The sequence below is a fragment of the Triturus cristatus genome, chromosome 4_1 (genome assembly GCF_964204655.1).
Source record: "Triturus cristatus chromosome 4_1, aTriCri1.1, whole genome shotgun sequence".
Lineage (NCBI taxonomy): Eukaryota > Metazoa > Chordata > Amphibia > Caudata > Salamandridae > Triturus > Triturus cristatus.
The window spans coordinates 1,174,399,491-1,174,543,669 of NC_140585.1; the positions used below are offsets into that span (position 1 = coordinate 1,174,399,491).

General features: G+C 44.3%; 1 long non-coding RNA gene across 1 annotated transcript; it reads left to right on the forward strand.

Moving 5' to 3' along the window:
- Positions 1-32,785: 32,785 nt before the first annotated feature.
- LOC146856287 (uncharacterized) lies at positions 32,786-108,580 on the forward strand. The gene is made up of 3 exons (XR_014980921.1): positions 32,786-32,839; positions 102,113-102,232; positions 108,492-108,580. It is a non-coding gene; the product is annotated as an uncharacterized LOC146856287 (long non-coding RNA).
- The last annotated feature ends 35,599 nt before the right edge of the window (positions 108,581-144,179 follow it).

The following is a 144,179-nucleotide window of genomic DNA, read 5'->3' on the forward strand; positions in this document are numbered from 1 at the left end:
CATACCCTTCAAACAAAGACATCTGTTGGTAAGTCCGAGTTCCCTGCAGAACCCTCGGTGGCTGGGGAACTTGTACCTGTGGACTGAACGTCCCCCCTTTCATCGACCTTGGTCTAGTAACCGTAGTGACCGCTTCATGTATAGGTGGCTGTACTACCTCTACCTCCTGCTGCACTTGATTAATTGGATTCAAAGGACTCTCGCGCTTCCAATGTCCAATCTGTTGACAAAGATGACATGCAGTGGTCTTCTTCAATGTCGCCAAGTCCATTCCTGTCTTGGGACCAACAGATTGTGCCCGTCCCTGACCTTGCATGTTCTGAGTTCCTCCTTGGTTATTTCCCTGTCTCCTTCCCAATGTCCCTCCGCTAGGCTGAACTTGAGCCGTTTGCATTTGTACAAACATCAGTTTATCTTTCAATTTCCTGTGTTTCGAATCTATCTCGTCACTGCAGTATCGAGCATACCGCAATATTTCATCCACCAGCTTGTTTTGCCAACAGATCGAATGTTGCTGTATCATGAGACTAACCTCTGGCCTAAGTCCCAAAACAAATTTCGAAATGAACTGTCCCATGTCCTTAGACTCTTAAGCATCTAATCCACTGTACTGTTTGAAGGCTTGAAAAAGGCATTTGTAATACTCATGCACCGTCTCTTTTGGTTCTTGAACAGTCCGATCTATCTTAACCCAATCAATATCTTGATGCGAGATCTTCAATTTTAACCATGTAATCACTTGTTCAAACGTTTTCATAACTAGGGGTGACAGACCATTTGTGACCGGGTCCCTTTCTGGCTCCGAAGTCGGCCATTCAACAGCAACCTTGCATGCGGACCACAAATCCCCTGGAACTACGATATCAAACAAAGTGTTCAAATCAATCCACAACACTTCCGAGATTTTGACAAAGTGATCAACCTGCTTGTACCATTCTACAGACTTCTCCCTCAGCCAAGGAAAATCATTCATAAATGCAGCCAAATCAACCCTACTCCAAGGCACATGCATGTACCCTTCATTTTGTACCTCTCGTAAAGCGTAATTACCTACGCCTAGCATCCCTCCACCTGGAGGCGGAGTCTCTCCTACAGTCCTTTTGGAACTCTTTTTCTTAGACCACCTTTCTTCCCATTTGTCAAGCATGATCCATGCGCTCATCCCTAAAATTAGGTCTCTGATGTGTGTCCTTAGTCCTATGGCCCTCTTTTCTTCCAATTCTTGATCGCTATACTGCAACCTATGACTCCCTTGCAAAGACTTCGTTTTAGACAGGTCTACTTCATATTTCTTGGCCAAATCAGTCAGTTTCTCATGTGCAGTCCTTGCCTTACGAGTCACATCCTTGGCTACAAAAAGCAACTCATCTTGTTCATAAATCTATATCCTGTCCAGAGGCAAATTTCCATTTATTATTTCATCTACCTCTGCTTTCAATCTCACTACATCTAACATTCGTGCCCTAACGCCACCTCTCAATGGTTCTCAACAACCTCCTCCATTGCATTCATCCCCCTCGCAGCTCTGATCTCTAGACCTCCTCTCTTCTGACATGTTCCCAGAACCTGATCTGTTCCCTGACTCATCTGGTTCACCATTCCCTGTTATTCTGCCATTCTGGTTCCTCGCAGGCGGTACCCACATTCTCAGATCCAATCTTGAATCGGCTAAAGACTTTGGACTTACCGGTCTCACATCCACCTGTCCTCTAGAGGAGTCTGTGGTGGCTGGTAATGGTGTGCTCCATTCTATAGGTCTCGGAGCCTGTTCCCTTCCACTCACTGTGCCATTTCCTTCAGCAGTGAGGCTTTCTCCTGCAATTGACTGTGCTAGACTGCCAATTTTCGCCTGATCTGGGTCACAGACCGACACAATGGGTCCAATGGTAACCGGGACTTTTAAAGCATCCGGTAACCTCACACCTCTCGCAGCTTCTGTACTTGCTAAAGACTGTATTCTCGTGTCCTCTATTCCTGTCAAAATTTTCCCTACTACTCTCACATCTGGCTGAGTCTGTAACCCACTAGTCCCTTCTGCTGGGTTGACTTTCCTTCATAAGAATCTGGATTGAACGGAGGCGGTCTTTCCGACAACAACCTCTCTACCAAACTGTCATCCGTATCACTATCATCCTCTTCTTCGCTCTTTGCCTTCCCGCTTTCTGTTTTCTCTAGTAGTGGGTACAATCTATCCCCCTTAATCGTTTCCACTCTCCATCTCTTCTCTAGTGCATCCCACCTCGCATCTTGGAATGCCCTGATCGACTTCTTCACTCTTTCTTGACTTCTGTCTCTTTTCCTGCAATACGGTGCTCTGATCCATGCATGTAGTGCCTCAAACTGGGTCGGTCTGGGCAGAGGTCGCAAAGAAGACATCACAGATTTCAACTGATACAACACATCCAACCTGAAAGTACCATATCGGGGGAAAGTCAGTTCTCTCTCTCCGTGAGTCATCATATGCCAATTTTCAAGTCAAATTATAGTATACAATCCCACATTCGTTGCCATATAATGTGCTGGAGTATCCTCTGGAGAGGCTTCTTCTCCCCCACGAGTAACCACATGTCTGTCACCTCTACACAATTCTCGGAAAACCTTAAAACATTTCATGATGAACAAAATTTTGATCACGCACAATATTTTCGTTCACTTCCTGATGTCAATCCACTAATAGCACCGCGACTCACACCAACCGACCTATCGCAGTGCCACATCTTCCGACGTCACACTTCCTCCACCTGCAGCAGTTCCCTTCCTTCACAATTCACTTCTCACTCTTGCATTTGCCCCATTCACACTCTGAAGTAATTATCTGTCAACGGACCGACCGGACAATCACTTCTCTGACTGCCTATGACAGTCTCTCGAAATTGTCGACCTCAAACCTGGCAACTGTCTGTCCGCGACACGACCGGACAATCGCCTCAACTTATAGGTTTCAAATGCTCAAAGTTCCACATACAGCAACCCACGACCAGCGTCGGTTACTCACACATTCGCTCCCCCATCTCGGTCTGGGTAATCGATGACGTCTCACGATTCCCCTCTCAATGGTCAACAAAGTCTACCTTGGGTGTCTTCTACACCACAACTTCTCAGTCTACTCATCGAGCCTAAGAATCCCCAGGCTGCGTGTGCTCACAGCCTGATCTCACAAACACTCAACTCTCATTCCAACTCCGCAAGACATCACAAAATCAAATCAACACCGCAATCTACAAGACACATCACCCTATTCATACTCACTCTACCACAAACTGCTGCTTTCGCCGCACCGCTACTCTCCATCAGTTTCCATCTGCTGCCGTCGTCTACCGCTCACCATCCAATGGGTCACCATCGCTCGAGTTCTATGGGCCTCGGTAATCTCTTATCTTAATTTAGATCTCCCCTCACTATCAGAGATAACCATCCTCTGCTACCAACTGATAAAGTTGGATTCTTATCTGTCTTACCATCACCAAGAATCCTCTCAGGTCGCCAGGATCTTTTTATCTGCTAAATAGTGTAGAGGGGAGGAAATCAAATTTCAACACATAATCAATCGAATCAAATTTCAACTCTAAAGGACCACTGACTCTGAATCTCAAATTTTATTTATTTATCACAAAGCCAAAAATAATTGCATATACAAGCTCCTCAGCACGAGGTTACGAAAATAAATGGGCACTAATACAAAGAAAATTCTACGCAGGAGTCTCATCCGACTCAGAATTAGAAGAATAGTCAGTTCTAGAAGCATTAGACAGGCAATAACCGCTCCAATCTCTATAATAGAAGTCATTAACCTAAAAAGAAAATCAGTTAGTCTATCCCTACTCTATTTCTAAGGTGACATCCCTACTTAGCATTTCCCCAGGCAAGAGGATAAAAGGTGTCAGAAGTGAAGACTTCCTTAGAAGTTCACTTACTTTGTCGGGAGCTCGTTCTAAGATGCTCCTTCTAGCTTTCCATCTAAACCTCAACTGTTCAAGCCACGGGGCACTGTCCCTGATTCAAAATCCCCAAAACGTAGAACACGCCCTCCATCACACCTCTCCAGCCAGGTCTTCTTCCAGTACTTTTCCACCAAAACTTGTATCCCATCCAGAGGCAGTTGGCTTGTCCTTGGGTCCCAGGCACCTTCACGCCGAAAGTATAATCCCTGCATTCCAGAATACTTCCATGTTGGCTTCTCATGCCATCCTAACTCCTGAAACAAAGGGTTAGTTTCACTAACGAGCTAGGTGTCCGTGCACCTGCAACATAAACATGGGAACAAGAAAATTTCCACCTCTCTGAGATTTTCTAACATCTCTGAAACCCAAAGCCTTACCATTTTCGGCCTACAATATTAAGCTAACATAAGAAACGAATAGGCCTTTCTCTTAAACGTATATGCGATCAGGCCTTTACACAATTTAAACACACGTTTCTACAATCACACTATAAGCATTGATGTCATTAAACTTCATATATAAGTAAGCAAAACTACACGTGCAGACTTTAATATGGTGCACGTTTAAACCTAATGCATCACATTATACGGGAACCAATTCATTATGCGTTGTCCTAATACATTTTCGATTAAACAGTACTTTGAGCTTCATAAATGACATGATTAAATTTCTATTCACTCTAATATATGCTGCATTAGTATTAAATTTCTAAGCCACACGTTAATACAATCCCACTAAATATATGGGTGCGGACTAACAGTGATTATGATGCACCCCTACAAATTTCAGAATAACATGGCACTCTATCACTGATGGATTACTCAACTTTTGAGCCTTCGTGAACATCTAAAGTTCTCAAACATCACATAATCTCATCTTTTTGGGAATTTTCATGCAAAAACGGCCTTGACAGAGAATTTTCTAGCAAAATCATTCTTATTCGTTAGAATTCTCCTGCTCTAAGTTAGAATTTTTTCTGATAAAAAATTCAATTTTTATGGCAGTATTTTCATCTCTGTTTTTAAAATTAAGGGGCTGATTAAGTGTTTTGTGGAGAGGGTACTCTATCGCAATGGCAACGGAGTACCCTCTCTGCCAAACAGAAGGTGCACCCGCCAATATACAGTCATGTGGACCTTAATATATCAGCACCAGAGGCTACTCTATCTCCATTCCTGAAATACTCTTCCCACGGCCCGATGGAGTAAGGGCCATGCGAGGTTTGGCCGTTTGAGCACCCGCCTGACTTAGAGTGGACAGTCAAATGACAAAAATCTCCAATGGTGGGGGGGTCTTTTTTTAATTTATTTTTTTAAATCCATCTTTTTGAAGTAACAAAACCTTGCTAAAAGTTTGATGGGCAGCCATCCATCAAATGTTTAACTCATTGACTCATACTGCAGTACCTGTCAATGACTAGACTTTACCGTTGGGCCGGCAGACATCTCTAATTTCAGAGGATGGGTACGCCACGAGAGCGAAGGAGTATGTTTCTCTTCCACTCTGATGAAGCAAATAACGTCCTCTGAAGTCTAAATCAGGTCATAGGCGTTTCAAAGTTTGCATGTTTTGTGAAAATCATGATGTTTGCATAATTTAAAAACAAATTACTCTACAAAATTTGTGTAGGTGAAGTAACGCCTTTTTACACAAACCTAATTCAGATGATGAAAATACTTAGGAAAAGAAAAGCGATTGGGTGTGGTAGATAAAAAAAAGGTATACACAAGTAGGTTGGAAGTTAAGGAACTATGTCTGCCTCTGAATTAACAGACCATCAACGTAAATTAGAAGAAAATGTATGTGAGTTTGACTGAGCCTAATCAGATAGGTTCTGGAAGGAAATTTGAATTTTGAATCATCTGTAAAGTGTGGAACCATGATGAAAGTGAAAAGGTACAAGACAAAACATAAGGGTAACACTTTTAGGGGCATATGTTCAAGCCCCTACCGCCACCACAACACCACTTTTACCGACGTTGTGGTGGCGATAGGGGCTACGCCTTATGTACAAGGCAGTGTTGAGCCACTTATCGTGTCTTAACGCTACCTTGTACACAAGACCTCTTTCACGCTATGGTTAGCGTGAAAGGGGTGGGCAGTGGGTGTTGCGGTGGCTTTTCCACCGCAACACCCATTCATTTTGACACTGCCCCCTATGTACAAGGGTGGCGTACATAGGAGGCAGTGCCAAAATTAAGACTAGGTAAATCCTGGTCTTAAGTTGGCAAAACGAGGAGAAATGCATTATTTCTCCTTGTTTTTGCTTTTTCTATGTGTGCTGCCTTGTGAAGCACACATGTAAAAAGCAAAATGCCATGGTTTATTTATGTACCGGAAGGTGTCCCTTCCTGTACATACACAAACCTTAAAAAAATGCCATATTGTCACTTTTATGTATGCTACATGAAGCAGCACACATAAAAGTGACAGAATGGTATTTTAGGTAAACCCGGGCTGAGCAGGCATAGTGCCTCTACGCGGAGTTTCATGGAGTTGGAAAAAAACTCACTGGAACTCCGCTCAGCTCCCTGCCCCTCCAAAGTAATTATAAAGTAAGAAAAAAGCCACTTACCTGCAGTGGCTGCCTCCTCCTCTCCATGGCCGCTCTCCTACCTCGTCCTCACTGCCCTTCTTCTCTGATAACCCCTACATTGTATGTACGGCTAACTGCGCTCCGCCACGGAGTCGTAGTTTTGCCTAAACTCTGCGTTCGCAATGGCACGCGGAGTATGCAAACCTACGTAAACTCCACTGGTGGAGCGTAGTTACCCGCCCGGGCTTAATTTTAGGATTGTTTGTGTGCAGGAAGGGACGCCTTCCTACACATAAACAACCCTCCCATGCACGCAGACGCCCTTGCACTATGGTGCAAGGGTGCCTGCGTTGGCACTAAGTTGCTAAACGTAGCTCAGTCGCAGGGGGAAATGCAGGGCTGCACCACATTCTTGTAAATATGGTGCAGCCTTGCATTTCAGAAGTGGAGGAGCACGGCTTTAAGGCAAGGAGGCTAACACCGTGCTCCACCGCTTGCTTGTACATATTAGGCCTGGGCTAAAAATCCGTTCCGCTCGCGGAAATTGCGATAATTTAACATTTTCAAAATTTCGGCAATCCGCATTTTACCGGACATTTTTTGCTTGCTCGCGCTGTAAAATAATACATTCTTGCGTGCGCGCGATCGCCTTACCTGAATCCCCGCGTTCGCCGACAAGTTTTCCCGATCCGGTCGCGTTCTCCACGAGATATTGGATTGCTGGTAGCCATTTGCGCTGTCTCGCGACAGTTCGCGCCCGCAGTAACATCATTTGTCGCGCGATCACGTCTTTCTTCTCGCGATCATGCACCGCGAGACAAGTGAAAACAAGATGGCCGCGCCCGCGAGCAACCGCATGGGTACGTTGGTGAGCCGCAACCACGCAGAACATACCGCGAACGGGCGGGAAAAAAACTTCAGCATCTTCGCGATATTTCCGCGTGTTTGCGGAGATTTTTGAACATTTTCGCGATAATTTGCGAAAGTGAATTTCGCAAATTCCGCCCACCCCTAGTACATATCCCCCTCAGTCTTCTGAAAAGTGGCAGTGGCATAGCTCTGTAGAGTCTACTATTCTCATTAATGCAAAACCCTAAAGAACAGGCTATTTGCATAAAAACTGAGGGATGCAATATTGACTAGATGGAGAATAGAATCAGTAAGATTTAAATGACTAAAGAGGTTATTTTTAGGCCTGGGTGGAATTTCAATTCGCCTAATTAAGAGTAATTTGTGGGAAAACAAATTCTTACCGCTGGAGCACAGTTAGCGAGCGCGAATGACTACTTGCATTCGCTAATCATGTTCTATAGAAACTAGTGCTAAATGACAGGATGAGATTTGGGGGAAAATCTTACGCCAAGTGCACATTTAGGCACTCATTCTGATGTGGGTGGGCCTGCCATGGACAGGCCATCAGTGGCAGACCCACAGACAACAATTGACACTGTTAGAGGCATCGGGGTGAGGGTTTGACCGCTGCTGTTCCGACAGGCTCCTTGAGCACGTCAGAGAAGTGGTGGGTCCGTAATCCTACAACAGGGGCGGTGTCTGCTCAGGCGCCGATGTAGGGGTCACAATGTCCCTTTCCATCTGCCTGTCTATCAAGGTCCGACCGCAATAGAAATGCAGACAGAAAGAGACTTTGGGGGGCCCTAGCAGGGCCCGACCCCCTGGGCCTCTGCTATTGGGTCTGGGGGGCACTGTTATGTACCCCAATGTACTCCAATATAGGCCTGGGTAGTTACACGACCCTTTACCTACATCTGTCCTACCATTGTTCTACATAAAAGGTCTGGCGCTGACCTTTTACCTAGTTAGGTGCTACATTAATGTTGTGTGGTTTTCTCCGAAAACTAGCCTAATTTATTATGCATGAGGATTCTCAGTATCACAGCAGGATTATCATCTTCTGCATAATAACTCTGTATAAGGGTCACCTCTATCTTCATCCTTGCCCGACATGCCCATAGTACACTTACCTTTCGGGTATATAAGCCCCACATCTTTGCTGGGCAAACCAGAGGAGAAAGACTTCCATGCTGACACGAGACGCTGAGGTTCCTGCACCCAGACACTCCAGCACGCAGAGGTCTGACAACTCTTGCGGGGTGTCCATCTCGAGACCAAGACGGGGTCCTTCGCTCTCCCACATCAGGTAATGGGGTTGGCTTTATCCTAAGGGGATTCTTAGCTATACACCTACATACATGCTGGGGAAACTTAGGTACATCTAGTTAGGGCTTGCATCGTAGGAGTACGCATTTTATTGTCATGTATCTATATGCCTGCATATATTCAGTGTTTTACCACTATGGTAGAGTTCTATCTTTGCTTTACTCTGTTGGTGCTCATAATAATATATATCTGTTTCTGTCTAAAGGTTGTTGCAGCGCACGTATTTTATACTAGAATGATGCTGGTTCAATAAATGCTTATTGAAAAACTTCCCCATCGTTAATTCTGTATATCTCTCTGAGACGAAGTAAGCACGAGTGACTGAGCGAGAAGTACTGTACTGCTTTCATGATCCCTGAGGGGTCAGGGTGGTCATGTTCAATAGTTGCCGAAAGCTATTCGCTCCTCGGTAAGAGGGGCTCATAGTGGCACTGTGAGCCTACTGGACTAACAGACTAACATATCCTTCGGAGGTGTCTGGAATCAGTTTGGACACCAATCCCTTAGTTTATGTTGTCTAAATGCGCAAATCCTATATAGATTTGTAGGAACTATACAACAGCACCTGTGCTGCTCCCCCAAACATCCAGCACCATATGGCAGGCACAGTATGGTGCCTGCCACACGGTGCATGGAGGTTTGAAAACATAAAGTTTTTAGGTCTCTCCTGGCGTTGCCACGCGCATGCTCTGCTCGCTCTGCGAGGGCCTTTTGGAGTCGATACAGTTTGGAAGCGAACTTTAAGCCACGCCTTTGTTTTCAATTGGCTTGCATCAGCGTTTATGTTAAACGCTGACGCGTGATTGAAAATCGGGCTTTTAGGTTACCGCCTTGTCCACTTTTACGATGGCCCATGTGGACAGGCCAACGCCATCTTTGTTTGGCGTGACGCGCGCTCGTGAGGTTGCATTACATACAACTTGTAAATCACTTTAGATAGCACGTCTGGGTCCCCGGGTGCACTCTTCGCAAATCAGCACTTTTGGAGCAGCCCTCAATTATTGTGCTTTGAGGGGCGCTCACCGTGAGCCAGCGCTGTGCTGAAGATAAAATGCCGCCCCTCGCTATGATTTTGAGCCACACTGCAGGTACAGAGTTCATTGGGTGCGAAAAGGCTTATGGTGACTACTGGGCTGAGGATCTGCTTTCGAACCCCTTCCCCCTTAGAAAGTGTTGGTTCTCTTTTGTGTACTAGAAAACTCGTTAGCTCTGCTGACATAATGGCCCGCCCTTCACTATCACGTGAAATTTAGACTTTAGTGAAACAGCAGATGAGCCATGCAGCTGCCAGCGGTTAACCTGAAGGTACAGGGAATTAGTGCGGGGGAAGAGGCCTAGTGCATGGGGTATAAGAGGGCACAGGGAGCAACCGATAAGGGTGAAGTCGCCACTGCTTGTTTTCCTCTTCTCTTTGTAGAGCGGGCCTTTTATGTGTAGCCAAGTGAAATGTAAACTTTGGTTCAGAAGCTCTTTAGCGGGCCGCATCATATCGAAGTACCTCCGGGAGCTATACCGGAGGCTGCTCAGCGAAAGTAGCTGTGAGGGGCACTGCCTTGTGGGGGCTCCTAGGGCTTGGCTTGGGGGTCTCTTTATCTGATTTTGATTTTAGAGGACAAGTGGCTCAGGGCCTATGCAAGTCACCAAGATGTCCTGGAGCTTACATTTCTTTTTTTCATCAGTTTATTGATTTAGGGATTTCTTTATTATAAACCATATCAAGCAGACCACAGAGCGCCCTAGAAAACAAGTCACAAGCAAATATCATTAGAAAATACACACATGTACAATATACAAAATTGGAAACATTTAAAGGATCGATTTACACCCGCATGTAGCATTTTTCACAGAACATTCTTTTAGTTGCGTTGCAGGTATTATATAGGGTTTTTATTATTCAACTCACAAATTCATGGGCATTCAGAAGACTAGCAAAAGCTTCAGATACATAAGACCTTTCTGGGATAATGAGGCCCTGAACACTCAATGCTCTCACTGCAGCCATGTCTTGCCTGGGGAAACAGGGTCCAAAGGCACTGCATTATAGTGAGGTAATCGGCTTACAACGAGGTGCCTTTATTTATCCGTGTGGTCGTCATCATTTTCAACAAACCAAGAAATAAATTAACTTTGTACCTGCCAACCAAACCATATTTTACGTATTTTAATTGTTCAGAATCATGGTACTCGAAGCCCAATTCGGGAGAGTTGCTGTGAGCAGTTTATATTACAGTCACGCAGAGTCGTTTTCAGGACTAGTCAGCGTGTGCAATAGCCCAGGGCCCCAACCTTCTAAGGGGCATATCATCAAGGACCGGCGATAATTATCGCTAAGTGCACTTAGCGCTAGGATAATTATCTCCGGGTAACGTGGAATTGTATCGCTGAGATAGCGTGCTATTAGCAACGCTTATCTCAAAAGCGATAAAATTCCAAGCGCTAACTGCCAAATGTGAGATTATCGCTGGAAATCCAGCGATAATCTCACAAAGTTTGCCGATAGCTTGATGATAGGGCAAGGCATACTTAGCCATGATATCCACTTTACATAGGATATCATGGTTAAGTCAGTCTTGAAGCAGGCATAAGGAAAGTAGCGATAACAGAGGTTATCGCTACTTTGCTTGTCGCTCTGCAGGTTAGCGTGCCCATTGATAATTGGAGAAATGTCGCTTAGCGACATTTCTCCAAGTTATGTCAGGGCAGGAACGCCCACTTCGCATCTCATTAGAGATGCAAAGCTGGGCGTTCAGAAAACAGGCACTAATGCAAGGATTCATGCGATAGCGTGACCTTGCTGATTAGGCGATAAAATTATCGCCGCTTTTCATCCAAAAACGGATGCAAAAGCGGCGATAATTTCTTTTCGCCTCCTTGATGATATGCCCCTAAATTCTCCCTGGTAACGTGATATTTCTCAGTTTCTTACTCTTGCTTTGTTTTCTCTAATTTCTCTACCAGAACATCTCTCCTTTTCTCTTCCTACTTCCTTCTGAATCTCTCTCTATTCAGTGTCATCTTAATAATTTTTGGGCCTTTACAAAGAGACATTTCAGCTGTTTTGTGTGAAAAGTTAAATACAATATAATATTGTTTGTCGTTCACTTGTCTGTCGCCAAATCAACTGCCAGATCCATGATCAGTGTCTCACAGTCCATACTTATAAGGTCCCAAAGACGAGTCCGATTGCATTGCAAATGCTTGTAAGGGTATGTTCTTTGTGGGCTCTGGATATTAGCCTTAGGACTTGTCTGCTTCCGCTTAGGGACTTTTTTCCTTTTCAACTGCCTCTATTTAACTGTCTTAATAGAAAACGACCAGCAGAGGTCAGTAAAATACCAGAATTGCTTTCTGCTTAGGGACTTTCTTTTTTTCATTTTTCTGGCAACTGCCTCTATTTAACTTTCTTTATAAAAAACGACCAGCAGAGGTAAGTAAAGTACCAGAATCACTTTAGCATTCTCTAGATTCCAGTCCATAGAAATTGTCTTCCGCGAGAACCCGAAGACCATTTCCCGCTGAAAGGCAATATTTTTCTCTATGTGTTCCCATACCTGGCATGTCACGCAGTTTGGTGCTTATTTTCCCTCCATGTTAGAGAACAATAGATGTTTCAGCACCCAGGCTAACGTGCTGCTTAGCTAAATACATATACGGTCCCAAAGGCAAGACTGATTGCATTGCAAATGCTTGTCTATTACAGCTAGTGCTGCAGCCCATTTCCAGCTGCCTCACAAAAGCTCAAATGGAAAGATTTATGTTTTGGCGGGTGGAACCACCGACAAATAGTCGGGCGGATTCCATCCCACTTCATTGTCAGTTGGATGCTCATCTGACCGCCATCTTACTAGGCCCCTTAGCGAGTGGCTGCTCACGCTTTCTATTCAACTTCTGTAGCGTTTAGCCCTACTTATTAGCGCAAAATGCATCTGTGTGTCCATTTTGGAAATAGGGCTAAATGAATAATTACTCTTTTCATGTTCTTCTGTATGATCTCACAGAATTTTAGGATAGTTCTGCACTATTCCACTATATGGAATTATGCAAGTAAAGCTCACCCCTAGTTATTTTAGAATTTAATACTAGAAATACTCATGATGCTCATTCATTTATGTTAGATTGAGAATATAATGCAGGGCTGGAACAGGAGGAACTCAGAGCTAAGTTTTAAATACAGTATTTCAAGGAGTGCCTTGTTGAAGCAGAGATACGAGGTTTTGTTAATTGCAAGTGAAAATATTGTCACAGGAAATATATTGAAAAATAATTTTACATTTATGTCTCATTGATTACAATTAATCCAAACCTTATCTCTGTTTTAAACAGTGCAAACAGTTCGTATAGTTCCCTTTTCATCAAGTGTTGATTTTCCAGTCAGGACCTCTTTTGTTGAGGTCAAATCTTAGAAAAACATTTTAGTACCTGGGAAGAATGTACAGTCCAGTAGTGAAGCAGTGGGGGCCAAGATAGTGAACACTTTCACAACCAACACTAGAGTGACTCTTTGGAAGGTGTGGATAAAGGTGATTGACAAGACCAGAAAACCATCCTACTATTCATGGTGAGTAGAGCCTAAGCCAAAATACCCAACAGCCTCTGGGTGAAAAAAGCCAAGACAAAATGTAAGCAAGCCAAAACTCGAATGTATCCATTAACAAGGTATAGCAGCAAAGCAGATAAAGATCAGAAGTATTGACATCTGGGTACAGTGGGGCAAGGATGAGCCATTTACTGCAGAGTACAACCTCTCTCAAATACATGAGGGTGACTGAAAGGTTTACATTTAACTTTTTTCATAGATTCCTGACAGGCTTTGTTGTATTGAAGGTGACTATGAAGGTGATGGCACGTCTAAGACTATATGAAACTGCAAAAACAATTGTCAGACTAGTATGTCAAAACGGGTAGTATTGGTTCACGGGAAAACCCAGAAATATAAAACTTAGGAAATATCATATAAGATAAATGAGCGAGACATACCTTAGGGCACTGTTCAGCTTTGTAGTTGAGTTTTTTAAAAGTTTTTAGAACCCTGACTCCTAATACAGAGAAAAGAAAACCAGTGGAAGCTTTTACCCTAGTACGTGGATCTTCGTAATCACAAAAAAATCTATAGTTCAATAAACTGCAAGTCATACCAGAACCTGAAAGCATGAAGTTTGAGTTGTGTTTGCCCAGGACTATTATTTATTGAAGCACTGCGTTGAAGGCTACAAAAATATACTTGAACATAGCTGTGTTCTCTAAATATGCCATACTGAATACTCCATGACAGCCAGTACCTGTCCACCAACTGTTGAAAGATAGCAATTACATGGTTTAGTCCATACAATGATACCTAAACATGACACAGGCCTTCAGGAAAGAGAATGCTTATATTCCGTTGTTAAGTCAAAAATACTTACAAATCGAACAGTATAAAAATATCTATCGGTTCATCATCTTCTGTGAGTACAGGCAGTGATTCGCACTTTGTGGTAGCATTAAAGCCCTTTGTGGGTGACAAAAAGTGCATCCAAGGAGTACACATTTTGGCAATGAGCACCAACTGACTTCCAGTGCTTCCAATGACCCTACACCTGATGTCCTTGCTGCCTTGATGTTGATGTTTCGAATGACCTTTTTAATTTTTTATCCAAGGAGATATGCAGCACATACAATCCATTTTAATCCACAGATATAAATACTTAGAATAGGCAGTTCACAGGTATAATACTTTTATGTACTTAAATAACACTTGCAGTGGTCTAGTGAAGGTAAAATGCATTTGTAAAGATTAAGTAGGTGTCGGCTTCCTCGCCTGCTTTAAGACTCCCTGACTATGTAAAACCTTTTACTAACTATTATCACAAATTAAGTGGATTTGTGTTTGGGGTGTTGGTACAAAGCCACAGACATCACAAAAGCCTCATAGCATATTCATTGTTGCATACAGTAAAAGCTGGACTCCCACCATGTTGATGGTCCTTGGCACCAACCACAAATATTGTGCTAAGTTCTCACTAACTGTTGCCGTGCCCCACTCCCTGGTAGCACTCCGCGGCGTGGTTGTCTCGATGTGAAATCCTGCTATTGTCAGCCTCGCATATTTCTTTGGTCTGCTGTCCTGCTATGAACCCTGCTTCTCTGATCCCTCTCACTGAAGATGGAGAACCACCTGATTTTATCTTAACCACTGTGCAGGTTCTTAAGCCACATATTTATTTAACTGATGGGCCCCTCAGTGAATGTGGACTCATTTGTTTTGTGGATGGTTCTTCTCTCAGACATGATGATGGTACTCTAGTTGCTGGTTGAGCTGTTGGCACTGCATGTCACGTGGCGGAAAGCTGTGATCTGCTTAAGTGGCACAGCTCCTTGCACTCACCAGAGCTAGCATCCTTGCCAAAATAAAGACTATTATTGGACATGGACTGAAAGTATGGTTTTGGATTGCATCACTTTGGGCTCCTGTGGATGGAGAGAGGTTTTTTGACCTCATGAGGTATTCCAAAAAAGAATGGGCAGTATGTTCAAAATCTTTTAAATGCTTTGCCATTACCAGAAAAGGTGTCAGTAGTTAAATGTGCCGCCCAGCACCCTCATGATGATGTGTCAAGAGGCAATGCTGTAGCCAATTCTGCAAGAAAGCCATTTTGTCTAAAACTGCTGATATTGACATGTATGTTGTACCTGCATTAGAAAATTTGACTCAACTGCAGGAGCAAGCCTCTGAGAATGAAAAACAACCCTCAATCAAGCAATAATGTAAACGAAACCCCGAGAAGGTGTGGAGAGGCACTACTGCTTGCATGGTAGCACCAAAATTCCCATCCTCACCAGGTTGTATCATGGAGCAGCCCATGGTGGTAGGGACAGCATAATGCATGTGGCTGCAACTCATTGGTATGCACCCATCTTTTCTTCAATAGCCCACATCTATTGCCCATCCTGTCCACATGCCTGTCCTTCAATTTGGGAGAGTAGTTAAGTCCTTCCTCCCCCCAATCCCTACCCCACTGCTCCCCCTCCCCCTTGGGGTCCCTTCATTCACATACATGGTGACTTTATATAACTATCAAAGTGTGCCAATTACTCCTACTTTCTTGTGGCGTGCAAGAGTTTAGGGTGGGTGCAGACATACTCAACCATTACAGTTGATACTGATTACTCAGATACTTCATCCCTAGGTTCCGGATACTAAACTGAATTAGTCGTGCTCAAGAGACTCATTTCGTGCCTGCAATGGTACAGACAGTTTTAATGCATTAGGAATGGACTAGCCCTTCTATTATGTTTATCACCCAAAGTCAGTAGGTAAAGTGGAAAGGAAAAATAGGACCATGAAGAATAAGATAGACCACATATGTTTGGAGACACAGTTACACTGTTCTGATGTTTTATCACTAGCCCTGTTGTACTTGTGAGAGATCCCTTCACAGAAGACTAAACTAAGCCTGTGAGAAATATATTCATGGGCCGACCCATGATGCTCCCCCGAGACCCACATGCGTTCTCTGCAAAGGTAAATCTGCACTTAAATGATAATGCTGTGTTACCATATTGCAGAAAGCTAACACAAGGGCTCTCCAGTTTCCATTCTCATGTGCAACATACCTTACTTTAGTAACCGACTCAGGCGTGCCATTCCTTCCAGGTTGACGATTGGGTATATGTCCACATATACCAGAAAAGACTGCACTACAGCTCCCCAGGAGTGGACCTTACAAGATCTTGATCACCATGAACGCTGCTGGTAAATGTAGAGGCTTAGGAACTTGGATCTACTCTTCTCACTGCAAACAGGCTGCTCCTCCTAGAGATGCCAATGGTCCTGCCACTGCTCCAAGGCCTTGGCCTGTTCCCTAAGTATTTACTGGGACTGTCACTACTCCGTGCCCACCTCCTCTACCTGTTCCACCAGCACATAATGATGCCCTGACAGCCTCTCATTATTACTGCGTCTGTCCATGTTGGGCAGCCTCCTTCTTTTGAATACTGGATTCCTCTGTGGGGGCAGGATTGCTATCTTCCTTGCTGCTTTGTCCATCTGGATGGTGGTGGGGTACATCCCTGCTGCAGAATAGGGAATTATTACAAGACTGAACTGTGCTGAAACTTCACTAGTACGAATTCACCACCCAGTCTACAAGGGTAACTCCTATGTGTTATTGCTGGAAATGTACAAGCAAACCATTACCTTGTGCTCCTACTTGAGTTGCACCTGCTGCAATATTATCTTCTGCTGGAGATAGTATTCTTTTGATCAGAGTGACAAGCAGCTTTACTGATACTTTCCTGCAGCATTTACAACATAGACTGCCAAAATGTGTGGCATCTCCTCATCATCTTTCCTAGGTCTACAACATTTCAATTAACCACAACATGTCAGATGACACTTATTTCACAATGACTGTGCAAAGATTTATTTTGGAGCACTGAGGAGCTAATATCTCAAGTATCTTTGTTGGACATAGTAAAGGTGCTTCAACTGTAGAGAGCATCCCTTTTGATTCACCTTCCTTTGAATACTATCACCCCATGGACTAGTGTTACTAAAACGCCACCCAGACGGTGGTCATGAATAGTTCATGTGTGGATCTCATGCTTGCCCTTGGCTGCCTTTAGATTGGACTGTGACTTGCTACCAAGGGTATATTGTTCCCATCATAAAACACTTTGATGATCATCCTTTTAAATGAAAGAGAGGTTGGCGGGCTGTTTTAACTTAGGTTCTTCTCCGCTCAATTTTGGTAGTATTACGTTACCGATTAATATTATTATTTTAAAGGATACCTACCTCTCCCTTTGTATGCACCTTTCCAAGATGGAATAACATTACAACTTATTTCAAAATAACCATCATATTGAAAATCCGAGAAGCAGCAAATTTCCTGGATACAGATGACAACATCTTTTAAATGGTTAGAAATTCCAGTTTCTACTAATAATTCATGAGTCCCGCTCCATTCCAGGAATCCACTTTTAAATTGCTGCTATCTATAAGGTTTAGGTAATGTACAGGCACTATTGAATGCACCAGTTAACCAGTTCCATTTCATACAATCATCCTCTGCTATGGGGGGGAGACCTAGACCCCACAATACCATGATGTGTCACAAATCTCCCACCATTCACAATAGAAACCTGTAAAAGTTTTGGATTTCCACTAGAGATTTCTTTTAAGGACAGGGGGAAACATTCAGAGAGTGAACGACTCAAATGTTCATATTGTTGTTTAAAGAATTCGTTTTCACATAATACAGGTATTACATCAATCCTTTCACATTGAAGGGAATCACTATTTTGCAAGACCAAATTGCAACAATTTTAGACTGGAACAAAACCCTTGTTTTAATCACTGACAATGAATACACTAAGGAGACACGAGAAATGTCACTGCTTTGAATCATCTTCTCAATTTCTGCAAAGCAAGATAATGAAAATGAACAATTCACAATTAAGTGGGATTCAAATAAAGCTACAAAGTCCAGCATAGATGTAGCTGCAGGTAGAGTGGAGGGAAAGGGATCATTTCTTCCAGTCTATACAATGTTTGTATTTTCTATTGGCGCAACACTGAAGGGTTCGCAGCTGGATTTTGATTAGTTAGCAGTGGATTAATAGGCATAAGAGCTGCCACAGATGCATCAATTTCTCTTCTAGCCAGTTAATAGAAGATACATGCTTCTTTGCAGGATGACCCACATTATTCTGTATAAAGTTAATATTAACATTATCAGACTTGTTCACCGTAACCTTCGAAGCAGAGCCACTAACGTCAGGGGCGTAGGAGACATTAAAATTCTGGGGGGACAGAGACAACCTTGTGTAATTTCCAGTGGCCCTATACAAATTGCCCATTGTGTGAGACCGTAAACCTGTTAAACAAATACAATTGCACAGTTTTGAAATAAAATATTAAGAGAAGCACGCATGTAGTCACAGTGTGTATGTTTTATTGTTATTTACATTCATAGTAATTAGACTAAATGTGAAAAAAATGCACATGAATCTTGCTTCTTCATGTACCAAGCAAACAAAGGTCGCTGACTTCGGTTGGGGGCGTGGTGTTTGCAACTGCATTATGGTTTAAAAAGTACCCGCTTCTGCATTCCTGCTGTCCAGCAATTTTCAAGCAACAATAAAAATGTCAAGATAACTCCAGTGGTTAATGTTCTTCATTGAGAGAGATCGGAGGTTTGTGTAGTGGACGTTTTGACTCATAGTAAGGTAGACACAGAGGGTTAACCCCTTAGACGCGCATGACGGAACCACGCCGTCATGAGCCATGGGCGGCGTGTGCTCATGACGGCGTGGTTCCGTCATGCTGCGCCCGCTCTGCCCACGCGGCACCAATTCCCCACCTGTGTGGGCGAAATAATGAGTGGGTGGAGTCGTGACGGAACCACGCCGTCATGAGCACAGCTCGCTCGTGATTCATGACGGCATGGTTCCGTCACGAGCATGGCGGCGCCGCGCTCACCCTGCACCCCCCCCAGCACCGCGGCGGAATTCGCGCCGTGGCGAAGGGGTTAATATGCCTGCTGCAAAGAACGTGTACCATGCAGCTCACAAAGTACATATAATGTAAATAGGTCAGTGGGTTACTGCTTTTGTCTGAGAGATTCTTTTGTTACTTGCAGTTTATAAGTTAAAATCGTAACATAGAACCATGTCATCTGGTACCTTTACTAGGATTCATTGGTGAAGTAAGAAGGCACAGGGAAAGTGCCCTATGCATTCTGTGATTCCTAATTTCAAGCCCCAGCTCCCACCTGACCCAACTGTGATCTGCAACTGCTGTGATTAACCCCACAGTCAAGCTACGATAATAGTTCAGTTCATGAGGCCTCAACATTAAAAACACAATAAACAGGAAGCAGTGCTTGAAGTGGGGAAAAAAGTAGGAAAACTGTGGGCGGAGAATCAGAGGGCGAGAATAACCTGAGATTTGGGTCTGTGGGCGCAGTCAGAAGCGTGGCCAGAAAGAGCAAAACTTTCCTATTTTTAGTGTTTGTTTGGCACTTCACTGACCAGTTACAGGGTATTACGTAATTTAATTCAACCAATACACATGTTTATTTAAGGTTTAATATGAGTTATTGACAATAAAGTACATTAACAAAGTGGGATATGCTTCCGATCACAGAATATGACAAATATGCTTAAAAGTGGAATCACTAGCCATCTGTCTCCGAGCCATGCAGCTTGTCATCTGCACTTCTCCCTTTTTCCACGCGAGCAGCTCAAACATAAATGGCAAAATATCCTAGTTTACAAATGTTTACCACTTCATTATGGCTGTACCATATTTGCTGCATAATACATCATCTGCTGCATAATATAACGAATTCAACAAAATAATTGTTTGTAGCTCAAATGGAACAAAAATTACAAAAAATGTTTTACTTATGTTGCTGCGAAGTAGAGGGCCCTTTGCAAAGATTGACTGGTAACGTTTGTCACTGCTGCATTTGTATATTACACAGGTACTAATGAGTCAAAATCTTTGCAGAGGCTGTTAGTATATATAACAATGTCAAAATAATAAAGTATCATATAATGTACCGCATTACGCTGCAGTCTTTTTTTGCTGCATATTTTAGTCAACACTGTGACATAATTTTGTCCTCCATTGCTGCTTAAGTCCAGTGGCCCCAGAGCAGGCAGCAGATGTTTAAAGTGCTAATGCATGAAGCAGAGAAACCGTGAAGTTTGCAAACTTAGGGCCCGATTCACAGAACTAACTTAAGACAAAATCCTAAACTTACTACCATTTTGGTATTCACAGAAGGCACTTACTCATTTTGGTATTCACAGAAGGCATTTACTCATTTCGGTATTCACAGAAGTTAGGAGTCCTAACTTTAGGACTCCTAAATGCCTTCTGGGAATACCGAAAGTCCTAAAATTAGGATTTTTCTCAGTTTAGTAGTAGTATAGTTAGGACTCCTAACTTTAGGACTCCTAAATGCCTTCTGTGAATACCGAGAGTCTTAAAATTAGGATTTTTCTCAATTTAGTAGTCCTAAATTTAGGACTCCTAACTTTAGGACTCCTAAATGCCTTCTGTGAATACCGAAAGCCTTAAAATTTGGATTTTTCTCTGTTTAGTAGTAGTATAGTTAGGACTCCTAACTTTAGGACTCCTAAATGCCTTCTGTGAATACCGAAAGTCTTAAAATTAGAATTTTTCTCAATTTAGTAGTCCTAAATTTAGATTTAGGACTACTAAATTGAGAAAAATCCTAATTTTAAGACTTTCGGTATTCACAGAAGGCATTTAGGAGTCCTAAAGTTAGGAGTCCTAACTATACTACTACTAAACTGAGAAAAATCCTAATTTTAAGGCTTTCGGTATTCACAGAAGGCATTTAGGAGTCCTAAAGTTAGGACTCCTAACTTCTGTGAATACCGAAATGAGTAAGTGCGTTCTGTGAATACCAAAATGAGTAAGTGCCTTCTGTGAATACCAAAATGGTAGTAAGTTTAGGATTTTGTCTGAAGTTAGTTCTGTGAATCGGGCCCTTAGTTTGGTGTGTGTGCAAATCCTGGATTGCCGATCCCCAGTGAATTGCTCTACTACTGCTGTAAAAGGCCAATGGAGATACCAATGGGTGAGGTGGACTGGCCTCAAGCGTCTTGTGACCGCAGTGACAGAGTCACTACCGCTCTAGGGTGTGCTGCTTCAAATGCCTGCTTGCAAGACTGGAGGTGAACTTCAGTATGGATTGTGGTGAACAGGCCTTCAAGGTTAACCCACATTTGCCACTGCAAGGGTCCACTTACTGGTGCTAAGACACCAGGGTTTCTAAGGTCTGTCGGAGCCTTCTAAGGTGTAGCATGGGAATGTGTTCCGTCAGGAGAGTGTTCTGGTGGACTGGTCATGAAGGCTGAACCTGATTCTCCAGTTCCAAATTTGGCAGCTCTAGCCAGAGTGCCACATCTTCCCCCTCCACTGAACATCATACTGCCCCACCGAGAGAAACTTGCACTGTCTTCAGCTACAACCCAATTGTGCCGCTGCTCAATTAAAATGATATACTAGACAAGAGTAATATCCTGCCTGAAGAAAAGTAGTAATAACATCTTGGAAAAAGCAAACATTCATAGTGAATGCAAGAATAAGTAAAGCATGTGAAATCTACGCAGGAACAACATGGTTACCTTAACGCTTTTACACTCATTATTCAGAAATCAGTGAGTGCTTTTGCCTCAAAAGTTCAGGATATGAATGGACCTTTTCCAATGTCCATTGCATATATCCTTATAAAACATAAAGAGTTTGGTTTAAAAAGACCACATCCCTCAACACAGAGCCACCGTACACATTTTATAAGCTAAAATAATAAAAACAGTTGAAAAATATCACATTAAATGTTTTCCACTCACCCATCAACCAGGTATTGCAGTCCCTCTAGGAATGGTGCACTTCCCCACCCTGGGAAAACAATGTTATTCAAAGTAAGAAGATAAAAAGAAAGTAGCGCTTCACTGGCAAACTATGTAAAGTGGCGCTAATGTGAGTGGGTGTGAATAACACCAATCTGGCCTGTCTGTGAGCACTCTGTATTGCTTTTAGTTATTTATTTTTACGTCTTTTGATCCTTTTTTTCTCTTGGTCTGGAGGTTGCACTTTGGAATAGAATACGGTCAGGTGGCCTCTGTGACAGGAGGAAGGTCACAGGGCAAATACAGGGCCACTATAGGAAGCGCGTTCACACACTAATGGCCCTGCTAATCTCGGAAGGGAGAGGGGAAATTATTTTGTTTCCTCGTCTCCCCACCCTTGTCCCCCGTGTCCCCCCCACTCCAAAACCTGGGGGTATATATCCCCTGCGCCCCCCACACTTCCTACGTCCATGACCAACATCTTCAAAATTGAGTTTATTTGGACCTTATTTTAAAATTCTCTGTTTCCACAAGCACCGTTCTTTACTTTAGATTTCTCTTTAGACTGAGCGGGCACAGGTGTGTCAGCCAAGAATGCTTTGGCCTGGTCTTTAAAACTAAAAATGGGAAAAACCGCACACCCAGAACAGGGCACCTTCACTGGGGAATAAGGTGCTGCTGGATTCAAGGAGCATTGATCAAAAAACCTTTCTGCCGAGTAGATAGGGCTTTTCACATTCTGCTACTTCTCAATAGAGACCGACATCTTCTTAAATTGGTGTTTGCCAGCTTGTGTTCTATGGTCTTTTATCCGCGAAGGCTGAATAAATCCAACTGCCCGCAGGCACATGGGTGTACTGCTTTGTAATTAGGGGTGGGTGGAACTCACAGAGTTTCACTCCGCGGAATTCCGCCCAGTTACGTAAAAACTCATTTTCGGTGCCAGGAGCTTGTTCCATGATGTAAAATCAGTGTGAATGGCAGCACGCAGATTTTCTACTTGAGCGACAGCTTTCTGAATACAAAGATGTGACCTGCTGCGACCACATGCATCGAGATATCTTGCCGGGAGCATTCCAATGCCCAGAAGTTGCGCTACGGGATGCAAATTTGCACGTGAACATTGGCAAGCTGCATGCATCAAAACTCCGTCACAATGCCGTTGGCATAGTTTTGACAGAATTTTGCACTTCAAACGGAACGCGAAGTGTTATTTTTTGCCCACCCCTACTTGTAATCTACAGTTGATAATCACCAGCTTCACGCATGGCTCATTTATTGCCAACTGCATAGACTGATTCAGGGATACATCCTCTCCATTTGGGCCCCTCAGTACCAAATAGTGTGTCTTGGATGTGATCCACATTAGTAACAGTTTTTTCTAAAAGGGCTAAGATGGAAGAAAAATTCTCTCCAAACATTTAAGGGATTCAGGGCCAGAAGTACGACAAGAATTAGCATGCGCAAATGGGTTTGTGACCCATTTTTGCACGCTAATTCTGATAGGGCCATGTACAAACCCTATTTTGCGACTCGCAAACAATTTGTGACTCACAAAATAGTGTTTTACAACTCGCTATTAGGAAGGGGCATTCCCTTCCTAATAGCGAGTCACAGGCCATGTACCAATGTTTTGTGACCGCAATTGCAGTTGCAAAACACTCGCAAATTATCACCCTCTTCGTGAGGGTGGTAATGGAGTTGCAAATGGGGAGGCGTACCAAGGGGACAACTTCCCCTTTGTGACTGGCTCTGAAATATTTTTTTAAGGGCAGGCAGTGGTCCAACGGACCACTGCCTGCCCTTAAAAAATGAAACAAAAACATTTCATTTATTTTTTTCTAAATGCATCCCATTGTCCTTTAACCCCTTCAGTGCCCATGACGAGCTGGACTCGTCATGGGCCGCGGTGGCGCTGTGCCCATGACGAGTCCAGCTCGTCATAGACCCCGCCCGCTAATGCAACGGCCGGCACTGGGCGGGGAAAGGGGCGGGCACTGAAGGGGTTAAGGAAACGGGCTGCATTTACACAAAATAACTGCTTTATTGACAAGCAGTCCCAGCCATGAAGGTCTGCTGAGCCCAGCAGGCCACCATGCCTGGGGGGGCCAGCCTTTCCCAATGGGGTCACAAATTGCGAGTGGCTCATTATTATTCATGAGCCTTGCATTTCGGGACCCCATTGAGAATCACAATGAGTGTCTCTGACACTGTTGTACATTCCAAATTGCAAGTCGCAATTTGTGACTCGCAATTGAGCACAAATGAGAGTCACAATTTAGAATGGCCGTACATCTAGCCCTCAGAGACTTGCACATATTGACCCAGAAGATTGCAAGACAGGTTCCCAAGCAACTCCAGATCAGGAATGGCTGGCGTCTGTGGTGCAGCTGATGATTGGTCCCTTGGTGTACTGTGAATAGCTTTGTTCCAGTTGTCTTTGAAAGACTTGGAGGAGTAATAAGGGGACCTATCTTGTTTAACAAAGGATTTCTCCAATTGAGTTCCACATTCGGTACAGTAAAATTTGCATTATGATGTTTAGAGTTTCCCGCAGGCACTGAGTTCACAATATCTGTAACAGTCAGATGGAAAGGGGATGGAAAAGTGGGACTGAGGCTTGGTCCCAGCTCTGTGGAAGCAGGGGGTGCCTCCAATTTAGAGATAGGGTTACTATGTACCACATTCTCTTTCTGGAAGAAAGAAAAAATGAGGTTCAAGCCCTTCATTAGATTAAAGAGTGCAGCCTTGTTTCTAAGAGGATTAGATGTGGTCTTTATGCAGCCCTTTAGAAGACCAATCTGCCCAAACTCAGATTCTGGAATGTCATGTTATTATCTATTTACTCAAATGTCAAGGTAACCTATACCCAGAGAGGACTTGAAAGGGCGAGCATTCTTTTGTGGTGAACGGCTACAAATTCAAGTAGCTCACCAGATATATATCAGCTTTAAAGGGGCAATCCAGTAAATGATCCATTAAAGTTACCTGAGACCATGTCAGAAAAACATTGAAAATCTATCCTCTGGCAGCCAGCATTTAACCATCCACAGTAGCGAAGAAACCAGTGCAATATAGAACTATGGGGGCCCAAAACCGAATATAAGAAGGGCTTAATTTAACTCACCCCCAGAATCAATAGGTTCCTCCACAGCCTTGGGAAAGCCTCAGCAGTTGCAAGATGTACAAGAAAAATCCAGCGGCAAAGTGCAAGAAGGCACTTCCGTGTTAACAAGCAACACCTGCCTAAGCTTGGCCGCCTCTGCTCACTGCAGGAGGGAAAGCCTAGTGACTATTGCACTTACCAACAGCACTTGCCAGCAGACAATGATCTTTGGGGGTTCACCCCTTGAGCCACCTATTCCCATCAAAGATCACAGTGGTTCCAGGGGCTCACACCACAATAACATTTGTGCCGCTCTAGCTGCCGCCAGGTGCCTCCGGGTGCTGCCGCTGCTGCTAGAACCTCCCAAGGTCCTCCCACTGCCACCTTGGTTCAGCCCTAGGGTCGGGTCAGCAGTGTGCGGCTCGTGGCTTTGCAGCAGTCCACGGACTCAGCCAAGGAATTAGCCACCACTCGGCTAGAGCTGTTTCTGCCACCCTGCCGCTAGATCCTCCTGTGGCCTCTGCAGATCCGCCTGCCCCGTCCTGTCTTGGCTCAAAATGGTGGGTACATGGCAGTGGTCTATATTCTACAGTGGTTCAGGACAGCTCCTGTGGTCACCAGGCTCCGAGGATGCGGCCTAAGCTGTGTTTGTATGTTCAACTACTCGGCTGCTTGCCAGTGATGCATCATGTGACCGCGCACAAAAAGAAAAAACAATCCTGTTCCTACCTTACCCAGTTTTGTACCATTTCTCAGACCTATTTGAAGCTCGTCCTGATGACAATCCTACTATTTTAATGGATCGAAATGCTGACAAAAAAATATATACAGATCAAATTCCTATTAATTTCATGTACAATTTATGGGCTGTAGTCCTGCTGAAACTATTGTGATATATTATTGCACCTTCAAGTCACCTGTGTCGTTTTCTTTGCCTGAGCACTTTTTCACTTCACATTTGCTCACAACCCACTGCATTCCATGTTAATGAAAACTGTCTTTATAGATGTGTGTACATTAAAATATTGTTTTGGATTTACAATATTGCTTGATATTTCATACGTATTCAAGTTGTCCTAGGGATCACTGTTGTTTTGCCTTCATCCTAAACACCGGTTTTCATCTGTCACTAGTGGAAGGAAGAAATGGGTCATCAAATCCCTTTTAAAGAAGTATAGGCTCATCTTTCTTTTGCCAGCAATCACTAAAATGGGTGAGACCTTCAGGCTTACCGGCTTTCTTGCCATCTTGAAGAAAACCAGTTACTAGATGCTAGCTAGATGAAATTAAGGCGTGATTTATGCAAGGAGACTGCCCTTGTAGCTGTAGTGAAGGACACCAGAGATTACAATGATGACATTACCACCTGCCTGTTAGACCTGCCACCATTGGCTTGGGTCTCCCCTGCATTTTTTGCCTTTGCCTCCTGTGGTTTTGCTGTTGGTTGGACTCTGTTTTGCTGGTCAACATGCTGTGGACACTTTGCCACTGCTGTTCAGTGCCAAAGTGCAAGTGCTCCCTTTGTAAATTGTTGTTATGGATTGGTGTCTCCATTATTAGTCAGTCCCTAGTTCAGTGCACTGTGTGTGCCCAGGGCCTGTAAATTAATTGCTGCTAGTGGGCTGCAGCACTGATTGGTGCCACCCACAGAAGCAGTCTATAAATGTAACTCTGGCCTGCCATTGCAGAGCCTGTGTGCAGTCTAGTACTGCCATGTCGACTTGGCAAGTGTACCCACTTGCCAGGCCCTATCCTTCCCTTTTGTTCTTGAAAGGTAGGACATGCCCTGGTTTGTGTGGCATGTCCTGATAGTGAAATACTGCCAATTTCGTTTTTCACTATTGCAAGTCTACCTGTTCCTATAGGATAGAATGGGGAGTTTGGTTATAACAACCTATAAACAAAACTACCCCTGGGTACAGGGTAGGAAGATAAAGTTTAGTATGCGTGAACTCAGAATGTTAAAATGCATCTTTTAGTGAGGGTGATTTTTACATTCTGTGTTTGAAAATACCACATTTAGAAAGTAGGTATTTTCTTGCTTAGCCATCCAGTGCGCCTCTGCTAGGTTTGTGTATTGCATGTCTGGCTTTTGGATGACAGGGGCTGGGGAGGAGCATAGGCTCCAGAAAGTCTGATGAGTCAGGGCTGGGCTGGATAGACCTGGGCTGAATTTAGAGTAGGGGGAGGAGATTTCCTTTCACCTGAATGGGCCTGGTCTGCCAAGGACAATGTTGTCTCCACCTCCTGCCTGGAAGCTGCACCAGAGAGGACAGAACCGGTTTTGACTAAGCACAGGGCTTCTCTGCCACAGAGAACAAAGGATTTTGTAGTATAAATATTGGGGCCCAGACCCCAGAAATCTAGATCATTTCTGGGAATCAAGAGGAACCTTTGCCAAGGACAAGAGCCGGAGAAGCTGAGAAGGAATACTGTCCCTGTGCTGTTTACTGTTCGGGGTTGGCCTGAAGTGGCTACTTGCTGCCAAGAAAAGGAGAAAAGGACTTTGCAGTTTGCTGTGTCCCCTGCTTGAAGAAGATCTCCAAGGGCTTGAATCTGAGCTTGCCTCCTGTTCTGAAGTCTCCGGGACACAAAGACTTCACCACCAGCTCCCCTGAATTTCCTTGCTGGGATTTCTAGCCTGCAAAGAGGTGTCTGCTGTTGTTTTGGACCTCTAGAGACTGTTTTCTGCTGGGAGCTGATAAAGTAATACAAGTTCGAAGAAGCAAGACACATCCACACCTGTTTCCGATGCATTGCCAAAGAAATCGTTGCAGCGCCTGCCGAGGCTCAAGAAATCGCCGCACGCTGCATTGAGTGCACCGATCTCCAAAGTCCGAGATCATCGCACCGAGTTCGCCGTAAGGCCTGCTGTGCGGCTGCAAGAGTTCACACATCGTTCATGATCCTTGCATCGCATCGAGGTGCCAAGTTTGTCGCATCATTGGGGGACGCAGTAAGAAACCGATGCATCACCTACTCTCCGGTAAGGAACCAACGCATCACCTTTCCCCATGCTGCAGTAAGGACAGTGGTGGCTGCTGGCATTTGCAAGTGGTGGGGCGTACAATTATTGTAATACTGCACCGCAGCGAGCGAGCAAGCCGGAACAACCTACGGAGGGTTCTGGGGGGTTCTCCCCCCGAGAAAATTGAGTGGACAAATGGTGGATTTTCAAGTAAATTTGAGAAAGCAGGAAGGTTAATAAAGCAATTGTGAAAGTGCAGTTATTACATTAATAAAGAGATGTCATACCCTCCTGCCTAATACCTCCCCATCCCAGGATAGACTGCGGCTGGTGGTGAGTGATTTTCTGGAAACAATATTCTTTTTTTTTAACAAACATTATTGATCACCACAGAATATCTGCAGGCTATCATATTCTGGAGACAATATTCTTAGAGTGATATTACAAACTCATATTTCGGTGGGACACCCCAACCTGTCCTGCGTGAGAGGGTTGTTGTTGCTGCTTTCTTGAACTAAGGTGATTTAATTTTTTCAGCATGCTGCTACTTAAGCTTTTTCCAAATAACAAATAGTGGAAAGTGGTGAATTTATGAGTTTTCCAAAGGCCATTTGCCAAGCCACTAAAAAGGCCCATATACTGTGTGACATGTTAAGGCAGTCCTGGCCTTTGAGTTAACAGCACTATGCATGCTTCAGGCCATGCTTACAGAGATAAAATCAACATTAAAAGCCCATGAATGCACCGAGCAGCTTGGCAGATGTGCATTGACCAGATAATAATTAACTTTAGTAAAAAATGCAAATCTAGCAGAGCAGGGGGTTATTCCCCCTCTAACTCTCAAACGGTTATTTTTAGTAAATATTGTTGCAAATGCTTCGATTGTAAGCACACAGGACGTTGGTTAAGAATGGAGAAGCTTTAAAAATAATTTTAGAGGGGAGAGGTGGAGAGAAGTGGTTATTCCCAGAAAGATCTTTAATAAATGTGAGAAATTGTTCAAATCTAAAATCACAAAGGTGCAGCAAAAGGGGTCAAAACCACCTCGCACTTTTAGGAAAATAAAGATGAAAAAGGAAGTTAAGAAGAGAATTTGACAAAATAAATTGCTTACAATAGGAAGGTGTTGCAGACAATTCCAAAGAAGGCTTGATCTTGAAAGTAATGTAATATTTGTATCTGACACACATCACCAGAGACACCTACCTACAAGACATCTCACGAGACCACACACTTCCAACAAATTAACTCATTTTCCGAAGTTTCAGGCAGAGATGTACCCAGCTACCACAATACTGCTGTAAATCACATAAATTCCATGACACTTCCCAATTTCTATGATGCCTTTGCTGCAGGAATTTTTTTTTTTTAGTTTCCACTGTGCTGTTTCAATACACATTTTGCCTAATATCCAAAACAATGTTGCAGCGGGTTTATTAGTAGTTGTAACACAATGCTGCTGTCATTGGCAATTTTGCTTATTTCCCACAATGATGGAATGCACATATTTGACCAATTTCTACAATGTCACATTAATGGATATTTGACCAGTTTCCACAGCGCTCTGCTAACCCCTATTTGGGTGTCTACAACGACGCAGAAAAGCACAATTATCAAATTTTCCACAATGCTGAACTAATCCGTAATTCACCCTTCGTTCCCATGACACACACATACATTTACAGTGTCCTGTTAAGGCACATCTTTATCTATTTTCATAGTTATCTGTTTCCACAATTCACCTTTAAACAAACATTATTAACTTATGTCTATCCAGGCTGCCCAACACTGACACAGACAATGGGGTACCTTCTTCTGGGAAGCCAGTCCCTAGGAGAACACAGTCTGCAGACTTTTCCAGTGGTGACAGCACCCATGATCCCAAAAAGTGTAGGTTCCTGCAGTGGTGGCAGCACCTAGAAGGACAGAGGGTGCTCATCTCTGTAGGGTGACAGCACCCAGGAACACTGGCTTAATGCTGCAGTACTGAAGTGCAGGCACTATTCCAGACACGTGGATTGCGCCTCAGAAGTGCCGGTGCTCTCCCAATTATAGTATTGCACATCTACAGAGAAGAGTGTGTTCTCTCTCTTTAAAATGTAAAAGCGTCGGTATTCGGTGCCCACCAGAACCTATCGATTTAAGACACAAGATAAAGGGAGCGAGAGTGAAAATAGAGGATTCTAGAAGTGAGAAAGTGTGGAGGAGACAGGACATAGAAGCATAGCGGAGGGGCCAGTGTCAGGGTCGGTGCGTCCATTAGGGCACTTGGTCGTTGCCCCACTGAGCGTTGCCGTCACTCTCTAACTCTGACTCTCTCACGAGTCACACAATGCAAATTAATCCCTCTGATTCCCAGGCCTCCAGAGCCTGAGGCAATCGGCTTAGAAGGGGGCGGGGCAGCACTACAGTTCAGCTGCAAGTCAGTGTCTGATTGACATCCGTTACCATAACACGTATCACAGGTGGTCGGCCGGCGGAGCGCACAGCAAGAGTGGGCATGTTCTGTTTAGGGCTTAAACATTTTGCGACCAGCCCTGAACATGCGCACACTAGGCTGCTCATTAGAAGAGCGAGGTTTGTTCCATGATGCTCTTCTAATGAGCAGCCTAGTGCGCATGTTCGGGCTGGTCGCAAAAAATGTTAAGCCCTAAACAGAACATGTGCACTACTGCTCAAGCCAATCCTGGCGCTGCTGCTGGAGCAGCTGCTGGATTGGCTGAGTGCAGGCGGTACTTGCTAAGGCACCAATGCGGAAGTCGGACCCGGGCCCGGGCCCAGGAGGACTCGCAGAGGCGGCGCAGTAAGTTTAGGTTGCTTAATAATGGTGCCTTATTTGAATCTCCCCCGTGCCGCGCGCGACCCCTCCCCCCGCGAGTATTAGAGCACAAGGCGAGCCGCAACTGTTCAGCGCTGCAAATGGTCTATCACCGACACCAGCGCTAGAAACATTCATTTTCAGTGATTGATTACAACTTACATTCAGTGTGCACTGCAAATGCATTGAGCGGATCTCGCTGCACCAGCCACTAACAGACAGCCCCACTAAGAGATGCAATTTGTGACAGTATAACATAAAATTTACTTTCTATGATGCAAACTGCACTTCCATTGAAGAGATATACCTAAAATGATAGCACTAATACATTATATCCAAGTGCGTTCTGAATGAAGATAACGCATAACTTAATGTGTGTGCAGCGCCAACACCAGGAATGTATGCTTTACATGCAACCTTCACTTTGTGTACAGGAGAGTCCCCCACATTGTTTCTCACTTTCTCCTGTCCCTCTGGTGTCTCTCTCCTTGCAGCATCTCTCCTGTCCCTCTGTTTAAACTGGTGTCTCAATAAACTACAGCAGAGGGACCCTGAATATATCAATGAGTGAGGAAGAAATCAGGGAAAGAAACTATTCAAAAGACAAAACTTCCTACACTAATCTATTTAAGTGGAAGGCAATATGTCCATGAGATAAAGTAGAACCCACAGTCAACGGTGTATAAAACTATGTTATTTCATTTATTAGCTCATTTTTTCATTTTTTATCATTTTTTCAAAGAACATATACATATATATTTTTCAGACTGTATGATGATGCATGAAATACAATTGGCATCGAAATATTGAAACACAATTGTGACTTATCATAAACACTGTACAACCATAACATAAATAAGAAACATATATACAACATATATTACAAAAAATTAGAGACAGTGAACCTGAAAACTCAAAAAAACAACAATATATTGATGATTAAAACCATAGGTTGTGAAGTTTGAACATGGGACCAGCGCCAACGCGTGTTTCGTAGCTCAAAAATGCTTTTTGCAGGCTCCTTCTTCAGGGCGTGTTAAAGTGGTCTTTCAGAAAAACAAGGCTTCAGGGCCTAGTTTGATGTCCAACCTCATAAGATAAAGTTAAACATTGAGTATAGACAGCCGTTGGTCTGTGGGTATAAAAGCCACAATAAGTAATTGTGAATACTATTTTACTCAATGTTCAAACTTCACAACCTATGGTTTATGATAAGTCACAATTGTGTTTCAATATTTCGATGCCAATTGTATTTCATGCATCATCATACAGTCTGAAAAATATATATGTATATGTTCTTTGAAAAAATGAGCTAATAAACGAAATAACATAGTTTTATACACCGTTGACTGTGGGTTCTACTTTATCTCGTGGACATATTGCCTTCCACTTAAATAGATTAGTGTAGGAAGTTTTGTCTTTTGAATAGTTTCTTAAACTTGTGTCTCTCCTTCAACGAGTGTTTCTTTCCTCATAGCTTCTCTTGTCCCTGCCACTTTCTTTCAACTGGTTCTCTTTCCTTGCAGCATCTCTCGATTTCTGCTATCACAGATTTAAATTTTCAAAGCAGCACTGCTAGCATGAAGAACGGGCTCGAATTTGTCATTCCTGAAATAGTATAGTCTTCAGAAAATGTGTTTTGTTTTTCTTCAAAGCTTAGTATTTTAGTTTCGTGCAAGTAAACTTAAAAGGCGCTTCTAGCTATGGGAATTAAGATTTGAAGTTTCCTGTGGGATGTGTAGCACAGTATATGCCTAACAATTTTACACATGATGCATTCTGGGAAACGTAGTCTTTCATGACAGCTAACATTTCCACATTGAACGAGGGGGTTTATTGTGTAGTTGAATGAATGTCCTACACGTGGGGCTTCGGTTCAGGAAGCAGCGGCCTCCAGTGTAGTGCCGGAGAGGAGACACGGGTAAGGCGGCAGAGCCCGAGGGGTGTGAAGAGTTTCCAGAGAGAAATGTTTATAGATTATTTAATGCGATATAGACACACTCGTGTGATGTACAAACATGTCAATATTCTGATTCGCACACGAGGGGAAGTTCATCAGCAGCCAGGAAATATATATTTTAGGTAATTAATAGGGACCGTAAAGGGGCACGGGGAAACAGCAGTAGTTATGTTAAAAATATGTTGCCTAAGAAAACAAACTAGGGAGCGCTGGCATCCAGTCATGTTTGAGTTCCTGTCAGTGAAAATTGTAGATAAAATCATACCAAGTGATGTATTTAAAACGTATAAAACATTTGCACTGGTTGAATATCTTTACAAGCTAAGTGGAAGAAAAACGTGTGTTCACTATAGTTTCTGAGTGTGCATTCTGGGCGCTTACATAAAGGGGCGCTGGAAATATGCTAGGCATTTTGAATAGGATCTGAGAAATATGCATGGCCTTAAGAAACCTATGTATTTGAATAACATTGCGATCCCTTTTGTGTTATGGCGGTGAAATGCTAAAACAGCTGTGTTTAGACCACGGAATGTGTTGTAAAACTTCTCTTTCTTTGCTGCACAGTTTAGTTAATGTGACGCACCCCCCTCCCCCAGACTCATAAGCTTTGTGAACACACCTGAATTCGTTCTTGTGCCTAACTAGCTACACAGAGTGTCATGGTGTGCACTGATTGCCTTACCTTCTCATTGATCACAGATGACTTTGAACTAGCCTTGCTGAAATCTGCTTGCATTGTCCTGATAAACATTGCAAGCTCCACATTGTGCCTGTATATACTTTCCCGGTGAAGGCGCTTGGAAAAGCCTCAAATATTATACATTCAATTATTCATAATGAACAACCAACCGTCAGCTGCACAGTCAACATGACACCCGTGTTTTTTTTTTTTTACTGGCACGGCGTTCTCAAGTAATATTCAGCACAACTGCTGAGGTGTAACATAGCACACATTCGTACTTTTAAAATAAGACGAAACAGCGCCATGTTTGAAGTGCGTTTTTATTGTTCTAAAAGTTTGATATGGGCACTTCAAAGAAGGTTTAGAGTTTCAACTGGAGTATTTTGTTTGGAAACACGTCAGTATTTCATGGAAATGTCAACGTTTATTATTTTGTGACGGTGTTGTCCCTCATACAATGAGGAGACGGAAAAAAGAAAACAATGTCTTAATGTGCGGTGCATGAGTCATATTCCAAACTAGGGGGGGGGGGGGTGATATCCATTTGATGCACAGAGGGCAATTTAGGCATGTTATCTCGTTCCACTTTCAGTATCATTAATGGCGGCGAGATAAGGTAATGGATTGTTGAAAATAAGATCTTCATGAGAAGGAAAATGCGATCTGTGCATCAACTGTGGAGCACGCACTCCAGGCCTCGCGCACAATCAAAACACTCACAGTTGCTGTGCCATTTATCACAATTGATGGACAGAATGCAGAACAATGCCATACATTCACCCCAGTACAGAGATCTGGGCCTAAATCCATTGTTTTTTTGCACACCATACCATTCCAGTTTGGACCCAGCCATATGCAAATCAGTCTTGACCCTGTGCCTAATGGGAGCAGTCCAGCCCGAACTGCCAGGCCAGGTCCTCCCTGGACTAGAAACAAGCATCCTAGGACCATTTTCGGGCTTTCAGCCCTCATCAGCCAGGATAGCTTGACCCCAGTGGCATGGAGAGCACGAGACCCACGTCTGGGCATACCCATCCCACTCGGGGTGACAAATGCAAAAAGAACAATTGATGGACAGAATGCAGAATGATGTCATACATTCACCCCAGTACAGAGATCTGGGCTTAAATCCATTGTTTTTATGCTCACCATGCCATTCCAGTTCGGACCCAGCCATATGCAAATCAGTCTTGACCCTGCGCCCAATGGGAACAGTCCAGCCCGAACTGCCAGAACTCAACACAGAGGGCAGAGTACAATATTTAAAGGGCAGGACATGTACTTTGTACGTTTCATGTCCTGGTAGTGAAAATCTCTCAAATTACTTTTTCATTACTGCAAGGACTATCTCTCCAAAATGATAACTTTGGTATTACCTTATTAGATTTTATAAGTGTCATTTCCGATTGGGAAAAAATATACCTTTCAAGTCTGATGTCTCTGGAATCACAATTTAAAATTCAAACATGGTGAAGTTGGATTTTAAATTGCAATTCCAAAAATGCCACTTATATAAAGTTGGCATTTTCTTACTCTAGCCCTTTGGTGCCTGTAGCCAGTCTCTTATCACATGACTGGGTGTAGTTGGCAGATGGGCTTTGTGTATTCCTCCTAGACAGCCACACACAATAGGAGCTTAGGTGTGATTTTCATCTCTGACAGGATGGGTGAGAGGAGCTGGCCACAGCCTCACTTACACCTGAATAGGGTATGTCCTGTCTACACACAAAGGGCAGCATACCCCCCTGTAGTGAGTCTGGAGCCAGGGTAGAGAGAAAGGGCCTCTGTACACATCAAAGGCCTGTATTTAAAATATCCCTCACTTCAAAGGCACCACTGAGTATAAGTACTGGACCTCAGACACCACCACAACAGTACACTTCTGGACCTAAGGATACTCTGCCTAGAAGAAGGACTTCTGTGCTGAAGGACTGCCACTCTGCTGGACTCCTGCTTTGCTGTGCTTAACTGCTGACCTGCTGCCCTCCTGCCTGGATAGGAAGGACTGGATTTGCAGCACTTGACCCCAGAACCCAGAGGCATTCCAAGGGCTAGTTGGCTAGCCTTCTGATCTGAAGCCTCAGGGTCATAAGAAGCTTTCAACCACTGCACCTGGACTCTGCCATCAGAGAGTCTACCCTGCCAAGTGGTGCCACCCCAGCCTGGACTCTTGGAGGTGGGTCCAAGTGAGGAACTTCGATTTCTGATATCGACCCGCCATTTTGTGCTCCGCCGCCATTTTGTGTTGCCATCACTCAGGCAGCATGGCGAACAAAGTCTATTCTGCTTTTTCTGCAGCCTGGTGTCGAAATACGCTTTCTGCCTCTATTTACAAAGTTGGTGTTAGGACTAGTCCATGTCTGGCTTTCCTAATCCCCGTCTCAACTATCTGTTGGTTCACACTATTCTTTCCTGACCTTATCTTATCGTCTGGCCTTCACTGTCTTATGCTAGCATTCTCTCGTTTCACAACTGTCCTCCAACACACACAAACGTATCTCGCCACCTGCAAGTTAGTTACAAATCTGTTAATGAATTAGCTTGAGGGAGGGATGACAAACATAGTTGGAGGAGAGGTTTCTTCGAGTCATCTGACACTTTTGTTTTCCAATTTCTGCTATTGGTTCTATCCTCTTTTCCAACTCTTCTTATTGGCTCTTTCTTGTATGTTCTGGGAGTGCATTTGGTTAATGTATATGACCATTATATAGTATATAACCGTGTGCGCCACAGAGTGAAGTGGCAGTCTCCTGAGAACCTACTTTGTGTACTTCTAGGATAACTGTACTAGCTGCAGCTAAATACATCTGATCTTCTAACGCCGACAGAGTGTCCCGTGTCTCTGTGTAGCTGAGCAGGAGAACTCCAGAGACTTGGGCGTACCCTGCGCCGCCAGGCCCAAAAGGTTCTGGTTCTTCAACTGGCGCCCAACGTGGGGTGGCTTCAGTGGTACCGGTTCTGCCCGAAGGTCATGAGGAACCCCGCAAGAAAACTCCGGAGGGTTCGCGAGCCACATTAAGCGACCCCTGTATGTCGAAAGTGGTCCGAAGGTCTTTTGCAGCGTGGTTACTCCTTCCTGACGGTTACTGACGACCGCTGCCCGACTGCCGCCGTGTTTTGACCCTTCCTTTGATGATGTATGGTAAGGCAAGACGATAGACGGGCCTCTGTTGGTGGGAGAAGATGTCCTTAGTTAAGTATTTTCGTGGGTCACGCCCACAATTTTGGTTCTTTGTTTTTCTTCGGTTCTTAGATTTGTCTATTGCAATAAACAAAGCCGAGGGTAAGTGCATTTGTGCTGCGTAAACTGAGTTTTACTCCCTTTAAGTTTGTGAACAGTCCGGTAACATCTCGAGATGCCTGGTCTGACTAAGTTTAGAAGAATTTGTTGCTTTGGTTGTAATAGGGATTCCCGACTTGAGGACTCTTGTCCGATTCCTTCGGTTGGAGCTCCCACATATGAGCTCTATTCCAAACATGGTATTGGCCCCATTGCTTTTAACGAGACATGGACCCGATACACAAAAAAAGATGGTGTTCTAAAATGGCCAGAAAATGGTAGTTTTGATCCTGATGTGCTAGACAATTTAGAAGCAGTTTTATTCAAAAGAAAAGCCCGGCCGGCAATGTTTGACTCTTTCCGCCTTTGGCGTAAGGAAGCCAAACAGAAAGAAATTAAACAAGCAAAACGAGATAGGAAAACACAGGGTATGATAAATATACAGGCTGCCCAACAGTCTAAAAACGCTGAAATTGATAATGCGACTGAAATCGCAAAAAGACAGCATTGTATGGCGATAGATAAATGCTATCCGGTGTTGCCTGTTTCCCCTTCTGATAATAAGAAAGATATAGAAGAAGATCCCCTAATGTCCCACTTATTAAGGTTGCCTCCGCCCTATGCACAAAGTGCCAATGCACCTCAGCCGTTACAGCCTGTACAGCCGCCAGCGGTACCTCCGCCTGTTCTGGCTCTTCCGCATTTGCCTCCTCCAGTATTACCGCCCTTGCCGGTTTTACCGTTAGCTTTAACTTCTTTGCCCTCATCTCCTGATCTTAGAACTCCTTTGCCTTCCGCTCCTCCTGCAATTATCAGTTCTCCACCTGTCAGTTCTCCTAATACTCTGTCTCCAGTTCTCATGTCTAATTCTCCGTCTGTGCGTAAGCGTCTCACAGACACTGTTACTGGTATTCTATCTCCTTTCTTTGGAGCTTTAAATATGTCTCCGGCTTTTGCTCGAAGACAGTCTCGTAGTCAGTTCCCAGATTTTGAAGAACGAGAGAAATTGGACTCTCTTGCATGTAAATGGGTTAAAAAGGGTCCACAATACAGTGTGCTTGATATTATGCCTACTTTCTCACAATGGAACGTGTAGGAGAGTAGGGTCTGCTTTCTATGTTCACCCCCACTTTTTGCTTTTGCTTTACTGGTTTTCGACTTAGATGTGGCTGTGGGCCTGCTAACCAGCCCCCCAGCCCTGCTGTTCTCTCTCTAAATTGATACTATGTACTTTAGGTGCATAACCCATTTGGATAGGATCACCTTATTGGCCCCTGTATAGTGTACCTTAGGTACCCAGGGCATAGGTGTACCCTAGGCCTACCAGGGGCTGCAGCATGTATTATGCCACCCCTGGCCTGGCCTTCCATTATGACACAACTGGCTGATCACTCAGCTGGGGCAAGGTCGTGTAATCACTCCTTGCTTAGGTGTAGTATTCCTATACCTATCTTACATATAGACACATGTGTACCTATCAGCCACTCCTATGGCAGGCCTTAACAATCCTGGAGGCAGAGTGCTTGGTAACATGTGAGATGGTGCTCTAGCATGAGCTGAGCCTGTCTGCAGCTTTCGGAACCATGTCCTTATAGCTGTTCTATGATATAGCCGACCATATACTCTTAAAGTGCCTTATAATCTTAAACGGTTATGGTAACTATGGTTTGGCTTTATCAAAACATGTCGTGTAAGGTGTCTAACACTTTGGAATAATACCCCCATCCCATTTCTGGGATGAGGATATTATCCCTCCCTTCTAGAGGGAGAAGACATGTTGTAACCTACTTACCCGGTTAAAGTTAACCAGAGCCCCAGCATCACAAAATGGATGCTGCTGCCACGACACAAGTCTGACCTCCTGCTGCTGGGAGTGATCCCGGCAAGGGAGGCTTGGACAATAGGTTTCCTGCCTTGGGAGGTGCGAGCACCACCCCAGACAGGCCTTAGTGTATTGGGGCAGGGAGGGATGAATGAAACGAGACACTGCCTGGGGCACACAAGGTGTCCCATGCATAGTCCAGTTCAAACCGGTGCTGGGGCACACCAGCCCCAGTCCTGGCGCGAAACTGGACAAAGGGAAGGGGGTGTAACCACCCCCCTCCCAGGTCCCACCCATAAGGCGTGACCTAGCATGTAACCCAGCCCCCCAGATTTGGATAAGAGTGGTAGCTGGGCCTCAGGAGATTAGATTATCCTGAACCTGCAACTTGAACAGAAACTCTGGACCTTCGACATTCGACGAAAGAAGAAGACTGAAGAATCTCCCTTGTGGCCAAGGAGTGGCTACCCTGTGCAAACAGGCACCATCAAGAGACTTACCCTTTGCTTTGCTGAAGTTCTATGAGGGACCGACTGCAGAGCCCGACCAGAGCCTTGACTTCCAGACTTCTCCGCCCCTGATCCACATCCACAGCCGAGCTGAGATCCGTGGAGGCGATGAGAGACGTGGGACCGGCTACCTGGGAAAAGTGGCGAGTATCTTCCAGCGCAGCTTCTGAGGTACCTTCGAAGTTGTGCACCGGGGATTGAGAAGCCCCAACCCCAAGCACCATCTGCACCGAAGATCAGCCCCCCACACTTCACGAGTCCTGCGTGGGGCCCTTCTGCATTTTCCTGCTTGCCGCGTCTGTCCGGTTGCTTGCCCGTTGGCTAGCGGCCTCTGTGACGACACACCTTGAAATCTTCACTGCTGGTTTGGCTCCTCCAGACTGGCTCCCGCTTCTTTGCAAAAGAGAAGCACCCCAGACCTTCCTGGTCTGCACCAGAAGCAAGTCCTCCGTTCTTCGTGGGTTCCGCTTGCCAAGGCTTGGTGAGTCCTAGTTCGACTTCGACGCCGCCGACAGCAAGAGCCTTCGTGGGACAGCTCGCCTCCTGGTCCTGGTCATCCTCGACGTCTCCTGGTACCCGTGGCTGCAGCGACAACTTCACCCTTCACCTGCAATCTTCACGACATCGCCTGGTTCCTTCCTGGTTCCACGTGGTCACTGGCTAGTGACCTTGACTCTGTCCCTTCTGCTTGCAGGTATCCTCTCTTCTTGATCCCAGCCTTGGGATCCACCGGACACTCTTCACTGACTGCCTGTCAGCAACTTTCCTTCAGGCATCCATAGAAGTCCACGACGAAACCCGACGCAAGTTCACACCTATGCACCCGCAGCCTGTGGGCTAGGTAACTTGGGTACTTCGGTGCTCACAAAGGTAGTGACTATCCTAGGGTCTAGTTTCCGAGTCTCGACTCTCTAGCTGCTTCAGAAGTGTCCTTAAACTGTTAATTTCTAACTGCTAGTAATTCTATCCACTTTTACGCATTACGCGTGAGTGTTTCCACTCTGCACCTGAATCCCGTGGGCCTCCCACTTCCTAACTGTTGGTAGTATAGTGTAGCCCCAGCGATTCCCTAGGCCTAGGCCTATTCTATTTCCGTAACAGTGGTCCTTATACCACTTCTTTAGTATATGGTTTGCGTGGCCCCTAGGGCCTAACTGTATTACTCACCTGTGTGACTTAATGTATGCTTGAATAAGACTGTGTTGTACTTACCTCTAATCTCATAAAGAGTGCTGAGGGTTTGACTAGAATAAATACACTTTATTTTATATATATATCTGTTGTGGTGTCCTTTCATTTGGTATTCAAGGGATTATAGATGGTATCACAGCTGGCTTCACATGCCATTCAGAGTTTAGCCTAAGACTGCTCTTGTCCATGCTACCACTAGGATAGCTGGTCTATAAGGTTGACTTTACAACCAATCACCATAAGGGTTATTTGGACTGATATAGGGTGTACACTAGAACTAGTAACATCATACATCAGGCCAACTTCTCACAGAACGCGCCTACGCAAAGATATGTTTTTAATGCAATGTGCAATACACTTATTAAAGAATGGGAAGATGTGAGTTCGAGTCCGATCCCACAAGATCTGTTAAACGTTCAGACTGATTTTGATAAAGGACTTATTGTGGGTTCTAAGGTTGAGGAAGCTGTAAGGACACTTATTTCTTATAGATCCCTGTTGTCCTCTCAGGCTTTCCTTGATTCTGATCTTCCCCCAGGAGAAAAGAGCATGAAGCCAGAATGAGGGAAGCTAATCTGAGGATTGAGAGGGAAGAACTTGCCCTTGCCAAGGAGAAGCTTGCTCTGGCTAGAGAGCAAAAGTTAAGTGGGTTAGAACCCACTGGTGGCAGCAATATCCCTAAGGATAGAGACAGGCACTATGATAATAGAACCCTGAGCAAGATTGTCCCTCCCTACAAGTGTGGGGATGACATCCACAAATGGATAACTGCTTTGGAGAGAGCTTGCAAAGTACAGCAGGTACCCCAAAGTCAGTGGGCAGCTATCTTGTGGCTCTCCTTCTCTGAGAAAGGTAGAGACAAGCTCCTCACAGTTAGTGATGAGGATGCAGACAATTACACTGTCCTGAAGAGTGCTCTAATTGATGGGTTTGGCCTAACCACTGAACAATACAGGTTGTTGTTCAGGGATACCCAGAAGACACAGACTCAGGACTGGACTGACTTTGTAGATTGTGCCACTAAGGCTCTGGAAGGCTGGCTAGTGGGAAGTAAGGTTAAGGACTATACAGGATTGTATAATTTGATCATGAGAGAACAAATCCTTAACAACTGTCAAAACCAGCTACTGCATCAACACCTGATTGATTCTGACCTGACTTCTCCCCAAGAATTGGGAAAGAAGGCAGATAGATGGGTCAGGACTAGAGTTAAGCAGAAAAACCAGAACCAGGGCGGTGATCAGAAAAAGGCAGACCAGAAGGGTAATGATCAGAAACAAAAAGACCAGAAGTCTTCACCAGGCCCCCAAAAGGCTCAGGGGGAGGGTGGTCCCAAAAAGGATAAAAAGAAAGAAGGCCAAAAGAAACCATGGTGCAACTATTGTAAGTCCAACTCACATTGGTTTAGTGAGTGCACCAAAAAGGATAAGCCCCCAGCCACCATTGCCCCTAAGGCAACTGTACCCCCTAGTTCAGCTGTAAGTGGTGGTTCCCAGCAAAAGGGTGTAGTAGGGTTAACCCTGGGAACTGAGGAGGATTCTGGCCTAGTCAGAATACCTACTCAGGCTGTTCTGATCTGTGATGGGGACTTAGCTTTGTCCTCTACTGTAGGCCCCAGTAACCTGGGCAAGTATAGACAGACTCCTTTTATTAACCAAAGAATGGCTCAGGCCTACAGGGACACTGGGGCTAGTGTCACAATGGTGACACCTGCCTTTGTGGACCCTGGACAGATCATACTAGGTGAGAATTACCTAGTGACCAACGCTAGCAATGCCACTACCTTCCATAGTGTGGCTATTGTTAACTTCTCCTGGGGAGGGGTAACTGGCCTCAAGAAAGTTGTTGTTAGTTCAGACCTTCCTGTAGAGTGTTTACTGGGCAATGATCTTGAAACTTCAGTTTGGTCTGAAGTGGAGTATAGGACCCATGCAGAAATGCTGGGGATAGATGCACATGTCCTTGCTGTGACCAGGTCACAGGCCAAAAAGTGCACCACTGAACAAGTGCTGGATCCTGAAACTATGGACCAGTCACAAACCAAGAGAAAAAGCAGTAGGGTAAAGGCTGTGCCTTCCCCCCTGCCTCAGGCACTGGATCAGCCCTTTGTTCGCCATAAGTTGGCAGGGTATGCTCAGACGTGAGTCCCTTGCTCACTTTGCCACTGGATTCAAGCAAGCCTGGCTGAAGACGGCTGAAATGCCAGAAACCGGTCCTAGGAAGCTTGTTTCCGGTCCAGGGAAGGCATGGCTTGGCAGTTCGGGCTGGACTGTTCCCATGAGGCACAGGGTCAGACTGATTTGCATATGGCCATGTCTGAACTGGGGTGGCAGAGTGGGCTAAAGAACGGTGATGGATCAAACCCAGATCTGTTGACTGGGTGTGAGTGTTTGATTGGTTCTGATGCTCCGTCCATCACCACCCCCTTTTGTACCACTGGATCAGCCCTCACAGGAGAATGATTCTGAGAGCCCTGAAGGAACTGTCCTAGAAGAACTTGAACCTGATCAGGTTGAGTTTCTTGGGACAGGCGGACCTTCAAGGGCAGATCTGAGGCAGGCTCAATTAGACTGCCCCTCTCTTGAACTCCTCAGACAGCAGGCTGCTGCTGAGGCTGCAGGGAATGCTCAAGGTACCCATAGAGTGTATTGGGATGAAGGGCTGCTGTATTCAGAGGCTAGAGACCCCAAGCCTGGTGCATCCAGGAGGTTGGTCATACCACTGAAGTTCAGAGGGTTCCGTCTTACCTTGGCCCATGATATTCCCCTTGCAGGACACTTAGGCCAGAACAAGACTTGGGACAGGCTTGTCCCTCACTTTCACTGGCCCCATATGTCAGAAGATACCAAGGAGTTTTGTTGCTCCTGTGTCACCTGCCAAGCCAGTGGCAAATCAGGTGGCACCACAAAGGCCCCCCTCATACCACTACCTGTGGTGGGGGTTCCCTTTGAAAGAGTGGGCATAGATATTGTAGGACCAATGGACCCACAAACAGCATCTGGGCACAGATTCATACTGGTGATAGTGGACCATGCCACCAGGTATCCAGAAGCTATTCCCCTGAGGACCACAACAGCTCCTGTTGTGGCAAGGGCCCTGCTTGAAGTGTTCTCCAGAGTGGGCTTTCCAAAGGAGGTCATTTCTGACATAGGTGCCAACTTCATGTCAGGATACTTGACTGCAATGTGGAAGGAGTGTGGTGTGAACTACAAGTTCACCACACCCTATCACCCACAGTGCAATGGGCTTGTTGAGAGATTCAAAAAGACCCTAAAGGGAATGATAAAAGGGTTACCAGACAAGCTTAGGCGAAGATGGGACATCCTTTTACCCTGCCTTCTGTTTGCTTACAGAGAGGTCCCACAAAAGGGGGTTGGCTACAGCCCTTTTGAGCTTTTGTTTGGGCATCCTGTAAGAGGACCCCTATGTTTAGTAAGGGAAGGATGGGAGAGACCTCTCAGACAACCCAAACTTGATATAGTGGATTATGTACTTGGTCTCCGCTCCAGGATGGCAGAGTATATGAAAAAGGCTTCTAAAAACCTTGAGGCAAGCCAAGAACTCCAAAAAGCTTGGCATGACCAAAAGGCTGTGCTGACTGTTTACCAGCCAGGGCAGAACGTGTGGGTGTTGGAGCCAGTGGCCCCAGCAGCACTCCAAGACAAATGGTCTGGACCCCACACTATTGTTGAGAAAAAGGGAGAAGTCACCTACTTGGTGGACCTTGGGACTCCCAGAAGCCCCCACAGGGTGCTTCATGTCAACAGATTGAAGGCATATGTTGACAGGGCAGACATGGGCTTAGTCATGGCTACAGATGAGGGGCAGGAGGAAGAGAGTGACCCTCTTCCAGACCTGTTGACTCAGAACCCTGATGATGGCCCAGTTGATGGTGTGGTCTTTTCTGACAGCCTCACTGTCCATCAGCAACAGGTCTGCAGACAAGTTCTGCAATCCTACAGACATATGTTCTCTCTGACCCCAAGTCAGACAAACTGGTGCACCCATGAGGTGGACACTGGTGACAGTCTGCCTGTGAAGAGTAAAATCTACAGGCAACCTGACCATGTCAGGGACTGCATAAAAGTTGAGGTACAAAAGATGTTGGAGCTGGGAGTCATTGAACCTTCAGAGAGCCCTTGGGCTAGTCCTGTAGTCCTTGTGCCAAAACCTCACACCCAAGATGGTAAGAGAGAGATGAGGTTTTGCGTGGATTACAGAGGTCTCAATGCTGTCACTAGGACAGATGCCCACCCAATACCTAGGGCAGATGAGCTCATTGACAGACTGGCAGCTGCTAAGTTTTTGAGCACATTTGACCTGACAGCAGGCTACTGGCAAATCAGACAAGCTGAGAATGCAAAGGCCAAAACTGCTTTCTCGACCCCAGGAGGACATTATCAATTTGTGGTAATGCCCTTTGGTTTGAAGAATGCACCTGCCACTTTCCAAAGGTTGGTGAATCAAGTCCTTACTGGGTTGGATGATTACTGTGCAGCTTATCTTGATGATATTGCTGTCTTTAGCTCCACCTGGGAGGATCACCTGGTCCACCTGAGGAATGTTTTAGAGGCCCTGCAAAAGGCAGGCCTCTTTATCAAGGCCACTAAGTGCCAGATAGGGCAGAGCAAGGTTGTATACCTGGGCCACCTAGTTGGTGGGGGTCAGGTTCAACCACTGGAGAGCAAGATCCAGACCATAAAGGACTGGACTCCTCCAACTACCCAGACTCAGGTCAGAGCTTTCTTGGGCCTGACTGGGTACTACAGAAAGTTTGTTAAGAACTATGGGTCCATTGTGACACCACTTAATGACTTGACCTCCAAGAAAATGCCAAAGAAATTTCAGTGGACAGTCAGCTGTCAAAAAGCATTTGATGACCTGAAGCAGGCCATGTGCAGTGCACCTATTCTGAAAAGTCCAGACTACTCCAAAGAGTTCATTGTCCAGACAGATGCTTCTGAGTTGGGTGTGGGAGCTGTTCTTTCACAACTTAATCTAGATGGTCAAGACCAGCCCATTGCTTTTATAAGTAGAAGGCTGACCCCTAGAGAGAAACGTTGGTCAGCTATTGAGAGGGAGGCCTTTGCTGTGGTTTGGGCCCTGAAGAAGCTGAGGCCATACTTGTTTGGCACTCACTTCAAGATTCAGACAGACCATAAGCCCCTCTTGTGGCTAAATCAGATGAAGGGTGAAAATCCCAAACTTCTCAGGTGGTCCATTTCCCTACAGGGGATGGACCTCACAGTGGAACATAGACCTGGGACTGACCATGCCAATGCAGATGGACTCTCCAGATATTTCCACTTAGAACATGAAGACTCAACTGGTCAAGGTTAGTTTAATGTCCCTAAGTTTGGGGGGGGGGGGGTTGTGTAGGAGAGTAGGGTCTGCTTTCTATGTTCACCCCCACTTTTTGCTTTTGCTTTACTGGTTTTCGACTTAGATGTGGCTGTGGGCCTGCTAACCAGACCCCCAGCCCTGCTGTTCTCTCTCTAAATTGATACTATGTACTTTAGGTGCATAACCCATTTGGATAGGATCACCTTATTGGCCCCTGTATAGTGTACCTTAGGTACCCAGGGCATAGGTGTACCCTAGGCCTACCAGGGGCTGCAGCATGTATTATGCCACCCCTGGCCTGGCCTTCCATTATGACACAACTGGCTGATCACTCAGCTGGGGCAAGGTCGTGTAATCACTCCTTGCTTAGGTGTAGTATTCCTATACCTATCTTACATATAGACACATGTGTACCTATCAGCCACTCCTATGGCAGGCCTTAACAATCCTGGAGGCAGAGTGCTTGGTAACATGTGAGAGGGTGCTCTAGCAAGAGCTGAGCCTGTCTGCAGCTTTCGGAACCATGTCCTTATAGCTGTTCTATGATATAGCCTACCATATACTCTTAAAGTGCCTTATAATCTTAAACGGTTATGGTAACTATGGTTTGGCCTTATCAAAACATGTCGTGTAAGGTGTCTAACACTTTGGAATAATACCCCCATCCCATTTCTGGAGATGAGGATATTATCCCTCCCTTCTAGAGGGAGAAGACATGTTGTAACCTACTTACCCGGTTAAAGTTAACCAGAGCCCCAGCATCACAAAATGGATGCTGCTGCCACGACACAAGTCTGACCTCCTGCTTCTGGAAGTGATCCCGGCAAAGGGAGGCTTGGACAATAGGTTTCCTGCCTTGGGAGGTGCGAGCACCACCCCAGACAGGCCTTAGTGTATTGGGGCAGGGAGGGATGAATGAAACGAGACACTGCCTGGGGCACACAAGGTGTCCCATGCATAGTCCAGTTCAAACCGGTGCTGGGGCACACCAGCCCCAGTCCTGGCGCGAAACTGGACAAAGGGAAGGGGGTGTAACCACCCCCCTCCCAGGTCCCACCCATAAGGCGTGACCTAGCAGGTAACCCAGCCCCCCAGATTTGGATAAGAGTGGTAGCTGGGCCTCAGGAGATTAGATTATCCTGAACCTGCAACTTGAACAGAAACTCTGGACCTTCGACATTCGACGAAAGAAGAAGACTGAAGAATCTCCCTTGTGGTCAAGGAGTGGCTACCCTGTGCAAACAGGCACCATCAAGAGACTTACCCTTTGCTTTGCTGAAGTTCTACGAGGGACCGACTGCAGAGCCCGACCAGAGCCTTAACTTCCAGACTTCTCCGACCCTGATCCACATCCACAGCCGAGCTGAGATCCGTGGAGGCGTCGAGAGACGTGGGACCGGCTACCTGGAAAAAGTGGTGAGTATCTTCCAGCGCAGCTTCTGAGGTACCCTCGAAGTTGTGCACCGGGGATTGAGAAGCCCCAACCCCAAGCACCATCTGCACCGAAGATCAGCCCCCCACACTCCACGAGTCCTGCGTGGGGCCCTTCTGCATTTTCCTGCTTGCCGCGTCTGTCCGGTTGCTTGCCCGTTGGCTAGCGGCCTCTGTGACGACACAGCTTGAAATCTTCACTGCTGGTTTGGCTCCTCCAGACTGGCTCCCGCTTCTTTGCAAAAGAGAAGCACCCCAGACCTTCCTGGTCTGCACCAGAAGCAAGTCCTCCGTTCTTCGTGGGTTCCGCTTGCCAAGGCTTGGTGAGTCCTAGTTCGACTTCGACACCGCCGACAGCAAGAGCCTTTGTGGGACAGCTTGCCTCCTGGTCCTGGTCATCCTCGACGTCTCCTGGTACCCGTGGCTGCAGCGACAAGCTTCACTCTTCACCTGCAATCTTCATGACATCGCCTGGTTCCTTCCTGGTTCCACGTGGTCACTGGCTAGTGACCTTGACTCTGTCCCTTCTGCTTGCAGGTATCCTCTCTTCTTGATCCCAGCCTTGGGATCCACCGGACACTCTTCACTGACTGCCTGTCAGCAACTTTCCTTCAGGCATCCAATAGAAGTCCACGACAAAACCCGACGCAAGTTCACACCTATGCACCCGCAGCCTGTGGGCTAGGTAACTTGGGTACATCGGTGCTCACAAGGGTAGTGACTATCCTAGGGTCTAGTTTCCGAGTCTCGACTCTCTAGCTGCTTCAGAAGTGTCCTTAAACTGTTAATTTCTAACTGCTAGTAATTCTATCGACTTTTACGCAGTACGCGTGAGTGTTTCCACTCTGCACCTGAATCCCGTGGGCCTCCCACTACCTAACTGTTGGTAGTATAGTGTAGCCCCAGCGATTCCCTAGGCCTAGACCTATTCTATTTCCGTAACAGTGGTCCTTCTACCACTTCTTTAGTATATGGTTTGCGTGGCCCCTAGGGCCTAACTGTATTACTTACCTGTGTGACTTAATGTATGCTTGAATAAGACTGTGTTGTACTTACCTCTAATCTCATAAAGAGTGCTGAGGGTTTGACTAGAATAAATACACTTCATTTTATATATATCTGTTGTGGTGTCCTTTTATTTGGTATTCAAGGGATTATAGATGGTATCACAGCTGGCTTCACATGCCATTCAGAGTTTAGCCTAAGACTGCTCTTGTCCATGCTACCACTAGGATAGCTGGTCTATAAGGTTGACTTTACAACCAATCACCATAAGGGTTGTTTGGACTGATATAGGGTGTACACTAGAACTAGTGACATCATACATCAGGCCAACTTCTCACAGAACGCGCCTACGCAAAGATATGTTTTTAATGCAATGTGCAATACACTTATTAAAGAATGGGAAGATGTGAGTTCGAGTCCGATCCCACAAGATCTGTTAAACGTTCAGACTGATTTTGATAAAGGACTTATTGTGGGTTCTAAGGTTGAGGAAGCTGTAAGGACACTTATTTCTTATAGATCCTTATTGTCCTCTCAGGCTTTCCTTGATTCTGATCCGTCGGTTAGACTGACGTTGAAAAATGATCCTATGAGAGAGGTTCCTCCAGTATGGAAGGAAGAGGTTCCAGCAGCAGGCAACGTACCACTTATTCCTGCTCATTTCCAACGTATATGGGTACATGTCCCTTGGAAGAGATCTGAAGTTTTGGCCCTTAAGCAGACTCTACCGGATCCTCGTAAAAACCCTGCAGGTGGGGGAGGAGCCTAGCGCGCATCCAAGATGGTCGCGTGAGCACAGGGCTCCCCGGACCCTTTCTGCTCCTCGGAATATATCCTGAGACTATCCTGATTTGGTTTATGGAATCTGGGAGATGAAGACCTGCTGATCTTATATCTCTTTTTAAAACTCTAATCGGACCTGGGAATCCTGAGTTGTCGTCGTCGGAACTTTTGGGACCCACCCGACGGAGGTGGCCGGGGTGAAGGTGACCCGTGGGGCCGGGCTGCAATTGAACAACAGCGGCCTCAGCGCGGTGCCAGTTGCCGATTCAGCACTTTCGGTTTCGGTTTTGGCCTTCGGGGGATCAGCTGGCGTGCGTGCTCAAGGTGGCGAGGTGCCTCCTGGGCCTCTGCCCGAGGCTTGCTTCCATCTGCTACTGGTGGGCCTAACGCCTCCGACCCCTACACCGACAGTTTGTGGTCCTTTTGCTGCGCCCGCACACCTCGTGATCGGAGGTCCCATTGAGAGACTGCGCTCACATGGCGGGCAAAGGGGGTCCGGAGGGGCGCAAGACCAAGGCTTCTCTGCGCGGGGGGGCGGTCCAGAGCAACAACATGGACCGCTACACCCAGGGCCGGGGGTCCCCTGGCGCTGCTGGCCTCTCCCCGGATGCTGCAGGGGGAGGCACGGCCGTCTCTGCGGAACCTTCCCTGCAGGACATTATGGGCGCCATCGAGGGCATCAGGGAAACCATCGCGACGCAATATGAGGCCCTGGCCCGTAAGATCGACACTGTCGCGATCGACGTCACCCTGATTCGGGCCGACCTCTCCAAAACCAACGAGAAGGTCCAGGCCCTTGATACACGGACCTCCACCCTGGGTGCGGAGGTGTCGGATCTGCGGGCCGCGCTTGGGGACATTAGAGTGGTCAACGACCATATGGCCCGGCGGCTTGAGGACTTCGAGGGACGGGCCCGACGCAACAATATCCGCATCATTGGGGTACCGGAGTCCTCCGACAGCCGCCCGGTGGACCTCGTGGTCGAGGAACTTATCCTGCAACAGCTGTCCCCGGTTGGCCTAAGCAAATTCTTCGCTGTGGAGCGGGCCCATCGAGTTCCGGGCGGCCGGCCGCGGCCGGGGGCCCCCCCGAGGCCTATCGTGGCTAAACTGTTCCACTACAGGGACCGCGATGCTATTCTGCAGGCTTCACGGACCCGTGGCCCGGTCCGCTACGAGAACTCGACCATCAATTTTTATCCGGACTTCACGCAACTGGTCCAGAAACAGCGGATGGGATTTCAAGGGGTGAAGCGCCGTCTCCGCGAGCTAGGCCTGAAGTATTCGATGATCTACCTGGCGAAACTTCGAGTGGAGCAGGGAGAGCGGACAGCCTTTTTTGACTCTCCTGTGGCCGCGAGTGACTGGCTGGACTCGCTGCCGGACGGGGGTGGCCGGCCCGGGCCCTCTGGGGGCACCGCAGGTGACGGGTCCCCTTAGACTGACATTTGGTCCTTGCTTTTGCGGTTTTGCACTGTACAGTTGGGTCTTACTTCTTTTGCATACTGTGTCTTCCCAGGACCCGTGAGGGGTGCGGGCGGGTTCGGGTCCCTTTCCTCCTCCGGGGTCTTTTTGTAGAATGGGGTTAGTGGGGCGACAGGCACACTGCAAGTTGGGGGGGGTCTTTGGCCCGCAGGGGTGCAGGGTGGGGGGAGTTGGACTTGGGGTGGGGTTGGGGGGGAAGAGGGGTTGTTTTGTTGTGTGTTTTTTGTTTACAGGGCGAGGTATTGATTTTTGTCCATATTTGGGAACTGTGCGGCGGGCTGGGGGCCTCTTGATCTATTGGAGGGGATGGGGGGAGACGGGTTGAGGCTTATGTCATGGAACGTCAATGGGTTGGGGGACCGTATTAAGCGGGGTGTTGTACTGCAATATTTGCGTCGTTTGACTCCTGATGTGGTGTTTCTCCAGGAGACGCATTTGGTTGGCAATGTCTGCCATGCGATGAACAGGGGGGGATACCGCCTCGTAGCCCATTCTGGTTTCACAACTGGCTCCAGGGGGGTGGGCATTCTCCTGCGAACCTCCCTTCCGGTGGAGATCACGAGGATAGTCTCGGATGACAGAGGGCGCTATGTGTGTTTGATTGGGAGGTGGGAGGGGCAGCCCCTTACCCTGGTTTCAGTCTACGTCCCCCCGGGCCTCCAGAACTCCACCTTTATTGACTTGGGTCGAATGCTGCTTGACCTTCCGGACGGCCTCCTGCTCATGGGCGGGGACTTTAATTCTGTGGTTTCGGGTGAACTGGATCGTCACCCACCAAGGACCCTCCCCGCTGCCCAGTCATGGCTGGGTGGGATGTTGGAGACCTTCGGCTTGGTGGATAGTTGGAGACTAATGCATCCGACCCAGTGTCAGTTCACCTTTCATTCGGGGGCGCATGGGAGTCTCTCCAGGTTAGACTACTTCCTTATGCCCGCGGCGCAGACTGGTCGGATTCGAGAGGTCAGACACCTGGCGCGTGGTATCTCCGACCATTCTCCGCTGTGGCTTCTCTTTGACACCGGGTCGCGGTCCGCAGGGCGGATAGCTCCCATTAACCCCTGGTACTTGCGGGACCCTGTGACTCGTGACAGCCTGGTTAAGGCCATGGACCAATACTTCAGTGAAAACGAGGGGTCGGTGTCGTCTGCGTTGTCCCTTTGGGAAGCCTTTAAAACTGTGATACGCGGACACGCCCTCGCCCAAATAGTGGTGGCCAAGAAGGTTAGGAGCGAGGCGGTGGTGAAGCTGGAGACTGACATCTCGGGGCTGGAGTCGGCCTTGGAGGCGAATGTTACTCCGGACGGGCTACATGCCCTTAGCCTGAAACAGTTCGAATATAGGTCCCTGGTCACTGACGCGGCCAAAACTATGTATAGGGAGCAGCAGGGCCGATTGTATGACGCGGGGGACAAGGCGGGAAAGTTGATTGCGTGGCTGGACAAAAAGGAGAGAGTGAATCGTGTGGTCCCCGAGTTGCGTGCTGCGGATGGTGTGTGTGTGACTGAGCCGGATGAGATTGTGGAATGTTTCGCTGACCACCTCCGGGCGGTGTACTCCCCGGTGACTGACAGGGATGAGGATGACTCTCGCCTCCTACTGAGAGATATTGCTCTGCCCGGCCTGTCCGTTGAGGACCGGGAGCGGCTGGACGCCCCTTTGTCGTCGGATGAAATAGCGACCGCGATTCGTTCCCTTCGCTCGGGCAAGGCTATGGGTCCTAACGGACTGCCCATTGAACTATACAAATTGCGTCCTGATAAGCTTGCGCCCTTCCTCAGCCGCATGTTCCGCGACTCTCTTGCGGCGGGTTCCCTTCCGGCCGACCAGCGCTTGGCCACTATAGTCGTTATCCCCAAGGAGGGCAAGCCGCGAGACCGCTGTACTTCTTACCGGCCTATCTCACTGCTCAATGCGGAGCCTAAAATCCTGGCGAAAGTCCTGGCCAATCGATTGTTGAGTGTCGTGTGCGACCTTATTCATCCGGACCAATGCGGCTTTATCCCGCACCGCAACACCGCTCTTAACTTGCGGCGTCTTCACGGTGCCCTTGCCAGGGCGGAGTTCCTCTCCGAACCGGCCGTGCTGGTTTCTTTGGATGCCACGATGGCCTTTGACACTATTGAGTGGCCATTCCTCTGGGCCGTCTTGGATAAATTCGGCTTTGGAGAGGGATTTATTGGCTGGGTGAGGCTCCTTTACACGGGACCCATGGCCCAGGTGGTGGTGAATGGGCGGGTCTCTCGGCCCTTTGCCCTCGGCAGGGGCACGAGGCAGGGGTGCCCGTTGTCCCCGTTGCTTTTTGCTCTCGCCCTGGAGCCACTCGCTGCCTGGCTCCGTTGGGAGCCCTCGCTCAGAGGGATCCGGTGGGGCCCGGGCTTTGAAGATCGGGTCTCGCTGTATGCGGACGACATTCTCCTGTATCTCACCTCACCACGGCAGTCGCTCAACGTCCTCTTTGACGTTCTGACCTCCTTTGGGAACAATTCGGGTCTCACGATCAATTGGTCTAAATCCTGCGTTTATCCCATCTCTGGTGGTCCTCCTCTCCTGCCGCCTCGGCTCCCGATTCAAATATCTCTGAGCGGCTTTAAGTACCTGGGGATATACGTTTCGCTGGACCCGGCGGCTCGCTATGAGCAGAATCTCCTGCGTCCACTTCGGCGATTGCGGGAGGACACGGCCCGGTGGTGCAGGCTGCCCCTGTCCCCGCTGGGTCGGGCCGCGCTGTTCAAAATGATGTCCCTTCCCAGGTTCCTCTATGCACTCCAGAACTCCTTCGACGTTATCCCAGTGGCCTACTTTCGGGAGGTGGAGAGCCTGCAGAGGAGACTGGTGTGGGACGGGCGGGCGCGTATTGCTCTTGCCAAGCTCACTCTTCCCTGGTATGACGGGGGCATCGCGCTTCCTGACATTCGCAGGTACTATTGGGCCTCGCAGCTAGCTGCCATTAACCATGCCACGTATGCGCCCGGCTTGAATCCGGCGTATGAGATGGACAAGTTCCTGCTTCCCGGCGGGAACTACAACAGGGCACTTTATTCCCGCCTGGCTGGCCGGACCCTTACGGGTCCTACTAAGATTGCTGTGCGGACCTGGAGGGCTGCCACTGCGGCCATGGGCTGGAGTGAGCGATTAACATGTGCTACTCCCTTGTTTGCCTCCGACCGCCTGGGCAGCTTGTGGACCACGAAGGGGTTTGACCAGTGGGACACGATTGGTATCAGCAAAGTGGGAGACCTGTGGCACAAGGGCGCGGTCAAGACTTTCGCGGTGCTCCAGGCAGAATACGAGCTGACCGACAGGGAGTTCTTCCGCTACGCCCAGGTTCGACACGCCCTGCTCTCGGTCTTCGGGGAGGGGACCAAGATCCCTGTTTCCTCGCCCCTCGAGGACCGCATACTTGACGGACATGTCCCTGATAGTACTATTTCTTTAATTTATAAAAAATTAATTAATCACCGGGCGGACCTTTTTGTGCGCCTTCGGGAGGCTTGGACTGGGGATGGGGTGGAATTGGACGACGAAGATTGGCAGTCTGCACTGTCGTCCCCCAAGGAGGTTGCCATTCCGGCTCGTCTCCGGTTGGTACAGCTCAAGATTCTCCACCGGGTGTATGTGACGGGTCCGCGCTTGGTCTCGATGGGATTTTCCGACGACGGGCTCTGTAAGCGAGGCTGTGGGCTCAGCGCCACATTTCTTCATATCCTTTGGGAGTGCCGCGAGGTGGCGGATTACTGGCGCCGGGTCCACACGGTTATGGGACAGGTCACTGGGGTTGTGCTGCTGCCGGAGGTGCGTCGCTGTGTCCTGAATGTGTGGGAGCCCACTGACTACAGCGCGGCTCAGACTCGGTGGGCGGCCCTAGGGAACATGATTGCCAAGAGGGACATAGCGCAACTTTGGGGCGCTCAACGGCCGCCCACCGTGTCAGTATGGAAGGAGAATATGGACTGGTGTATGTTTAGGGAGAAGACAGTGTATGTGGCCCGTGGCAAGCCGGGGGCATGGGGTAGAATTTGGGGGCAATGGAACGCGTATCGCGGAGGCATCTGTACGCCCCCCCTGGTAGATACTGATATCGCCATGTCCCCCTGACCCTTGATGGCTCCTGGCGCCTTTTGGAACAACTACATATGGACGTTCATCTCCCTTGACCCCCTCCCCCCCCCCTCCGTCCCCGGCCTCCCGGTACTCCTCTCTTTAGCGGATTGCTTAATTGTCCTGACTGGAGTTTCCCGGGGGGAGCCTGTTCCGCACTGGTTTCCCTCATAACTCGCCTTTTGTTTTTTATTGTGTTTCTTTTTGTTTTTGTGATGGTTGGACTTACGCTTCCTGTTCCTCGAGAACTATCTGGAGCCACTGCGGGGCAGCGCCCTGGGAACTGATTGTAGCCTTGATATGTGTAGATTTCCTTCTGTACCTAGCGGCCGGCCCGGGTGGTTGTAGGCCCGTACTTGTAACCGAATTATTGTTCAATAAAAAATTTTTCAAAAAAAAAAAAAACCCTGCAGGTAATTATAAAGAATTATCACAGACAGTTGATGCTTGCATCATGAACCTAGCAGATATCGACATGTTGATGGGAAATGTAGTCCCACAGACAATATGGGCTAAGATTCGTAGAGAGGATCATGCGCAGGAACTAGGTGCTACTTGGGATGTTATAACTACTACAGATAGAGACCAAGTGGGTGGCGCAAAACCTGATGCTTTGATTTCGGAACTTCCTGGTAGGATTATCACCTTAATGAAAACTATGATGCCTGCATTGAGAGTTAATTGGGATAAACTAGCAGCATGCAAACAAAAGAAAGATGAAAGTGTCTCTGATTTCTTTACTCGTTTCGAGGAGACATTTATCGACCACAGTGGTCAAGATATGGCTACAGAGGGTGGACAGCGATTATTTATGGACAAATTCGTATTCAATTTGCTTCCCGAGCTGTCACACAAATTCAAAGATTCAGAAAGTTCATGGGCTGTTTCTTCTTCTGCCCAGATATTGGCTACTGCGCAATATTATGAAAACAGAGATAAGGAGGAAAAAGAAAAACAAGAGAAAAAGACGAATGAATTAAAAACAAAGGTTCTCTTGCAACAGGCCTATCCTCCACGTTATGTTCAGCCTCAATTTCAACAGCCTCCGCAGTTTCAGAGGTTGTATCAAAAACCTGAGCCATACATTCCGCGACCTTTGTTAGGTCCTAATCAATGTGCCTATTGTAGAGAGGAAGGTCATTTTAAGAATAGTTGTCCGGTTTTATTGCAGCGAAATGGAGCATTATCTGCTCCACGAGGTCGTGCTGGCCTCCAGTCAGCAAACAGAGGTAGAGGTCGGGGTGTGTTGACTCAAGAACAGCGTGCCCTTCCTTCTCCCAATTCCATGAACTACTTTGATCAGCAAAACGTGAGGTCTGCACAGTATTACAATGAAGACCATTAGATTGAAGGCGAGAATGAAAGTCTTCATGCTAACTAGGACAGCCATGGACAAAGGAAGGGAGTTGTGTTGATCCCAGTAGATCAGAATGGACCTTATGTTAACGTCACTACAATGGGTGTTTCAGAGCCATTTCTTCTGGATACTGGGGCAATGAGAGGTTCTATCATTCATTCTAAACTCCCTGGGGCACCTTTGTCTGGCTTAACGAATGTTTCTGTAGGATTTTCTGGCGCCCCTGTTCGCAATCCAGTTTCTTGCCCTTTGCCTATTTCAGTTGGTCCTTATGATTTGGAAGCTCCACTTCTGTTGACGAATGGTTGCAGTGAGAATCTGTTGGGTCTAGACCTATTGAAAAGAATGCATGCTACAATATATTGTTCTCCTTCTGGTGTACATCTTACTTTAGGACAGAAATTGATCTCCCCAATGTATTTGTCCAAAGATCAGTTTCCACCTGAATTACTTTCTCTTCCAGCAGCGCTTTGGGCCACGGGTCCGAACGATGTGGGTTGTCTTGAGATTCCACCTTATGTTGTCACTCTCAAGCCCAATGTTGAATTACCGCGCATCCCGCAGTATAGAATTTCTGCTGAAGGTGAGAAAGCGCTTTTGGGAATCATTTATGACTTGATTCAGAAGGGTGTGGTTGAAGAAACAAGAGGTAACACATGCAATAGTCCTATTCTTCCTATTCTCAAACGCACTGATCCTTCTCAGCCTCCTGTGTATCGTTTCGTAATTGATCTGCGGGAGGTAAACAAAATTGTTGTCCCACAATTTCCTGTTGTTCCAGATATCACTGCTTTGTTGACAATGATACCTTCCACAGCGACTTGGTTCTCTGTTATCGATCTAAAGAATGCCTTCTTTAGTATTTCTATTGCAGAAGAGAGTAGGGACATTTTTGGTTTCTCCCTTGGAGGCCGAAGCTTCCGGTTTAAGCGCGCACCTCAAGGCTATTGTGAAAGTCCCTCTATTTACAGCCAAGCTTTAAAATGTCATCTTGATACTTTTCATTTGCCGTCTGGTGCAGCTCTTATACAGTACATGGACAACTTGTTAGTCGCCGCTGATTCAGAAGATATCTGCAAAGATGTCACTGTCGCATTATTACGCCATTTGTTTAATCTGAATCACAAGGTTTCACCTTCCAAATTACAATATGTTTGTCGAGAGGTAGCCTACTTGGGTCATCTCCTATCAAAGGAGGGACGACGATTGACACCAGAACAAATTCAGGCGATTACGCAAATGTCTGTACCATCCACGCAAAGGGAAGTACGTGCCTTTCTAGGTATTACTTCTTATTGTAGACAGTGGATCCCTAACTTTTCTCTAATAGCCAAACCTTTGTTGGCATTCACTTTAAAAGATACGCCTCAGCCCCTTCCTTGGACTGATGAGTGCCAAAAGAGCTTTTCTGACTTACGTACCGCTCTGTGTTCTGCTCCTGTACTAGGCACCCAGATTACACTAAGCCTTTTACGCTCTATGTTCATGAGAGAGAAGGTTGTGCGTTGTCAGTTTTAACACAGCAATTTGGAGACAAACAGTGGCCATGTGCCTATTTTTCGGCTACGTTAGATCCTGTAGCTAAAGCATTGCCCAGGTGTCTCAAAGCAACAGCAGCAGCAGCAATTTCTATTCGACAGTCTGCTGGAGTGGTGTTGGATAACACTCTCATTGTCATGGTGCCACATGCAGTAGATACTGTACTAAACAGAACGAAAACGCAGCACCTTACGAGTGCTCGTCTAACTGGATACGAGCTGACGCTTTTGTCTAGTCACGTATGTGGTATGTTGATGTTCACATCTGCATTACTATGGTTACGGTCGTGAGATGCAGGTATGGTTCTAGAGTGTGGTGGATGGCATTCAGTTGGAGAAGGAACCTGTGGAGGAAGGTTGTACCTGCTTACTCTAATAAACTCCTTATCTACATGAACCAGCTTTGGAGCATTTATTACAACGTACACATCAAACGATGTAATACCCTGAATCCAGCTACTCTGTTGCCCCTTCCAGATGAGGAAAGTGTTGAGGAACAGCATGATTGTTTCTTCCGTACTGAGGAAGAGACAAAAGGAAGAGTTGACCTGAAAGACACACCGCTAGAGAATCCGGATGGAACTCTATGGGTAGACGGTTCTTGTTTTAAAATGCCTAATGGAGATACAGTCTCAGCCTATGCTGTAACTACTTTACATACAGTTGTAGAAACTGCACGCATTAGACACAATTCAGCGCAAGCAGCAGAATTGATAGCATTAACAAGAGCTTGTGTATTGTCGAAAGGGAAAAAAGTGAACGTGTACACCGACAGCCAATACGCTTTTGGTGTAGCGTTCAACTTCGGGCGCCTCTGGAAGGAAAGGGGTTTTCTCACTTCACATGGCACCAAAATACAACATGGTCAGTTAGTAACTGATCTCCTCGAATCACTTGCCTTACCCACCCAAATAGCAATCGTGAAGTGTAGTGCACACAAAAAGATTACGGATGATGTTGGTCGAGGAAATGCATTTGCGGATGAAATAGCGAAAAAGACAGCGAGAGATTCAACAAGTCGAATGTATGTGGCGGGTCCTGCGAATTGGGTCAGAGAGAGAGGAATATATGAGAATACAGTGGAAAGTGTAAAAGCGATTCAGAAAGAGGTTTCAGAGAGGGAGTTGAGCAAGTGGAAAGAAAGTACAGGAATGTTAGATGAGATGGGTTGTTGGATAGAACTATCTGAACATCCACGTTGGTAGTTACCAGATGCCTATGTTCTCCCAGTGGTTACTATGGCACATGGTCCAGCCCACTTAAGTGCAAAAGGTATTTGTAAACTTCTGGCTCCAGTGTGGCAGAATGAAGGTATCCCAAAATGTGCAAACAATGTAGTGAAGCACTGTATTGTTTGTTTAATGTACAATCCAGGAAAGGGAACCCCAACTCCAGCGGGTCATTTTGCTCCTCTGACATATCCATTTGAGGTGTTGAAAATCGATTATATTCATATGGAGCGATGCAAAAACCTCAAATATGTTCCGGTGGTAGTATGCGCCTTTTCAAGATGGATAGAAGCATACCCTCTAAAAGATAACACAGCCTTATCCACAGCTAAAATCCTTCTAAAAGAATTCTTCCCCAGGTTTGGTTTGCCACGCATTGTCTGGAGTGACAATGGGAGCGAATTTGTTGGCCAAGTCATGCAAAAAGTTTGTGCAGGTCTTGGTATCAAGCAAAAGTTCCATGCGGCAAATCATCCACAGTCAGCGGGTTTAGTAGAATGTTACAACGGAACCTTGAAGTTAAAACTAGCAAAGGTTCAAGCGAGTACAGGACTCAATTGGCCCGATGCTTTGCCATTAGCCTTGCTATCCACCAGAACTGCAGTACATTCTCGTTTGGAACTTAGCCCTTACGAAGTGGTTTTTGGACGCCCAGCTAACGTATGGTTAATCCCTCGCCCTAAGAAATACTCAGACTTGCCATATCCAATGCTGATTGACTACCTGCATGATCTTACGACTAAATTGCGTGTTCTCCATCAACAGGTTCAGAGTGCTCTGCCAAAGGCTTCCACAGACCCAGGTCATTCCATCCGACCAGGCGACTGGGTCTGCATTAAAAAGTTCCAGAGGTCGAGGAATTTGGAACCCAGATGGCGAGAGCCCCAGATGGTTCTACTCACTACGAGAACAGCAGTTAAAGTCAAAGGAAAGAAAAATTGGATTCACGGTGTGCATTGTAAGAAAGTGCCTTTGCCTTTGCCCTACGATCAATGGGTACGCAGGGGTATTGGTGACTGTGAAGGTGAAAAAGTTCCACGATTCGTACCTTTCAGTGATGCACACCTGAATGGGACACTGTCTGAGAAAGAGGACGACGACATTCTGCAGGAAGCAATACCATCACATCATCGCTTGGATACGACTAATCCACAAACATTGTTCCAAACCCAGAACATTCCTGGGAAGGAAAGATACGATTTGAGACCTAGACCAAAGAACACTTAAAAGATTTCTCTCTTGTGTAGTATTCTGACCCGGTTGCAGGGTCACGGTAGGAGTCTGAATCGCGACCTGAGTAGTGGCAATAGGCCTGCAGGACTTGCAGTGTCATAGGACGGCAGACAATCGTGATTGAGCGATCGAGGAAGATTACCGTGAGCATCCATTAGAAAGATGGAAACTACACTAGACAAAAGAGAGAGAAAAGATTAAATGAATAAAAGATTCTGTAAAATGATGTATAGTCGTTTCAGTATAACTTTATGTGTTATTATATTTTTGTGTATTGTTTTGGCATTTATCGGTTGGATTATTTATGCTCTGCAGCAAAAAGTTGTCTCTTCTTCTTCCTCCCCGTCTTCTTCAACTGTCTCTCCACATTTCTTTCATACTCTTCCTCCACATGAACTCATTAGAATAACTGAATATTATAACAATTCCTTTGTCCAGCTATTACATCAACACCAGTTAGTGGTCAATACAACTGACTGTTGGGTGTGTGGACTTATGCCACACACCACAGAGAAAGTAATGCCATATTTAGTTCTCCCGTTCTCTTATGAGGGTTCTGCTTGGGCTTATTTTGTCATTTTCTCCAATGCTTATCAAAGCAAATTCAGACGATCCGTTAGTTCACATGTTAGCGATCCGGATTTTAGTCATAGTTCTTTGATTAAGGGAATGGTAGCTATGGCTAAAATCATGGAAAATAGTAAAATCTCCATTGACGAAAGAAAAGCGTACACTAACTGGAACGTTACCCAATATATGTCTAGTCTTAGTGATAAAGTTAAGAAAGGAAAGTCTTCACCGATTTGGACTATACCACATCAGGGCAACTTCTGCTTACAGATAAACGATCGCTCTTCTGACACTATACAAAGGAATAACTGCTCCTATACGTACGTTTATTCCTCTCACAACTCGCCTCCTCTAGTGCCGTCTCAAGGCACCTATTTCATTTGCTTTAATAGGGCTTATACTTGGTTACCAACGGGTTTCTCTGGTACTTGTTATATAGCCTTTCTTCTTCCTCCTACTTACACCGCTTCCGCAAATCATCATCGAACCAGATACGGCAGAGGGATTATTGATTCGAAGGACACAGCAGGACAAGAGGGAGGAGATTTCCTTAAAGGATTTCTTCCCTTCTGGGGTCCAATGGCTAACAGCAGAAATATAACGCAACTGGTTCGTGTCGTAGAGACTACAATAGACATCACTGTAGGAGCCTTAAGTAACATCACGGCAGAACTACAGGCGGACCGTCTTATGACTTTACAAAATCGAGTTGACTTAGATTTTGTTCTTGCCGATCGTGGTGGAGTGTGCAAACTGATCGGGTCAAGTTGCTGTATTTTCATACCTAATGACGCTCCGACAGTATACCAAGCTATCTCCAAGTTGCACATAATCTCTGAGTCTATTCATCAGGACGAAGGAGATTGGTCTTTTACGGAGTGGTTTTGGGGACTACTGTCTAAATGGGGTTGGAAAGCATTGACATTTCTTGGTATAATTCTGACCATTGTTTTCTCCTGTTGCCTTTGTATGCACTGTGGTCCCGCTATCTGTGACCTTTGTGCTACTATGTGCATCCCAAAACCCAAACCACAAGTAACAGAAAAGATAAGAATGATGTTGCAGCAACAGCTCGATGACCTCATGGCTATCGACATTGACTCAGATTAGCATGAGTCTATCTTGCCTGAGTTCTGGCAAAAGGAGGGTCTGAGGAACTTCGATTTCTGATCGCGATCGAATCGACCCGCCATTTTGTGCTCCGCCGCCATTTTGTGTTGCCATCACTCAGGCAGCACGGCAAACAAAGTCTATTCTGCTTTTTCTGCAGCCTGGTGTCGAAATACGCTTTCTGCCTCCTATTTACAAAGCTGGTGTTAGGACTAGCCGAGTACACTAATCCCTGTCTGGCTTTCCTAATCCCCGTCTCAACTATCTGTTGGTTCACACTATTCTTTCCTGACCTTATCTTATCGTCTGGCCTTCACTGTCTTCTGCTAGCATTCTCTTGTTTCACAACTGTCCTCCAACACACACAAATGTATCTCGCCACCTGCAAGTTAGTTACAAATCTGTTAATGAATTAGCTTGAGGGAGGGGTGACAAACATAGTTGGAGGAGAGGTTTCTTCGAGTCATCTGACACTTTTGTTTTCCAATTTCTCCTATTGGTTCTATCCTGTTTTCCAACTCTTCTTATTGGCTCTTTCTTGTATGTTCTGGGAGTGCATTTGGTTAATGTATATGAACATTATATAGTATATAACCCTGTGCGCCACAGAGTGAAGTGGCAGTCTCCTGAGAACCTACTTTGTGTACTTCTAAGATAACTGTACTAGCTGCAGCTAAATAAATCTGATCTTCTAACGCCGACAGAGTGTCCCGTGTCTCTGTGTAGCTGAGCAGGAGAACTCCGGAGACTTGGGCGTACCCTGCGCCGCCAGGCCCAAAAGGTTCTGGTTCTTCACAAGGTGCTTACCAGAGGAGCTAACGTATCTTCTCAGCTGATCGACGCTTCCCCGAGCAGAACCAATGCATCACAACTGGGATGTGACCCGTCTCAAAAGACTTTCATCGCTACCACAACCCTCATTTTGGGACTGCCACATCGCCATTGGAACCACCAATGAGCAACGCAAACTCCTCACATCCCTCATTGACTGCAGCCTCAACTGTGAAATTTCACATCGCGGCATAATCACTCATTGGAGCCAACGCATTGCCTCGGCTGTGCCTCACATCCTTGACACCGCACTTTGCATTGCAAGCTGCGTTGACATGATCCGTTACGTCGACACATCATGATCTTGCACCGCGAGCTCGTCGCATCTGTGCAATGCATCTTCAATGCGGATCCACGCAATGCTCGCAAATCAGAATTTAATGAACTTTGTTCGACAGGCCTAACTGGGTCCCTGCAGCCAGCCCGTACCCCATCGTGGATGGCATGAACTTTTGACTTTGTCCCGGTCCGGCACAACCAGATATTGCACTATTTTTCACTATAAACTGTAAAAATTAATATTTCCTGTTCTACTAATTAGATTTTTGCTGCTTTGGTCTTGTTTTACTTATGAAAGCCAGATCTGTTAATAAGAGATTGGAGCTGTCACCTACGACACCTGCGCATCACAAAGGCTCTGCCTGTCTACTCTTACAAAGGGCTTGTCCTTATGCTATTGTGACCCCCGATAAGGTGGTGCCAGGACAGGGAGAAAGGTGATGCCTGACACCTCAGACGGTGAAAACCTCCAGAAGCTTCGCCACTTGGTACAAATCAGACCTCAGACCCCCAACTCTTCAGTACACTTTTGGACCAGTGAATGCTCTGCCAGGAAAAAGGACCTGTTGCTTGCTGCCCTCTTGCCTGGGTGAGAAGGAATGGACCTGCATTGCTTGACCCCAGAACCCCAGAGTGATTCCAGGGGCTAACTGGCTGGCCTCCAGATATGAAGTGTCAGGGACATAGCAGGCTTCTAACAACCCTGCACCTGGAGTCTTCAATCTGTCAGTCCACTCTGCAAAGTGTTGCCACCCCAGTGCTAGGCTCTTGAAAGTGGGCCTCTGGTGCTCTACCAGCCTCTGCGGATCCAGTGTAACTGTCACAACCCCTCTGCTGTGCAGCTCAACTCTGAGCAGAACTGATACATCTTCGCTGCTGCATGGACTGGACTCATCGCAAAGATCTACATCACCTACATAGCCCACAGCCTCTTTGGAATCACCACTGTGCGATGCATCCTTGGTACAGGCCCTCAGATCCCTCGCAAGTGGCAGCCTCAACGACAGACCCCGCATCGCAGCCTCCCAGCTCCTCAGAACTGATAGATTGTCCTGGCTTCGTGATGCATCCTCAATGCATCGCTTCACATCTCAAGCCCTCGGGATCGGATCCTCGATGACAATGCAGGACCTCGCATCGCAGCCTTACCACACCTCAAAACCAACGCATTGTTTCGGCTGTGCAACGCATCTTCAAAGCAGATCCCTGCAATGTTCCACAAACCAGGATTTAAGGTACTTTGTGCATCGAGCCTATCTTGGTTCATGTAGCCAGCTTATGCTCCATCACAGTCGGCCTGAACTTGTGACTTTGTCCTCGTCCAGCGCGACAAGATATCCACAGTTGCGCTTTGAGCATCTCAGAGCTTTTTTCACCAAAATCTTCAAAATTGCATATCTCCTGTTCTACTGATTAGATTTGTATTGTTTTGGTCTTATTTTATTTATTAAAAATAACTATTTTTTCTAACTCAGTGAGGGACCTTTTTGTGTTGTGTTTTTCACTTTATTACTGTTTGATGTGCTGCACAAATACTTTACACATTGCCTCTAAGGTAAGCCTAACTGCTCTGTGCAAAGCTACTGGAGGGTCGGGCACAGTTCAATTTAGGGTTGGCTTGTGTCTCACCCTGACAAGGACAGTGGTTGCTGCTTGACCAGGGCTCACACCCCAGTCAACCAACAACCCAGTTTCTTACACTTACACACTCATGCAAATTTACATATACGGGAGGACATGTTGGCTTTCCTAGCTTTGGGTATACAGTGGCCCCATAGGTTGCATGGTGGGACCGGCTCTTGCGTCAGGAGTCCCGGTCAGTAAAGACTACCTATATTGCCATCCGCACCCCAGCAAAGTTTTTAAGAATCTCTGTTGGTAGCAGATTAAACACTGCCAAATCCACTAAAACATGTCTATAGTAATCACATCAGGTTAATCCCATGTGATTAACATACACAATGGTATGCTATTCTCATGTATTGGCTTTAAGGATAGCTCTGCCATTATTTGAAGTGTTGACCTGCCTCCTTTGGTTGCCCTGGCAGACCCCTACTCCCCACACTACCAGACAAAGTTCGGGTCTAGTTGCACCCCTGGTCTGCAGTGAGGCAGGTGGTTTGCCGTGACATACCTCAAATGACTCTCTTAGGGTTAAAAGTTGTAGGAAGCGGACATAGACTGCCTGCAAGAAAGCAGGACCGTCATACCAACAGATCTGGAAGGTTTTTCAGGACTACACAAACTAGCGAGCAATTCCCACCTCTAGGGAAGGCCTTTGGGAGGAATTTCAATCTACACAAACCACTCAATAGAATTTGCCATCAATGAGATTAAGGTGGGCAAAGATACGATGCAGGCTGCCAAAGTGGAAAGTGGAAAGTTACCAAGACAAAGAAGGCAGCATGGCACTCCTAATAATCAATGTATACCTTAATGCTCATGGTCCCATGAAAGCGTAGCCAACTAGAACAGTGGTAGCCCACCTGGAAGAGTTATTATGCTACGATCAGTCTTCCTGGGGGGTGACAGTGGGAGACAAAAAACAGGCCACGACAAACAAGACAACTTGAAATACAATGAATACCTAAGAGATTGCACCGCAAGCTAAGACGGGCGAAACAAGTCCATCACAAGGGAGGAACAACTAATGCAAAGAGAAAACATTAAAACTAATCCAGGAACATAAAATGCTCATATGGCAGCTAAAACAAAAGCACTATCATGCAGACTGGATCAAAAATCTAAAAGCTATCCAAAAATAACAAGCAGCAACAATTCTGTGAATATATCAACTTGATGGATAATGAAACAACTGCAAAAGCATTGCTCCCATGTAGGAAACACATACAAAGAGAAACCGGGAGAGCTACCATTAGGAAAAAGGGCTGGACCATTCAATTAAAGGAGCAACAATGAAAGCCAGCCCACCACGGACCAAGAAACCACAGCATAGGACAAACACTCAGTAATGATAATCAGTTTTTAAAAAAAAGGAAAGGGCACCTGGGCCCAATGGTGACCAAGGTGGGATGTTTAGGGAGGGTCTATTGTTCTGGGCAGGGATTCTGTCCACTCTCTTCACAGAAGGCAGACTCCAAGCCGATGTTCTAGATTCATAGCGAGGCTCCTTGTTACAGCCAATACTCATGAAAGGCGACAATACTGACCAGTGGCGGCTGATGAAACATGAAAGAGGTGAAGCGCCTCCTATATGCTTTCAACATATGGGAGCGTTTCACTTCCAATAGTGATATTAACTGATCTACTAAAGTGAAATGCTCCTGCAGGGTAAAAGCATACAAGAGACAAGGGCACTTTTAAATATGTGAGTTCAGGACACATCCTGAACTCAAATATTTAAAAGTGGCCTTGTCTCGCTTGTATGCTTTTAACCTGCAGGAGCATTTCACTTTAGATCACTATATTAAAGGCATTTAATATAATTGTAAATAAATGCCTCTCAATATAGTAATATAAACTTATGTACTTAAGTGAAATGCTACTGCAGGTTAACAGCAGGCATACAAGAGACTAGGGCACTTTTAAATTTGTCACTTCAGGATGCACACCTCCTGAACTCACATTTTTAAAAGTGTTCTATTATAGCCTTATAGCCCGCGGTAGCGGGCTATACCAGCTATTAAAGGCCCGCTGCATCGTTAAAGGCCCGAGCCCGAGCCGAAGGCGAGGGACTTTAACAAGGCAGAGGGACTTTAAAAGCTGGTATAGCTCTGCTACGAAGGGCTATAAGGCTATTAGAACATTCTGCCACTAGAGGGCAGAATGTTCTAACAAATAACACGAAGCCTTCAGGGAGCGCGAGGGGATTCAAATCCCCTCAGGGTCCCCGAAGCCTTTGTTCACAGCCAGAGCTGTGAACAAAGAAACATTGGAATGTTGGAGCTCCGGGTTTATACCAGCCATTATAAGTCCGGAGCACTCCTTTGTTTTCAATGGAGCTTCCAACATTCCAATGTTTTAATATCTTGTATGCTTTTAACCTGCAGGAGCTTTTCAGTTTAGTACTCAGGTTATACCACCATATATAGAGGCATTTTATTATAATTCTTAAATAATAAATGCCTCTCAATATAGTGATATAAACAGATGCACTTAAGTGAAACACTCCTGCACACTAAAAGCATACAAGAGACAAGGGCACTTTTAAATATGTCACTTCAGGATGCACTTATCCTGAACTCACATATTTAAAAGTGCTGTTGTGTATGCTTTTAACATTCGGGAGAGTTTCTCTTTAGTACATCAGTTTATATCACTATACTGAGAGGCATTTATTAACAGTTTTAATATATGCCTCTCAATATTGTGATATAACCTGATGCACTAAAGTAAAACTCCTCCCATGATAAAAAAGCACACAATGGGAACACTTTTAAATAAATGAGGTCCAGATGGGTGCTCTGCTGTGCTAGCATGCGGTTTGTTTTTATTGTTTAAAAAACATTAAAAACGAACCACAGTTGCTGGCAGGCATGATTGAAGGCCTCCACCCCCCTCTCCCACTTACGTGGCAAAATCCTGCTCTGGAACATGCACAGCGACCCGCAACAGTGTGTGCTGCTGCTACTGCTCCAGTCCAGGATGGGAGGCTTGAGAGTGCCATGTGTGCCCTCTCGGCCTCCGATGCAAAAGCATGTATGTGGCTCGAGGTCACAGAGTCTCGGGACTCTTGACCTCGAGTCACATGCCTGCAATCCTTCCACAGGCTGCAAGCAACACCCTTTCCTAACACGTCACGGGTGACAAGTAGGGAAAGGATGTTGCTTGCAGCCTGTGAAAGTGATTGACAGGCGGTCCCGGGAAAACAGGTCTTATGCCTTAGACGCCCGGGACTGCTTGAAATATGACGTTGCTGGCATAATGAATGGGATGTCTCTTCAGACCCGCAAACACTGCAGGCCGGGGCTGGCACTAGGCCAGCTCTAAGCCCACAACCAGTGCTTTAAATGGGCCGGTACTGTCCGGGTACGGAGTACCGGCACTTTTTTATTTTGAGATGGAGAGTACTGGCACTTCTCAAGAGAAATGCTATACTTTAAATTGAAGAGTACCGGCACTTCTCCGAAACAAGCAGGTACTCTGGTACAGAGTACCTGCACTTCTATTTTTCAATTTCAAGCACTGCCTACAAAGGGATTTTCAAAAAAATTAAAATGCCAAGGGACACATTCTCACTAGAGCATGTGTCCCACTGCAAAAGTGGCTGGCTAGCTGACTATCATCGAGAGGCAGCCAGGCACATAAGCAGCACCCCACAGGTGTAAAGCCCTCATTCAATGAAAAATCAAATTATTTGGATGGTAATTGCTCTTTGCAATTACCATCCACATAACGTGAAACATGATGTGGGCGGTGCCCTGGCGCCCCCTTAGAGACAGCAGCTGCTGACACTGACCCTAAAAACTACAGATTTATGACCATCCTGGACATTGAGGGAAAGGCGTATGCAAGCACTCTACTTACAGAACTAACACGATGGATAGAGGAAAAAAGATATTACCTTTTTATGAAACCAGATTCTGTAAGGGCGGGTCAACAACTGATAACATTGTCGCCATATTCTATATTGCACAGCAAGTCTCCAGAAAAAAACACTATGCCAGTGTTCACTTGCTTTGTAGATTACACCACCACGTTTGACGGGGTCACGCACAACAAGCTATGGAGTAAACTAAAACACTGGAAAATCCCTGATAATCTCCTGAATGCCATCATCTTCCTGTACAGCAGGACATGGGCGAGAATAAAACTGACTTGGGACACAGTATCATCAAAACTCCCTACAGACCAAGGACTAAAACAGAGTTGTGTCCTCACACCAACACTTTTCAATTTATAAACCGCCGGTCTGGGCAATGAGCTACACAGAGCATACTTAGCCACCCCGAAGATAGTTTAAAAAATGGTGTATCTACTGCAGTGCTCAGATCACCTAGTAATTTTCCACCACACAAAAACAGGCCTCCACAAGGAACTAGCCAAAGACACACAATTGATAGACGGAATGCAGAACAAATCAAAACATTCACCCCCAGTCAAGAGATCTGGGTTAAATCCATCATTCTTTAGCTCACCATGCCACCCCAGGTTAGATCTGGCCATATGCAAATCAGTCTTGATCCTGTGCCTCATGGGAACAGTCCAGCCCGAACAAAACAAGGAACTAGACATATAATTACAATGAACACAATGACTTGGTGACTCGAATTTCGGTTCGATACACAAAAAAGCCCTCACACAGATGGAGACCGTGATCTCAATCCATAGCATCTGCGAGGCGCCATTACTACCTCTGGCATGGTTTAGTGACACAGGGAAGTCCACAACACACCAATATAAGATAAAAACAAAAGCCCAAGCGACCATCTATACTCTGTGCAAGCTCTACAGGAGGATATATAGCCAAACAAGTGTAGCAATTAGGAGAGTCATTAAGGAAAACTAGAAAACTATTGGCTACTACGGGGTACGCACAAAAAACTTTTCCAGGCCAAATTAATTTGTGTTATTAACCCCTTGAGTGCCCATGACGAGATAGTCTCGTCATGGGCCGTGGTTGCGCTGTGCCCATGACGAGACTATCTCGTCATGAACCCCGCCCGCTAATTCAACGCCCGGCACAGGGCGGGGAAAGGGCGGGGCACACAAGGGGTTAAAGAAAGGCCAGTGGCAGTGCTATAACCATATTTTTAGGCTACCAAAATACGCACAGAACACACTGATGCGTCTGGAGTTTGGCCTCACGCAGCAAAAATATGAATGGCTGAGCACGTCGGCGAAATATTACTATCGGGTCCTGAACGCCACAGTAGGATTCATAAAGGAAGTGCTCAAACCAATTTACGCAACCAAGAATAAGGCCTGGAACAGCTATTTACGGTGGTGAACGCCATAAACCTGGCAATCGAATACTGGACAACACATGGCGTAAGCTATATAGCCATAGAAAGTGCTACAAAAAAACAAGTCCACCAGCTATTGTAGGAAGCAGACACAGCCACAAGGGAAGAAAAGGTCTGTCAGCCCTTATAGCATCCTACAAGGCCCACACATTCAGCATACCTGAGCCAGGTTGTGGGAAAGAAATGTCTGAAAGAGATCCATGGTGCCATGTTGGTGCTCATGCTGATAAAAGCTTTTAATCCAGACTGGAGATCACTGTCACACATTGTCGGATGCAGACTTTGTAACTATCAAGAGGAGTCCTTGCAGCATTCATATGCTACTGCCCAACCCTACTACAACTACAACGAAATTATTATTAAAAACGATCTTTCTGTCCTGAGGGGCACAGACATGCGCAGAGGCAGTAACAGTTCTATTTTCTAGCACTGTCCCCTTGGACTTAGCCAAATGTGGAAAATTCATGTTGGAGACATGCAGTTAGAAGGCACCGATGGCCACAACTTAACGTTGCACGCAGCCACGATGCCAAGCCAAAGAGCAAGGAAACAAGAAATTCAAAAGTCAAATACTAGTTTATGTCACACAGATAACTCCGCTTCTTAAACTGTGATGCCCCGTGTAGACCCTATAACTATAATGTTCACTTCTACATTATTGTAAAATGCCTTCTATGCTTGCTGCACTACATAACCACATGGCCTATGTAATACATGGGATAACCCCACACGGGTGACTCTGCACCTTAGCTCTCTAACTTGCACAATTCCCAGGAAAGCGTTAGTTTGTAACAAATAGTTTACACAGTGGTTTACGAAAACATATTGTGGTAACATCGCATGAGGGTTACACCGCGCCCAACCCTGCTAATTTGCTCTGTTCCCAATAAATTGCAACATTGCACGGGGGTTATCCCTCACACAACTTTGCTAATTTGCACATCACTGCAAGGAAGGCAGCTGCTCCCAGACGTTACAAAAATAACACACTTTACTGAGAAAATCTGTTCATATCGCTTTACCTTACACAGCCCGAGCACCTTAAAAGTCAGCGATTTGTACAATCGTAACTTCCCTAGTATTGCTTGCACCTCACTTTGCTAATCTGCACATCCTTTGAAAGTATATGACGGATTTTTTAACTGTGATTTTAATAATTGGGAAAATTGCATGAAAATGCTGCATTACGTTGGCGTTTCTCCTATCTTTCTCATTTAACATTGCGATTGTATTAACTGGAAACAATTGTAATGATTTTAAGTAATCACGCAATAAAATCTTTCATTCATTCATTCTACTCTCTTATGGTCTGATGAAGAGACAAATGCTAATCCATAATGCTTTGAAAAGCTCTGGTGCAGCTTGTGGCCCTGTGGATGCAGCAAAACAGGGTCTAGCGCCTATACCAAGCGGATGAAGATCAGGGCGCAGCTCTGCCTAGCAGATGTAACAAAGCACAGTGCAGCTAGTGCATTTGCAAGGATATCAGGGTATGTATACGAGTATCTAAAGCGCCTTGCAGTCACATCACAGCGCTGGATAGTTCATGCGTTTTGCAGTCCCAAGCTAGCAGAAGTTGTTGAGCAAAAGAATGGGGTTGGATTTAGGTGCTACATTCAAGCAAAGCTCCCTTAGTATAGGAGTGTAGTAGGCACTTGGATTTCGGGAGCTGGGGCTACAAACAACGAGCAAAACTGCAGGCATTGTTTGTTTTAATATCACCAACCAGACCATAAAACAGACCCACAAACAGCCAAAAAACCGACCGTCGCACACACTGACCTGTCAGACCAGCCCGTCGGGCACTGATTGACTGCCTTGGAGGTCAGTCGCACCCTGGAAGTCGAGTCATTAAATCCTTATCAACATGCTCTTTGTCCCACATTTTTATTTGTAATAATTGTGCGTGTCTTAAAGCCAGGTTTAGCTCATGCAGTGCTTGAGGCACATGCTGGATTTGTTTCTCTTGTTATTGAATCCCGGTTATTTCCTCAAGGCATTGTGGAAATTGTTGTTCATCTCAATGAGACATATTTAATCTTTGAACTTATAAGAGATAACAACAATAACACCCCAACAGACTATTTAAAACCAGGTAATGTGTCCTCAGGGGGCAACAGTTCCACTCCACCCAGCAGGTTTAATTACAGCAGTGGGAAAATATCAGCTGCTTCATATTTCTAGTTTAAGATTCTACTAAGTGATTCCCAAGGGGATGGGTCTCAGAAGCAGGCTGTATGAGAAGGTATATGTGACCTACTTCTCAGTTGGTGGCTCAGCGAGTTAATGCATCCACTGCAGGGACTTTTGTTTGACCTCATGGTCACAAGTTCAAAACACAGCAGGTCCACAAGGCCTTTCATCCTTGGGAAACAAAGGAGTATTATTAAATCCTCCTGATGCAAATGTGTCTGGATAGCATTCCATTCCACTGTTTTACGTTGCCTGTGGCACTATAGCATAAACCAAGTTTATGGGAAAATCATTCTTGACCCATATCTAAGGCACTAGATCCTATCTCTGCTCACACTAATCCAAGATGCATTTTGTCTTTTTGAGCTTCACTGACTGGGGGGCAGTGCCATCTTTAGAAGCAGCCTCTAGGCATTCTTGTCTCACTTAAGGTGCTGGTTCTCACTCAGCGCAGCCGCAGCTTCCAATAGCCACCAACCCCTAGGGGGCACAGAACACTAATCCATTTCACATTGAACAAAATCATGGCCCACTTCTATCTCACTCACTCAAACAACCACACCGAGGTTTCACACCCTACACTTTTCACATGCATAAGACAGCGGCTCAGTGAAAGAAGAATTCCATATACAGGCTACCACAGTACACCCTGGAAATGTGCCTCGCGAAGGTGCAAACTGCTGAGCAAAATTTAGATTCCAGCATTCTGCAAAGAAGTGGTGACATGATGAATTATGGAATTATGACATAGGACATGACAGAGAAGGCCTTGCCAGGAATCAGGATTTGAACCTGTTACTTGTGAGTTATGTTAACTTGAACAGCAGACACACTAACCCCATGAGCTATCTTACTTTACTGTGTCCATAGTCTTTGCAAAAAACGACTGTATTAAGTGGAAATGCCTAAAGGATGTAGAAGGGGTGTGCAGTCTTGCTATTCTGCACACAACTCTGTGAACTCTGATCATGTCACGCTGGAGTACTCACTAATCCTTGGTCTTCCAGCATGATGCCAAGTCTCCTAAATGCTAAACTGCAGACGGAAGCAAGACTGATCTCAAACAGCAAAAAGAATGAACTCATCACCCCAGTCCTAAAATCACTCTGCTTGCCACCTCTATGCACCAGAAATGCATTCATAACTGCTTCCATTATTTACCAGGCCTTAAGACCCAAACTCCATCACAGACTATGTCAGAAAGTAAAAACAACCTCAAATCTAAATCAGCCCTCAGACTTAAAGCAGGAGTCTTCAGCAAACATCTAGAATGACCAACCTAATAAAATTAGGTGAGCTAAATCCTTCTCAGTCTTAACTCAAGAGCAAAGAGGGCACCAACAGGCCTTTAATAAATGAAGCCTCCCTCTTACAATGCCTACCTGAGTGCCAACCTATAAGTGGTCACTCCAACATGCCCATAAACTGTGACAAGCTGATTGACTCCTTTCATCATCCACGAGTTAGGGTTCTGATTTAGAGTGTGGCAGCCATGTCCTCCATCACAAAAGTGATGGATATTTCATCCACCCTATTATAAGTGTATTATATCCTAATGCACTTGTTATAATGCAGACGGGATATCCGTCACATTTAAGATGGAGTACCCATCCTGCCAAACTCTAAATTAGACCCTATATAAATTAAATAAGTATTTCTCATTACTGCATATCAATCTGCCTCTCCCTACAACAAGGTTTAAGTTATTTCTACTACTGTTAATTCTACTGCGTTTACTAACTGCCTTGTCCAATCTACAACTTGCCAAATATTCTGTACATCGTCCTGCCGTGTTCCCTTACCTCAGAATGTATTTTCTCTTCCTAGCACTTATCTTTTAAAGAACTGTGATGCTCTATGGCACATGCAAATTACTGAAATAAAACACATGAGGGCATGCTGATGTCTGCACCTCAATCGTTTTGTAAAATCATCCAATATATTTCCCCATTGGTCGTTTGGACTTTTGTTAGACTGCTTGAAGCACTGTAAGGGAGTTAACATCTGAAATACATTTCCAATTTGTGAAGCCAATGTGACTTCATGATAAAGACCAATATTCAATGATTTTGATTAAATGGGTTTATTTTAGGATATTAATCCATCCAGTATATATGCTAAGTAGAAATTAAATCAAGGGCTACAGAAATATAGTTTAAAGGCTAAAATGTGCCAGTACGTTGAATTGTAATAAGATGAGATACAGAATGGTATCAGCCACACTGCAAATAAAGCAAATTATTGCAATAAGGTGTTCCATGAAGAAACGTCCCTTTTCTATTCTAAACATAGGTTGAGAACCAAGATTAACTAACTGTAATTTTGATCCAGGGAGCATAGAAAATGTCATCATAGATTCGAACTTCTGTGGAAGCTTAAGGAAATGAAAGAAGTGTTCAGCATGAAGCTTTACACTCAGGGAAAGCCCAAGACAGAGATCTGTTCCCGCTCAGAGTCAGGGGAAAGTCTGTCTAACTAGCTATGGAAACACCAATTAAATATTGCAGTAGCTTCAAAAACCACCAAGAGCCAACCAAATTGTTGAATGTGAAGGGAGTCAATATACTCCCTAAGGTCCCATCTCCTTGAAATTAGATCTTCAGCTGACAACCTTGGACAGGTCATACTCCTGCTACGCCATAAACAGAAGACTGGGACACTTTTAGCTCGGTTAGTCAAACAGGAAATGCCTACTGCCCAAATATTACAAATAAAAGATGTAATGGGGGCCTTGGTATACACACAACAGGCTATCGTGGAGGCGCTGGTGACCCACTTGGAGCGCTATACACTAACCACTCCAACCCCGACCTAAGATGAATGGACAAATATTTAGAAGTGTTGGGACTCCCCCAGCTTACTAGAGAGTAGTGGGAGACCTTGGGTACCCCGATCACTAAGGAAGAACTACAGGGTGCAATAGGCTGCCTCAAGGCAGCCAAAAGCCCGGGCTCCGATTGCCTCCTTGCGGAGTTTTATAGATGCCTCGGGCCGCTCTTGGTGGATAGATTACTGGAGGTCTACAACGAAGCTCTCGACAGGAATGAACTCCCACCTACCATGCGTGAGGCACTAGTCGTCATGATCCCTAAGAAGGATAAAGACCCTGACCTACCCAGCTCTTATAGACCGATATCACTGTTGAATATCGATGTCAAACTCTTGAGTGGAGTTTTGGCTGCACGCCTTCTACCGTTAATGACCCGATTGGTACACTCCGATCAGTCAGATTCATACCAGGACAGAACACGACTTACAACTTACACCAACTAGCGCGTGTGGCATGCACCTGCCCTCTTGGAGGCTGACGCTGCGATTGTATCGTTAGATATTGCCCAAGCCTTCGACTCGGTGGAATGGCCGTATGTGTGGCGTGTCATGAGTGGGGGTGCAATACCTGAGATGGAGTCATCTGCTCTACGCGGCCCCTATGGGTAGGAAAAACAGTGTTGAGATCTTTAGCGTTACAGCGCGGCACCCGCCAGGGTTGCCCCCTTTCACCACTCTTATTTGCCATTTCTATGGAACCCATGGATTTGCGACTAAGAGCCATCATGGATCCTTGGGATATAAGGTTGGAGACTCCCAACCATGTGGTATTGCTATATGCGGACGATACACTGGTTTATTTGAGACAACCAGAGCTCTCGCTCCCACTGCTCGTAGCTTAAATGTGCACATTCGGCGATATCTCGGGGTTACGTGTCAACCCCGCAAAATCTAAATTGATACAACTGGGCAGACTGGCGGTGGCTACCCCAGAATCGAGACCATCCCTGGATATTCCATTGGCAGGGGATTTGACGAGATATCTAGGGATTTATCTGGCAAGCTCCATCAACGCCTTCCATAGATTTAATATTCACCGAGTGGCTAAGAGTCTGAGGGGCTCCATTCGCTTTTGGGCGGATCTGCCTCTTTCTCTGATGGGGTGCAACGCGATCGCTAAATGATCATTTTGGCACGCTGCCTCTACATACTACAGCATTCATTCTTCCTGATTGCGCGATCCTGCTTCACTGAGATGGAAGTTTTGCTGGTGGACTTACTGTGGGGTAGGAAACGTAGACGCATGAGTCTGCAGACACTGCAGAGGACATGGGGGGCAGGGGGCCTTGAGGTCTCACGGTTGGAACTTTACTATATTGCCTCCCAACTGCAGTTTGCGATCCATTGGCTCGACGATGGCGATAATTGGGAAAAGGCTCTTCTGGCTGGGACATACCGACGGCAAATACTTCCGGGGCTCTTGATGATGGGAGGGACGGTCCCCGAACCTTATCTGTATATAATCCGCCATGTTGCTACACTGTGGGAACGGGCGGTCCGACAGGTGGCCCGACACGCTCCATACGCACCTGATATGCCAATGTGGGAGATCCAACCCTATGCTGCGATTGCCGACTCCATGTCGATCCGGCGGTGGAAAGAGGGGGGTTGTCTACTTTTGGGTGACCTTTACAGAGAAGGACGATTCATAATGCAAGAAGACGCACAGACTGACTTTGAGCTGGGGACGGGCAATTCCTCCAATACGCAAAAATTTCAACTGTGGCCCGGGAGTTGTGGCCGAATTTTCCCTCCGAGCCACCTAAAACTCATGTACTAGTGACAATGCTATATATGGCACGGGGTAGGGGCCTCGTCTCCCACCTCTACTGTGCGTTGCGAGATGACGTCTCACAGGAGCCACTAAGATTGCAACGTAAATGGGACTCAATACTACCAACGCCTCTGACAGAGGCGGAATGGGGAAAGGTACATGAAGGGGTCCATAAGATTAATGCGGACACAAGATTTAAACTTCTTCATTATAATGTTATCCACCAGGTGCACTTGACTCCGCGCACACTCCACACGATACACCCACACCGTAGTGACACCTGCCCAAGATGCGATGGGGAGCAGATTTTAGACACATGATCTGGCAGTGCCCCAGTCTTCTGACTTACTGGGACAGTGTCCTTGCATGACTGGGGGAGGCGGCAGTGTGGATTATACCGCGGGAGATCAGACAGGTGCTCTTGGGCCTTCTTCCTAAACCTAACCATAAGGCACTCTCTAGGAAATTTATGAATCTGGGATTGGTGTTGGCTAAACGTTGAGTGGTTATTAAATGGATGCAAACCCAACCCCCGCTATACACAGACTGGCTAAAAGATATGAAGGAGTGGGCACTGGCGGAGTTAATTAGAATGAAATTTGTGAGAAGAAATGATAAAGCAGAAGATGGTAGGATGGCATGGAACTCCATGATAATAGATCTCCAGACAGACCAAGATCAGAGCTGCCAGCTGGCCAGGCAGGGGGATACCACACAGAGCGCTGTAAATGTGCCTAACTCAGCCCCGGAAATGTCAATACACCAGTAGATGGTACACACTACATTGAGGGTGATCATGATTGTATAGACCTTGTTGCTCCTAGGACGGTACGGAATTGGGGGGGGGGATTTTTGTATAAGTTGGTTAGAGTTGTATAAATTATTGCCATTAACGTTAGAACACACCACAATCTTCGAGCTGTATTTCCTCTGTTTATGTGATGTGCGGAGCTACCTTCATAGGACTATGTAATGCTTCCTTGGATTGAACTGTAACCGATACACAGCGAACTACTGTAATTTACTTTGTGGTATGATAATGTATGTTGTAAACTGAGACTAAATGGCAATAAAAAATAATTTAAAAAAACAAAAAAAACAGAAGAGCTCCTATGACCACTATTTCTTCAAATGCATTGCCAACTTCCTCCCCGCAGGCTCACTATCAGTGGTCTAATACAAACAATGGGCCTTTCTCTAGTTTACAAGAATCATGATAATGCACCTGCAGAAGGAAACGTGAACACACCGGCAATTTAAAGAAAGCTTTTCCAACTAAGTATCATGTCAAAATAAGCTCATTCAAAATCAAAATGGATGTATGACGTTACAACGCATGCTATTACAACGCATACCTTTACAACGCATTTTTTACAACGCTAGTACTACTACAACGCATTACTTTACAACGAATTCTCTTACAACGCCAAACCTATATAAATACTGAAAAGAGCTGTTACAACGAAGTATATTACAACGCATACCATTACAACGCGATTTTTTTTTTTTTTAAATTAAAAGTACAATAAAATCTGGCACGGGATGCAGGGAAATTAGGGGTTTTAGGGTGGGGAAGTGTATTAAAACGTGGAGAAGAACTGTACGTAAATCGTCTGAAACGCATTACCAAATTAATACTCGGGTATGAAAATTAATACTCGAGTATTAAAATTAATACTCAAAATTCCCCAAAAAAATCCGTTTTCACACATTACTAAGCTTTTAAAAAAAAACGAAACAATAAATAACAGAACAAACACATTTTTAACATGATTAGATCGCAAAGTAAGTAAACCAACTGAAACATAACACAAAAAAACATAGGCGCCATTTTACCCATCTCACTTGTAAAACTTGTCCTACCACAGTTTCTATGTAAACAATACCAAAAGACATGTTCCAAAATGGATGCCAAAACGGAGCAAATGAATGAAAACAATATTTGTTAAAAAGCATTTTTAAATTATCATTTTCCACAGTAAAACAAAGCATTAAAAAAAACACATCGAACGCAGTTTTTTAAAAAATTAATAGTGACACAGAGTAAAACTTATAAATACAAGGGAGACACCATTTTGCACTCAGTTGATTATCAACTAGCAGAGAGAGCAGACGTAATAAGCTGACCCTCTGTCACCTGCACTGCAACCTCCTCAGAAAGAGAGCACAGAATTCACTCGTGAAAGCATAACAGCAGAACAACTACTAGTAAGTTATTAATATATTTCTAAACGTTAGTTTTTAGAAAAATATATTTTCATAACCCACCAAAAATATAATTTTAATTAATAATAAAAACTTTACAAATGTAATGTTTCCAATATATTATCAACAAAATTAAAGTCAAAATTAAAACAAGTTTTTTATTTTCCACAACCAGAAAATCGGAAGATTTTGACATTCCACAAAAGCTGCACCTATTTTGGCATCCTCACCACGTTAACGATTGACAAACTCAATTGTTCAGGTAAATGTTATTTATGTGTAATGGTTTTACTTGTAAAATTTATTTTTAAAAATTTCCTAAAGTCATGTTTGGCAAAGGTGTTTTTTTTTATTACTCAATCTCACCACATAATAAACGAAAAATTACCATGATGCTGGAGTAACAATTTCTAATAAGACTTCAGTTAGTTACCACATCTGCAAAAGCGTTTCATATTACTAGGGCAAATATTTGTATTCTAAGTCCATGAATGTTCTGCATTTTACTAATTTAGTAATAGTTTCGTAATTACCTGTTATGTTTTATTTGAAAAATACATCAAATGTGTAGTATGTTTACTCTCACCAAATGTTACTCATACTCCTTTTTCATATTACAAAAGTGTTGTTTTTTTTTTGTTTTTTTCTAACCAACGTTGACAATGGAACAATTATTTTTTTTTTATTTTTCCAACAGTGAACATCTTTTCCCCCAAAAAAATTCAACCTCCTACAAGCATCAGGTTAAAGGGACGATAACAAAAAAACCACTGGAAAAGGTATGTAACCTTTTCCATTTTTTTAATACTATACATTATTAATCCTTCCTTTTGCAATTATTCCTCCTCGAACGGACCTAATTTGAAAACTAATGGATAGTTTAGAGAAACAATATACTATTTCTACTCTAGGAAGGAGCAACATTAGGGATATTTCTGTGTAGTGTAGGGGTACATATCTCTATTTCTACTGCAGTAAGGTGCATTGATTAGGACAGTGTCATGTAGTACTAGGTATATTGTATGTCAGTATAATTTTAAAGATACTCAGTTTCAACATTTGTAACCACCGTTAATTATTTTTTTTTCCTCTTTTTATTTCCCAAAGAAAACAACTTTAAATCACAACTTAAATCTTGAGCCAACAAAGGAAATCATCTTCAGCCACCTCATCCAGAAAAGCGAGTTCTACGAAACAAGGTATTTATTTTCAGCACGGATTCTTAACCTTAAAAATACTACACTAACTATCACATTGGTAAAGTTTTCCAAAAAAAATCAATGCAGTTATGATTACATTTCCCCATTTCAGAATTTTATTTCATGTCTAAAGGATGGTTTAGCATTACGGAAATTGTTATGTGCTGCAACTTATATCACATGTGCGATTTTTGAAGAAAATTTTTAAAAAACACATTTCTCAACATCGTTCTGTTTCCAAATTTTTTTCTTTTTCACTTTTCCAGACATTTATTTATCGATTCCACAATAAATCACCTTGTAAGTGTCTACACAAGCCTACACACCAATACCACTGAACAAGAGTCAGCAAGAAAAGCAATTTCGAAAGAAAAAGGTAATTTCAAGCAACATTGTAAGGTGCAGCAGATTTTAATATGTACCATGCTTTAGAGGTAACAATTAACTATTCAAAATCCAGGAAGGTGCAGCAGTAGGGAAAGTGTTGGATAGTGTAGGAGTATCAATTTACTATTCTAACTCCATGAAGGTGCAGCAGTAGGGAAAGTGTTGGATAGTGTAGGGGTATCTATTTACTATTTTAACTCCATGAAGGTGCATCAGTAGGGAAAGTGTTGGATAGTGTAGGGGTATCAATTTACTATTCTAACTCCAGGAAGGTGCAGCAGTAGGGATGGTGTTGGATAGTGTAGGGGTATCTATTTACTATTCTAACTCCAGGAAGGTGCAGCAGTAGGGATGGTGTTGGATAGTGTAGGGGTATCTATTTACTATTCTAACTCCAGGAAGGTGCATCAGTAGTGCAAGTGTTGGATAGTGTAGGGGTATTAATTTACTATTCTAACTCCAGGAAGGTGCATCAGTAGGGAAAATGTTGGATAGTGTAGGGGTATCAATTTACTATTCTAACTCCAGAAAGGTGCAGCAGTAGGGAAAGAGTTGGATGGTGTAGGGGTATAATTTACTATTCTAACTCCAGGGAGGTGCAGCAGTAGGGAAAGTGTTGGATAGTGTAGGTGAACAATTTTCTATTCTAACTCCAGGAAGGTGCAGAAGTAGGGAAAGTGTTGGATGGTGTAGGGGTACAATTTACTATTCTAACTCCAGGAAGGTGCAGCAGTAGGGAAAGTGTTGGATGGTGTAGGGGTACAATTTACTATTCTAACTCCAGGAAGGTGCAGCAGTAGGGAAAGTGTTGGATGGTGTAGGGGTATAATTTACTATTCTAACTCCAGGAAGGTGCATCAGTAGGGAAAGTGTTGGATAGTGTAGGGGTATCAATTTACTATTCTAACTCCAGGAAGGTGCATCAGTAGGGAAAGTGTTGGATAGTGTAGGGGTATCAATTTACTATTCTAACTCCAGGAAGGTGCATCAGTAGGGAAAGTGTTGGATAGTGTAGGGGTATCAATTTACTACTCTAACTCCATGAAGGTGCATCAGTAGGGAAAATGTTGGATAGTGTAGGGGTATCAATTTACTATTCTAACTCCAGGAAGGTGCAGCAGTAGGGAAAGTGTTGGATAGTGTAGGGGTATCAATTTACTATTCTAACTCCAGGAAGGTGCATCAGTAGGGTAAGGTTTGGATAGTGTAGGGGTATCAATTTACTATTCTAACTCCAGGAAGGTGCATCAGTATGGAAAGTGTTGGATAGTGTAGGGGTATCAATTTACTATTCTAACTCCAGGAAGGTGCAGCAGTAGGGAAAGTGTTGGATAGTGTAGGGGTATCAATTTACTATTCTAACTCCAGGAAGGTGCATCAGTAGGGAAAATGTTGGATAGTGTAGGGGTATCAATTTACTATTCTAACTCCAGGAAGGTGCATCAGTAGGGAAAGTGTTGGATAGTGTAGGGGTATCAATTTACTATTCTAACTCCAGGAAGGTGCATCAGTAGGGAAAGTGTTGGATAGTGTAGGGGTATCAATTTACTACTCTAACTCCAGGAAGGTGCATCAGTAGGGAAAATGTTGGATAGTGTAGGGGTATCAATTTACTATTCTAACTCCAGGAAGGTGCAGCAGTAGGGAAAGTGTTGGATAGTGTAGGGGTATCAATTTACTATTCTAACTCCAGGAAGGTGCATCAGTAGGGAAAGTTTTGGATAGTGTAGGGGTATCAATTTACTATTCTAACTCCAGGAAGGTGAATCAGTAGGGAAAGTGTTGGATAGTGTAGGGGTATTAATTTACTATTCTAACTCCAGGAAGGTGCATCAGTAGGGAAAGTGTTGGATAGTGTAGGGGTAACAATTTACTATTCTAACTCCTGGAAGGTGCATCAGTAGAGAAAGGTTTGGATAGTGTAGGGGTATCAATTTACTTTTCTAACTCCAGGAAGGTGCATCAGTAGGGAAAGTGTTGGATAGTGTAGGGGTATTTATTTACTATTCTAACTCCAGGAAGGTGCATTACTAGGGAAAGTGTTGGATAGTGTAGGGGTATCAATTTCCTACTCTAACTCCAGGAAGGTGCATCAGTAGGGAAAGTGTTGGATAGTGTAGGGGTAACAATTTACTATTCTTACTCCATGAAGGTGCATCAGTAGGGAAAGTGTTGGATAGAGTAAAAGTTATGTTGTAAGAAAATCGTAAATTATATCATGCTAATTTTTTTTACTTTTCTCCTTTTTTCAGATAATGTCTAGCCTTGGAGCAGCCAACTACCTTAAATCCAGGAAGGGCAAAAATTTGTTAAACCATGGTGGATACATATATAGTAAGGAAAGAATAAGTTTAACTAGAAATCATTGGAGGTGCGTGCAATACTACACTACCCATTGCAGTGGCAGAGCGGTTACTGTTGATAATTTGGTTGTGAAAACCACAGAACATAACCACTCTGCCTCTGCAATGGATGTAGAAATCAGAGAGACAATAAATGAGATGAAAGCTATTGCAAGCACCTCCAATGATTCTACAGGATCAATTTTAAGGGAGGTTGCACAGCATGTCCCCAGTCATGTTGCTAGTAACATGCCTATAATACCCAATTTGAGAAGAATTATTCAGAGACAAAAGCAGGCAAGTAATATTCAATTGTCTACACCACATACATTCTCTGACATTAGAATTCCTCATGATCTTTCTATTTCTTTTTCTGATGAACCTTTCCTTCTGCATGACAACGAAAACCCTCAGAAACGTATTCTAATTTTTAGTACCCCACGTAACCTTGCTAAGTTAGAAAGTAGTGAAATTTGGATGATGGATGGGACGTTTAAAAGTACACCCCATCCTTTCACTCAAATTTACACTATACATGCTAAAATTAACAATAGTGTAATTCCCTTAGTGTATAGTTTGCTACCTGATAAGACTTCTGCAACATACACTGAACTTTTATCAGTGATTAAAAGCAAAACATCTGCAAGTCCTCGAAAAATAATTATTGATTTCGAATTGAGCATGATCAATGTGATCACTAAAACGTACACGGATACCCAAATTCAGGGATGTTTCTTCCATTTTTCGCAGGCATTTTGGCGTAAACTACAGAAAACATCCCTAGTTGCAGAATATTCTCGGGATAGCAAACTACAGTTTGAACTTAAAAAATTAACTGCACTTTGTTTTGTTCCTCCCGATAGTGTGGACGAGTACTACACTGCAATTATAGAATCTGTTTATTATACGAGTAACGAGGAAAAATTGGCACCCATTCTAAATTATTTTGAGGACACATGGATTGGACACCTAAGCAGATCGGGTCGCAGGAGGAAGCCACGATTCCATGTGGAGTGGTGGAACTGCTACACGAGTTGTTTAGAGGGAGAGGCCAAAACAAACAATGCCATTGAGGGGTGGCATAACTCCTTCAATCATACAATTGGAAAACCACATCCTAACTTCTACTCATTTTTGGAAACTTTGAAGAAGGAGCAAAGTTTCCAAGAAATGAGAATAGCACAAACACTCGCAGGTAGTCTAAACCCACGAGTAACAGTCAAAACAAGGGAAATGTCTGAGAGACTATTGGCAATTCTGCAACAGTTTTCGTTGTGTGTGGCTATAGACTACCTGGAAAATCTTTCTAACATTCTTTCTTTTTAAAACAATGAATGTACTTACTTTCCTGCTTTGCTTTAAATTTTAGTAATTTTTAAAATTCAATTGGCATACAAAATTTTTTTTTCAAAAAATTTTTTCAAACAAACAAGTCGGGTTTTTTTTATTATTTAAATCAAATCTTCATTTCCTCCAAAATAAACCAATTAGTACAAATTAACTGTTCCATCGAATTTGAACCACTTTTCATTATCGGAACTCCATTTTTCAAATTACCGAACAAATCCAATTTAAATACCGTCAAAACCAATCACCAAATTTCAAACAGATGTATAATATACAAATCAAACCATATTCCGAAATGCACTTTGCAGCTGAATCATCATTTGTATTTCAATTTTCATTTACAAAATTTACAAGTACGCACAATTTTTGAACTTAGAAATGAAGATCGATAGTACGTTTTTTACTTCGTAAATGAAAAAATCAACTGTCTGAACAGTAACTTTTAATTTTGTAAGAGTTACATACTTTTTATTACTAAATAAATAACTTTTAGCGACCCGACATAGGCATGCATTAATGACTTTAATGTGGACATGTTTAACAACATTTAAGACATCAATTAGTTTTCCCGCAACCTCCCCTTATTCTTTCCTAACTATATATGTATCCCTTTTAAAGTTTTAATCTATAATATCAACTGAAAATATTTCCTACCTGGACGCAGATCAGCTTCCTGCTGCTTCCTCCTCCGATGCTCTGCAAAATGGCGAATTACGTCGACGCTCACGTCCTTACGTCATCGCGTGCATCTCATTTTATAGCGGACTACTTTTTTAAATTCTACTGTAAATAAATGTTAATATATGTAAATAAAATATATATATTTTGTAATAAAATTCAAACTTACTTTGAAAAATTTATGAAAAATATGCTTATTTTTTTCATGATTTTTAAAACAAATAAAAATGTGAAATCAAAAATTGTTTACTGTCATTATTTTAAAATAATTTTTATAAACACCAATATTGTAATTAAATAAATGTAAATTAACTAAATATGTTCCTTACCTTGACTCTATTGTCTTTTCCCTTCAAAACTTTCTCTTACTTCACTTTCTGTACCTTCTTTTCTTGTTCCGCGGGTTGTATATTCTAAGGCTGCCAAAATAAATGAAGGACAAAAACGCTCATAGACTACAATGGAAAAGCGTGGGAATTTATTACAAAAAGTAAGTTATAAATGTTTTTACTAATTTTAAAATTTTATTAATGATAAATTTGTAAATATATTACTCTTTTAATTTTTATAGTATTTTTTTTTATTTAAAAAATTAAATTATATTATTTTTATAATAATTAAACCAAAAAAACTCTTCCATTACTTTAAAAAAGGGCACTGTCTTTTGCACTTATAAATACAATAGTCTTTTCATATGTAATAAAAATACTCTAGTATTTTAAATTAGGTACTCACTCATATTCATTTAAATTATAATATTAAATACTCCATTTTTTTTTTTTAAAAACACATTCAATTTTGAAAAATAGTCAACTCTTAAATTTGGTAATTATTAAGTATCAACTTTTAATATTTTAAAAATCTTTTAGTTTTTTAACTATCCAACAAAACATTCCTACTAAACTAAATGGCCTAGTATAAATATTAAAATACTCAAGTATTAATTTAACTGCTAACCAACCAAACATTACTACTAGACAAAATACTCAAGTCTTAATATTTTAATTAACTACTCACTTTTTAATAATTAATATTGCTTTATTATAAATAATTAAAATACTCAAGTATTAATTTAACTACTATCCATCCGGAAAAAAAATGCGTTGTAATAGTATATGCGTTGTAAAAGTACTTACCATATAACATCTTGCGTTGTAAAGCCATGCATTGTAAATGAATGCGTTGTAAAGGCATTTTCACATAATGCGTTGTAAAGGTATATGCGTTGTAACAGTACTTACCATATAATGGCACGCGTTGTGAAAGCATGCGTTGTAAAAGTTTTTGCGTTGTAAAAAATGCGTTGTAATAGCATAGCGTTGTAAAAGTTGCGTTGTAAAGGTGGTTCCCCATGCTTGTTACATTAAGTTGCTGAGCACGAGCGAGAAAATCAAGCGCTAGGATGAGTCCTGGCGCGATATTTCAGCGTGGGGCTACTGTTCGCATTGAGAAAGCTGCAACTCGAGTAGAAAATCAACTTGAGTGCCAGAAAGAAGCAGCGCCCTCTGGCCCGGCACATGATGTCATCCCTGCTGATTGCATAACAAAATCCCAGTGATAAAAATCAGCATGAGCAGTGAGATGTGTCAAAATTCTACCGCTTGCAGAATTCCATGGAGTTTTTATGTAACTCCACGGAATTCCACAGATAAAAAATCTAGAAGATCTGACCACCCATAATATAAATACTGTATATGAGTATATAAATGTATATTCTTGACATAAGGGGTGCAGCTTAAGTTATGCTGCTACACACCCTGCTGTTTGAACTGTGTATTATCAACGCAGTGAGGGTTTCAAGCTCCCTGGATGCGAGAGGGCTCACATAGGTGAAGGCAAAGATGCAGAGGAACCAGGATGTCTTCACTCATGACTTGGCAGGGTCTCATCTTTGATTGGTGGAGGCTTTCCCTGTAGAGCTGCATGCCTTTATTCCAGTTTCAAAAACTCAGTTTGAGTATTAAAGAGTTGTCTTGAAGACAGAATGAGTATGAATAAGGAGTCGTAAAGCCATACGGTCAGCTCTGCTCTGTTGTGTCTTACTTTGGGTAAGATTCTCTGATCCAGGAGCGTTTACATAAGATCTAAATTGAGGTATGACAGAAAATGGGCCTAATTACAATAAGTAGTTGAAAAGATAGAGATGGTTTATGAGCAAGAGCTAGCGACACTAGACTTTATTGAGAATAAGGGTAAAGGGGAAGAGAACTAAATGATACAGATGATGGTCAAGGGTCAGTTTCCAATTTATTAGTAAGAGTAAACAGAATATTATTCTGCTGCTGATTTATACAATAATAAACACTCATGGTCTCCCCCTCCCTCCTGCTGACCCTCTGTCTACTAATCTCAATAGGGCTCTCTTTACTTCTTTGTTCCTCAGGCCGTAGATCATTGGATTCAGCATCGGTGTAACAACGCAGTAGAGCAGAGCCATTGATTTATCACTTTCTCCTGATTGTCCCAGGCTGGTCCTGAAGTAGGTAGCAGAACATGTCCCATAGAACAGGGTGACTGACAGAAGGTGAGAACCACAAGTAGAGAAAGCCTTGCGCCTACCTGCAGTTGAATGCATGTGCAGGATAGCTCTGAGGATGTGGGCATAGGAAACAAGCACCAGCTGGAAGGGAAAGAGGAGAATTACAATACTATTTACCCAGATTAATACTTGGTTCATGATAGGACGTTCACAAGCCAGAGCCAAGACTGGTGAGATGTCACAGAAGGAGTGGTCAATCACATTGGACCCACAGTATGGCAGACTGAAGATAAAGGTCACTTGACCCACAGGAAAGGCAAGACCACCCATCCAACAGCCAAATGACAGCCAATGACATCTTTGAATAGTCATGGCAGTGGCATAGTGTAGTGGTAAACAGATGGCTACATACCGGTCATAGGCCATGACAGTCAGAAGGAAGCATTCTGTGGTTCCTACACATAAGAAAGAGTACATCTGTGTAGCACATTCTGCAAGGGATACCCAGGTATCACCCACCAACAGAATAGTCAACATCTTTGGCAGAGTTACAGATATGAAGGCAATTTCTGCCAGGCAAAAGATTCTAAGGAACAAGTACATAGGTGTCTGGATGAGACAGCGGTCCAGAGTGATGAGGAAGATAAGGAGGAGATTACCAATCACAGCAAAGAGGTACATGAGGAAAAACACTGAGAAGAGGAAACTCTGCATCTGAGGGGTGTTTGAGAACGCTTGGATGATGAATCCTGTAACTGAGGAAAAGTTCACAGAAGCTGTGCCTTCTTCCAGAGCCATGCAGTTTATTTCCAGGATCTGTACAAAAACAATGACATTGGATTGGAAGAATTCATACTTACAGATAACAAATTAAAGTAGCCATATATCCTTTCATGACAACAATAAATACGGATACCCCATGGATAGCTTTAGCTCTAGGCCTGTCTGTAATGCCATAAAAACTCATGACATAAGTGAAAAGGGTAGGAGATAAACATTAAATACAGTTTAGGTGAGGAAAAGTTTCCTGAAGAGATACCTCACTGACTTTGTTTCTCCTAGCCCGCGCATCTTCAACTTTACCCCATCTCCATGAGTGTCATTTTACTTGAGTGGCTCACTCCAAGATCTCTCCTCCATAGCTAAGGTGTTCAACCATTGACCTTTTTCACTATATTTCTTGGGCACAAACATATGGAACGAATGGCAGCAGAGGATGTACCTTGCTGTTGAGATCTGACACTTGGGGACAGTGACAAAACCTCTGACTGCCACAAACTTCCTCTTAGGGATTTGGGATGAAATGCCAGCCCTGAGAACATACAATTCATGTCAAGTGGAGGCAGTGCTTGAAAGCGCAAGTGATGTGTTGTACTGACAAACAATGCAGGCACTGGGATCTGCCACTCCAGAGCAGAAATGGTGCAGCACATTTCTTGTACCTGTGGCAAACATCGGTATCTAGGAGCTGGGGACACGTCCTAAATCCTCAACTGATGGTGCAGTCTCCCCAACATACTTTCAAAAGCCTCAGAAGCCAAATGCAGAAGAAAGACAAGGTGGAGCACGAAGGTCCCAATACACTTCAATGCCGCAATTAGAATGGGAGAGATTTTTATGGTCTCTCCGTGACTCCATCACCTGAATTTGATATGTACTCTATATGGCGTATAACAGGAATAGATGATGTAGATTTGTTTTTGTCTCCTTGTCCCCAGAGCTACACATTTACAAACTTTCATAACCACTCCCATTAGTAAATTAAGCACGAAAATTACATCTCTTTACAACCAGGTGTTAAAGATTCTTTCAACATGCTTAAAATTTTTAAAAGACCTTTCCAAGAACATGTCCATGGAAAATCATATCAGATGTATTACAACCAGACCCAGCTGGCAGGATGACAGCTGCATGGACAGATCTAGAAAGGTCCACCAAGTGAGGAGGAAACAGAACTCAATGGTGACCAAGCTCACTAATATGGATAATCCAAGGCAGTGCAAAAAATCTCCCATTTTCAAAAGTTAAAAAAACACAAAATGCCGGGACCAATTACAGTTTCTCATTAAACTTGGAGATTGCACTCTGGAGCAACAATAGCTATTCTGTTTTAGGAAATATCAGACCCTATGGCATTGGTAATCATTGACATGGCCACAGCGGCCAAACACTCTTGCACATATAAGGCATGGGCTAGGGTCCTCATGTAAAATGCGAAGAGCATCTATAGCCACACCACCACACTGGCAATGTCTATCTATAGCTTTTAAGAATCAGCATGCAGAAGTGCTTCATTTAAAATGAAAATTGAATGAAATTAACGTGTAGAAATAACGTTTAGGCCTGAATCGAGAAACCAAGGGGCATATTATCAACAGCCAGCGATAATTATCGCTGGCCGTGCTTAGCGATAACTTTTTTATCACAGGCTATCTCTGGAATGTATCGCCCTGGTAGCGCGTTATTAACAATGCAGTTCTCCAGGGCAATAACAATTCCAGGGATAGCAAGGATATCTCCGTTTTGCAGGGAACATCGCTGGTTTTCCAGCGATGTTCCCTGCAAAACGGCGATAACCTTGCTGATATGACCCTGTGGTCGTATCAGCATAATCCACCCCCTATGTAAAGCATAGGTAAGTCTGGATTTTAGCAGACGTTAGTTTTTGGCGAAAACAGCCGTTTTCGCCAAAATCTAACGTGTGCTAAAATCATGTGGACTACATTGTAAATATCGCGATGTGAACATCAGCGATATTTGCAAGGTAGTCCATCCGGGGAACGCCCAGTGACGCCCACTTTGCATCTCATTAGAGATGCAAAGTGAGTCGTTGGGAAAAAGGGTGCTAACATGCGATTATGCATGTTAGCACCCTCTTGTAAATAGGGCGATATTTTTAAGCCAAAAAAGCGGAGATAAAGCCCTTGTAAATATGCCCCCAAATTGTAAAGACAAATGGGAGCACAAGGCTTCCATATTAGCGTGCATTTAGTCACAAGACATTAGCAAGCATTTTCCACTTTTTTCTTTACCCTGGCATAAGTGGTGAATTTTAAATGTTAACTCTCCATTATACAAATATGCTGAAAGGAGCATAAAGGAACCAATAGTTGATATATTTTAGCCTTCACACATACTTAAGTTCATCGAATATAATAATGTATTAAAATGTTTAGTTTAATTTCCGTAGAATGTTCCTTCATGAATAGCATTTTGTTGTTCAGAATGTGCGAGAAAGGACTGACTGCATTTGTGATAAAGATGATGTGACCCTGAACTTTTTGTCTTGTAGTAAAAATCGATGGTGAGAACCAGTACCAAGTTGATAGTTGTATTACTAATTGTATTAAATGTTTAGTATGCATTGTTTAGAGGATGGAAGCTGTCCTTTTCCCATGATGACGTTGTGTGTTGATTGGAAGAGCCGAACGAAGTTGGAAACAATGTTCAGGGAATGATAGATATGAGATGTTATAATAGTGTGTGTTCCTAGAGTAGGCTCAGACGAATTTTTAATTTTTTTTTGCAGAGTTTTATATAGCGCGAACTGACCCGAATCCAACCAGGTATCAGAGCGCTTAACATAGCACCAGTTACGTCACATTAGGACACACATTCATTCTTTGTTAGGCATGGGGAGGTTAAGTGATTTGCCCAGAATCACAGGATGTTTAGCGTCATTACCGAGACTCGAACCCAGTCACCCAAGTCCAGCGCCCTAGCCGTTAGGCCAACTCCTCTTCCCTGCAGGATGATCTTCTGCTTGCAGACCTTTTTCCAGACTCTCTGCAGAGCCCTTATCTGAGATGCTTCTCAAAGTTATTCTGAGAAACCCATTCATTTATTCGTGCCTGAACCTATGCTGCTCTAAGACTCTACTGGGTTTCTTGAAGCTCTCTTTATGGGAAGATCTGACTGAATTAGAATTAGAATTGCTCTAAATTGTATGCTTTCACATCTTGAACCTGGAGCTCTGTATGAGTTCCAACTGATATTTTCCTCTTATTAAGGATAGGGAATTATTTTTATGAAACACGCTTTATGCTTTGTTCTATATTGTACTGATGCTTTAGTTAACATTGTGAAAATTTATCGATTAAGAAATACTTACTGAAAGACTATCATAAAAAATGTCATTATCGACTCCCATGAAAATGTAATCAATTTATAATGGTAAATAGATTGTTTTGATTTGCAGCTTCTGATTAATTCCTACTTGCCTCAAAGGTTCATCACTATGTACCCAGCACAGAGTGGGGACTTTATTTTTACGGATGAGTTGGTAAGATTTATGTCATAAAATGAATATTTATTTAAAGTCCCATCTGCACTAGGCATACAACGGCTCCGTAAAATTTTTCTTATTTTGTGTCGAGGGGATAAGTAAAAATCATCACCTTACCTAGCGTTACCAAGGCAGCTACAATATTACAATATCAATAAAACGCTTTCCAAAATTAAATTTATATGGGGTGCAGGCAAAATAAATAGCAGCCGTTTTAAAGTTAATATAAATAAAATTAGTGTGCATGTTGAACCAGCTTTACAACTGATGGGAAAGGGGCTATTATTAGGTGTGAAAAATGCACACAGGTTTTGTGTAGCCACTCAACGTGATGGGAGCCAGTTGATAAAGTGGGCAGACCCTCTGCCACATGCTGCCTGCTGCCGTGGGCGGAGCAAAATATGAGTGGCAATTTAACACACCAATGGATGAAGTCTGCTGACCCAAAGGCCCTTTATGTATATTATGTATGATTTTGGGTGAAACAATAGTCTAGTGAGAAAGTAAAACTGTCTCAAAGGCCAGATCGAAAAAAAAGTGTGAACAAGGCTTCCCTTCAAGTGCTTCAGGTGATGATGGTTGTATTCTCATCTCTGTAAAACTACACGCTTACCCGGCCCCTGCTCTATTTTAGAAGGGAAACCACTGTATAGTATCAAACAAGATGACCATTCCACAAACCCAGGAGGATGAGTTGAGTGGAGATTGATAACTGGCATGGTCTTTCCAGGACATCAAAGACACCATCTAGATGTGGCTGGGGAAGCCCAGGGCTGCTTAAGTTGTTCCTAATTTCAAGACTAGCAAAATGAGGGGCTAGAGTCATCGATTAAGGTTTTCTTGTATCCTGAGATTTAATCGAGGACCTTCTTAAATGCAGAGAGATTAAGCTAATTTCTCTAAGTTTAAGTGGGCCGAGTTCTGGTGGAAGGATGCTTTGACTGCGATGGAATGGAATCTGCAAGGAGAGCTGGGCTACTGACCAGCGGAGAGGATGGGAGTGTAGCTGGAGGGGTTACTGATGCGACAAGGAGATGCCAGCTCTGTATTTGTCTTGAATACCAGGATGAGGGATGTAGAGGTAATCCTGCTCTTCTGGGACAGCTAGTTTTCCAGATGATGGGAACAGGAGGTAGGATAGACTTGGCGAGACTTAAGAAAGTACGCACAGTTGATGCCGTACCGTGAAGTCTCGCAGTGTAGGGTAGACCTTCAGCCTTTCGTCTCCCAAGTTCCTCTAGATTTGGGTGTTTGCTGACAAGTCGTATGGCATGAAGTATGCCTGCATTGTGTACCACGATATCCGTGGAGGTTGTTGGTCAGACATGTCCAGTTACAAGGGTAACTAAAGAGCTGATTTAATATAATCACTCTCTTGCGTGGACACATGAGATGTGAAAATTTCACTTATTTTCTTGTCTCGTGTGGGGTCTGCCATAGAGAAAGCGTGCTTTTGTGTCGTTACTTGAGTTTTGTATTACCTGAAGTGGGTTTGCTGCTTTTCATAGGCGTATTTGAAGACTGGGTTGATCAGTAACAGAGTGATGTTATCCAGTTAGCCCTGGTGGTCTCTTACAGAAGGCTATGAATGAAGCCAAGATCCAAATACCACTTGAATATTGCCATGTGGATCTTTTGTTAGCGTAACCTATGCATAAGGCACGATTGTGTCTCTTGAGGGCAATGTGAGGGAAGCGTGACCAGTCACATGTGCCTCATTTGGGGGGCAATTGTTTTTTTCCTGCAAAATGAATTTTCTCCCAAAAACAGCCGGCGTCTTTCATTTTATTCCCTGTGGGTTAGAAGGGATGGCGGCAAATCGTACAACATGCCGAACATCGATTGAACGACCACTTATGCCCTGCAGGACAGAGTTCTCTAATTTTGTATTCACTCCCCAGACACTAGACGGAGATCCATGAGTATAAAAATGCACTGAAGACCTAAGAAGCTGTTATCATTCCAATTACAGAAACATTGGAGCTCTGATCAAAATTGCGAACACAAGAAAAAATAATTCACATTTAAGCATGTTTCCATATATTCTAAACGTTAAAAAAAACTTAAGAACAGGAACTAGTAAAATCCAAATATTTAATAAAATGTTTTAATAACAATGCTTTAGGTTTTTTTTAAGGTGCATGCAGTGGTAGTTTTTTCCACAATTTCACAGTAAGGCACTACAGCAGAGTGTGATTTTACTACTGGGACTGGGCTTTCATCATTGCTTTCAGACTAGAATTAAGTCAAATTTTAGCCTGACCGCAGGAACAACGGTTGATTTAACATCCCAAGGGGCAGATTTACATTTTTACTCTGGGTTTTCTTCACAAAAGAGACGCAAACCTGCACCAAATGTTTTTCTTTTAATTTACTTTCCAGAGCAACTTGCTTTGGAAGATTGCCTGAAAGTAACACAAAGCATCACAAAGTGTTACTCTGGTGCTGCCTAAAACCAGTATTATTGAATACCAAAGTGCCTTGTCTTGTTTCTACCTCATGCTTCTTTCACTTCCTCTTGATTCTCTTTGTCACTTTGTCATTGTGTTCTTGTGTTTTAATTGATCGTTCTCTCCCTTTCTTACGTTTGCTTTCTTGCACTGTCTCAAAGTCTGATGATGAAAAATAAGCTGTGGTCCCCAAAAACAAATGTTTATGCCATAATCTGAAACCACTGGCACAAATTAAGCACTGTCTTTAACTTGCAAACTGAAAGCTGGAAATGTTGGACCTATCCAACTTGTCCATGTGTGCTGAGCATTGCTTTCCTTGGCACGGTATCCTTGACACAAGGACCCACACACCATGGGTGCCCTTATCATAACTTCACGCGGCCTTAACTAGAGAAGGCATTTACGCACTCCACGACGTCGCACACTCAGGGACATATTTATGACAGCCCTGCATCACTTTTGCACCACGTAAAGTGGTACATGCTTGACGCAGTCCTCTCATAAAGATTTATTAAGCCACGCAAAGCCACCCTGCGTGGCTTTAAGTGTCTTCATAATCATGAGTGAGGCGATGCAGAACAAATAGCTTACTCCGCCCCCAGGAGGCGTTCCATGAGCGTTGTGATGGGTTTTCCCACGCAACACCCAGGGAATTAGAAGCTGCCCCAGATTTACCAAGTGATGTAAACCAGGGGAAGCATCAAATCCGTACACCTCTTGAGGTGAGGCGTAACAAGCCATAAATGAGGCCCTCAGTGCTTAATTTGAGCTGGTAATTGCAGGTGGGGCCCACCCACACTCATTTTTGGGGACCGGCACGTATTTTTTCTCAACAGACTTTGATCCAGAGCAACAGAGTGAAAAACATAAATGGGTAAAGAAAGAGGAAGAGACAGACAAAATAAAGAACAGTGACAAAGGGAGGAAGCAGACATTAAAAAGAACCTGCCAGTGAGATAAAGGGGCTGGCAGTGTCTGATGGTGGATTAAAAAGGCATTAAGTGGAATCAAAAAATCGCAGGCTTGGTATGTGGCACCCTCGACACAGTAGCATTGGCCATGCGCTTCTGAACCCAACTTTGAGCCTCTGCATTTTTTTTCTCAACAAATTCATCAATGAATACACTACATAGTACTGTCACGCATAGACCATACTTTTTGTAAGATTTGTTTCATAGAATGTCTGGCTTGTAGTAATGTATTCAGTAAGGAGTAGTATTTGTATATATATATTTTCTGGGTACACATTTTTTTTCTGGTCTACACCGCTTAATGTAGTGGCGTTGAATTGTTTTGTGGTCTCCACTCATCCATTCAGAACATTTACTTAAAAGAAACAATGAATGCAAAAGATCGCTCCTTGCTTAGAGGTCTTCCCCCTTACAGCAATGCACAGTGACCCTCAGAACTGCTATATCCTGCACCCAGAGATAGCTGTACCCCTTATTTACAGACATCACAATTTCTATTACCGTTGATTTGATATTTTGCCCAAGGTGAGCAAATTTGGTTAACATAACGTGTATTTGTAAAGCTCACATTAACAGGAGTCCCGTTATCATTAACCCACTGGGGAAGAACGTAGGGGCATATTATCAAGAAATGACGTTAAAACTATTGCAGCTTTAGCGCCAGAAAACTGCAGCTAAAGCGGCGATAATGGGCTTGATAATATGCCCTTGAGAATTCCCATAGAAGCCCATGTTCTGGTGTCAACATGGTCTTCTATTGGAATTCTCAAGGGCATACTATCAAGCCCATTATCGCCGCTTTAGCGGCAGTTTTCTGCCACTAAAGCGGCGAAAATGTTAACGCCATGCTTGATAATATGCCCCATAAAACTTCTGAATTTGCCGGCTAAGTAAAGAGTTCTTAAGTGGGAGAAGTTTTGAAGAAAAGAGGGGTAGAGAAGTCCTCAAAATGTAGCTTTTGTAGCAGAAACAAAATGGAATACCTTGCCATATGTTAGCTCTGGGTTTGGTGGGGAAAATCTGGGATAAAAATGCGTGTGAATTTTTACATGGAATTTCGCCCACAGATGAAGCAGTTTAATGTTGATAGAATTTCAGAGATGAAGATTTATCGATTATAACATCTCCACAGTCTGAAATCTAATTCCCCACACCCTACACCTGACTTTTGTAGCAAACTTCGAACATCAATTGGAGTATGTTGTTCCTGCGGCACAAAACAATGTAAACATATAAACATGTAAACATATAAAACACATATATTTTTTCCTTATTGCTATGTGATTGCTCTTCCAAAGCAGAAAACGTATCTGTAAGTTTAATGAAAGTTCAGAATTTTTTGCATATGACTGAAGAGCATGTTTCCATACTTTAGTTTAGTGCATACAATAAAATATAAAAATAAACTACATCTCCATGGGGCGTGAAATTCCAATTTTTAAGGCACGTGACTGCCCCTGAAACACCCGAAAATATGGAAGCGGTGGGCCGATTATCGTGGTCTTTACCTTGAACCAGTTTCCCCTGCGCGAAGTATTGAAGATTTGCCCTGTTGATTTCATATTGGGTGCAGGCTCTAGGTCCGGTTGTACATTTACTGTATTATCACAATTAGCATTCCGCATAAATGTAGGATGTGCAGGTCACGTGACAGGTCTGTTTTTGGTTTTCAATGTGCATTTTCTACACACTTTGCTTAATATACCCTCATGTTTCAGAGGGACTCAATTAAAACGTTGACATCTATACTTTTGTCATATTGTATATGTGATGCTATGCCCTGGATCTTCCTGGGCTTTTATTGTCTGTCAACAATAAAATCTGTTGTGAAATTTTTTTTAAAAAAAATAAACTACATGCTGGCATTGTCAATATTAAGGACCCAGGCAGATACGCTAAATGCGTATTATTAACTGAGTGATACAATCAATTTAATGAAAAAATTCTAAACGTGAAGGCCAGTACAGTTGCATTCTCATAACACATGAAACTACGAAAACTCAATAAATGCAGCATTTTTATTGCTTACTCTTGTCTTTCATGGATAGCTGCATCATGCGCAGGTTGAATTCTAGGGATGGCAGACGTAGAACCGGGAAGGAGTGGAATTTAGTGCCATTCGCCCGACACACGAATAGTGCCTAGCGCACTTTATAGTAAAGTGCATGAAGCTAAACCGGCCCCACTAGGCCCAATGTACTCTCTGAACAAGGTTGCAAACCCATGAGACCGAACGGCCTCTTCAAGGGAATTGTTTGCATTCAAAGGCAAATGAGGTGTTGTCTGCTGGGAACCAGGATCGTTACAGTTGTTTAAAACCGAGCAATTACCCAATGCTAACATTGTCTTTAATTTCATTCAATTCATTCTGATCATATGAGTAACAGTAGTAATATACTTTTATGTGGATAGGTGATCTCTGCAATATGCCTAAGAGTAGAGCGATGATATATAACGTGATTGCCAGTAAACTCGGCACTAAGCCAAAAAAAATAAAGTGGGACACTTAGTCATGACTAAACATTACCTGTAGCAACAACATACTTAATGTAAAATCATGTGATGACCGATAGGTCAGAAGTATGTAATGTAGACAGACACTAGAATATACATGTATGTGGCAGCGACTTCACACCTTGTCTCAGCAACCATAGGGGTATTGCAATGTATCACACGAACCCATCAAAAATGTGTAATTCAATGAAGTTATAATTGAATTTTATAAGTTGAACTACTGATCCCACAATGCCTCATATGGGTGGAGTGGTGATTCGGTATAAATAATGGAAAGCAAAAAAGGACTGTGTTTACTACCGTGATCAAGACCTTGTTGGTCGAAACGCATAGGAGGAGGTGATGGCATGAATAAACAGTTTATTCATCCAAGGAGAGTGCCACTTATATTTTTTCAAATTGATGAGACATATATGTGTGTGTGTGTGCGTGCATGCGCATGTGCGTGCGTGTGTGTGTGTATGTGTGTGTGTGTGTGTGGGTGTGTTTGTGTGTGTGTGTGTGTATATTGCGTATATATATATATATATATATATATATATATATATATATATATATATATATATATATATATATATATCCTCCGTTCTCCTTTCTCCAACCAGTTCACTGCTTCTCTCGGAACCAAAAAAAGTCACAAACTCCACTTTGTAACTGCAATCTTGTTTGATTTTTTGTGCATAGCCGCCATGACTCATTTCGAACCACTTGGGTCCTTGATCACATGACATACTTCAGTTTTCTCCCTGTATTTAAAGTTACAAGTGCTTATTTTGCCGAATGAATCAAGAAAACAGACTACCCATCTGTTTTCCATAACTGCACATTTAAGGAATCACAACTATTTACAAGGAACCATTCTGTTAATATATAAATATTTAGAAACATGTTGTATATGTTTTCAATGAATAAACCCCTGTACATACAACTGCTTTTTTGTACCTGTATAAATACAGTACGCCAATATGTGCAGAGTTTAGTCTCTACACGCTACACTCTAAACACAGTTCATAATCCAAGCATAATGCTTAAAATCACGATTATAAAAGCAATACATCATTAACCTTGTGCAGAATAAGCATTTGGTTCTAAAGCTGGATAAATACATTATTTTAAAATGATGTGATTAAAATAATAAAATCATGATTTTCAATAGTTCTGTGCAAGTTGAGCAATTGTTTGTAAACATTCTTAGTCCTATTAGACAGTTGGTTTATTTGTTCTGTGAATATCCTGTATGTACAAAAAGTGCTTTGAAAGAGCTAGTGCCTATTAATACACCCCTATAAAGTGCTGTTAGTGCAAAAAAAGTGTGTTGTTACATGAGCCCATGTATTACAACTACACTAAAGAGAGAAATTGATTTTGGGATGAGATTCAACATTCTAAAACCTTAATGGGTAAAATGATGTTCTTGTATGTTCTTGTTGTGTACCACACAACGATTAAAACTAACTTTGCTGTGACTAGAACCAGGTGTGTCAGTCTTCTGTCGTGTTGAGCCAATCCGGGCTCTTACTGTCTAATTCTAGGATGTATTCTGTTTCGAGTCGCCTTCAAATAGACTCCCTATTTCCTCCTTTTCTTTGTGGGGGGAACGCTATCTATTACGTAATACTTTAAATGGTCCAAACTACTAGCATGGACCTCTTCAAAATGGCGGGCCACCGGATAAGTCATATCTGTATTGGTGATGGCCTGCAGGTTCTGGAGTATCCTCTTCTGGACCTGCAGTTTTGTGCTCTCCACATACTGCAGTCCACAAGAGCACTCCAGCACATACACGGCGAACTCAGACTTACAGGTCAGAAATTTATTTATGACCGTAGGTCGATCCCTGAATGATGTTGAATATGACGTTTTGCTTTCACCAAATTGGCATGCCCTACAGACTGCACAGCGGACCAAACCTTTACAGTTGGACAGCCAATTGGTACTTTTTGTTACTTCAGGACTGCTGCTGACTATGTAATCTCTGGTGCTTGGCGCCTTCCTATATGTAATTAGGGGGGTAGCTGGCATTTTATCCCTTATAATCGGATCAAGAACTTCCGGCCCATCTCCCTGCTCCCGTTCCCGGCGAAGGTCATCGAGAAAATCGTCAACATGCAACTGACCCGCCACCTGGAAGACAACAACCTCCTGGACCCGTCCCAATCCGGATTCAGACGAAACCACAGCACCAAGACAGCCCTCATCGCCGCCACAGACGACATCAGGCACCAAGTAGACAACGGCGAAACATCAGCCCTCATCCTCCTGGACCTATCGGCCGCCTTCGACACGGTCTGCCACTCGCCTCCATGAAGCCGGTATCCAAGAGAAGGACCTCGACTGGACCACATCCTTCCTCTCCGGCAGATCCCAGAGTGTCCGCCTCCTGCCGTACCGATCCGAAGCCACCGACATCATCTGCGGCGTCCCCCAGGGCTCCTCCCTCAGCCCGACGCTATTCAACGTCTACATGGCCCCCCTCGCACAAGTGGCCCGCCACCACAACCTCAACATCATCTCCTACGCCGATGACACTCAACTCATCCTCTCCCTCACCAAGGGCCTACGCACCACCAAATCCAACATCCACGACAGAATGAAGGCCATCGCCGACTGGATGAGGAGCAGCCGCCTGAAACTGAACTCGGACAAAACGGAGGTCCTCATCCTCGGACCCACCCCCTCAGCCTGGGATGCCTCCTGGTGGCCGACCACTCTGGGGACAGCACCGACACCGACCAACCACATACGCAACCTAGGATTCATCCTCGACTCCACCCTCTCCATGTCCAAACAGGTAAACGCCGTCTCCTCCTGCTGCTACAACACCCTCTGCACACTTAGCAGAATCTACAAATGGATCCCAGCCGAAACAAGAAGAACGTTAACACAAGCCCTCGTCAGCAGCAGATTAGACTACGGCAACCCACTCTACGCCGGAATTCCAGCCAAACACCTACGACGACTCCAGCGCATCCAAAATGCCTCCGCCCTACTTATCGTCAACGTACCCCGCCACTGCCACATCACCCCCCACCTGCAAGACCTACACTGGCTCCCCGTCGAAAAGAGGATCACCTTCAAACTCCTCACCCACGCACACAAAGCACTCCACAACGCCGGACCAGCCTACCTGAACAACAGACTCAGCTTCCACACCCCCACCCGCCAGCTCCGCTCTGCCAGCCTCGCACTCGCCACCGTCCCCCGCATCCAACGAACTACCTCTGGCGGCAGATCCTTCTCCTACCTCGCCGCCAAGACCTGGAACACCCTACCTACCCACCTACGTCAGACTGAAGACCTACTCGCCTTCAGAAAACGCCTCAAGACCTGGCTCTTAGAGCAGTAGCGGCGCCCCTCCCCCTCAGCGCCTTGAGACCCTCACGGGTATGCAGCGCACTTTACAAATCCCCTGATTGATTGATTGATATATATTATGCTCCAAAGTTGCCCAAAAGCGTAAGAAGCACTCGGACCATTGTGGTAGCTGATTTTCTTTTGTTGATATAGACACCTAATGCACAAGATAAAACAGCGATTGCCCGTTCTGCCTGACGCGTTTCGTAAATACTTTCTCAGAGGTTCAGCGGACTTCTGTCGTGCAGGTGCGGTAACTCCCAGCAATTTAATAACACGCCCTAAAATGGGCAGTCCTTTATGGCACTGTGCTGAGGCAGAACGGACAATCGCTGTTTTATCTTGTGCATGAGGTGTCTATACTATTAAAAGCGAATCAGCTACCACGATGGTCCGGGTGCTTCTTACGCTTTTGGGCAACTTTGGAGCATAATCTATGGGTGGCGGCCCAGCCGCCATGAGTGCACCACCCTGCTATCCTAAGGGGGCCATGAGGTGAGATATTCCTCAAGCTGTAAATGTGGAGCCAAAGTGTTGAAATAAGAACACCTTCTGCGAACAGTTTCAATAGAGTGCTTTCATTTGTGAATTGATCGGGACTATAACTTCCAAGATGGCTCAGCACAGTGCCATAAAGGACTGCTCATTTGAGGGCGTGCTATTAAATTGCTGGGAGTTACCGCACCTGCACGACAGAAGTCCGCTGAGCCTCTGAGGGAGTGTTTACAAAACGCGTCAGGCAGAACAGACAATCGCTGTTTTATCTTGTGCATGAGGTGTCTATACCATTAAAAGCGAATCAGCTACCACGATGGTCCGAGTGCTTCTTACGCTTTTGGGCAACTTTGTAGCATAATCTATGGGCGGCAGCCCAGCCGCCAAGAGTGCACCACCTTGCCATCTTAAGGGGGCCACGAGGTAAGATATTCATCAAGCCGTATATGTGGGGCCAAAGTGTTGGAATAAGGACACCTTCTGCGAACAGTTTCAATAGAGTGCTTTCATTTGTGAATTGATCGGGACTATAACTCCCAAGATGCCTCAGCACAGGGCTATAAAGGACTGCCCATTTGTCAGGAACACCAATAAAGTCTCTAGTGGGTGTCACAAGAAAGACGCTGTGGCTTCTATTAAATTACCTGACTGCAAATATTCGCTCTGGAAACGACGGAATCCTTGCTGGAGATCCTCCCTTCGCTTGGTATTACAAGAATTGGGACACTCCGCCATATTGGGAAAAGACCGGTCCGCTCCCACTTCCTGTAGTGGTGCGCGGTCTAGTTGTTCTTCCCAGAAATGAAGGTTAACGGTAATGCGCCTGTGCGACTATCGCGCGGCGCACTTCAACTGTGGTAAACCTTCTGATAGGAGCCTTGTTTGCGTGTGCTCCTTGTCAATTCTTCAATTTATCCACTGAGAGATTCTGAATATCGCCACCGCCTGTCATCCCAATAGGGAAGTAACAAATAATATGTGCGCTTGTGTTTGAGAGTGATTTTAACCATAGTAAATCTTTCCTCAGCATTGACTTCGGAGTTCTTGAGAGAGCAGTACCGGTTCGTCGTTCAGGATTCAGGACCAGAAGGAGTGGGTGATTTCGGGAGTAAACTTCAGTCAAGAGAAGTACTCCAATTGTATTCAAGTAAGCGTGTCTAGTTGTTTTTGGCCATCCTCTCACTGTGTCTATGAAGAGCTCAGAAACTGCAAGTGGACAAAAATAGAGACAGCAACTAGTTTCACAAGCTAGAGGCAAACAAAGGTTATTCAGAGACTGAGAACAAAATACTTCTAAGGAACAACGTAATTGAGAATATTCTCCACAGATTATTGAACCTTAAAAGAGAACATTTTCACTAGGAACTGTGAGAGAATTATTACCTATATTTTCTGAGGACAATTTCAGGAGAGACTTGTTTGTTATGACATAAACTATTTACTGAGAATAGACCCTAGGTGGCAGAGCTCGAAATAATTCATTAAGTGAGTGAACTATGAGCAGGCTGGGTAATTCCAGTAAATCAGATGTACATTAAACATTTGTTTTAGACAAAACAGTTAAGAGAGGAGCTAGCTTCTAATAAGACACAGGTAAGAGACATCCTAGTAGAGAAGAGATATAGTATCAGAGGAGTCTCACAGTCATAAGGAAGGGTAATTGTTTTGTGTTTATTTTACAGAACTTCCTATTGAATTCCTAAAGTAGGAACCAGTGTCCAGAGGCGTGTCTCTCTTGTTTTGTCTTCCACTTCCCTTTTCTTCCCGGGCTAAGTTTAGTGACAGTGGTCATCACCTGGCGGTGGCCTTGTTGGGAGGGATCTGGGGCAAGATCATCCGTTCCTGAGGGGGCCGCACTAGAGTGTATCCAGTTCTGACAGATTGAAGTGCCCTCCTCTTTATTGAGGATTACAGGTCCCCTCCTGGACAGTATGGCAGAGGGTTTAGATTTAAAGACTCTAACCAACATCCTAAATAGTATGCAGGAACAATTAAACAATACTTTCGAAGAAAACAAATCTTTGAGGGAGGAGGTTAGAAGATCTAGCCAAGAGTCCATTCAAAATAGACAAAGATTAGATGAGTTGGTTGCCGCAGGTTCAGTTTTTAAAGGAGTTTCATCTCATAATCTTAACCCCTCCCCTTCTGACATATCCACTCAAGTCATTCATGCCATCTCGCCTATCATTCCTTTAGCTCCTCCTGAGAGATATGGTGGAGACCCTTTTAAGGCTCAAATCTTTTTAACGCAGTATTCTTTGCACTTTTTGTGTCGTCCAGTGATCTTTGCGGAAGATCAAGCAAAAGTGGCATTTATTTTATCGTATCTGACTAGTGATGCAGCAGCCTGGTCTATGTCTCTGGCCACCCGAAATGATCCTATACTTTTCGATTTTGAAGCCTTCAAAGTAGAGTTTGCACGGATATTTGATCAGCGTTCCGCCTCTCAAGCAACTGATAATGAACTACTAGGTCTCAAGCAAGGGAGTTGAGATCTATTGAAATATTTAGCGAATTTCAACAAATTAGTTGTAGAAACAAATTGGCCTGAGGAAAAAAGAGCTGCCATTTTTTACAGAGGATTACGAGATGAGCTTAAAGATGCCCTGGCTCAAATTCCTCAAGGACCTACAGAAATTTCAGAACTTATTGATTTAGTTTTGCAACTTGACCATTGATTAAGTGAGTATCGAAATGAGAGGAAAAGAGAATTTTGCCCTCTGCCTCCTCGTTTTGATCGAGTGAAAACTGAAGGCCACAAGAGTCCAGAAGGTGTTTCTACAGAAGAACCCATGCAGATAGGTTCAGTCAGGGGACCTTTAACCAAAGAATAGGGGTGGGCGGAATTTGCGGAATTAACCTTCGCAAATTATCGCGAGAATGTTTAAAATTATCGCAAACAAGCAGAAATATCGCGAAGATGCGGAAGTTTTTTTCCGGCATGTTCGCGAGATTTTCTGCATGGTTGCGGGTCGCCAACTTACCCATGTGGTTGCTTGCGGGCGCGGCCATCTTGTTTTGAGTTGTTCTCGCGGTGCATGATCGCGAGAAGAAAGACGTGATCGCGCGACGCATGACGTCACTGCGGGCGCGAACTGTCGCGAGACAGCGCAAATGGCTAAAAACAATACAACATCTCATGGAGAACGCGACCGGATCAAGAAAACTTGTCGGCGAACGCAGGGATTCAGGTAAGGCGATCGCGCGCGCGCGAGAATGTATCATTTTACAGCGCGAGCAAGAAACAAATTATCGCCAAGCTGCGGAAACCGGAATTTTTGACATTTTCGCGCTCTCCGCGGAACGCAAAAATGTCAAATTATCGCAATTTCCGCGAACGGAACGAAATTTTTGCCCAGGCCTACCAAAGAAGAGAAGGAGAGGCAAAGAAGTGCTCAGCTTTCTTTGTATTGCGGATTGTCAGGACACTTTGTGAAGGAATGCCCAAAGAAGCCCAAGACTCCTCAGCTGGTAAAAGGTCGGCTTCACCCGTAGAAGGAGTTGCACGGGTGGAAGCATCAGTAAAGTCAGCTCCAGGTCCACAACAAATTGTGAACACCTTACAGTCTGCAGCCCCCCATCTAATAGCCACCTTCACAGTAAAATTTCGAGACAAAGAGATCAAAAAGGTCTCAGTAATGATTGATTCTGGGGCCACAGGGAACTTCTGTGACATTAAGTATGCTCGGCAGAATGGAACAGGATTTGTAGAAAAGCAATTTTTGGAGGTAGTACGAGCAGTGGATGGCACCAATTTATCGTCTGGACCGAACACTCATGAAACTGAATTGATTCAATTAACTGGGTTAAAGGGTCATTCAGAACTTATAACATTCAATTTAATTGATGCCATCAATAAAAAATAATAAAAAAAAAAAAAAAAAAAATTTAATTGATGCACCACAATTTCAGTTAATTCTTGGCCTCCCATGGTTGACTGAGCACAATCCGCGTATTGATTGGAGTAAAAGGACAATAGTAATGGATTCCTCTTTTTGCAAGGAAAATTGTTTTTGTGAACAAACAAGAATCATGGAGGATACCCTGGTTTGAAATCTGGTTCATCATCGTCCAGCTCAAATTTGTACAGTGGAAACCAAAGAGATTCCTTTGGAATATAAGGATCTATCCTTAGTTTTTGATAAAAAAAGAAGCGGAGAAGTTGCCACCACATCGCCCCTATGATTGTAAGATCAAGATTGAGCCGAGAGCAGTTCTGCCATGCAGTCATATCTATGCACTCACGGAAACTGAAAATCGATTTTTGAAAGGTTATCTGGATCAACATCTAGCCAGTGGATTCATATGCCCCTCTCAGTCCCCAGTTTCCTCTCCCCTCTTCTTCATTCTGAAGAAAGATGGTGATCTATGTGCGTGCATAGATTACAGGGCTTTGATCCAGGTGACTATTAAGAATCGTTACCCCCTTCCCCTGATTTCGGTTTTACTGGATCAGGTCAAAAATGCCAAGATCTATACAAAATTGGATCTGCGGGGAGCATATCATTTGATCAGAGTGGAAAACGCCATTTCGTACCCGGTATGGATTATTTGAGTATCAAGTACTGCCATACAGGTTGTGCAACGCTCCAGCTGCCTTTCAGCATTTTGTGAATGATGTGATGGGAGAATTCTTGGACAGAGTCACTGTCATTTACATAGACGACATTTTGATCTTCTCAGACAGCGTGGAGGAGCACACACAGCAGGTGAGAGCTATTTTAACCAAGTTGTTGGAAAATTACCTTTACGTGAAGTTGGAGAAGTGTGCATTTCATGTAGATCATGTGGAGTTCTTAGGATTTGTATTATCTCCTGAGGGAGTGAGTATGGACTCTACAAAGGTCAAGGCAGTGCAAGAATGGCCCTCTCCAAGATCTGTGAAAGAGATTCAAAGTTTTTTGGGATTCTCAAATTTCTACCGAAGATTTATTCCGGGCTTCTGCCAGAAGGTGGCACCAATTACTCGACTGCTAAAAAAAGGAGCTAAGTTTGTTTGGGGAACAGAAGCTGAAGAAGCTTTCCAGTTTTTGAAAAAATCTTTCACTCAAGCCCCAGTCTTGTTACATCCAAGAACTGAAGATCCGTTTTATGTTGAAGCTGATGCCTCAGATGTAGCCATTGGGGGAATCCTATCTCAGCGACATCCGCAGACTGGCCAGTTACACGTTATGGCTTATTACTCAAGAAAATGGAATCCTCCTGAGTGCAACTATTCCATTGCAGATAAAGAGTTGTTGGCAGTGAAATGCGCATTTTTAGAATGGCGACATTATTTGTTGGGGGCCAAACACAAAGTCACTGTGTTTGCAGCCCATTGGAATTTGCAATTTCTTAAATTTGCTCGTACCCTGACAGTCAGGCAGTTAGGATGGTCTTTGTTTTTTGCCGACTTTGACTTTGTGATCACCTTTCGGCCAGGGGTGTGTAACGCTAAAGCAGATGCTCTTTCTAGGATCGATTCTGATTCTTCGGAATGTACTAGAGAGCCACAAAACATCAACTTGGAGGAAAAGATTATTTTAGTCACAAATACTTCAGAATTTGCAAACAAAATCCAGGAGGCCATGACAATCCATGAGAGGAATGAGTGGACCCTGGAAGCAGAAGACAGAGAAATCAGAAATAGCCTTCCTTATCAAGACAATTTTCTATTCCTTCCCACGACTGAGCTTCAAGAAAAGGCGCTGGAATCTTGCCATGATAATTTACTTGTAGGACACAGAGGAATCCACAAAACTGTGAAGTTAGTGGAAAGGAATTTCTGGTGGCCAGATATGAGACCACAGATACGACAATTTGTGACCACTTGTGAGAGGTGTTTAAGAGGGAAAACAGATCGGAGACCCCCTCAAGGGCAGTTGATGCCATTGCCAACCCCACCACATCCTTGGCACACAGTGTCTATGGATTTGATAGTAGATCTACCTCCAAGTAAAGGGTTTAATACCATTTTGGTTTTGGTAGATGTTTTTTCCAAGATGGCACATTTTGTTCCATTAAAAAAGGTTCCTAATACTCCACAATTAGCTCAGTTTTTTCCCAACACAGTGAGATTACATGGAGTTCCAAAACTTTTGATTTCTGATCGAGGCCCACAATTTGTTTCACATTTCTGGAGAGCTTTCACAAAGAAGTTAGTCATAGACACTCGCTATTTCACTAGTTTCGATCCAGAAACTGATGGTCAGACAGAGAGGGTCAACCAAGAGCTTGAACAGTACCTTCGACTTTATCTATTGGATCAAAAGGTTGAATGGTCAGAGCTAGTTTGGGCAGTAGAGTTTGCCTATAATAATGTGAAGCATTCTTCTCCTGGAAACTCTCCCTTTTGTTTAAAATATGGTAGGCATCCAAGTTTAATATTAGAGAAAGAAGAAAGTCCAGTCCCAGCAGTTGAAGAGTTTGTATCAGAAATACAGGGTTCTTTTGCACGAGTTAAAGAGAATTTAACTAGGGCAAAGGCTTCTTATAAGAGGCAAGCCAGATAAAAAAAGAAGAGTAGGGCCAGTTTTCAATCCAGGAGATTAGGTTTGGTTATCCACAAAAAATCTTAAGTTAAAAGAAAATCGTAAATTTCAACCTCGATTTATTGGCCCATTCAAGATAGAAAAGATGTTAAATCCAGTGACAGTCAAGATTCATTTACCTTCTTATCTTAAGGTGCATCCAACATTCCATGTCTACCCTCTAAAGAAAAGCCCACCAAATTTAAGAGCTCGTCCAATACCTAAACCCATTTTAGTAAACTCAGAAGACGAATTCCAAGTGCATAAGATTTTAGACTCAACCTATAGAAAAGGCAATTTGTACTATCTGATTGATTGGAAGAACTTTGGTCCTGAAGAGAGATCTTGGGAGCCTTATACCAACATTCATGCTCCAAGGCTCATTCGAGAATTTCACAATGCCAGCCCCCTTAAAACCCAGGTTGGGGGGGACGTTTTTTGGTGGGGGGTACTGTCAGGAACCCCAATAAAGATTCTAGTGGGGGTCACAAAAAGACGCTGTGGCTTCTATTGAATTACCTGACTGCAAATATCCGCTCTGGAAATGACGGAATCCTTGCTGGAGATCCTCCCTTTGCTTGGTATTTCAAGAATTGCGACGCTCCGCCATATTGGGAAAAGACCGGTCCGCTCCCACTTCCTGTTGTGGTGCGTGGTCTAGTTGTTCTTTCCAGAAATGAAGGTTAACGGTAATGCGCCTCCACGACTATCGCGCGGCGCACTTCAACTGTGGTAAACCTTCTGACAGGAGCCTTGTTTGCGGGCGCTCCTTGTCAATTCTTCAATTTATCCACTGAGAGATTCTGAATATTGCCACCGCCTGTCACCCCAATAGGGAAGTAACAAATGTGCGCTTGTGTTTTAGAGTGATTTTAACCATAGTAAATCTTTCCTCAGCATTGACTTCGGAGTTCTTGAGAGAGCAGTATTGGTTCGTCATTCAAGATTCAGGACCAGAAGGAGTGGGTGATTTCGGGAGTAAACTTCAGTCAAGAGAAGTACTCCAATTGTATTCAAGTAAGAGTGTCTAGTTGTTTTTGGCTATCCTCTCGCTGTGTCCATGAAGAGCTCAGAAACTGCAAGTGGACAGAAATAGAGACAGCAACTAGTTTCACAAGCTAGAGGCAAACGAAGGTTGTTCAGAGACTGAAGACAACATACTTCTAAGGAACAACGTAATTGAGAATATTCTCCACAGAGTATTGAACCTTAAAAGAGAACATTTTCACTAGAAACTGTGAGAGAGTTATTACCTATATTTTCAGAGGAGAATTTCAGGAGAGACTTGTTTGTTATAGACATAAACTATTTACTAAGGATAGACCCTAGCTGGCATAGCTCGAAATAATTCATTAAATGAGTGAACTATGAGCAGGCTGGGTTCTTCCAGTTAATCAGATGTACATTAAACATTTGTTTTAGACAAAACAGTTAAGAGAGGAGCTAGCTTCTAATAAGACACAGGTAAGAGACATCCTAGTAGAGAAGAGAGATAGTATCAGAGGAGTCTCATAGTCAAAAGAAAGGGTAATTGTTTTTTATTTATTTTACAGAACTTCCTATTGAATTCCTGAAGTAGGCGCCAGTGTCCAGAGGCGTATCTCTCTTGTTTTGTCTTCTACTTCCCCATTTCCCCCAAGCTAAGTTTAGTGACAGTGGTCATCACTGAGGGCGTGCTATTAAATTGCTGAGAGTTACTGCACCTGCACGACTGAAGTCCGCTGAGCGTCTGAGGAAGTTTTTAAAAGCGTCAGGCAGAATGGACAATCGCTGTTTTATCTTGTGCATGAGGTGTCTATACCAATAAAAGCGAATCAGCTACCACGGTGGTCCGAGTGCTTCTTGCGCTTTTGGGCAACTTTGGAGCATTATATATATATATATATATATACATTTTCAAACCTGCAATACAAGGTCCAAATTTGTTAAAATCTATAATATTAGCAGGACTATGTAATCCAAAGCCTAACATAACTTTTTCAAGGAAACTTGATTGATTATTGCCTTGCACTTGCGGTTAAATTCATATCCCCACCCAACAGGACGTGTGCTTCTCAGGCACGCTGGTTCATGTAGTTTCAGTAATTATTTTTTCTTTTTTCCATAGTGGACTATGAATTTAACCGCAAGTGCAAGGCAATTATCACAGCTGTTTCTCTTTCCCCAAGGATTAGCCAGTGAACAAGGAAAACTACTTCCAGAAATGCATTTGGCACAAGTCTTGAAGACACACGCTGGGAAGGCATGATTTGTTTGGTTGCAGCCTGCTGAATAAATTAATGGAATCTAAGGTCGTGTGCGGCTACTTCATTGTGAGAGCAGTTTCATATGGATGTGTAGTGGCCCGCTCCGGCCAAGAAGAAGCCCCACTGATGACGGTGCAGTTCCGGGTGCTCTTGAGTGAACTTAGCCCCACCAGGAACGATGTATCCTATTCAGCTAGGCACAAGGTGAACAGCTAAGCGGTTGTGCCTGAACAAGCAACCTGATGGATTTTTAATTTGGGAAGGTTAAGAAATACTGACCATTTAAAAGTAGTATTACAAAAAAGAAAGATGAAAGGAAACCTGTGATTTGTTAGCTAGAGCAGCATAAGTAAGAGCACATGGTGAGGGGTAGCCATTTTAACTGCTTTTCTATTCAGAGAGGAGGTGGTTTGCAGGAGTTCTGACTAGAGATTATGAATGAAAACCGATGCTACTAGACATAGAAATAAAACTGCGAGAACAGCAAAGAGATTTTGCTGGTATGTTAATTAGGTTGTTGTATAGAAAAGAATATTGAGAAAAAATAGTGAGTGTATGTAAACTGAAAGAAATTGTGTAGCTTCTAGACACTATACTAGAAGGGAAAATAGTAGGATGCTTAGATGAGAACATTAACTAAAAATACAGTGAGCAGGAAAGGAAACAGAATAATTACTATACTATGTGAATATTCATTTTATTATGCCAGTATAAATGAATGTTTGAAGTTAGATGTGGGTGCTTGCTTACTGTATGTCATTTAATAGTGTGTAATTTGCACACGCTTATACAGTGAGGCAGGCACTTACAGTCCCAGATACACTCCCACAAAAGCACTTATGTATCCATCATTCATATAGCCAGTGACTGCCACACTCACTCACACACTCATAAGACCATTCACAGACCCATTTACTCACCTGGATGTACTAGTTTGCCCTTACAGCCAAGAAGGACATCTGCAGAATGCAATCTGCACCACAGGACAGGAAGAGTTTTGAAAGGATTACTTCAGCACACTTGAGAAAAGTGAACCCTAATTGCAGTTGACCTTAGAATCAGGGCCCCTAAGGGGTTGGCTCTGAGAATAAGGGAAAGGAGTAGAAATGACTGTGCAAAGTTTTCAGAAGAGAAATGTGATCCACCGTATAGGGAGAGTTCCCTAGTGGATTCGATGCAAGGAGTAGTGTCTCCTCCCAAACCCAGTCCTCTGAGGAGCTCAAGGACAGACAGGCTGGAAGGGACTTAAGCCTGCAGCTGGCCCAGGTGGCTGCAGGGGAGAGAAAATCTGAGGCTGAGAGAGCCTTGGAGGAGAAAAGGCTCTTGTTGGCTCATGAAGTGACTGTCAAGAAGGTAGACTTGAAGGCCAAATAACACTAGGAGTGTCTCAAAAATGGTCAGAGCAAAACTGCTATGTCCATATACCCAGAGACTTGGTGCCTGAGTGCAAGGAGGGGGTACCGAGGATTTCTGAGGAGGATTGGGGAGCTGAACTTTGGAGTCATATTTCTGGTGGAGGAAGGGATGCCCTGCTGGCCCTAGAGAAGGGGAAGAGGTTGAGGTATCCCATCATGAAGGAGGCACTTGTCAATAAGTATGAATTTACTCCAGAGGAGTACTTGTTGAAATACAGCGGCAGTCAGAAAGTGTGCCACCTGTCCTGGGATGATTTTGTGAGGTACTTTTGAAATGTTTGTAAAACGTACTGTTGTTTTTTAAGAAGCTTTTTCTAACAGATTTATACTTTTTTTTTTTAAAAGAGTACTGGGAAGACAGAAGTGGCTTTAGACTGTGAAAAACATGAAGGTTCAACGGGGAGCTACTGTTTCTGCTGACAGTACTTTACACATCTATGTGATTGGAAACACAGTACTTGCTGATTTATGCTTTTTTCCTCATTATTTTTGGGAATGCTACATGTAATATACTGTTCTATGAAAGAAAGTACTGACTCATTTGTGTCTGTTCCAAATGTAAGTGCATCTTTCACCCACAACAGCATATGAATATGAGGAGCACCTCTTGCTTGGTGCTCTTTTTGTGAAAAGAAATCAGTAATTTCTCCAAGAAGTAGATTTTTTTGTTGCAGATGAAGGACAGCATAGTTTCAATCAATCAATTAATCAATCAATCAACTTTATTTTGATTCATAGCACATCATATAAAAAACATATATATTGTCCACAAGCAAAGCAGATTTCCAATGAAGTCCAATGTGGGACATTTTGAAGAAAATAGGTGATAAAAAAACTAACCCTGGGCGGAGCTGGCGGAGCTGGCGGAGCTAGCGGAGCTGGCGGAGCAGGACTATGCGGAGGTCCACGGAGTTGGGAACAAACTCCATGGAACTACGCTACGCTCCGCCACCTGACCCCACCGACCCATTAAGAATTAATTAAAAATACATTAAAGGTAAAAGAATGAAGACTTAACTTGACTGCGGCGTCCTCACCCTCAGACGGCGAGAAAGAAGAGGACGGCCGCCAGGGGACACCGCAATCAAGGTAAGTCTTTGTTCTTTTACCTTTAATGTATTTTTAATTAATTCTCAATAGGGGGGGTGGAGGCGGGGGCTGGTCAACTCCGCTCGGCTGCAGAGTGTGCAGAGATTTGCCTACTCTGCATTTCTGCATGAAATAAAACAATACATTAGTATAAGATTTTAAAAACTAATATTCAATAATCATACAATTATTAAAACATGTTTAAATCAGCACATGGGTAACTTGAGCATAGTTTCAAATCTGTGCTTAAAGAACCTGCAAACATTTGACAGATGCAAACGGCAAAGTTCTCCTGTTGTCTTGAATTTGTTACCTTTAATGTTACAGTTTGTTTGTGTGAAAAAGTCAGGTAAGTCATCCCATGGATATTCTGTACAGCTCAGAATTAGAATCCAAGTTTTTTTTTGTACATTCTTTATGATTGCTTTTCCCCATTGTTCATTGATGATTCTTTCAAAAGTTTATCACTGTTAATGTATGCGCATAGAACCTGAGAACAGTAAAAAAATAGGGGATATGCACACACAGAAAATAATTGTACAGTGACAAGCATATGGCATTTCACACAGTGAGTAAGCATCTCACTTAATATTTTGAAGTCAGGTGCTATTATAATGTCTGCAACTAATGGTAGTTCTAAGGATGCTGTATAGGTGGACTGTCCTGCTGCACCTACTTTGTCACATATGATTTAATTGTGGCCCCTTTCTGGAATTAAATATTACTTACACATAAAACAGAACTTTCACAAACTACTACAAATTGGCTGACAACTCATTATTTTAGGAAGCGCTGCTCTAAGCCTTAAAGCCATAGGGCCTACTGACCTAAATGAGTATCATAATTTTTTTTTTTTTTTTTTTAACTCTGTTTATTGAACATAAAGGGAACTGTGGTCAGAGTATCATAGTTTCAGTTTATTTATTCATGTTCGATTAATTGAAATCATTACATGTAAAGAGCCATACAGTGCAATTACACATAGATTCAGTAACCAACAATTATTGTTAAAAGCTTGTAAGGGGACATCAAGTTCAACCAGTAATATTGCTAAGAAGAGCACAGGGCCCTGTAACAAAGCTTAAAGGAATAATAACAGATAAAAATGAGTCCAAGGCGTTAACAGTTTTGTGATACGGATGTAGCATTCAGGGTTATCGGAACAGGGAAGAAAATGCAAAGTGCAGGCTAACTGGCCCTTGTGCGGTTTTGGAACTCAAGATGCTTAACAAATCGGGGCATCAGGGTATTAATCTCAGCTGGTTTAATGTCCTGGCCCCAGTGGGTAAGACCCACAAAGATGGTGCATGGAGACAGAAGATAGGAAACAGTGGTGCGCAAGTCTGCAGGGGATAGGGGGCTTTTCATGTGGTCCTTGCAGTAGTCAATGGGGGCTGACTGTGACCCCTAGGGGATGGAAAGAGAGGCTATGATGCACTAAAGCAAAGCTAGTGTCACCTTGTAGGGGCGTTGGGGAGTGTGAATCGGGGAATGTGTGAATTTGCCCAGTCTTGGAAGTGTCCTTAGTATGTTGTCAGAAAAGCACAGAACCGAGGCATCTCTGCACCATCTGATACAGTTGGCCCGGAGTAGAGGAAGTAGCAGTTAGCGGTGATCATCAGCAAGTTTAGGGCATCAACACAGCAGATGGAGCCAAGATTCTCTGCGGTAACTACATAACCTGCATGTGGTTGCCTCCGCCCTATGTGCCCTGGTGAGGTTAAAGTCTAAAATTGGTAAGGTAATGAGCCTCATGTAGAAGATTTTCCTATGTGCCTGGGCTGAGAGTGCATGTTTAAATTAGGATTGGGCCATCCCCGGGGTGTAGGATGCATCCAATGTCTAGATGGTGGAGCTGGGCCATAGCCTTTCAATGTCCCACTCAAATGAGATTTGAATTACCTGCCTGTTAACAGCTGTTTTCCAGGCTGAGTAAGATATTTCTTGGGTGTGCAAGTTCGCAGCCACAATTTTCAGACTGCTTGTTGCCTTTGCTAACCGGGTTTGCCATGGGGTGTCCTCCCCTTCAAAGATTGATGGAGTAAAACACACAATGACTGTGTTCTCAAGCATGTGCCTCCTTTAGTATGAAAGTTAAGATAAAGTCAAAAATAAATTATAGATTTGTACAGAATGTTTTCATGTAAATAATGTCCATGTTGTTTAAGTGCACATAGTCCTGATGCTAACCTCTGTAACTAATACATTACAGGATATGGTTCTCTAACCCACAATCTGGATGGAAGAAACTTGAGCTACTAAAAAACTCCTAAATCATAATCAAATAAATAAATAACGTTTGTTTTGGGGGCCCCACCTTCTTATCAAATGTTTAACTGTCCATCTCACAGGTATGTTAGTCCAAACATTGCGCAACAACAACCTTATTTACTTTTCATAACTGAATCATGGTTGAGAGATGATATGGCTCCAGTGTTGCATGAAACCATTCCTCTAGGCTATCAAACAATCACACAAAATCATATAGGAAAAAGAGGAGGGGGCCTAGCCGTTGTATTCAAGCAAACATTAAATATCACTAAAGCTGACAACATCTCCATACAAGGTTGTGAGGCCCTCTTCACCAGATGCAACCCAACACCATCATCCTCCTGTAACTTCCTACTCCTTTACAGACCTCCACCTAGCAGCGCAGCATTCCTAGGCACACTACTAGACATAATTTCAAGCCTGTTAGCACTACACTCCAGCCTCTGCATTCTAGATTACCAAAACATTTGGTTTGACAAACTTAATATGCCCAATCGGAAAACAATCATCACTGGTCTAGTTGCACTGAACCTACATCAGATCATCCACAAAACCACACACATCGCTGGACACATCCTAGATGTCATTTTTGAAAATCTAGAGCTAGTTACCTTTCAAACAATTAGTCAAGTCACATGGTCAGACCACCATTAGCTTGCTTTACAACATAAAACAGCACAAAGCAACATACCTAAAACCACCTTACATGCATCCACCTTTCAACTGTCAAACAAACTCAGTTTTGAACACTTAGAAATACAACTAACATCCAATACAGATTTAGGCACAATAAATTCTGTCAAAAAACTATATGAGTGGATACGGGAAGCTATTGATATACTAATACCACTAAGGACAACAGAATAGGACAAAAGAAAACAAGCACCTTGGAGAAATACAAAGCTAAAAGAGATAACATAGGAAATTAGAAAGCTGCAATGCAACTGGCTCAAAACAGACACCAATCAAGGCAAACTTCACCTACAGAAACTTAACATATTATACAAGTCACCAATCAAAAAAGATACTATTCAGACAGAATTCAGAATGCTAAATGTTCAAATGAAGAATTTGATAAACTTCTCACTGAATTTCATAAACCAAATTGCCTTGAAGGAGCTTATCCCATTATTCAAGAATTCACAGACAAGCTGGCAAATCATTACACAACCAAAGCAGACACCTTGGACTTAAAACAAAGGAAAAACACCAGTATTGGCCCTTTTCCAAAAGAAACCTCCAAGAGTAGGTTAACCAAGCCTCTGCATTCCTTCCAACAAATATCACACAATGAATGTGTGGATCTGGTCAAAGCAAGCTGGCATGCCAGCAGCCCTTCTGACCCATGTCCACCACAAACCTTCAAGAAAATTCTTCTAACTACTTCTTCTGCCACACCAGTAAGAAGAAACATTAACAATTCCTTACCTATGGGAATATTTCCAGAAGATCTAAAAAAGTCATACATATGTCTATTTCTAAAGAAAACAAACCTGGACCAGCTTAACCCTGACAACTACAAACCATTTACAAATGGACCTTTCCTGGGCAAAGTGATAGAAAGAGCAGCATTCGATGAGATGCCACAATTTATTGAAGATAATTTCATACGTTCAGACTTCCAAACAGGAACCTGTCTGGGAAGAGGCACAGAATCTGCCCTCATTGCAATCTGGAATGACCTGAAGAACACAGTTGACTGGAACAGGTTTGCTGCACCACTTCTCTTGGACCTCTCAGCTGCCTTTGACACAGTTAACTATGACACTCTAATGCAAAGACTCTACGAAGCCGGCATAGAGGGGACTACTCTTGACTGGATCACATCCTACCTTTAAAACAGAACAAATGTCATCCATACCCCCCCTTTCTCATCCAAATTGTGCTTCACTAAAACAGGGGCCCCTCAAAGCTCTATGGTCTCACCCATGCTTTTCAACATCTACATGAAGTCCTTACCTGCACTGTTCAATTAATTTCACCTCACATGCTATAACTGTGAAGGTGACACACAAATACTGATTAAACTTGAAAGCCCCAAAGATATTGGAAACTCACAAATGTTCAGTTGTCTCAGAGCCGATGATCAGTGGATGACATGGAGCTGTCTCAAATTGAATGCTTCCAAAATGGAAATACTGTGGCGAATGGAAAAATTATTATCCTGGCCTGACAATCTGGGAACAGTGCCTAAAGTATGCAAGGAAGTAAGACACCTCAGAATTACTGTGGAATCTAAGCTATCAATGAGTGCCCAAGTGGACAGACTAGCAAGATGAAGCTTTATTGCTATAAAATTATGTGACACATCTTCCCCCACCTAGGATTTCCACACAAGTTCCAGGCAACTCTCTCTCTTGTTCTGTCTAAACTCGATTACACCAATAGCCTCTACCACGGATCATCTTTAACAACTATGAAAAGACTACAACAGATTCATAACTCTGCTGCCGGACTACTCTTACATGTAAATCCACACTCCCACATCTCCCCTACCTTGAAGTCCCTTTATTGGTTACTAGTTTCCAGAAGATCTACAATTCAAGCTGCTTTGTATCACCCACAAAGCGATACATGGAACAAGGCAGCTCTTCATCAGGAATAAAATAACCCAATACATTCAACAATGGAACCTCCACCCTAGATTGGCACCTCGCCTCAAAATCCCACCATACAAGAAAAAAACATAAGTGGCACATCCTTCTCAGTCCAAGCAGCCAAACTATAGAACTCTTTACCCCAAACATAAAAACCACGGATAACTATGTTATTTTCAGAAGACTACTCAAGAGTTGGCTCTTCCCCACTAACCACCAGACTCAAACATAAATGCACAGCATGTGCCTGTGTATATAAGCATTTATTTGGATTATATATGTGTATGTAGATGTATGTATTAATTGGTATAAATGTCTTTAATAATTATATTCATAAATGTATAGATATTCGTTAGTTGTGCTTTACAAATGTACATATTACTTATGCTTTTATTATTCTATGTTTAACATATACATAGGTCACTATTAATAAGTACATTTTTATCATAACTGTTTAACTACAATTGCTAAACTATTCAATAAAAAAAATTATAAAACCTAATACATTAGCTTAAAGTACAGCAACATTTAAATCTAGATATATTACCTTCCGTATTCATATATACCCTCCATGTACTTATGTATTTTATATTTATTATTTTACTCCTAACTCAGCATCTCCAATGCATTACCCAATATCTCAACCTATACCTCCTCAATATATCCCCTACCTTCCTTCTCTGACTCAAAACTTGTTCTATTATTATGATCCCTAAAATAAACCTTTCTAGAGTCTTCCCTCCTCTACCCCACCTTGCATCATCTCAACCCTCTTTTACTATTCAGATCTCCCAAAAAAGCCTTTCTAAACCCTTCCCTCTGACTCTTCCCCCTCACCTCTCCTTTATTCATCCCAGACCTCCTCCTACTGCCATGTTCTCCATATAAACACCTTCTAGACCCTTTCCTCTTCTATCCCTTTGCGATCCTTTTCAATCTAACTAACAGACTCACATGTCCATTGCTCAAATTAATTTCATATTTCCTTATACTAATTCACCACCAATCCTTTTTGGGTTTTGGAGTAGCGTGCTACTCGCTGAAAAGGTCTTCGACACCTCAATAGGGGTAGTAAGCGTTATATAAATACAAACCCTACACTATTCTATCTCTCCACAATCCTTTTTTCAATCCAACTAACCAGACTTGCGTGTCCACTGTTCAAATAATTCTCAAATTTCCCTATACTAATGCACCACTAATCCTTTTTGTATTCTGGAGTAGCGTGCTACTTGCCGAAAATCACTTCTACACCTCATCAGGTGCAGAAAGCGATATATAAATGCAGTTAGAATCACAATTAGAATTAAAATACAGCTACTCATATACCCAGCCGTACACTGATAAAACCAACCACACAGAGACTGACACATTCATGCACAGACCAATGCAGCTACTGACACACCCAGGCACTCACTGATGCAGCCACTGACAGGCCAAGCCACACTCCGATACAGAACCTGACACTCCCAGGCACATACTCATAGAGGCAATGCCACTTCCAGTCCTATATTGATACAGCCACTTACACATTCAGCCAAACACTGATACAGCCTCTCAAACACCCATACACATACTGATTCAGCTAGGTATATACCCTATCACACACTTATACAGACGCGAACACAACCAGTCAAACATTAATGCATCCAATAATATGCCCAGGCACACACTAATGCATACACTGACACACCCAGGCACACACCAATGCAGACACTGACACAGCCAGGCATACACCAAAGCAGACACTTGCACACCCAGCCATACACTAATGTTTGCAATAACACACCTAGGAACACACTGATGCATACACTGACATACCCAGGGACATACCAATGCATACACTAACACACTCAGGCATCAATGCAGACATTGGCACAGCAAGCCATGCACCAAAGCTGACACTGACACACCCAGCCAAACACTACTGCATCCAATAACACAGTCAGGCATACACTGATGCACACACTGACACACCCATTCTTACACCGATACAGTCACTGAAACATTAAAAACACAAAGTTAGCTCTTTGTTTGACCAGATGGTGGTTCTATAAAGAACCATTTGTTTTCTAGAAGGGTTTCTTAACAGTTTTCAAATGTTTTATTCCTTTTTACTTTTTTAACAAAACGTGGGCAGGGCAGTAAACAGGGTAAGGATTAGGAAATGCAAAGAAGCAACTGGCTTTAGTCTTCTAAAAACATAGGGGCATATTTACAAGGACTGGCGCATCCCTGCAAATCAGCAGGGATGCGCCAGGTAAGATGTGTCTTGCAAGTTTACCCTTGCGCCACCACAAATGCGCTGCATTTACAATGCGGCGCATCGTGGCGCAAGGATGACCAGATGCGGGACGCATCTGATGGCATAAGGGCGGCGCATTGCTGGAGTCGTGTCGCAAGCGCGACGCAACTCCAGCAATTCTCAGGGGCTGCCCATACATAACATGCTGCATCACGCCTTACGCCTGCTTCAGGCAGGTGCAGGGTTTTGACGCAGCAGCGTCGGAAAAGTGACTCAGTGAAATCTTGTAGATTTCACTGCGTCACTTTTCCGAGGCTTTTTCCGACGGAACGCCCACCCTGCATACATTAGACCTGACGCAGGTTTAATGTAGCGCAGGGCTTTACAACATGACGCATCTCCCTAGATGCGTCACGTTGTAAATAAGGCACAACATGGCGCATGGTTTACGCCGCCGCTGCGTCACAGAAGCGACGCAGCGGCGGCGTAAATGTGTCGCAAGGGGCTTGTAAATCTGCCCCTCAATGTGGCCACTGAAAGCAAAAAAAAAAACTAACAGCACTCCTTCTTCACTGTATCGAAGAATGCACCCACAGAAGACATTGTTACAGTGACAAGCAAGTGGCATTTTGCACAGTGAATAACCATTTGCCTCAATTCTTCAAAGGCAGCTGGTATTGTGGCAAACACAACATGATGATGGACAGATTGCTGAAACCTTTCAACCACAGTCAAGAGATCTGGGTGTAATCCATTATTTTTTTGCACATTATGCCACCCAAGCCATCTGCAAATTAGTCTTGACTCTGCACCTCATGGGAACAGTCAATGAGTCAAGTCCGAACTGTAAGGCCGGGTCCTCTCTGAACCGGAGACAAGTATCCTGGGACCGGGGTGGCATTGTGAGCAAAAGTGGTTGAAAAGTTTCAGCATCTTGTTGTATTTGCTATTTTCACTCTAAATGGACAAAGATATGCCCAGACGTTGGCCCCTTGCTCACTGTGCCACTGGATTAAAGCTAGCCTGGCAAATCCCATGCATTAACATTTCAATGTCCATTAAAATCACCCTGATCTTCAGAAATGGTTTTAAATTCAACAGGTCCTATTCCAATAAAAGGGTATTCGTGAGTGCCTCACCTTTGTCTTAAAAACAAACTTTTCGGTCGCTAGTAGTTCTTTAGAACTCTATAGTGATGCTGCAGTTGATTACTTGGGACTGACCGACTGCTGCTAGTATTGGAAGTACATGTTTGATTCTGCATGTCAAAATGTTTTACGGAAATGGATAAGGAAGATTTTGAGAACTCATACAAACTGTGACCGCATTTTAACCTGTTAGAGCACTAAACATAATGTCTATGTCAAAAAGCCTTAATGTATTCATTTACTGCAATACCCTTTGTAGGAAATGCGTTTTAGTTTTACAGCTTTGATTCCATCAGGATGTTCAGGCGTGCCACACTTTTGTCATAAATACAGAATGTTGGCAGTCTACTTGCTCATTGGAACTTTGCGGTAAATCTGCAGTCATTGAGGAGTTAACTTACACGATGCTGCTGGTGTTGAAAGTACATGATTCAGTCTAAATGTCAAAATGTTTTCCAAAATGGATAAGGTAGGTACTTGAGAGCTCATAGAAAATAATGTAGTTTTCTAGAGCACTAACCATAATTTTTCAAGATGGCTGCAGGTGAACCACGCTTTTGTCATAAATACAGCAATAAATTAAACCAGGACCCCTCCTGACCATAAATTGATGTTAATCTAAAAAAAAAAATCTAAAAAAAAACGCGCATGCGGGGCGTCCGCGCATGCGCATTTGTGAGGAAGAAGTTGCCGCTGAAGGAGGAACTGGGAGCCCCGGGACGCCGCACCTCAGGTAAGATATTTTCTTACTTTTAAATACTTTAATTCATTTTAAAATGAGGGCGGGCGGGAGGCGGGTGGCGGGCAACTCTGCTCTGCCGTGGCGTGTGCGTAGCGCTGCCTGCTACGCCTACTTCGTGCCCCACGAAGCAGGCAGCACTACGCACACTCCGTGGGCGGAGCGGAGCACTACACCCACCCTTAGTGATTTCTCTTCTGCATATACAGTCCAATGACATTCCATTCTTGGTTCATAATTTTCCAAGTTTCATAACCAAATTATATTGCTGTATGCAGGAAAGATTCTCCTTAGTTTTTCCTCAAATAACTACCAACACGTTTTGACCTCAAATAACCGTGGGGTGTATAATAATTTCTAGGAGGTCATCAACAGGACGCAATATCACACATTGAGTCTGGATACTAAGCCGAATGCCAGAAATCTAGAAATCTATTATGAAGCAACATGTACATGGGAGGCAGAAAGCCGGAGACGGTAACGTCAATTATAACTGCTGTCCTCTAAATTCCATCCAGGTCTTTCTTTCACTATACAATACTCGTACAGAAATCAAGCTGGGGATAAATCTGCAGAGCCAGATGCAGGAGCCAAGGACGAAGGAGAAGGAGAGGAGAAGGCCCCAGCCAAGGCAAAGGGAAAAAAGAACAAGAGCAACAAGTCCTAGCCAGATCACAGCTGCAGCAGCAGCGACAAAAACCACGGTTGGCAGAAAGGCAGATCGCAGAGGCTGCGGGACAAGGGGAAGATGGAGAAGGAAGAGAAGGAGGAGAAAATGAGACAGATCAGGTCCAGAGGGAAGACAGGAACCGCTCCACCACCAGCAGACACCAAAGCCAGCCTGACAACAAGGGAGGAAAGGGAGTCCAAGCCCCTCCCAAGACTTGCAGAAAGAGAGGAAGGCCTAGGAAGGATGACTTCTACACCCGGAAGAAGATCATCAAGGATCAGGAACAAAGGAACACAGAGGTCGACGACTTCACAGCGGACTCCAGGGCGGAGGACATCGACATGGAGGATGACAGAAACACCCCAGAGGACCCCATAGAAGATGTCAGAGAGGACCTGCAGAGGCTACACCAGATTGTTAGTGAAGCCCTGGAGACCGTAGCAGAAAAGAAGGAGGAGGACAACATTGTGTGGATAGAAGACGCAGAAGCCACTGTGGAGATCTCCATCGCGAACCCAGAACAGATAGCACCAGTGACAGAGGGCCTCCAGATGGTTCAGTACCCAGCGGTCTAAACAGCCATCCCCACAGAAAGGTTCAGAAACCAGACGCTGACTGCTGAAGCTGAGATGATGGCGATGTCATTGTTCACCCTAAGTGTGAAGTATCAGGTTAGGTGAGTCGGCACGTTGTGCTTCCTGCCGCTCAGAACCGAGACAGCTACTTTCTGCAGGAATGTGTGATTCCGTACACCCAGTGGTACAGCCAGCTCGAACGGCAGTGGACACACGGCCCATCTTTTTGGTCCGGAGATAACGATTGCAAATCATCTGGAGTGGCCATTCTAATCAACGGGAGGCATTTCACTGTAGACAAGGTTACCGAGCAGGTCAATGGCAGAGTGCTGGTCGTGGATGGCTCGTGGGCCGGGGAGCCCGTTGGGCTCATCAATGTCTATGCCCCCCCCCCCCCCCCCCCGGGAGAAGAATGAGTGACTCGAGATGTTCAGGGTGCTCAGGATGCAACTTGTGACCTCCAGAACCATTCAGGTGGCGTGGTGATTTCAACTGCATAGTAGAGTTGGATGAACGCACTGGGTCAGGCTCTGCAGGGATGGAAGTGACGTCCAGGCTGTTGGTGGAGATGATAGGTGAGGCGTCCCTCCAGGATGTCATTGGGACCATGGGGCCAAATGCCAGGACTTTCTCCTGGAGTAGGCCGGATGGATCACGGATCGACTTCCCATTCACCTCCCCAACGGTAAAGCCTGGGGAAGCTCCATGGTTGACGTCCTCTTCTCTGGCCACAGAGTAGTCAGTTTCGAGGGGGAACTTACAGGGAAGTTCCCCGCTGGCCCAGGATCGTGGAAACTGAACTGCTCGTTGTTGGAAAATGAGGAATTAGTGGCGAACCTCAGGACCGTGTATGTAGAGTGGAGAGACATGAAGGACCACTTTCATACCATCGGCGAGTGGTAAGAATGGGTGACGAACAGGTTCTGGAGTTTCATCCAGGATGCAAGCAGAGCTGCTGCATGGGAAAAGAAGAGGGCATTCAGGACGCTGCAGAACAAACTGCAGCAACTGTACAAACTCGAGCTCAGGGGATGGGACGTGGTTGACGACTTGGACGAAACCCGAAAAGGGCTCATGAGCACTTTAGGGAGGAATCTGAGAAAATCATCTTCCAGACCAGAATCGAGAACCTCGATAAGGATGAGATATGCAACGTGTTCTTCTTCAAGAAACTTTACTCAGCCCACACACCGCTGGTAGAGCTTCAGGACTCAAAGGGTAACCTCCAAAGTGAGAAGGAGGAAGTCATGAGAGTCGTAACTGAATTCATGGTGATCTCGACTCACCGAAGTTGTCAGAGAGAGCCCAGGCGGATAGTTTCCTGGAGGGCATCTCAAAGACACTGGGTCCAGAAAAGAGAGAGGGCCTGAATGCGCCCTTCTTCCTGGAAGAGCTGCACTTGGCCACCACAACCTCCAAGAAAGGCAAGACACCTGGGAATGATGGTCTCCAAGTGGAACTTTATGTCGAACTGTGGGACCTGATCGGGCCAGACTTGCTGGACCTCTACGAGGAAATGGTGGGAAAGGGCAGTATGCTGCAATCCCTGCGAGAGAGTATGATAACACTCTTGTACAAACATAAGGGAGAGAGAGAAGACCTCAAGAACTGGAGGCCTATCTCTCTCCTCAATGTGGACTACAAGATTCTCGCAAAAGTGATGGCCAACCACCTAAAGAAAGTGATAGCAAAGATAGTTCACCCTGACCAGTCCTATGGGATACCGGGTCGGCAAATCGTGGACAGTCTGGCCCCGGTCTGGGACACAATTGAGTACGTCTAGGGCCGCAAGGTCCCGACAGCCTTGGTCAGCCTGGATCAGGAAAAGGCGTTCAACTGCATTTCCCATGAGTTCATGGACCAGACACTCAGAGCACTGGGACTAGGAGACTTCTGTGACGTGGTAACCACAATGTATAGAGACATCTCCAGCACAGTGTTGGTAAATGACTGGACAACCGACCCCTTCCCCATCGTGTCGGGGGGGAGTCAGGGTTGCCCGCTTTCCCCCCTCCTGTTCATCTGCGTGATTGAGCTCCCCGCTGATTGCATCCGGCAGAACAAGAACATCAGAGGAGTGAAGGCACCAGGAAGCAGGGAACAAAGCGAAGTGAAGTGCTCCCTCTACATGGACGGTATCTCAGTCTTCTGTGTGGACGGACCATCTGTGAAAGAGATGGATTGGACTTGTATTGAGTTTGGGAAAGCGTCAGGAGCAAAGATCAACAGGGCTAAGTCGGAAACCCTACTCTTCGGACACTGGACCCCCAACCGAGACCCATCAAGCAGGACTTCCTGAAGATCCTTGGAGTCTGGTTCGGCAGAGAAGGTGCAGCGGAGAAGACATGGGAAGAAAGACTGGCAAAGATGAGGCAGAAGCTGGGACTCTGGAGCCTCCAGAAGCTGACGATCAAAGGAAAGTCTTTGGTCCTGTGGAACGAGACCCTGCCAGTACTCCAGTACGTCACTCAAGTGTGGCCTGTGCAGACCCGAACAGCCAAGGCCATCATGAGAATGATCTTCTACTTCATCTGGAGCTCGAAGATGGACAGAGTGAAGAGGGCGGTGACTTAAAGGCTCACGACAAAGAAGGCAAGGGAGTGCCAGACATCGCCACTATCCTGAGGGGGATCTTTGTGTGCCACTGCATGAGGAACACCCTGAGAACCAAAGATGAGAGCCATGTTGGCTTTCTGATGGCACACTTCTTCCTGTTGCCAAAGTGGAGGTGCCTTGGATGGGCAGAGTGGGTGAGCGCCATCCCATTCAACTGGGAGACCCCGTGGTTCTACAAGGAAGTGGTGAAGTTCGTGAAGGAGTTTGAGCTGGAGGCTGCCGCCCCGCCACATGGACCAAGAAGCTTGTCCAACACCAAATACGTGCAAGGGACATCAGCGAACAGATCAGCGCCCTCCCCTCTGCCACAGCGGACCACGTGTGGGGAAATGTCACATCCAAGCGCCTGACGAACTAGCACAAAGACATCACCTGGATGGCCATCCAAGGAGGACTTCCCGTGAGAGCCTTCATGCATGCAAGAGGACTCAACCGATACTAGTCCTGCCCGAGAGGGTGCACCATAGACGAGACGACATACCATGTCTTCTGGGAGTGCACGTACACACAGGACCTGCTTAAGGACCTAGGAACGGAGATTAGGGCCTGGATACCTACTTCATGCATCACCATGGACTCTGTGATGTATGGTTTGTTCCCAGGGACACATGCACTAGGTGACCTCCAGGGCTGCTGGAGGCTTCTGTGCTGTTTTAAATATGTTCTTTTGTTTTCCAGCAACTGCCTGGTAGTAGGGAAAAAGGAGACATTGACCCTGGTGTTCCGTAAGATGATCCACAGTCTCCTGCGTGACTACGCTGCACTGGACGGATCAGATGAAGACAATGACTGAGTACCCAAAGGGATCCCCTTGCACTCTTACACAGGGGGCCCTGGAGGGGCCACTAACCTGTTTTGTCCTTTGTTTTCTTTGACCCAGGAACCGGTTGGCGACGGGAGAGGAGAAGACAGATGAAGACAGATAGAGTAAATGTAGTCATTTACTCTATGTATTTGACTAACGTGACCTTTTCCCTTCACAGGCAAAAGGTCAATCGGATAGCTTGCGCACTTGTTGCCAAGTTTGTTACCAATGACTAACAAATAAATAGGGTGTTGTGGAAGGTGAAGATTAATATATCTGAACCAGAAACGACGCCCTGACAAGAGAAAAAAAACTGTGGTTTCATATAATGTTGGGGGTAATTTGCATCATAATTTTCTTTAAGGAACTTATGTGAATTACACCCACTCCTACAAATCAGTGGGTAGCTGGGGCACCAATCATCCTGCCCTTTTGGACATGGGCATGGCTGTGGTATAGCCTTGCCAGGTTAGGCAGAAGAAATTTAGGGGTGACCACTCTCCCGCTGCTGTCCTTCTACATATCATCAGGCTTATCTTTATAATGCTGGTTCATTCATGCCTGCTTTTCATTAGGCCCGGGCGGAGCTCATGGAGTCATGCTAAGTGGAGTTCCATGAAGTGCCACAAAAACTCTGCTTTGCTTCGTGGAGTTCCGAGAGCAGGCGAAGTTGGTCGACGTGCCCGTTTGCGTGATGTTTTTACACTTTACACAGTACAAAGTACGTTCTTGCACCAAAAACTGCCCGTGAACAGCACCACGTGGTTTCATGGGTGCGGCCATTTTGTTTTCTGTTCTGTGCATGGTGCTCGGCCTGTTTTTTCAATCTATTTTTAATCTTTTCAATCCTACCCGTATCTAACTCATCCACCCCTCATTATTATTTATTGTATCAGTGTGTGCCTTTGTGTTTGTGTATTTTATGTTTTTGTCATTTTTTCATTCACCCATGACTAGTACTGGTTTAGTCCTACTGACTGGATGGCCCATTGACAGACTAGGGCTCATAGTAAAATAAATAAATATTGCTAATCTACCAAACATGGGACAAAAGTACTGAACTGTGCAACATTGTTCCTTTACAAGGGAAAACAAATTCAGTCACAAACTATAACAAGGCCCCTACCGAAACTGTAGGCCACCTACCCCATTAAATGTAAAAAATCTAATAAAAGTACAAATAAATACTGGTGCATGCCCTCTATCAAACAAACAACACCCTTATACAAGATTTGTTGAACTTACCTATGAAATCTCAAAAACAAAGTCCTTACATCCAATGGTATATATGCAGCCTTCCAGCTCCAAATCCAAATTAAAAGTGATCAGGAGATGGACAAAGAACTGGGAGGAGCAAACTGGACAAGAACAGGAAGTTGGAGTCTCTGGGCACTTCTTTCTTGCTGGAAATAAAAAAAAAAAAAAAAGCTTCTCGCACAAAAAACAACCTGTACGGTACGTTGGAGGAGATAGAATAGTACCTCAAAAATATCTTTTTGAGAAGATTTAACTGCTTCTCGAGTAGAGAATCTGCTTGAGGTGCAGCCGCGGTCGTTCGTGCTAGCCAATGTCATAAAAAAGCGCCGGAAACTGCACTAGCCGTTGGCAAGTCTCGCAAATGCTTGCTAGCAGCCGGCAAATCCCGTGGCACTCCCAAATGCCTTTCAGCTAAACCTGCATTGTCTTCATTACACTGGCTACCCATACAAGAAATTTAAAGCTCTATGTATCATGCATAAAGCATTCTCAGGCAAAGACCCTCCCACTATCAGAGACATTATTCACCCTTACCGTCTGAAGAGATCTCTCAGGTCAGACAATAAACAACTGGCGGTAGTCCCAAAAATAAGAAGAACATGAAGCGGAGGACGTTGCTTCTCATTTAACGCTGCAAAGCTATGGAACCACCTACCTACTAATATCCAACTCGAATCCAACCACTTGACCATCCGAAAGCAACTTAAAACCTTTCTGTTTCCCTAAACTGCTTGTAATTGGATCTGCAATGCTACTAGCACTGGGATGCTCCCGAGTAGCCATGCGCTCTAGAAATGCCTTTCCATTCCATTTCACATGCCAGCGTGCGCCAAAACAAGTCTTGCATGCTCCAACAAAAAAAACTCGGAAGGCAAAATTTATCAGGAACTCCACTTTCTACATGGAACGTGGAGTTCCAAAACTCTGCAAACTTCGTGAGTGGAGTGAATTTCTCCATCCAGGTCTACTTTACATCTTTGGGTATGTGTTCCCTTAAGACACACAGATCTTTAGGAGAAGGAATAAAGAAATCATCTGTTTGGACAACGTATACATTTGCTTCAAAGGGTGCAGAGAAGACAGCTATCTTGCTCACTTGTTTGGCAAGTGCATTACCATAAGACATTGGACACTTCGCCTTGGGCACCACATATAACAATAGCAATTTTAGAGGGCAACTTTTAGACCACTTTGCTGCCCTTTCACATATTTTCCAGTTTACCTAGGGATTCCTGATGACATGACAAAACTCTGTTGCATCCACAGAAGACCAGAATCATAGGCCACACCAAAGGCATATTTGAAATTAGTTACTCGTTGAGGGTGGTGAAGCCCTACTCAAGCAGCAACTATAATCTTGTCAGGGTGAAGCACAAGCAAACCCCAAATTAACCTGTACTCAACCATCTGGGAGCTTGGCACAGAGCAGTCAGGCTTAACTTAGAGGCAATGTGTAACGTATTTATGCAGTACTTTAAATAGTAATAAAGTAAAACCACAACAAAAGAAAAATCCCAATTTAGAAAAATAGAGAACATTTTAATAAATAAATAAAGACAAAAACAACAAAAATCCATTCAGTAGAACCAGAGTTATGCAGGTTTAAAGATTTCAGTAAAATTAGCACAATAAAAGCACAACGGGACAACTGTGTATTACTGGACCGAGACAGAGTTACAAGTTCAGGTCGACCACGATGCAGAGTGGGCCAGCTACAGGGACCCAGTTAGGCAAGCTGAACAAGAGTACCTTAATTTCTGGTTGTGTAGCACCAAGGTTGCGCTACACAGCAAAGGCGATGCGTCGGTTCCACGGGGCTGCAAAGCTGCAATATGATGTCCTGCATCTTCTTTGAAGATCCCCTTGATGAGGGCTTGCAATGCAAGCTCCAGAATCTAGGATGCATCAATGCATCACGCAGCCAAGGTGATGATTCAGGTCCGAGGAGCTGCAAGGCTGTAAAGTGAGAATCTGTGTTGTTGTCGAGGCTGCCGTTGACAAGAGGCTTGTGATGTAATGGATCAGGCAGCAGTGGTTCCAATGCAGACTATGAGGTCAATGCAGAGTCCTTGTGCTGGGAGAATACTCGCAGCAAGGGCGATGCATCAGTTCTGCTCGAGGTTGCACTGCGCAGCAGAGGAAATGCATCAGTTCTGCTGGATTCACAGATGGGCTGACAGAGCACCTTGAGGTCCACCTCCAAGTTTCAATGATTGAGGTGGCACCACTTGGCAGGATAGGACTCACAGATGGCAGAGTCCAAGGGCTGGGTGCAAGGTTGTTGGAGCCTTTTGTCCCTCAGGCTCTAGTCGGGAGGACAGCCTACTTGCCCTTGGAGTCACACTGGGGTCCTAGGTTCAACAAATGCAGGTGCAATTCTTCTCAATCAGGCAAAAAGGCAGCAGGCAGTAGGTCAGCACAGCAGGACAGCAGTCCTTCAGAGCAGCAGTCCAGCAGAGTGGCAGTCCTTTCAGCAGCACAGCAGTTCTTCTTACTGGCAGAGTCTTCACAGGTCCAGAAATGTACTGAAGAGTTGGTGTCTGAAGTCCAATATTTATACCAGATACCTACTTTAAAGTGGGGGGAGCTTCAAGAGCTTTCCCTTTGAAGTGCACAGGCTTCCTGTCTCCCCTGAACTGGCTCCGGTCTAACTACAGGGGGTATGCATCCCTTTGAGTGGAGGCAGGTCACAGCCTATTCAAGTGTAAGTAGGGCTGTGCCCAGCTCCACTCTCCCATCCTGCCAGTGATATCCCCTCCAGGCACACCTAAGCTCATTATTGAGTGTGGCTGCCTAGGGGGAATACACAAAGCCAAACTGTCAGCTACACCCAGTCATGTGACTCAGAGACAAGCTAGATGTACTAAATGGCTAGGGCATGAATGTGCCAACTTTCTGAAAGTGGCATTTTCAAAATTGTAATAAAAAATCCAAGTTCACCATGAGAGAGGATTTTTCATTACAATTCTAAAGACACCAAACATGAACTGGTTATCAGCTCCCATTTGGAAATTATTAAATGTAATAACTTTGGTAACTCCAATGTTTTCCTGTCAGAGAGGCAGGCCTTGCAGTAGTGAAAAACTAATTTAAGAGTTATTCACTACCAGTACAAGTAAAACTTAAAAGTACATGTCCAATGTTTTAAATACACTGCACCCTGCCCTCTGGGCTGTCCAGTGCCTACCCTAGGGGTGGCCTGTAGGTATTAAAAAAGAAGGTTTGGGCTTGGCAAACGTTTTACTTTGCCAGGTCGACATGGCAGTTTAAAACTACACACGCAGGCTGCAATGGCAGATCTGAGACATGTTTAAAGGGCTACTTAGGTGGGAGGCACCATCAGTGCTGTAGGCTCACGATTAGCATTTAATGTACAGGCCCTGGTCACAGAAATCGACACTATACTGGGGACTTAGAAGTAAGTCAAATATGCCAATTGTGTATAAGTCAATTCTAGCATGTTTAGAGGAGAGAGTCCTTTAGCTCTGGTTAGCAGTGGTAAAGTGTGCAGAGTCCTACAACAAGCAAAAACAAAGTCAGTAATACAGGAAGATGGAAGACAAAAAGTTAGGAAAAAAAACCATGCCAAGGATGCCAGGTCTAACAGAGTACATAATAAGGGAACAACCTTTTGTATTGGGAGCACCCAGGTTCATGTAAGAGCGAAATATTTGGCCACATAGGAGGAATGTATCTGGGGTAGATGACAACTTTCAATCACTTCCTAAAGAGAGCATACAGTTTATCTGACTACTAAGGTGCCGGTTACATTTCGGAGAACGAAACCATTAATGTAATATATGAACTCTCCCTTGGATATTGGTGCATCTGAGAGATCGATTTGGGTCTTGGACAAGTGCTTAGTACTATTAAACAATCACCCCGGGCAGTGGGTAGTGAGGGTGCTGGGTTTAAAGTAGGGCAACAGATCAGGATAATGTGAGAGATAGATCACGGGAGGATTTCATAGTTGGACAGTCAGACTGTGGACTAGTGTTGGGTTTTAGTGATGAGCAAAATGGTAGCCATGGATTGGAACGCAGCTGCTAAAACTGTGAACTTAAGAACAATATTTTAAGAGGCATCAACAAGATGGCTGCTGCCACAGCCACTGAACGCAAGAAGACCAGGAACCGTTCTGCCACGAGATCAAGGACCAATGAGCAATCTGCCATGGGTTTCCTCGGATTTCTGTGATATTTCAACAGCAGTCCAAAGGCATATCTATCTCTTTCATGACAATAAAGAGCTTTGAGTAGTCAGAAGGCCCAATACAAGGACACAAGAAAGAGCCTGTTTTCTGGGGTTCTGGGGTCACTTTCTTAATATAATCCTGGAGGAGTTTGACTAAGGAAGCAAATCCTCATATACCTATTCTACAATATGCTTCCATTCTCAAGAAAGTGCATACATGGAAGACCGTGATTGGGGGTGGTAATTTATACAAGGCGTTGATCTTGTCGGTGGATAGATGTTGTTCCTGTGCCAAGATGTCATGACCTAGATATTGAATATTGGGATGACAGAATTGTAATTTATCCCTTAAAGTCGAATGCCTCTTCTTAGCCAATTCATCGAGAAGGTATAGTGAATCAGCTTTATATGGGGGAGGATGCAAGTAAAAGAATCATCTGCATACTGAACCAGAGTAGAACCTTCAGGAAAGATAAAGGTATCCAGATTTCCATTCAGTGCCTCAGAAAATATAGAGGGCGATTTAGTAATCCCTCGTGAAAGTCTGGAAGACAACACCCCTGTAGCTACTCCTTTCCCCCACCCCAGAAAATAAGAACACAACGTTGTATTGACTGTCCTTACATACATGTATAGGGAAAGAGGTAGAACAGAGATTGACAATAATACACTTTTTGGCTGCATCACGGATTAATGACATTATTGCTACTGTGTTGATCTCAATAAGTAAAGTAGGTATTACAATATTGTTTATAGCCCTCGTGTCCTGTACAAGATAATAAGTTTCCTTACCAACCTCTTTTAAAAATCTTACACTCACAGTGGGCACTCGTACCGCTTTCTTTTTTATGATAGTGACCAGGGGCAAGTTTCTGGCTCAGGACACAGAGGATATAGTGCAAGGGGGGAGTGTCCTTATAGGATTATCCTTGATTTTCACAAGGTAGGCAGAGAGGACACAAACAATATAATTTGCATGATCGGACCATAAAGTGGCAGAGCTTGCTTAAGAATTTCATTAATAGATTCAGACCTATTGGAAATGTTCTCAGATTCTTTAGTTGCATGGACAAATTAGTATAAGATCTCTGACATTTCATTTTCATTTTCTTTGGGCACATTCGGCTAATCACCATCATTTGTGCAATGTCCAATAGTTAATTTTTGCCTAAAACATCCCTTGCCAACAATTTTGCAGGCGAATGGGGACTTACCAGGGAATCATGTTGATTAGTAATGGGACAAATAGTCCTAGAGACAGGATCATTGATGTGGTGGGGAGTCCTAGTATTGGAATGCCAACTGCATCATTGGACATGCCCGAGAGAAGGGAAGAAGGGAAATCAGAGGATTTCAGGGCAGATCTCTAGCGCCAGTATCAAAGAGGCACGAGGCGGATCTTCCAGTAATCACATATTAGCGTGTGCATACAGCAGTTGGCATTTCTCAGGCTGTCCTAAAAGTGAGCATATTGATTTTGGGGCAGCTGGGTTAACCAGAGCTGATCAGCCTGGGAGAGGCAAGAGTAATGAGACAGGCAGCAGTGGTGAGGTTGTGGTAGTTTTCTTCCAATGTCCCTGTTGTTCTCAATGAAAGCAAGATTGTCTCAGTGGGACCATTTCACCCCAGTCCTGACCCAGGTTTTATCCCACTCTTCCTCTCTCTTGATCACCTTTAGCCTTCATTTGTTGCAGTTGCCCCATGCCAATTCCATTAGCCATTTGTTGATATGATGCATTTCCAATAACCTTAATCTTGTCCCATTCAATTCTGTTTTCCTTTCTTGCACTGGCACACAGTGGTTGGCAACAGAGACCAACTCAACTAACCCCTTAGTTTTCGCCTAGTGCAGATGGTACTAAATTGTTGTTCAAAGCCCCTGTACAGTGGTCGCCCCTACAGCCTCATTAGCCTGCTCTGCAGGATGATAATACTGAAGTACCTCTCAAACACAACTTCCAGCAATCTAGATAATCTGCAGGGGGGTCTCCCGTGGACTTGTCTGTGGAGTGTGAAAAAGGAGGGTAGGGTAGAGGGGTGTGTTGAGGTTGTCTGAAGAAGGTCTTGCTTCAGTTGTCAGCGTCATTGATGGGTTTGGCATTGATTGATGCTAAAGGTTTCAACTTGTGTGTGTTAGTTGGAGAGTGGATATTCACAAGATTTTCCAGAAAATGTTTGACGTTGTTTGAAAAGGAGTTAATGGAGTATGTGGATTTGGCAGGGCAAGAGATGAGTTTGAGCTTTAGGATCTGAAGATTTGCTGTTCTCTCCTGGATTGAACGTGGTGTGCTGATTGAATGGTCAGCCGAGAGATGGGGCTAATTACTTGATCTGTCCAGTCCAGTAGGATGGGTGGTATGCACTGGATGGTTGGTGATGTTGAACAGATGACATTGAGAATGTGGCCTTGGGGTCAACTGGTTGAAGATGTTGAAGATGCTAATGAGTCGGAGAATGGAGTCAATTTTAGTTCAAACTTGCATTGTCAGGGATGTTAAAAACATTCCGAAGAATAATGTAACAATGTTGGATAGGTGAGTGGGTGGGTGGGTGGTTGGGTAGTCCTGAGAATTTGACAATGAAGTCCTTGGACAGTCCTGGGAGGTTTATAGATAAACTACAAGGAGGTGAACTGAGATGTTGAGAGTGGAATGGGGTATGTGAGGATCTCCATGGAGCTGAGTGCTGCCTTCTTGTCAAACTTGGATAGACAATGATCTGTGGAATACCGTGGAGCATATGTTAACGAGCATGTGCTTGATTTTGAGTTTGATATATTGAGATTAAGCGGTGGTTAGTGTGATGTGTATGGCATTGGGTATGTGCCGTGAGAATCCTTTGTGAGTGTATGATTTCAATCTCAAAATGATTGTGAGGATGGGTACTGTGAGGTGCTGGATGATAAGATCTCACCATTTAAGTGCTTGCTGAGTTTGCAGTGGTGCAGGAGATCTAACCCAAAGCCCTTTCTGACCATAATAAGCCCAAATAGGTCATGCCCATGGTTGTGTCTGCCTTTGGTTGGGGATTACCGGGTGGTGGAACACACTGAGAAGTTAACTGAAGTATGTATGATGTTGGGAAATGCAGTGATGTGGCTTTCTGAAGAGGATGATGCTGAGAAATAAGGTCAGCTTGTCTGACTTATTTTAAATATAGTGTTGGCAGCAATCAATTATGTCACTTCCTGAAGAGCGCGAGTGCTGTTGATTCCATTGAAGTGAGTCAAGGCAAAAACTCTTAACGACTAACACAAGACTGGAGAAAGGTGCTTCCTTCTAACATGGTTCTGTCAAGCAATACTTTGTGTTGAGGATTTAGCAGAACAGCTGCCCAGTTGGAAACATTTGTGAGATTATAGCAAAAGCATATCGGGCCTCATTTACAGTATTTTGACGCATGGCAATGCAGCAGGCCTTCCTCCTGTGCTGACGTGTGTCAAAATAAAAGGGCAGGAATGTGTCGTATCTACAAGATATGATGCATTCCTATCCTTCTCACCAGTGCACAAACAGCAGCCGTGCACCAAAACCGACACCCTTGCATCATGTTGCAAGGGTGCCTGCATTGCGGGGATGATTGTTTTTGTGCAGAAAGGGACAACTTCCTGCACAAAAACAATCATGGATGGCATTTTCCTCTTTCTATGCATGCTGCAGAATGTAGCACACATAGATAGAGGAAAATGCGAGGAGAAATAAAAGTATTTCTCCTTGTTGTGCCACTCCTACACTTTCCCTGGGGAGGCGGAGGATTTTGACGCATTGCTGGCTTTAAAAAACATAAATCTGGGAACGTGTCAGGTTCCATGGATGTTACTTGGAAACACCCAGAGGTAAATCCCTGGAACACTCCTTTCATGCAGAGAAATGCATGAAAGGGGCCTATATATACAAGGCCATGAAAAGTCACACAGGGTGACTTTGCGTAGACTTGTGAATATGGGCAAACCCATTGTGCTGCCGGTGTGTCAAAAAAAGTGATGCACCTGCAGTGAAATGGGGTTGTAAATGAGGCCCATAGTATACAAAACTGTCAATGGGATTCATAAGCAAAATAAAATGTAATTTGAAGGCATTTTAGCAGACAATAAGAGAGACAATTAATCACCATGAAGTTTTAGTCAAAGATATGATACTCGTTGTCACTCCAGTTGGCTCTTGCCATTGCGAGGACTGCAGTTCTACAGCCTGTTCAACTAGGCCTCAATAAACACACAGAGATCTATAATCCATACATTAAGCACCATTACAGTAACACCTGTGATTTATAGATTTATATATTTTTGATATTTGTATTTGATTTGAAAACTTTTTTTAGAAATAAATCGAAGACTGAAGTATTAAGTACTGTATACAAATAATAATAATGTTGCTGTTAGAAGAATTTTAATATCATGATGGTGTGATGTTTTGCAAGGCAAGAAATGACTTAGATCCATCTTTTGTGAGTGACTTGGGGGGCCACAGACACAAACCGAGAATTATCTTGCTGTCAGAAGCGTGGTGCCAAGTATGTTCGATATAATATCTCGGGAGAGTTACAACAGCCTGATTACTCCGGTGTTGCCTACTGTTGATTCACATTATCTTCATATAGTGCAGTATGCCACTGTGTTCTACTTCAAGGTGCTTGCTTGGTCGGTAGAATCAAGGGAGAAAATGTCCTGGAGCCACATTAGCAAGGGCCATATCGCCGCTTTAGCGGCACTTTTTGCCGCTAAATCGGCGATATTTCTATCGACCTATCAGCAAGCTGTCGCTAACAGCAGTTAGCGACAGCTTTTAGGCGATAGCGACCGGTTTGGGGCCCGCTTTGCATGTCAGCAATATTTATCGCTAATTACATGCAAAGTCGCTAACACAGCTATCGCCTATTACCAAAGGCAGGCGAAGCGATGAAAAAAATCGCGCTAAGCGCGATTATCGCTATAACCTAACGCCTGCTAAAAACATGACTTACCTGTTTATCCAATGGGAGGTGGATCTTCAGGTTAAGTCCCCATTGGCGTTAATGCGTGAATATCGCTGGATTTCCAGCGATATTCACGCATTTCACCGCTATCACTGGATATTTTAGCACAATGGAGAAAAACGTTGCTAATAGCATGTTTTCCCCGCTAAAATATCCGGCGATAGGCAGCGATAAAAATGAACGCGCTAAGCGCGTTTTGCAATAAATATCGCAACTTCTTGCTAATAGGCCCCCTGGTCTTTGCTCAGATGTTGAGTTCTGTCTGCGTGAGTTAAAAGAGGCGGGTTTTCACTGTGTCCTCAATCTTTTTTACTCGCCCATTCTGCGGCCATCACTTACATGTTATGTTATGTTACGTTATGTTATTTGGTGAAACATAGCCTTTCATAGTACCGTGACACTGATATCCAAAGGGCTGCTTCCAGTGCTAGGTCAAGGGGCAGGAACATGTAATCCAAGAACAGTCAAAAGCATCGCTTGCTAGAACCCAAAAGAGCATATTGGAAATCGGGTTCAAACCTGGGTTTTCGGAGCCTTCCTAAATGACAGTTGTTCTTTGGTATGGCACAGATGTTGTTGTGCATAACATTAGTCGCATACAGCAATACCTACCAATTCCCAAATAATGCATCATTCTCAAACTTAAAAATTACATCGTTTTACTCTTCAACATCGAGAGAGCTTCCAACGTATCGCCACTAGATGGCAGCTTTGTACTACTTGTTTCCTGATTTCAACCGAGCTATTATCCACTAATTTCCTGATTCGAATGAGTTGCTAAGGACTCAGCAGCCTCCAACACAGCACAACTAAAATGATGGGGCCCCGTGCAGGATGTGAAGAAGCACGCATAGAAAGAGGAAAACAACGATGAGAAATTAATACATTTCTCCTCGTTGCGCCTCCCTACGCCTCAGGCGTAGCATTTCCAGATTTACGATTTCTTGTAGATCTGGAAATGTGTCAGGTTCCATGGGTGTTGTCTGGGGAAACCCACAGCAACACCCATGGAAAGCCCCCTTCACGCAAAGTGCTGTGTGTAAAGGGGCCGTATTTACAAGGACAGGAAAAGCCATGCTGGGTGGCTTTTCCCGTCCTTGTAAATATGAAGCTGAAAAATGCACTGCCGGTGCATCACAAAAAGCGACGCATTGGCAGCGCAAGGGGCTTGGAAATCTGCCCCCAAATATTTCAATTTCCTTATGAAGTGGATATTAGTGAAGGGGATTTCCCAATGGGGAATTGACTGATGCCTTCAAACAATTACAGCAAGTGAGGGAGTACCATGCCTGCCAAACTCTATTTCTAGTCCGTTGACCATCTCGAATTGCGCACCTGCTGTCACAAAAACTCTACACCAATAACTCAATGGAGTTGGGGGGCTTGGTGTAAGTACATCCAGGGCTTTAAGTGGGCCTGGTCCTGCCAGTGCCCAACACTGGCAATTCTCTAAAGCAGATGCAGAGAGGGGTCCCTATCAGGCTTTCCATTTTTGCCCTCACCCTCGGGGTGAAAAAAAATCTTAACTCTGCAGCAGTGCCACCCTTCACTGCCTTTGATGTAACTTCAAAGAGACTCGTTATAGTTCTTTCACAGTCTCATCATTTCAGAACTGTAGCATTCCAATATTATAAACAACAAAGCCATAGTTGGTGCTTATTTATCTTATGCAACCCACAACTATTGGCAAAGCCAATAGTCCTGGCTTGTTGTAGGTCTAATGTTACTTGTTGTATTATATATCTGGATGCAATGACAGATGCAGCAAAATACTAGTTGGGCTGCTCACTTTGCTAAGCACAGATTTCTAGTCTAGGTGTCTTTAAGCCGTGCCCTTAATTACCTCGACCATGACTCTTTGAGAGACCCCCCCAGTGTCATCCCACTTAAAGCCCTGAGTACATCAGACCTTAATTAGAAAATACATTCTGATAGTTTTTTTTCTGTTTGGGAGCACAAAACAAAGCCTGGCAGCTCCGGACAGAAATAAATAAAAATGACCCCCTCCCAAAGTATCGGGGTCATTAGTATTTTGTTTTTCAAGAATGAACTCCCACTTTGGGAGTTTGTTTTTGAAAACCAAAGAGCGGCCACATGACACATGGCAGCCACTCAGCAAACCTTCGGTGCCTTCGGAGGATACACCTTGGCAGTGTCTCCTCTAAAGGAACAGAAATGTCCACAAGGCCATCGGAGATCTCTAAATATGGACGATGGCAGTCTGACCAGTGTAGCAGTAGTAAAGGTATCCACTGCCAAGAGGGCCTTAGCTGCAAGAAAGCATACCTATGACTTTCAGCTGGCGGGCAGACCCTGGCTGACAGTGATCATCCCGGTGCCCCCTGAAACCCTGCAAAGTGCATGTAGGGGACCCCCATGCTTCGGACCAACTCAGGAGCTCTCAGGTCCACCTGTGCACAGTGCCAGAGAGGTTGCCCTAGGGCTCAGGCCCCTGCACCACGGGAGCTGCAGGGTCTATTGTTATGCCACTGCTGAAACCAGGGAAGCAAATTAGAGTCTACTGATGGCAGATGGTTAGTGAATCTGCATAGACGCTCATTTCTAATTGCTTTAATACAATTTAGTTCACTGCTTACATGCAAGAAGGAATGTTATCACTACTCTACTTTCATAAGTTATTACAGCCCATGTGTGACATCACCAAATCCGGATGCAGGAAGTAGTAGACTGTGTGAAAATCAGGCCACAGAGCAGAATTACAAGCATGGCTTCAACCAGCAATTGGAGAACTCTTGTTCCAGCTTTCTTCTGATCATTTTTTCCCTGAAGGTCCCATGCATTAGCTGGTAATGCTTCTTTTATGGCAGTATGTTTATTGGCCTGCTGGCGTTCATTACAAGAATGCAGAAATGTATATACAGGTTACATGTTCTAACCCAGCTTTGTAAAAGTGCCATACAAGAAACTGCTTGATGTGCTTGTCCACGTAAAATTTACATATTGTATTTTGGATTACTTTCCAGGTACACATTTCACATTTATTCCAGTGGTGGCTCCTCCACAATGGGGGAGGGTCGTCGTCCCACTCACTGGCTCAGAGTAAGTAAAGGAAAAATGAAATGTCATAATTTTATCTTTCATTTTCCTGCTCTGAGCCAGCTTGCAAAGGGAGGGGTGAGGCACTGGGAGGAGGAGTGCGACGTGCACTCCGCCAGTGCACGTCGCCCGAGACGGCTGGCCAAAACCCACATGCGCACTTATGTTTTCTCCAGCCCAGGTGAATTGAGCAGCCAGGCTGGAGGAACCCCACAGACTCCCTGGTCTGAGCAGTGAGGGTTTCCTGCCTGCTCAGACAAATCCTCGCGCTGCTCTCGCATGAGAACATCGTGGGGTTTGCTGGGAGTCGGTGACATGGCCCCAGTGCTTGCTGGGACCAGGGAGGACAAGACCGAGCGCAACGCAGGAGTCAGCTCCAAGTACGTTTTTATTTTAAATACATTTTTTATTACATAGGGCACGCTCCCCCTCCCAGGCTCCCTCCACCCCCCCAACACCTCTTTATTGTGGCGGCCGCCACTGATTTATTCTATATATCTGGAACCAGTCGAAGTCTTTACAAGAAGGAGATCAAGAGGTTGAAAAAGGACTGTGTGGGGGAGGTGCTTTTGACTGTGACAAACCATATGTGAAAACGATATTGCAAATCAACTTGGAGTTCACTGAAAAAACAGAGGCTTCTCATTCACTCTTCCAAATGGGCTCCATTCGTCACATGGAATATCCTTATATTGCTAACACTGATCTAATTAGACAGAGTTGGAATCAATGATTTGTAGGTGAAAAGTTCAGGACTGGAGACAGTGTCCATAGAGGCCTAGAGTAAGGTGGCATCCTATACAGGCGCGCAACACCCATTGGGCTCACCGGGCTTCAGCCCCCCCCCCGTCGTGTGTGACAGCCCGGCCGAGACAGCCTCGCGGGCTGGCGTCCGTCTAATTGCAGCCGCACCAGAGTACTTCACGGGTCTTTAAAAGACCATTATCTCGTTAATGAGGCTTTTGTTGTGTCTTCACCCCTTCTTACAGCCATTCTGCCTATGGCTGGAAGACTTAGCCCTCCCCGAAATCTTTTTCAGCCCCCCCCGAAATTTGGCTCTAGTTGCCTGCCTGATCCTATATGATGCACCTCTTTCTCCATGCACTTTGTTAAAAGTATTTACTGCCAGTGGTCTAAAGAGGAAGGCGAGACCAGTTTGAAAAGACCCCAGGGCTGGGCGTCCAGGCCACTGGCCCTTCACCATTGCACCTCACACCGCTTGAGCCCCTGGAACGCCCCTAGGGACAGTGGCTTGTTACCCAGGGTCAGAGCACAGGTGTGGGCTCCTCGCAGTCACTCGCAGGTGTGTCTACCCTCTGTGTGTCTGCCTAGAGCACGTGATACGAACAGTGCAGGCCGTATAGCCTCCGGTGACATATCACAAAGATATTATTTGAGATTTCATTTCAATCATTTTAAATTTGTGTGATACATTTTATTGCAACACATAATGTATGCTTTCTATAATGTGTGTGCATAACAGATGAGGTGCCTACAAGCAGCAACATGACAATGTGCTACTGCTGACAAAAGTCGAATCAAGGCCCTTATGTATGAGCACATTCACCCGAAGACGCTGAATGGATAAAACCCTGTGATAATTTAGGCCCAAAGTTTTGTTTTTCGCTGGACTTTTACTCTACTGTGAACAAGGCGCTTATGCTTATTGGAAGCGACATTCAGTAGACCACAGGGATTGCAGAGTCGAGAGACCTAGCGCTGGAATAACACTCCTTAGAGTCGGTGCTCTGAGTCTCCTTCCCGTGGCTGGAATATTCTAGAAGCGCGACAGTCAATCAGGAATACGCTTCCCCTCTCATGGGCCTTGCCTGATCTCCACCACAGCCGAGGTCGGAGCCAGCACAGCCAACCCTGCCAGGTGCCCCAGGTCTCTGTGTGATGTGCTGCTCCAGTTGAGGTTTTTTCTTTGAACTCTGGGACTTGTAGTCTTGTTTATTCATTTAAAAAACAGGACTACGACTCCCAGAATTCAAAAGAACACTCCCCCTCTCACCGCCCGCCACCGTTTGGTGAGTCTACATCCGGTAGAGGGGAAACCAATACGAAGGCACCTTGGGGAAGAGATTGTGTTTGTGTGTGTGACAGTGCGTGTGTACCTGTACCTGTTTTGCATCTGGAGATGTTTGCTCTGGTTCTGTCTATGATGAGCTTTCTATGTATTTGGGGCTGGTACAACTGTCACTCAAACTGCATGTGCTCATCTCCGGGACGTGATGTTGCCCTGCTAATGACCATGTTCTGCTCGTTCTGTGCTTGTCTCAGTGCTGACCATGCAGCTGATACACTGTTGATGTGATGCTGTACCTGTTCTGTCTGTGACGACATCCCTTCCGCTTCCGTCACCTACGTCTTTTGTGCATGCCAGTGAAGTTTACATTGTTGCCTGTGCTGTGCTTGATTTATGTGTCCACTGCTTCTGTAATTGCTATACTGTATTTCTGATGACTGTTCTGTTTGTATTGAGCAATGTCAGTCACCCAATCTCTCAAACAGAGTCTGAAGGACTAGTTCCTAGTACTGTGTGACGTTATCATTTTCTAATGTGTGCTGCTTTCATCATTGTTAAATGTCCAAAATACTTGAAAATGTACTTCCTTCAAGGATCGTCCCCAAAGTTCTTCAAGTGAAAACATGAATGAATGAATGAATGAATGAATGAATGAATGAATGAATGAATGAATGTGACATTTGTAAAGCGCTACTGTCACTCCCGGGGGGCCTCCTGGCGGTAGGCAGTACAGAACAGTCAGGGGTTATAGTAGTAGGTGAAAGGAAGTTAAGACTCAGTATCCCTGAAACAGACCTCCAGTGGATTCATCAAATTAATGAACGACAAGTGGAGTCGGAAACAGTAAAAGCCATGTCTGCAGTTGTTTCCGAAGGAAGGACCCCCTCGATGTTTATCACCTGGGCCTTACAGAAGCTTCTCACGGCTGGATCATATCTTTTCTTTCCTCGCTCCACTCTCTTAACACCACTGATCTCCCATCTCCCTGCACTATATTTAAATACTTGCATAGGTGCTGGAGGTAGGGGTGTAGGTGTCCTTCAGCACCCCCAAAATAACCCTGCTGAAGTTCTGAAGGTGAATTTGCATTAGCAATAACTATTTTTTTTACCTGGTCACATTTACTCTGTGTTCACAAACAGAAGTCAAATGTCAGTCTGTATTTCTGACAAATTGCTGCCTATTCTTTTAACACGGAGACTGGTGTTTAATTTTCTTTCTCTTACTGCACAATTTAAGGGTTTTGCAAAGCGTACTATGTGACAATCTTGCTGGTAAGAAATAAAAGGCCATAAGATGTTGTTTTCTTCCAACAAAGCAACATTTTAATACATATAAATGAACTGCACAAATATTTCGAAATGAGTAACAGGAAAGCACAAACAAAGTTTTTTTCCTAATCTGAAGTGTGATGAAACAAAATTTTAATAGGATCAAATAATCAAGATATTTTACTTGGTAATTCACAAATGACAATTATTCGCTGAAACACAGTTTCCACACAACCACACTACAACTGTATGTCTTTGTGAATTTAGTGGTCGTTTCAATGTAAAATGTCCTGCCTGTAAATGAAAGTGGATACCACACCATGCTTTAGTAATATATTGATTTGATTTGATATTTGGTTTTGCATAGCGCTTGAATGCCCGGAGGCGTCTTGGCGCTGCTGCTGCCTTGAGCGATGCTGAAAAAGACCTTGTTGCTGTTGAAAAAACTAGTGTGAGAACATCCAGGTTTTTATCAATTTCCTGAAGGCCAGGAAGTCAGAACATCTCCTTATGTCCAGCGGTAGACCGTTCCAAAGAGTAGCTGCATTTAGAAGAAAGATCCTACAACCCCATGCAGCATATTTTCCTCTTGGAAGGGATAACAGCATTGCGTCTGAGGATCTAAGTTTTCTGCCTGGGGAGTATCAGGCAAATGTTTCACAAAAGTAGCTAGGACCTGAATTATGCAATGCCTTAAAAGTTATGCATAAGGTCTTAAACTCTATACGTTTTGCTATAGGTAACCAGTGCTAGTTGACTAGTGCTTGTGCCACTGACCTATGTTTGTGAATTCCGGAAAGAAGTCGTGCTGCCGCATTTTGCAGTGTTTGAAGTTTTTGTAACAACTTTTTCCGGATGCGGATGAAGAGAGCATTTCCATAGTCCAACTTTGCCAAGATCATTGATGCAACCACTGTTTTTTGTAGATCATATGGGATGTATAGACAGATCTTTTTGATTAACTTTAATTTATAAAAAACAGATGAAGACAGTGCTTTTACTTGATGGACAAAGTGGAGTTTATCATCAAATATAACTCCCAACTTCCTTCCTTTCTATACTGGAGTTGGTAATGGTCCTATATTCTGAGGCCACCAGATTGGCGACCAAAGAGATCTATTATTTCCGAACATTAGGACCTCTGTTTTACCAGCATTTAATTATAAGCAATTGGTTTTCATCCAATGATCTATTTGGAGAATGCAGGAACTGAATTTATGACCCACTTCTTCGTGATCTTTGGAGACTGACACCACACTTTGGGTATCATCGGCATATGACACTACTGAAAAACCTAGGGATTTTATCAGTTTGATCGGGGGGGGCGACATACAGGTTGAAAATGGTGGGGCTCAATGAAGAGCCCTGCAGAACCCTACATGGCAAA